This window comes from Caloenas nicobarica, chromosome 4 (assembly GCF_036013445.1).
Source record: "Caloenas nicobarica isolate bCalNic1 chromosome 4, bCalNic1.hap1, whole genome shotgun sequence".
In the NCBI taxonomy this organism is placed as follows: Eukaryota; Metazoa; Chordata; class Aves; order Columbiformes; family Columbidae; genus Caloenas; species Caloenas nicobarica.
Window position 1 is genome coordinate 4,916,204 of NC_088248.1, and position 111,971 is coordinate 5,028,174.

At 44.6% G+C, this 111,971-nt stretch overlaps 6 protein-coding genes across 9 annotated transcripts; 1 reads left to right on the plus strand and 5 right to left on the minus strand.

Annotated features, from left to right (window-relative positions):
- Nucleotides 1-1,445: 1,445 nt before the first annotated feature.
- LOC135987898 (alcohol dehydrogenase 1-like) lies at nucleotides 1,446-6,528 on the minus strand. The gene is made up of 9 exons (XM_065633199.1): nucleotides 6,128-6,528; nucleotides 5,293-5,394; nucleotides 4,958-5,099; nucleotides 4,563-4,650; nucleotides 3,651-3,870; nucleotides 3,274-3,534; nucleotides 2,827-2,962; nucleotides 2,140-2,278; nucleotides 1,446-1,668 (listed from the first exon to the last, which is right to left on the minus strand). The coding sequence occupies exons 1-9, from the start codon at nucleotides 6,143-6,145 to the stop codon at nucleotides 1,644-1,646; spliced, it is 1,131 nt and encodes a 376-aa protein (XP_065489271.1). The 5' UTR covers nucleotides 6,146-6,528; the 3' UTR covers nucleotides 1,446-1,643.
- Nucleotides 6,529-12,075: 5,547 nt separating this feature from the next.
- Nucleotides 12,076-17,115, minus strand: LOC135987896 (alcohol dehydrogenase 1). 3 transcript variants are annotated; one of them, XM_065633191.1, is made up of 9 exons: nucleotides 16,701-17,115; nucleotides 15,866-15,967; nucleotides 15,517-15,658; nucleotides 15,100-15,187; nucleotides 14,765-14,984; nucleotides 14,388-14,648; nucleotides 13,926-14,061; nucleotides 13,239-13,377; nucleotides 12,545-12,767 (listed from the first exon to the last, which is right to left on the minus strand). In XM_065633191.1, the coding sequence occupies exons 1-9, from the start codon at nucleotides 16,716-16,718 to the stop codon at nucleotides 12,743-12,745; spliced, it is 1,131 nt and encodes a 376-aa protein (XP_065489263.1). In that variant the 5' UTR covers nucleotides 16,719-17,115; the 3' UTR covers nucleotides 12,545-12,742. The 3 variants fall into 3 exon arrangements, with proteins under 3 accessions (XP_065489262.1, XP_065489264.1, XP_065489263.1); XM_065633190.1 differs by lacking the exon at nucleotides 13,239-13,377 and having other exon boundaries at nucleotides 12,076-12,767; XM_065633192.1 differs by lacking the exons at nucleotides 13,239-13,377; nucleotides 13,926-14,061 and having other exon boundaries at nucleotides 12,076-12,767.
- Nucleotides 17,116-19,314: 2,199 nt separating this feature from the next.
- Nucleotides 19,315-27,511, minus strand: LOC135987920 (alcohol dehydrogenase 1). Its single transcript, XM_065633263.1, has 8 exons — nucleotides 27,330-27,511; nucleotides 26,180-26,318; nucleotides 24,203-24,290; nucleotides 23,875-24,094; nucleotides 22,909-23,169; nucleotides 22,287-22,422; nucleotides 21,067-21,205; nucleotides 19,315-19,629 (listed from the first exon to the last, which is right to left on the minus strand). Exons 1-8 carry the CDS (start codon nucleotides 27,462-27,464, stop codon nucleotides 19,596-19,598), a joined length of 1,152 nt encoding a protein of 383 aa, XP_065489335.1. The 5' UTR covers nucleotides 27,465-27,511; the 3' UTR covers nucleotides 19,315-19,595.
- An 18,885-nt stretch (nucleotides 27,512-46,396) lies between these two features.
- Nucleotides 46,397-61,430, minus strand: TRMT10A (tRNA methyltransferase 10A). Of its 2 annotated transcripts, none has more exons than XM_065634554.1 (8): nucleotides 61,382-61,430; nucleotides 59,391-59,692; nucleotides 58,272-58,434; nucleotides 56,299-56,370; nucleotides 55,760-55,834; nucleotides 54,622-54,771; nucleotides 53,366-53,471; nucleotides 46,397-49,590 (listed from the first exon to the last, which is right to left on the minus strand). In XM_065634554.1, the coding sequence occupies exons 2-8, from the start codon at nucleotides 59,609-59,611 to the stop codon at nucleotides 49,412-49,414; spliced, it is 966 nt and encodes a 321-aa protein (XP_065490626.1). In that variant the 5' UTR covers nucleotides 59,612-59,692; nucleotides 61,382-61,430; the 3' UTR covers nucleotides 46,397-49,411. The 2 variants fall into 2 exon arrangements, with proteins under 2 accessions (XP_065490626.1, XP_065490625.1); XM_065634553.1 differs by lacking the exon at nucleotides 61,382-61,430 and adding an exon at nucleotides 61,173-61,360.
- A 4,054-nt stretch (nucleotides 61,431-65,484) lies between these two features.
- Nucleotides 65,485-91,702, plus strand: MTTP (microsomal triglyceride transfer protein). Its single transcript, XM_065634062.1, has 18 exons — nucleotides 65,485-65,545; nucleotides 69,902-70,089; nucleotides 70,671-70,814; nucleotides 72,752-72,859; nucleotides 73,609-73,725; nucleotides 74,854-74,993; nucleotides 75,866-76,016; nucleotides 79,385-79,542; nucleotides 80,425-80,593; nucleotides 81,008-81,115; nucleotides 82,088-82,300; nucleotides 83,304-83,515; nucleotides 84,151-84,248; nucleotides 84,350-84,471; nucleotides 85,206-85,433; nucleotides 90,026-90,150; nucleotides 90,477-90,647; nucleotides 91,534-91,702. Exons 1-18 carry the CDS (start codon nucleotides 65,485-65,487, stop codon nucleotides 91,700-91,702), a joined length of 2,682 nt encoding a protein of 893 aa, XP_065490134.1.
- A 5,813-nt stretch (nucleotides 91,703-97,515) lies between these two features.
- Nucleotides 97,516-110,542, minus strand: C4H4orf54 (chromosome 4 C4orf54 homolog). The gene is made up of 2 exons (XM_065633087.1): nucleotides 105,933-110,542; nucleotides 97,516-101,186 (listed from the first exon to the last, which is right to left on the minus strand). Exon 1 carries the CDS (start codon nucleotides 110,517-110,519, stop codon nucleotides 105,942-105,944), a length of 4,578 nt encoding a protein of 1,525 aa, XP_065489159.1. The 5' UTR covers nucleotides 110,520-110,542; the 3' UTR covers nucleotides 97,516-101,186; nucleotides 105,933-105,941.
- Nucleotides 110,543-111,971: the final 1,429 nt, after the last annotated feature.

A 111,971-nucleotide genomic window follows, 5' to 3' on the forward strand; every position in this document is an offset into this window, starting at 1 on the left:
ATTATACATACACGTGTTTAAGGATCTTTTCTGTTAAAGTCTAATCTCTTGGTAAACATATTTTCGAATCAATAACGTAGCTGGGCCGCTCAAGGTCTCTTTTTGCTGACACAAGCAAGTCATCAGTAGCACACGGTCCCATTTCCTTCACAGGCTCTTCTACCCAGTTCCCATGCACGCGAGAGCCCGTGAGCTCTGATTAGTACTTGCAAAAGATAAGTCAATGTTGCCCATGTTTGCTGAGATAGAACGAGCCTCTGCTCCTGTTTCCACATTACCACTGCAGAAAGCAATAAGATGCTTGATGTTTGTTTTCGTACAAACTGTTGCCAGTTGCCTGTTTCTTCCCATTTACTCTGTATTCACACTTAAAGGTTACCAAATTTTCCCTTTCTTTAATGGGAACAACTAACCCTTCTTGATGCGCGTTCATATTTCTTCATATTGTTTCCCAAGCATCAGATGGCCCTGTGTAAATTGGCGAAAGATCTAAAATTATACTGAAAAAATGACTAAGACATCCCCAAGAGAGAGATACAAAGTGAAAGAAAAAACAACTCACAACACATCAGTTTTCTATAGAATGCTTGGAAGTGTTAATTTGGTAAGATGTCCAGTGTCGAGACATTCTCCAGTACCGAAGTCTACGATTTACTTCAATGCCATTTACTGAAAATTCAGGCACATGGTGACCATAAATTTTAATCTCTGCATTAATTTCCTAGTCTATCAGGTAATGGAATGCTCAGATCATTCAGGATGGATGCATAGTTCTGACCTAGAGGTTTTCTGTGCTGAGTTTCGGTTGGGTAGTAAGTGAAGAATTTGTCAGGAATCAGGGAGGTTTCGAAGGACACATGTTTGCTTCGTGTGTAACCAGTTTTGCAAGGGTGGGGGTCCTGGGCTCTCCTAGTTCTCACAGCGCTGTTTTTTACTGAGGAGTCTGGTAAGGTAATTTATAGGAGCCTTGATGAGAGGGACCTTGTTGGAGGACCAGGCTACGATGGGCACCCTGCATGTGACGTATCACCCATGGTTACGTGTACAGGGAGCTGCCTGGAGAGGTTTGTGTTGGTACTTGCTACTGCGTGTCCCGGCCCTGTTTTATGGGGCAAGTGGATGGTCAGCAGCAGCAGCAGCACTTGCTGTTGCCAGTCTGGACCCCCAGCTCCCAAAGCCCCTGGGCCCATCTCTGGCTTCACCGATGCAGACCGGCAACTGTACCGTGCCCCAGCAGGTGGCTGAGCTCTTGCCTGGGCAATGGTGGCCCCGTGGTGTGACAGTGGCTCCAGCTGCATGGAAGTGCTGCTGGGCAGCCTGTTTGCCAGGGGGGCAAAGGCAGTTCTCTACTGAAACAAGGGCTGCGACAGAGCAGCCCATGGCATGAGGAAGAGCTCCTCCTGCCCCGTGGGACTGTGTTGATGGAGTGCACTGCATGGGCCGAGTTTGACTGAAGCCCTTTATTGCTAAAAGCGTTTTCTCGGGAGAGGCGTCCTCCTGGGTCTTGGCTGGGCATGGGAGAGCTGGCAGCGGCACCAGTGTTGGCGAGTTCTTCGTTTGCACCCACGCAGTGAGGTGCTGGGTGAGAAGGGAGGTGGTCTGCTGTGCTGGTCCCTCTGCTCGGCCTCCCACGGTTGTGTCCTTCAAAAGAGCAGCACGGTGCGAATACTGAAAAATGGAAAAGAAGGGGGGAGTTACAAGTGCTGTGGCTGGGAGTGTTCAGGAGCAGGCAGCGGGGCAGGCAGGTGTGCCTGAGGACCAGCTGCCTTCTTTCTCATCCAGCGTCGTCCTAACTCTGCTGCATGTGCTGTGCAGCAACCGGGCAGCCTTCAAAACCTGTTGAATGGGACCCCTCGGGAGCTAAGGCACCTTGTCCCTCCCCAAAGTCCTGTGCTGCCGCTGTAAGATACATTCCTCCTTCCTTTGGCTTTTATGCTGTTGTTGCCAAGGATGCCCCTTAGTCCTCGTTCTCCTTTGCCTGTCCTGTGCTTACAAACAGTGGCCCCTGTTACTCAAAAGTCTCGGATGCTTTCTGAGAAGGCAGCATTGTGTGCTCTGCCAGCCAGAGGGGTTGGGCAGTTTGAATTTTGGGTGGAGGTGGTGTTTGCTCTACCTCACTTGTGTTGGTCAGGATCTCACCTTTTTCCTGCACGTAACAGCTCAAATCCCTCGTTCACTTTATCAATTGGCAGCGTGTGTGTGATCAGCAAGTCTGAGTTGAATTTCTTCTCCAGATAGCTGGAAACTAATTTGGGGATGCTATCTCTTGCCTTCGAACCTAGAAACAGGAGAAATGACCCGCAGTGCATAATCAGAGAAATGCTGGTTTGATAATGTAATGTTTGTAGCGTTTTCTGGTGCCAACAGTGTAGCAGCTCTCCTATGAGCAGAAGATTAGAGCTGACTGGGAGCTTGTCTCATCTGCCAGGCCGTGCCTACCTGTAAATTATAATTGAGTCTGCGCCCTTGTGATGCATGGTACCTATTTCTTGTAATGCATCCAATTTAAGAGGATGGAGCTAAACTGTGAAAAACTAGAAGATACTGGTGGATAAAATTTTTTTTACGATAAAGGTGGTGGGACACTGGAGCAGGTTGCCCAGAGAAGTTGTGGATGCACCATTATTGGAAGCGTTCAAGGTCAGGTTAGACAAGGCTTTGAGCGACCTGCTCTAGTGAAAGATGTCCCTGTGCACAGCAGAAGGGTTTGACTAGATGATCTGCAAAGGTCCATTCCAAACCAAACCATTCGGTGATACTACGAATTGGAAACTACCATGAAAGGAAAAGACTGAAATCTCTCAAATGTTTTCTTGAGTTCCCTACCTCCGAGCAGACTCCCCTTCCAGGTACGCCCCGTCAGCAGAAGCTTAGGATCAACAGAAACCACTGCATCAGAAGGCGCTACCCCAACCATCACGAAGACGCCAGTGTTCATATTGCAGGAGGCCAGGGCAGCAGTCTAATGGGACAGGCAAATTAATTAGAGAATGCACTGATGAGTTTGTCAGAAAAGCGTTCTTTCTGTGCTGCCATCTGCCCCTCTTGGTAATCTGAACACACTGACTCCCTGGCACAGCAGACGTGCAGAGCTCACTGCCTGGTTTAAGACTCGTACATCATTTTCTCCCAAAGCCCACAGACAGCCTTTCTGAGCAAAGATGTGTCTCGCAGTGCAGGCAGGGCAGGGAACTGCCTGCAGGGCTGAATTGTGCCCTGACGGGAGCCCGTGAATGACATGGGAGAGAGGACACGTGCTGAAATGCCACCTACCATGGTATCCACACGCCCGATGACCTCAAAGGAGTAGTCCACGCCGTGGCCGGTCATCTCAGTGACCACCTCCTGGATGGGCTTCTTGAAGTCCTGAGGATTGATGCAGTCGGTGGCTCCCAGCTCCTTGGCCTTGGCAAACTTGTCCTTGTTGACATCAATGGCAATGATGCGGGAAGCTCCAGCCGCCTTGCAGCCCATGACAACAGAGAGGCCAACTCCTCCAAGGCCAAAGACGGCGCAGGTGGAGCCTGGTTTCACCTGCACAACAGGGGCCCTGTGAGTCTCCAGCGTGAACAGAAGGTTTCTGTCATACAGGGCTGGGGAGGGTGCGAGGGCAGCCGTGGGGCTGGTGCCCGACATGCCTGAATACCAACCTTGGCAGTGTTGATGGCAGCCCCGTAGCCAGTGGAAAACCCACAGCCGAGCAAGCAGACCTTGTCCAGGGGTGCAGCAGAGTCTATCTTGGTAACGGCACACTCGGGGGTCACGGTGTATTCTGCAAAGGTGCTGATCCACAGGAAGTGGTGGATCTGTTTCCCTTTGCAAGTGAACCGGCTGGTCTTGTCAGGCATCAGGTTCTGTGGTTCTACGTAGCTGTTGGGAGGCACATGCATTTCACAGAATCACAGAATGTCAGGGATTGGAAGGGACCTCAATAGATCATCCAGTCTAATCCCCCCGCCAGAGCAGGAATACCCAGATGAAGTTACATTGGAATGTGTCCAGGCGGGTTTTGAATGTCTCTGGAGAAGGAGACTCCACAACCCCTGGGCCGCCTGTTCCAGTGCTGTTAGCCTCACTGTGAAGAAGTTTCCTCTCATATTTAAGTGGAACCCCTGTGTTCCGTTTTGTACCCATCGCCCCTTGTCTTATCGTTGGTTGTCACCGAGAAGAGCCTGGCTCCATCCTCGTGACACTCACCCTTTACATATTTATAAATATTAATGAGGTCACCCCTCAGTCTCCTCCAAGCTAAAGAGCCCCAGCTCCCTCAGCCTTTTCTCATAAGGGAGATGCTCCACTCCCTTCAGCATCTTCGTGGCTCTGCGCTGGACTCTCTCCAGCAGTTCCCTGTCCTTTTTATATTTCATTAAATCTTTCCCCGCCCAACTCTCCAGCCTGTCCAGGTCTCACTGGATGGCAGCACAGCCTTCTGGTGTGTCAGCCACTCCTCCCGTTTGGTGTCAGCATTTGTTTTCCATCAAGTAAATCATGCGTGGAGGTGTCAGACTGGTTGAGAGACAGCTGACCCCATTTGAGTAGAGGGGAAGGAGAAGCAGACTCACTGGGACTTCAGGCAGTAGTTGGCTTCGGGGTTCAGGCAGAAGATGCACTCCCCACACTTAGGAACGCAGAGGGGGATGACTCTGTCTCCTGCAAGAAAGCAGATCCCTGTTAGGTGCTTCTTGCTCAGCAGGCCCTGAGGTGCTGCCTGTTGGAGCCTCTGCGGAGCTTTCCCATGGCAGCATCCTACCAGGAACCCTCTGCTCTCTCTGTCCTGAGGAAGCGCTCGTGTGCACAGGGAGTAGAGCAGGAATGTGCGTGAGACAGCCCAGTGCAACCAGTGTGCACTCAGGTTTTGAGCCCAGTGATGCAAGAGCAGGGCGGCTGAATTTCTGAACTCTGGGCAACATCATCCGCTTTAAGAGCTGGCTCCTGAGGGAGTGTGTGTGCGTTTTACCTGGTTTCACAGAGGTCACTCCTTCTCCAACGCTTTCCACAATCCCAGCTCCTTCATGGCCTAGGATAACTGGGAAATCCACGTTAGGAAATGCACCATACACAGCATGGTCATCTGTGCGACAGATGCCAGTAGCTACAATCTGTTTGGAGAAGAAAGAGCAGTTGAGCTCTAGAAACAGTCTGGCATCTGTTTATCCCAGTTTGTGGAAGGATTTTTCACAGTGCTGCTCTGGACTATTAAGGCCTACGGGGGGACACAGATCCCTGACAGGTATAACCCACAATAAGAGCAATTCTGACAAGATAGAAAAAAAAAATGGAATGCATTTTTACCTTGATACGAACTTCACCTGCCTTTGGAGGTGCAACCTCCACCTCCTCAACAGAGAGGGGTTTTCCCACAGCCCAGGCAACAGCAGCTCTGCATCTGATGACCTGGAAGCCACAGAGAGGGTTATGCTGATGATTTTGTTAGGTGACATGGAGAAGATCCCGGAAGGGAAGAGACTCATGTATACTGCATAGATTTGACAGCAATGCATGTGCTGCTGTATCTTCAGGCCAGAAGAGCAGCACTTTTAGTACCAAGGGAAATGCCTGTTAAGAGCTTTGCTGTTGGTCTGGTAAGATACTGCACTGAAGGTACCTGAGACAGGTTATGGAATGGTCCCTGTCTGGCCGGCAGCCTGATGATTCTTTCTCTTGCCAAAGGGGTGATTTGTGTATGGCATCTCCCAAACCCCAGAGCCGGTTTGATATCAGAAAATTCAGCTTTCAGCTAGAAAGTGGTTTTGGGAAGGAAACAGTTGAATGCAGGAGTGGAGTGGCTGCAAGACTGCGCCTCTGAAGAGCTGCGTTTCCCTGCCAATGCGGGAACACACAGCGGGGCTGAGCAGGAGGGCGTTTTTCAGGGCGGAACGATTCAGCGTTTTCACTGCTGAGCTGCTGGGCAGAACAGGAGAGGAAGGCACTGCCTAAGGCAGGTACCGACATGTGCAGCTGTATGAAAGCAAAAGGTTGTGTGATTGGAGGAGTTTGGAGGGGTTAGTGGATTAATGTTAGAGGAAAGAGGGCGAGCAGTAGAGATGCACAGGCTGAGCCGTTTGCAGAGCATTTCCCCAAGAACAGCCCCGCTGAGGAAAGAAGGAGGGAGATGCATTGTCCTTACTTTTCCAGAAGTGGCCATGAGGTCTCTGTTAGCAGAGCTGTTGCTGTTTGTGCAGCAGGCTGGAGGGAAGCTGCCGTCTGTCTGGCCAAAGCCCTGTGTTGCGAAATGTCCCGGCCGTGGAACCGGAGCCCTCCTGGGCAGCCGCAGGGAGCGTGGGGAGTCCTGGTGTGGGACGGTCGCCAGAGAGCGGGGAGCGGTGGTTAATCTGTGTCCGATGCGGGACGCTGAGGAGCGCAGGGAGTGTTGAGCGGAGGAGCTGGTGGCAGCAGGGAGATGGCAATGGGTTGCAGCCGCTCTCCACGGGTGCGGGCACAAGTCCTCCAGGGAGGCTTTTATTGGTGGCTCTGCCTTTGGGCCGTGCCCTGCCCTCCCTGTTTGGCAGGCACAGAGAGCTCAGCCAGATTTCTCTCCTCTGGTTGCTTCCGGCGGACGTGGAGGGAGGAGATTCAGGGGTCCGCTCGGACTTCCTCAAGTCTCCTGTTGCCAGGGGTAGCATTTCACCTGGCAGTGGTTCAACTCACGCGATTGCGAAAGGACTGAAAATTAAAACAAGAAAAAAAGACACTGAAATCATGTTATGGTGGACAAGCCCTCATGCTGTTTTGAAGTGAAGCTTAACTGCCTGTGGTATTGCGGCTATTTTCACCTGGATATTTAGTGGAGAGTGTGTCCGGAAGGGTGTTGTGTTTCCAAGGACACATTAGTTTCACTCTTGTATAGCCACTTTTGTGAGGGGATTCGCTCCCCTGGGCTCCTCTGGTTCTCACAGACCTGTTTCTGCTGAGGCGTGAGGCAAGGTGATCTATAAGAGACTGGATGAGTGGGACCTTGTTGGAGGACCTCGGGTTTACGATCTGCTTCTGCACTTAGAAAGACGTCAGCCCCAGGTTTACGTTTTTCAGGGGGCTGCCTGGAGAGGTTTGTGTTGGCAGCAGCAGCAGCACTTGCTGTTGCCAGTCTGGACCCCCAGCACCCAAACCCCCTGAGCCCATCTCTGACTTCACCGACAGAGACCTGCAATGCTACTGTTCCCCAGCAGCTGGCTGAGCTCTTGCCCGGGCAACGGTGGCCCTGTGGTGTGACAGTGGCTCCAGCTGTGTGGAAGTGCTGCTGGGCAGCCCGTTCCCCAGCCCTGCTGCTCAAGCTCAAGCTCTGTGTGATGATGGCCACGTGCAGGAACTTGGTGGCCCTCAGCTGTATGCAAAGCCAAGTGAGGGTCGATAAACACTGAGATAGTTGAAGTTCTGAGAAAACAGTATTTGTACTTTGTCAGGTAAAGACTTTGTCTGTTGGGAGATTTTTGGACTTTTCATGGATTTTGTGGATTTTTCATAGCTCTTTATTCCCTAGCTCTATTTTTTGTTCTTCTTCTGCTCTGAAGACTGTTGTTAAATTCTCCACCCTTCATGCAACAGCAAATGCCTTGGCGAAAAATATATCTGGCATATGAAGGATACTCTACCGCTTCAGTTTTGAGTAGTGATCCAGTTCATACACAACCTGCCTTGAAACAGATCAGAACTCTTCAAACAGGCTGCACTTGAAAATAATTACTTTATGGTCCAGGAAAAATCTTTAGGTATGTCTGCAAAGGTAACCCCAGAGAAACAAATGAGTGAAGTTTGGGTCTTAATTGCTTTGTAAACTGATTTGATTATACGCACATGAGTTTAAGGATCTTTTCTTTTAAAGTCTAATCTCTTGGTAAACTTATGGTCGAAACAATAACGTAGCTGGGCCGCTCAAGGTCTCTTTTTGCTGACACAAGCAAGTCATCAGTAGCACACGGTCCCATTTCCTTCACAGGCTCTTCTACCCAGTTCCCATGCACGCGAGAGCCCGTGAGCTCTGATTAGTACTTGCAAAAGATAAGTCAATGTTGCCCATGTTTGCTGAGATAGAACGAGCCTCTGCTCCTGTTTCCACATTACCACTGCAGAAAGCAATAAGATGCTTGATGTTTGTTTTCGTACAAACTGTTGCCAGTTGCCTGTTTCTTCCCATTTACTCTGTATTCACACTTAAAGGTTACCAAATTTTCCCTTTCTTTAATGGGAACAACTAACCCTTCTTGGTGTGCATTCATATTTCTTCATATTTTTTCCCAAGCTTCAGATCACCTTGTGTAAATTGGCAAAATGTCTAAAACTATATTGAGAAAATGACTAAAACATCCCCAAGAGAGAGATACAAAGTGAAAGAAAAAACAACTCACAACACATCAGTTTTCTATAGAATGCTTGGAAGTGTTAATTTGGTAAGATGTCCAGTGTTGAGACATTCTCCAGTACCGAAGTCTACGATTTACTTCAATGCCATTTACTGAAAATTCAGGCACATGGTGACCATAAATTTTAATCTCTGCATTAATTTCCTAGTCTATCAGGTAATGGAATGCTCAGATCATTCAGGATGGATGCATAGTTCTGACCTAGAGGTTTTCTGTGCTGAGTTTCGCTTGGGTAGTAAGTGAAGAATTTGTCAGGAATCAGGGAGGTTTCGAAGGACACATGTTTGCTTCGTGTGTAACCAGTTTTGCAAGGGTGGGGGTCCTGGGCTCTCCTAGTTCTCACAGCGCTGTTTTTTACTGAGGAGTCCGGTAAGGTAATTTATAGGAGCCTTGATGAGAGGGACCTTGTTGGAGGACCAGGCTACGATGGGGGCACCCTGCATGTGACGTATCACCCACGGTTACGTGTACAGAGAGCTGCCTGGAGAGGTTTGTGTTGGTACTTGCTACTGCGTGTCCCGGCCCTGTTTTATGGGGCAAGTGGATGGTCAGCAGCAGCAGCAGCACTTGCTGTTGCCAGTCTGGACCCCCAGCTCCCAAAGCCCCTGGGCCCATCTCTGGCTTCACTGATGCAGACCGGCAACTGTACCGTGCCCCAGCAGGTGGCTGAGCTCTTGCCTGGGCAATGGTGGCCCCGTGGTGTGACAGTGGCTCCAGCTGCATGGAAGTGCTGCTGGGCAGCCTGTTTGCCAGGGGGGCAAAGGCAGTTCTCTACTGAAACAAGGGCTGCGACAGAGCAGCCCATGGCATGAGGAAGAGCTCCTCCTGCCCCGTGGGACTGTGGTGATGGAGCGCACTGCATGGGCCGAGTTTGACTGAAGCCCTTTATTGCTAAAAGCGTTTTCTCGAGAGAGGCATCCTCAGGTGGCACTGCTATAGTGACAGAGCTCGTCGCTGTTCAGAAGTGCTTACACAATTTCTGATGTAGCGACAGTTAAAAATAATTGTTGAAGTGCAGGTTACGATTGACTTCAGGCAGAGTTATTTTATAGCAGTCAAATTTTGTTTCATCTAGGTATAGATTTTTTCAAAAATGAAAAATTAATGTTTCTGTGAAATTAGCAAAACTTCGAAGTATTGAATGGTGGTGCAGATGGAAGAGGTGGTTTGCTTCTAACACATCGGCATGGTGGGATTTTTTTTCCCAACCCTGCACAAACCTATTACGTGTTTCTATTTACTACAGAGCTGCTAGGCTAATTCATTACTTTTTTTGAGACTTGTCACTGGAATAAAATTAAGGCTGTGCAGGTGCACATGCAGTATTAGGGAAACATATTGTTTATTGGGAAGAACTTTATTCTAGTATTTTCTTGGTAGGGAAGTGCTAGAACTCAAGACATTTAACGAGTCATTTTGGTGTTATCTCATTACCTGTGGCCTTATTGTTTTATCCTTAAAAAGTAGTTAAGAGAATTATGGGTAACTTTTATAGCAGGGTAAAGTGAGTTCCATGTGCAAAAGTTAGGGTAATTTGGCAGAGAATATGGAATTCGTTAATCCTGGATAACTTATTTGTGTGTTCATGATGTGCTGTGTAATTGCTGTTTGTGCTGAGGGCTTTTCAGAAGTTCAAAGGGCTACGGACTGGGATAAGAGTTGCTCAAAAGAGGCCAAAAGGCATTATAGTGATATGGGTCCAATGTTCAGCAGCAAAAGAAGGGTCCCTTCAGCAGGGTGACCTGCTCACAGTGGCAATTGTGTTCTCTGGGGAAGATTTTGCACAGTTGTAAATATTATGTGGGACTTGGTGCTGGTAATCTATTAAAAGTACCACAGCATTTGCAAGAAGGAAAGCACATCCACGTAACGTGTATAAATGTTACATGATATGAAGTTATCTTCTGCTCGGTATATGCTTCAAATAATATAGTGCTAGCTACTGTCCCTTATTGCCTTTCAATGCAAACCATTCCATTTTGTGTGAGCCGCACTTTCTTAAATGCATATGTGGCCAGTCACAAGTGGTGAGTCTTCTTTTGATTTTTAGGCTCCTTTACCCCACTTGTTCCTGTGGAAACAATGAAAGTTACGGCAAAATTTTTTCCCTTGTTTAGTGTTTATACCCTTAATTTATTTTTGGAAACTGAGCAGTAGAATTTATTAAAATAGAATGGTAGCTGAAACAGATAAACTAAATAATGGGAACTACTCCAAAGAGCAACGCATCCTTTCCATTGCTACTCTGGAAAGAAATACCACCCGTTAAAATATCGGATGTGCGTGGTCATGTGTAATTTGGCAACCAACTAGAATCACCAGATTTATCATATACTCAACCTTGAGCTGCTGCCGAGGAGAGCCTGTAAAAGGAACAGAAAGATGATAGACAAAGAGGTTAAAAATTGATATGATATGGTTAAATGCCAGTAAAGAAAATGAGTTGTTCCTAGTCGCACATGTGAACTTGACTCTGGCATGTCAGAAATGCCAGAAAGCCAGTTCATCCTTCTGCCAGTCCCACTCCTGGCCCTGCTGTGCAAGATTTCATGGTGTCTGTAACGAAAAAAGTTTCCACGTGCCTAATTTAGCCTTGAGGACCTTCAGGATCCAACCAGCTCTGCTCTTAGATCAGGAACCATTTAGAATGCTACAGTGAGCAGAGCTCAACTCTCTAGCTGTTGAACAAAATGGTAGATGTACTAATAGGAATATTCTTTAAAGATCAGAAAACATCTGCTGAGATGCAAAAAAAGAAATAGTCCTGATCAGAAAAAAAAATGCAGCATTCATGAGTCAGGAAGGCATCTGCTTAGGCCACCCATCTCTACAGGTGATTCACATGGCCTTCATGCCTGTTATCCTGTCAGTTCTCTCGTCAGATTGGGTGCAGCAAAGATGTGGTTCTTCTCCAGGATTAGTTGCTTACATGTGCTTTGCAATCTTCACTCCACGTTGGAAGTGGACTGAAGTTTAAGTACTTAGCTGAAAACAAAAATATTCTTTAAGCTGTTCAGACAGACCCGCTTTACACAGCTTTTGAGCCTTATTTTAGTTGGTTTTGGTTACTATTCAGTTTTCTGCATTGTACAAGGGTTGGAGAGCAATTCCAGAGGAGAAATGCTGTATGACTGATATCCCATGTGGTTGCTAGTCTTTGAAGTTTACAACAACAAATTTTACAGACACTGTGACAGCTAATGTAATCATTCAATTGCTTCCTAGATAATACATGTGGCTTATGTTTTCGTCTCACACATAAGGACATAAATGTGAACAGTGCTACAGGTCCTGGTATTCCATGCCTCTTAGGACGTGTCCACTCTCTGCTGTTGAGCTTATAGTCTACCAAATGGTTGTGAAAAGGTCTCTCAAATGCATAATATTATTTTTCCTTAAGCATCCATGTGTTGCTCTCCTCTGTCAAACCAACACAGATTTCAGAACTGCTGGCTGCCCTGCTCGCAGTCGTGAAGTGCTATGGGGAGCTGGCATCTCTGCAAAACATTTGAAATGTCTGTGAATTTTGGGGGGAGTTGATACTGAGATCCTGTTGCTGTGCAGCTTTGTATATACCTTAGGAAAGGATTTTTTTTTTCTTATCTGATTAATAGAGGGAAAATAAAATCCAACTTCTATGTCAGCAGACATGGATTTAATGATTAACTTCTTAATGACAGATACTGTGTATCTGCATTCAATGATATTTCATACCCCGACCTGCCGTATGTGTTCATGTGTCAGATAAGTTTTAATAACTGATCCGTTGGGTGAGATGTTTGTACAGTTGGACACAGGCCTCAAGGTCTTGGTCTTTGTCTCGGTAGTCAGAGCTGTGGCCCCTTTGTGGATCGTGTTTGTTTCCTGTCTGCATTCCTGTCAGAAATCGCTTTGTGGAATAGACTCTAAAATGCACTTATGAGGACGAAGTACAAATCTTATCTCATCCCCTGCCTACAGTACTTTAAAGCCTTCAATAATTTTTTATTAAAAGACAAAGGCAGATATTAATGCCTTATTAATGCCTCAGCATTAAATTTTTGTCTTCAGTGTAGCTGGGCACCAGTTTCGGAGACAATCTTTGCATTTCTACTATGAAGAACAAACTAGCTCATATCCTAGCAGCTATGGCTTTGCTCCTCCTGCCCCGTGGGACTGTGTTGATGGAGTGCACTGCATGGGCCGAGTTTGACTGAAGCCCTTTATTGCTAAAAGCGTTTTCTCGGGAGAGGCGTCCTCCTGGGTCTTGGCTGGGCATGGGAGAGCTGGCAGCGGCACCAGTGTTGGCGAGTTCTTCGTTTGCACCCACGCAGTGAGGTGCTGGGTGAGAAGGGAGGTGGTCTGCTGTGCTGGTCCCTCCGCTCGGCCTCCCACGGTTGTGTCCTTCAAAAGAGCAGCACGGTGCGAATACTGAAAAATGGAAAAGAAGGGGGGAGTTACAAGTGCTGTGGCTGGGAGTGTTCAGGAGCAGGCAGCGGGGCAGGCAGGTGTGCCTGAGGACCAGCTGCCCTCTTTCTCATCCAGCGTCGTCCTAACTCTGCTGCATGTGCTGTGCAGCAACCGGGCAGCCTTCAAAACCTGTTGAATGGGACCCCTCGGGAGCTAAGGCACCTTGTCCCTCCCCAAAGTCCTGTGCTGCCGCTGTAAGATACATTCCTCCTTCCTTTGGCTTTTATGCTGTTGTTGCCAAGGATGCCCCTTAGTCCTCGTTCTCCTTTGCCTGTCCTGTGCTTACAAACAGTGGCCCCTGTTACTCAAAAGTCTCGGATGCTTTCTGAGAAGGCAGCATTGTGTGCTCTGCCAGCCAGAGGGGTTGGGCAGTTTGAATTTTGGGTGGAGGTGGTGTTTGCTCTACCTCACTTGTGCTGGTCAGGATCTCACCTTTTTCCTGCACGTAACAGCTCAAATCCCTCGTTCACTTTATCAATTGGCAGCGTGTGTGTGATCAGCAAGTCTGAGTTGAATTTCTTCTCCAGATAGCTGGAAACTAATTTGGGGATGCTATCTCTTGCCTTCGAACCTAGAAACAGGAGAAATGACCCGCAGTGCATAATCAGAGAAATGCTGGTTTGATAATGTAATGTTTGTAGCGTTTTCTGGTGCCAACAGTGTAGCAGCTCTCCTATGAGCAGAAGATTAGAGCTGACTGGGAGCTTGTCTCGTCTGCCAGGCCGTGCCTACCTGTAAATTATAATTGAGTCTGCACCCTTGTGATGCATGGTACCTGTTTCTTGTAATGCATCCAATTTAAGAGGATGGAGCTAAACTGTGAAAGACTAGAAGATACTGGTGGATAAAAATTTTTTTACGATAAAGGTGGTGGGACACTGGAGCAGGTTGCCCAGAGAAGTTGTGGATGCGCCATTATTGGAAGTGTTCAAGGTCAGGTTAGACAAGGCTTTGAGCGACCTGCTCTAGTGAAAGATGTCCCTGTGCACAGCAGAAGGGTTTGACTAGATGATCTGCAAAGGTCCATTCCAAACCAAACCATTCGGTGATACTACGAATTGGAAACTACCATGAAAGGAAAAGACTGAAATCTCTCAAATGTTTTCTTGAGTTCCCTACCTCCGAGCAGACTCCCCTTCCAGGTACGCCCCGTCAGCAGAAGCTTAGGATCAACAGAAACCACTGCATCAGAAGGCGCTACCCCAACCATCACGAAGACGCCAGTGTTCATATTGCAGGAGGCCAGGGCAGCAGTCTAATGGGACAGGCAAATTAATTAGAGAATGCACTGATGAGTTTGTCAGAAAAGCGTTCTTTCTGTGCTGCCATCTGCCCCTCTTGGTAATCTGAACACACTGACTCCCTGGCACAGCAGACGTGCAGAGTTCACTGCCTGGTTTAAGACTCGTACATCATTTTCTCCCAAAGCCCACAGACGGCCTTTCTAAGCAAAGATGTGTTGAGCAAAGATGTGTCTCGCAGTGCAGGCAGGGCAGGGAACTGCCTGCAGGGCTGAATTGTGCCCTGACGGGAGCCCGTGAGTGACATGGGAGAGAGGACACGTGCTGAAATGCCACCTACCATGGTATCCACACGCCCGATGACCTCAAAGGAGTAGTCCACGCCGTGGCCGGTCATCTCAGTGACCACCTCCTGGATGGGCTTCTTGAAGTCCTGAGGATTGATGCAGTCGGTGGCTCCCAGCTCCTTGGCCTTGGCAAACTTGTCCTTGTTGATATCAATGGCAATGATGCGGGAAGCTCCAGCCGCCTTGCAGCCCATGACAACAGAGAGGCCAACTCCTCCAAGGCCAAAGACGGCGCAGGTGGAGCCTGGTTTCACCTGCACAACAGGGGCCCTGTGAGTCTCCAGCGTGAACAGGAGGTTTCTGTCATACAGGGCTGGGGAGGGTGCGAGGGCAGCCGTGGGGCTGGTGCCTGACATGCCTGAATACCAACCTTGGCAGTGTTGATGGCAGCCCCGTAGCCAGTGGAAAACCCACAGCCGAGCAAGCAGACCTTGTCCAGGGGTGCAGCAGAGTCTATCTTGGTAACGGCGCACTCGGGGGTCACGGTGTATTCTGCAAAGGTGCTGATCCACAGGAAGTGGTGGATCTGTTTCCCTTTGCAGGTGAACCGGCTGGTCTTGTCAGGCATCAGGTTCTGTGGTTCTACAAAGCTGTTGGGAGGCACATGCATTTGTTTTCCATCAAGTAAATCATGCGTGGAGGTGTCAGACTGGTTGAGAGACAGCTGACCCCATTTGAGTAGAGGGGAAGGAGAAGCAGACTCACTGGGACTTCAGGCAGTAGTTGGCTTCGGGGTTCAGGCAGAAGATGCATTCCCCACACTCAGGAACGCAGAGGGGGATGACTCTGTCTCCTGCAAGAAAGCAGATCCCTGTTAGGTGCTTCTTGCTCAGCAGGCCCTGAGGTGCTGCCTGTTGGAGCCTCTGCGGAGCTTTCCCATGGCAGCATCCTACCAGGAACCCTCTGCTCTCTCTGTCCTGAGGAAGCGCTCGTGTGCACAGGGAGTAGAGCAGGAATGTGCATGAGACAGCCCAGTGCAACCAGTGTGCACTCAGGTTTTGAGCCAGTCATGCAAGAGCAGGGTGGCTGAATTTCTGAACTCTGGGCAACATCATCCGCTTTAAGAGCTGGCTGCTGGTGGGTGTGGGGGTGTGTGTGTGTGTGGGGGTGTGTGTGTTTTACCTGGTTTCACAGAGGTCACTCCTTCTCCAATGCTTTCCACAATCCCAGCTCCTTCGTGGCCTGGGATAACTGGGAAATCCACATTAGGAATGCAGCCTTCGACAACGTGGTCATCTGAGCGACAGATGCTAGTGGCTACAATCTGTTTGGAGATGACAGAGCACTTGACCTCTAGAAACGGTCTCGTGTCTGTTCAACACAGTTTGTGGAAGGATTTTTCACAGTGCTGCTCTGGACTATTAAGGCCTATGAGCGGACACAGATCCCTGACAGGTATTTTCGAGGTATAACCCACAGGAAGACCAATTCTCACAAGCCAATGAAAACAAAAAATGGAATGCATTTTTACCTTGATACGAACTTCACCTGCCTTTGGAGGTGCAACCTCCACCTCCTCAACAGAGAGGGGTTTTCCCACAGCCCAGGCAACAGCAGCTCTGCATCTGATGACCTGGAAGCCACAGAGAGGGTTATGCTGATGATTTTGTTAGGTGACATGGAGAAGATCCCGGAAGGGAAGAGACTCATGTATACTGCATAGATTTGACAGCAATGCATGTGCTGCTGTATCTTCAGGCCAGAAGAGCAGCACTTTTAGTACCAAGGGAAATGCCTGTTAAGAGCTTTGCTGTTGGTCTGGTAAGATACTGCACTGAAGGTACCTGAGACAGGTTATGGAATGGTCCCTGTCTGGCCGGCAGCCTGATGATTCTTTCTCTTGCCAAAGGGGTGATTTGTGTATGGCATCTCCCAAACCCCAGAGCCGGTTTGATATCAGAAAATTCAGCTTTCAGCTAGAAAGTGGTTTTGGGAAGGAAACAGTTGAATGCAGGAGTGGAGTGGCTGCAAGACTGCGCCTCTGAAGAGCTGCGTTTCCCTGCCAATGCGGGAACACACAGCGGGGCTGAGCAGGAGGGTGTTTTTCAGGGCGGAACGATTCGGCGTTTTCACTGCTGAGCTGCTGGGCAGAACAGGAGAGGAAGGCACTGCCTAAGGCAGGTACCGACATGTGCAGCTGTATGAAAGCAAAAGGTTGTGTGATTGGAGGAGTTTGGAGGGGTTAGTGGATTAATGTTAGAGGAAAGAGGGCGAGCAGTAGAGATGCACAGGCTGAGCCGTTTGCAGAGCATTTCCCCAAGAACAGCCTCACTGAGGAAAGAAGGAGGGAGATGCGTTGTCCTTACTTTTCCAGAAGTGGCCATGAGGTCTCTGTTAGCAGAGCTGTTGCTGTTTGTGCAGCAGGCTGGAGGGAAGCTGCCGTCTGTCTGGCCAAAGCCCTGTGTTGCGAAATGTCCCGGCCGTGGAACCGGAGCCCTCCTGGGCAGCCGCAGGGAGCGTGGGGAGTCCTGGTGTGGGACGGTCGCCAGAGAGCGGGGAGCGGTGGTTAATCTGTGTCCGATGCGGGTCGCTGAGGAGCGCAGGGAGTGTTGAGCGGAGGAGCTGGTGGCAGCAGGGAGATGGCAATGGGTTGCAGCCGCTCTCCACGGGTGCGGGCACAAGTCCTCCAGGGAGGCTTTTATTGGTGGCTCTGCCTTTGGGCCGTGCCCTGCCCTCCCTGCTTGGCAGGCACAGAGAGCTCAGCCAGATTTCTCTCCTCTGGTTGCTTCCGGCGGACGTGGAGGGAGGAGATTCAGGGGTCCGCTCGGACTTCCTCAAGTCTCCTGTTGCCAGGGGTAGCATGTCACCTGGCAGTGGTTCAACTCACGCGATTGCGAAAGGACTGAAAATTAAAACAAGAAAAAAAGACACTGAAATCATGTTATGGTGGACAAGCCCTCATGCTGTTTTGAAGTGAAGCTTAACTGCCTGTGGTATTGCAGCTATTTGAATGTGAGAATGTGTCAGGAAGGGGCCGGTTTTCTAAGGACATTAGTTTCACTCATGTGTAACCCCTTTTGCCAGGGTGTGTGCTCCCCTGGGTTTTCCTGGTTCTCACAGAGCTGCTGCATGTGGCCCTGAAGCCACTTGGAGAACCTTGGGGTCAGAGGCATTGGGGAGATCTGTCAGAAACATGCTGTCCAGAGCTGCACAACCGTACACCCAAATTAATCTTCAGCTGAGTGTGGACGGGGATCTGCAGGGAGAAATACTCTAGGACAGTATGAACTACTTGTTATTCCCCAGTCAGAAGCCCCTTCATTCCTCCATGTGACAGCAGAACTAGACTGCTGCCTTATAAAGTGTCCCTAAGAAGAATGATTTTGTGAGTTTATTGGTTTGGACCCCAGCGACTACCCAAATAAAGATAGTAACAGCATGTGTTTACTATTCTTGACGGATTACAACAAAAGAAATGGCCTTGCATGATCCTGAAGAGGAGAGAAGTGAGCAGGTTTGTTCTTTTATTTCATAGCTTTTTTTTTTTTTCTTCTGCTCTGAAGACTGTCGTTAAATTCTCCACCCTTCATGCAACAGCGAATGCCTTGGCAAAAAAAAAAAATATCTGGCATATGAGGAATACTCTACCGCTCTGTACTCCTTTCTGTCTTCACAAGCGTGTTTTAAGCAGGCCTTCTTTGGCTTCTGTTTATGTCATGAGATAAACGTACCTTACCTGGTACAGTAAACTAGCTTGGTGTCCACTGAAAATACTTGGCTAGAATACTCTGAGAATGGAGGTATTATTATGCTCTTGTTTCTGCTGAATCCATGCTACTACAGGTGAGATCAATTAGGTGGAATTAAACCCCCTCAGTTTTGAGTAGTGATCCAGTTCACACACAACCTGCCTTGAAAGAGCTCAGAACTCTTCAAACGGGCTGCACTTGAAAAGAATTATTTTATGGTCCAGGAAAAATCTTCAGACGTGTCTGCAAAGGTAACCCCAGAGAAACAAATGAGTGAAGTTTGGGTCTTAATTGCTTTGTAAACTGATTTGATTATACGCACATGAGTTTAAGGATCTTTTCTGTTAAAGTCTAATCTCTTGGTAAACATATTTTCGAATCAATAACGTAGCTGGGCTGCTCAAGGTCCCTTTCTGCTGACACAAGCAAGTCATCAGTAGCACACGGTCCCATTTCCTTCACAGGCTCTTCTACCCAGTTCCCATGCACGCGAGAGCCCGTGAGCTCTGATTAGTACTTGCAAAAGATAAGTCAATGTTGCCCATGTTTGCTGAGATAGAACGAGCCTCTGCTCCTGTTTCCACATTACCAGTGCAGAAAGCAGTAAGATGCTTGATGTTTGATTTTGTGCAAACCGTTGCCAGTTGCCTGTTTCTTCCCATTTACTCTGTATTCACACTTAAAGGTTACCAAACCTTCCCTTTCTTTAATGGGAACAACTAACCCTTCTTGATGCACATTCATATTTCTTCATATTGTTTCCCAAGCATCAGATGGCCCTGTGTAAATTGGCGAAATGTCTAAAACTATACTGAGAAAATGACTAAGACATCCCCAAGAGAGAGATACAAAGTGAAAGAAAAAACAACTCACAACACATCAGTTTTCTATAAAATGCTTGGAAGTGTTAATTTGGTAAGATGTCCAGTGTCGAGACATTCTCCAGTCTGTGATTTACTTCAATGCCATTTACTGAAAATTCAGGCACATGGTGACCATAAATTTTAATCTCTGCATTAATTTCCTAGTCTATCAGGTAATGGAATGCTCAGATCATTCAGGATGGATGCATAGTTCTGACCTAGAGGTTTTCTGTGCTGAGTTGCATGCACTAATCTGTTGAGCTCTCATTGTAATGGATGCCCAAAGAAACGGTTTCCTTTGTTTTTCTTTTATTAAAAGATTGCATATTAAAAGTCATTTAAAAACAATCCAAACCTTTCATAACACTTGTGATAGCAGCAAGTCTTGTAATTCATAACTGGCTATTAAAAGAAAATTGCAGCATAACAGAGATCATTTAAAGCAAGAATCAGGAGAAAGAAGTAGGAGGGAAAAGATCATTTCATTTATAAACACTGTGCTTGAAGTTTGGGGTTTGAGTTTGATCCTTTTAGTGAAGGCTGGTGGTGGCGATAGACCTTTTGGAAATGTCTTGGTTTGTATTTCATATCAGTTGTATTGGAGGATAATTAAGTTTGTCCTGCTGCTGAGCCATCTGCTGCTTAACAATTAGGAATCCGATAACACCAGGACACTGCGAATACTGCAATATAAAATAATGAGTTAGTGTGTGTGGAAAAGCCCCTGTGCTAACATCAGCAAAATACTGCTGTTTTATGTGAAAATCTAGGCTGTAGCTGTCAATCAGGATACTCCCTCCTTGCCCCTCTCCAGCCCCAGCTTGCAGCAAAATGACGCAGATGCAGAGAACAAAATCCATGCAAGACTGCAAAGGCTTCACTCAAGATTCCCAGGGCTGCTGTCAATTAATCACCAAATATAGCCTGGGAAGTCCCTGGAGGAGTGCTTAGACACAGTTTTCCACTTACAAATGGCTCTAAGAGTAAGCTCAGAACAGTAAAGATTATTCTTGGCTGAAACACTGAAGTGTTTCACTTAGTAAAAATGATCAGCTGCAACAGGCCTTTGTGTTCAGGTTGACTGTCAGTATTTTAGCACAGCTGATGGCTGTCCTCACTGCTTTTCTATTTGCCACACTAAAATTTAAACCAAACATTTACAGCATGCCTGTAATAAGGACAGTCAAAAAATGAATGTGTGCTGCAAATTTAGAACCTGAGAACAAACCTCAGGGGCTAAACTCTTCTGTTATACGCTTTTTATATTTAGAGCAAGTAGCACCTAAAATAACTGCTAGCAAATGACAATGAAAAGAAAATATTGATGTAGTTCTCCAGACTGTCTAAGTTATAAACAGCTAAAACCTTCAAAAAGGGTAGTCCCCACATGTACTAAGATATACAAATATATTTCCCGCTTCTGACAAGGAGAATTTTCAATTATTCACATGGTGAATCTTGTCAAATGTCTCTGGCAAACAATATTTCTGATTTCAACACCCTATGAAAACAGTCTGAGCTGAACTCTCACAGTATTTGAGGAATGCATGAGAGCTAAATTCCGAGTTTGCAAATACTAGTTGTATATATACACCAAGTGCTTTAATTTTTGAAAAGCTCTGAAATTCAAGGTGAACTGCCCAGTGTCTTGAGGCCTAATTGCACTCGGCTTCTGTTCCCTAACTCACGAGAGGAATGGTGAGCCGGTCTTCCAGTAGCCATAGGGCATTTCTGCGTTCCTGATCCTCCTCTTAAAATGGTTGTTGGAATGCGATGTAGCTAATCCCTGGCACTCTACAGCTTGGCATTCCCAGGCTCCCTTGGCTGTGTGCTCTTTTCCAGTGGGTGGTGGGCAGAGCCTTCCTCATGTATGTGCTCTTTTCTCCCTCTGCCACCCAGAGTCTTTGCTCAAACTACAATCTGAAAGCTCCTCTGCAGGGACAGACAGGGCACGCTGCACTTCGAAAGCTAAAGCTTTACTGGCCTTTTTACTACAGTTGCAACTCATGGACACACACTGGGTTGCCTTCCCCATTCTCTGCTGTGAAATCACACTCCGTGTTACCAAACGGCTCTTTTAGGTTATTTAAATAGAACCTTTACAATTAAACAATGTTTACCTCTTCCCTGTCCTTAGCAGATCAAATCCTTCGTTGATTTTATTGAAAGGAAGCGTGTGCGTTATTAATGGATCCAGAACAAACTTTTTCTTCATGTAGTCAGCAACCAGTTTGGGGACTGCATCTTTACTCTTCCAGCCTAAAAAAACCCACAGACAATGGATGATGAAACACTAAATGCTTGTGAAAATAGATAAAACTCATGGCAGCTTAAATTTTTAAATAATCTTTGTACAGCAGTGTACCACGATGAATTGTCTTTACCTTTGTAACACAGAGTGGCAGCAGGAAACACGGGACAAAGTGCAGCTATTCTACATCGGACAAACCCAGTAAGTGCTTTTTGCTTACAAATGGTTCTAGATAAAGCTGCCTCAAATAGCAGGATGCCCTTCCACAAACCTGATTTGTTTCTGCTGTTTCATTCAGGTATTTATTGAATACATCAGAGGAACCGGTTGTGAGTGAAAAAACTTGTTGTCGGATATAAGTTTTCTGTGGCCTTGAGCTTTGTTTTGAGTAAGCTTGGGCTTGCTGAGTGTGGCACCCTGCTGGGAGGGCTCAGAAAAGAGACAGAACTGGGACTGATGGCAGCTGGCAAGGGGCTGAGCTGGGCTCTGACCTCTGTGGAAATGCAGTGGGACTGACCCCTGATGTCCTTTAGGGTCCTGACTCTCCATCTCTCCCGCTCTCTCTTTGTCTTCCCCTCTGTCTTTCTATCCCTCTCAATCTCCTTTTCGCTCTTGGTCTTTTCTCTCCCGTCCACTCAGCCTTCTAATATTTTCCTTGTTTTATCTTTTTCTCCCTTTGTCCTTTTATCTTTCTCCTTTGCTTTTTCTCTTCTCTATTTTTCTCTTTTCTTCTCCCTCCCTTCCCCTCCCTTTTCTCTTTTACCTTTTTCTCTTTCTCCCTCCCTTTTTTCCTCATTTTCCCTTCTTACTTTCTTTCTCCCCTTTTTCCCCCTCTATTGTTTTGGTCTTTTTATCTCTTCCTTTCTCTGCCTCTTCTTCTCTCCTCCTTCTTTGCCCCTCCCTCCCTCTCTGTTTTTCTTTCTCCTTCTCCTGCCATTAACTAACAATTCCCATAATTAATTCCCCTTGTGCTATTAATATTACTTCCAACAGGACAAGCTAAGCAATGAATTTAGATATATCCCATTTCATTCAAGATGATTTACAAGTTTCCCAAACCAGTTAAATCACCTCTTTCCAAGTCCTTACCTCCGAAGATGGACCCTGTCCAGGTACGGCCCATGAAGATGAGCCTGGGGTCGAAAGTGATCTTTTGCGCTGCGGGGGGCACTCCCACAATCACACTGACTCCATAGTTGTTTTGGCAACAAGCCAAGGCTGCAGTCTGCATTGGAAACAGAGGGACACCCCAGAGTCATGTAACATTTATCCCTGGGGCACCAAAGTTTGAATTCCTTCTCCTCCTCAGGGCTCAGCTTGCAACTCATTTTTTGTAACTGAAAGCACTTCAAACAATTTCCACTGTATCCGCTCACGCTGTCTCTGCTGTCACGGGTTAGCTATGTCCTAGCTTTGTTCTGCTGCCCCATTTTGTCTTCGTCATTAGAGATAAGCCACTGTTGAAAAGGAGACAGTAGGCTATGTGAAATTTAGCCACTCTGGTTAGGCTAGGAGAGTACGTTGCCTTTCCTAAGTTGTTGAGCATGCTTCTGTCACTGCATCTCAGTGGCAGACAGCTGGACTGAACAGGTTTGAAGCTAGCTTGACATTTTGCCAAGTGCTCAGCTGCTCACCCTTGGTGCTCAGTGGGTCAGCAAAGAGAGAGCTAACATGCTAACCCCTCATTTGGCCACATCTTTTGGTTGCATACCATGGTTTCGATAAGGCCGATGACCTCAAATGAGTAGTCCACGCCGTGGCCGGTCATTTCAATTAACACTTCATGAATAGGCTTCTTGAAATCTTTAGGGTTGATGCAGTCGGTGGCTCCCAGCTCCTTGGCCTTGGCAAACTTGTCCTTGTTGATATCAACGGCAATGATGCGGGAAGCTCCAGCCGCCTTGCAGCCCATGACAACAGAGAGGCCAACTCCTCCGAGGCCAAAGACGGCGCAGGTGGAGCCTGGTTCCACCTATGATAAACCACAGAAACATGGCAGACTGTTACAGTCTAGGTAAAGTACAATGCAGTTTCTTATTATCAACATGTTTTCACTTAAGCCACTTCTTGTAATTGAGAGATTACCTGCTGAGAAGGAATTTGCACATGCACACTGTACTAGTGCAGTAGCCAGCCATACTGTTATAATCCTACATGTGACTAAGATAAATGGTCCCTAAAATACATTGGTGAGACCAGGTTTTCATTCCATGTCTTAGCTTCAGGTTTAGAGACACCTTTTTTTTTAATGATGCTTTCTATTCCAGTGGTGTTAAGATCCATAGTGTCATTCCACTGGAGACAGTGCCAGATGAAAAAGTCTCATTCAGGTATTGCTACAAATTATGAGTGCTCCATTTATAGGTTTCCATGTATTCCTAGCCTTAAGTTACAATAAAACAAATCAGCTCTGTTGTAACATTTATTTTCTTGGGGTGATAAGGCTATGAGAGAAAACTTCCTAGATGGTAATAAGTATTTTTACTGGATTTTGAGTCGAAGACTTCTAAGTACCTTAGAGACAGAGAAACTGAAGTAGGCAAAGAACTGGTATCTTCTTTCCACCCTGAACTCAACAGTCTGTACCTCCCGGCTGCCATGCTGACCACCTGCTCACAGGCCACACAATCCTGAACAGACCCCATGAGACACCAGAAGCACCCACCGCAATACTCACCTTGGCAGTCTGCACAACAGCCCCATAACCAGTTGAAAATCCACAGCCAATTAGACAAACTTTTTCCAGAGGAGCAGCAGAATCGATTTTGGCTACAGCAGATTCATGCACTATTGTGTATTCACTGAAGGTACTTGTACCAAGAAAATGGTGGACTGGTTTTCCTTTACAGGTGAATCTAGTGGTGCCATCAGGCATTAATCCATTACCTGAACCAAGCCTGTTTGAAAGACAACCAGAAATAATGTCAAGTGAGGTTCGTTGAATGTGATCAGTTTTGTACGCATAAAAATCAAAGGAGGGTTGTAGGTAACCCAGGAAAACTTACTCATTCTTAATGCACAGATTACCCTTGGTGCTTAAGCAACAGTTGCACTTCCCACACTGTGGAATAAAGAGTGGAATAACCTTGTCTCCTAGAAATAAAACAGTAATGACAGAGGATTAAAAGAGGCAAACAAGAAGCATGCAGGTAAAACATGAAGCAAGTGCTTTTAATTCCTAGGCAAATATGCATTAGCAGTGCAGTGCTGGTTTTATTTCCTTCTGCCGCCCTTGGAAGATAAACCACCTCTCTCTGTTATAAAGGACATCAGGAGGGCAAAATTATTACAAATAATTTCAATACGCAAAATTTCAGGTGTCTTTCATAGAACTGGGTCTGAGCTACGTCATAAAACCATGTTAGCTACTGACGTTCCCAAAGTACTCCATCAGCAGTTCATTGCATCTTCTACCTAAGAGGAAAATAGTAATACACAAGTAAAGAAACTGGGATAAAAATTGACATCCACTAGGACAGCAGATTGGAGTGCCAAGGTAACCGGGCTGTAAACTCTGCGTACAAAGAATGGGAAATTAATTAATTTGCTGGCCCTCTTGAGTCTCTTTCCTATTTGCAGTCCTATTACTGTTGCACTGGAGTAAAGGTAGGTAAAATATTTGTCAGAAAAGTGGTGATACAAGCTAAGACAACATCTCTAAATCTCTAGCACAATTATCTGATTAACAAAGTAGCACATCGCTTCGCAGTGCAGTTTTTTTACTGCTATGCATTTTCCACAGCAATGATGTCTGGTGAATCCCTAATAATCTCCAAACAGGTAAGCCCTAATACAGATCAATTTGTGATTTGGCAGCTCTAAAATGTGGCTTATCCCTGACATGTTGAAAGTCAAAAGAAATCTTTGATTTCCACTAAAAACTGGAAAATGACTACAGAACATGAAACGACCCCATCACTCCAACCCTCTGTTAACTTAGAACTTTGACATGGGTTTAGTAATCACTCTGCTAAAGAAACTTTGCATTTCTTGGAACCTTTTTTAGAACTTGAAGGTGTAAATTAAGCAACATCTGAGAAATATGATTTTGTGTGTGTTGTGTGTTTCTGTGTGTGTGTGCGTGCGTGCATGTGTGTGTGGCTCACCAGGAAACATGTGGCAGCTAGGATTAGACAACAGAGTGATTTATGAACCCAGACATAGGAGAAAAAGCAGTTAGAGCCATCACCGAAATTCACTCTCTCTCTCTCTATATATATATTCCGCAGTTAAAGCAAAAATCTTTGATAAAAAATCTCTTCATATCATACACAGCAACCTGCTTTGGACACACTTCATAGTTCTTGCCAGTACAAAGACGCTTGGAAGTATGGAGGTGTTAAAAGTGAATTACTTAGGTTTTGTAACAAACTGCCTGCATAAAATTGAGTATTTCTATGCAGATTCTGTGCACTGCATATTTTATCTTAATAACTTAGTTGTTAGAACTTTTTCGGTCCCATAAAAGCGTATAGAAGTCCTGTCCCATCTTGCAGCAGTTGGAGGAAAATCAGCATCTTTCACTGACTGCGGCACGGTGGGCACCCCAGTCACACCCCGAAACTTTTAAAGTGAACTGATTGAACACACAGACCATGCTTTGCTCTGCCTTATTCTTGAGAGAGATTAGCTGTGTAAACTGTGTTTAAAGAATGTGTAGCTAATACCTGGTTTTCTACGACTAACACCAAAGAATATGTGTTCTTAATCCCATGGCAGCAAAAGCATTATGTAGGTGGAAAGCAAGCTGCAGATGTTTTTGCCAAAACCAAAAGAAATTGAACAGAAAATCTGAAAATAAATCAAGGTTGCGAATACAGAAAGATGTAAACAGCATGCAGTGTCCTTTAAGGTATCCTTGAAAAATCTCAAAGCTGGAATATTTTCCTCTGCAATACAAGTACTCACGCGTGCAATCATCTTTGACTTAAACAGGAGTCTGGAAACTCAGCACAAGGTTTGTGTTCAGTGCCATTTCATACCTGGTTTGATCGAAGTTACTCCCTCCCCAACACTCTCCACAACACCAGCTGCTTCATGCCCAAGAATTATTGGAAAGGGCCTGACCAGTGCACCGGTTACCACGTGGTCATCAGAGCGACAGACCCCTGTGGCCACGATCTGGTTTACAGGAAAGACAAGAACATTTCAGCATTTAACTATGTCACCTCGTATGCAAAAGTGAAATGATATCAGCTCTTTGGAGAAGTCACTTGCTTCCCTGCAAAATCACAGACGCACACAATAAATCTGCTGAGCTCTATAGGGAGTCTTATTGATTATCTGGTAGAACCAATATTCTAGCAGTACAAATATATATGAAGAACAGAATAAATTATTCCTAGTATTTATATATAAATACATAATAGGAAAAGGTGGTAATATTCAGAAATATTACAAAATTATGTAAATATGATTTAACAACCACATATTTGTAAACATAGAAATATTTAATATGTTTTACATTACTTATATTTAGATTAGATTACAATATATCATATAATAGGTGTTATATAAAATATGCATTATAAAACGATATATTATTATATATAACCACATTATAATTATTACATATTATTTATATATTTTAAATATATGTTACATATACTAAAATTTAGGCTACACATAGTATTTCACATCACATTTTGCCTATTTCTTTTGAAACATTCAGGCATGTCTTTACAAATGGAGTTGTCAACCCCATGAGCGGTTTCTCCTCATTTATGTAACTTGAATCTGATCTAACATGAAAACAGCCGCTGAATTCCACTGAGAAAGTTCCTGAAATGGAACCGTTGCTCAATACCCAGTTAAAAAAGGAACGTCCCAGCCCCCGTGAGCTATTTCCTAGCACACATTCAGACAAATTAAAAGAGAAGTTCTTGCTCCATGCTATAAGAGATTTGGATTTTTGCCTTGTAGGGAAACCCAACCCTGATTTTTAAAATTTTTTTTAATAAAGAACCTCACGATCGAATTTAGGACTTGAAGACTGTTCTATAGGAGCTCACTGAATAGTAACTACTCACCTATTAAATGTTTATTAACTTGATCCTAAAAGTCTACAGAAATAATTATGGTCAACAGCAAGATAGAATGCAAGACATAATAGTTTTCTTAGATTTTTACTACCTTTATACGAACTTCATGTGCTTTTGGTGGGGCAACTTCCACTTCTTCAATAGAAAATGGTGTATTGGCTTCCCACAGTACTGCTGCTTTGCATTTAATAACCTGCAAGCAGAGCAAAGGAAAAGGGAATGGCATTTGCAAAGCACCACACAGACAGATTCTTAGACTTCTGCACGTGAAACCCTTCCTCCTATCTGGGGGAGAGGGAAAATTACAGGGAAAACAAACAAACAAAAGCAACCAACCAACCATACAACCCAAACAAACAAGTAGAAAAACCCAAAGCACAGTCTAAGCCCATTTATTCCACCACCAAGCTCATGTCTGACTTTCTTCATGATGATCCTCATTGCTCCTCCTCTAACTTCCTTGGAAGATCATTTTTGCTTTGCTGGATGACTGGTGTGTATTTGTCTTTTCTTGGAGATGGCACACTGAATGATGCTGTATATCAGGTTGTGACGAAGTCTGCATTGCCTGGAACTGCCAGTGTCAGGAACTGACAGGATTGCTAAAAAGGGAATACAGAGCCTAATGCAGGAATATAATTTTCCACATCACCCTCAGTCACTGAGTCACTGCATTAAGTCCTACTGACTGCAAGCATTCAGGTGGCATTAATTTGAGAAAGAAATGGATGCAAATCAAGTCCACGATGCAAGAAGTTTAGCACATGCATAAGCAGCCTGTGTGACTGGGACCCTGGGACTGGGAGAACTTAACACCTGTGTGCCGCCAAGTTCTCAGGGGAAAAAATATAGCAGCTTTTTCGTATCAAAGCTTTTGAAGCAGAAGTAGAAATAATAACATCTAATTATCAACAAACTGTCAGCTGGTAACAAAGAAAACAATTACTAGGAAATACTAAACATGTGAAATGAGATAGTGCAGTTTCGGCAGCCAGACCTAAAGTAGGAATGAACACAACACTTTGAAAAAGACAAGACTCAAGAGAGGTTTGCACTAAATTTAACGTATCTTGTGTCAAATGCAAGTGCGATTAGCAAAAAAATCAAAACTGAGGCCAAAGATCTCATTAAGGGCCATAATTTGAAGGAAACTTAAAAAAAAAAAAGGCTTATGTATTTATACTGTATTCCACATAGCATAACAGTGATTTCACAACTGGCACGTGCAAAGCACACATAGTGTTTGTAAGAGCAAAGGTAGCTAAGAACTGTGGATTGCTGAGAACAAATAAATACCTCTTACAATTAGACACTGGTTAACTCCGTATTATTCTGATGGCTGAGTGCCTGTGAACTTTTACCAATGATAACAGGATCTCACAGACACACCACCAGCACGCTATCACCCAGTTCAACTATTCAGGTAAGCACTAATGAGTCACAGGGTTTTTCTGCTCGTGTGTTGTACCAGCCTTACAAGTTACTGCAGCAGGGGGGAGAGTAAGTGCAGCAACACCCTTCTACAGAGCATACGGCTTATGCTGCTTGGTCGCATAAACTGCTTGGCAGCTCACGTTATTACTCCAAGATAAATGCAGTGAAAACAAGGCAGTTTAGTTCCATCATAACACTTCGTTTACCATGCTCAGTCCTAGGCTGGCTGGAGGACTGAACTTTGCGAATTTACCTACAAGTGAACTACGATTAATTTTGCACTTGTCTCAGAGTTAAAGCACTATTTTTTCCCTCGTTTTGTCTGGTTTTAGAATAGTGCAGACAGCTGGCAATAACAGCAAACGATCCTGGTACTTTCATAAGGCACATTCCAGCAAGGTGTGTGCCTGCAGCCCATCTCTGGGTTCCCGTCCATCGGCCTCTTGCATGTCCCTGGGTGTATATCAGCATCTCTCAGGTTGTGCAAGAAGCAACAGCGGAACTAGTCTACAGTTCTTGTCACTTACTGCCTAGCAAAGATGTGAATACTCTTTTCAGTCCCAGCTCAATACTGCATTGCATGTCTACTGACTTTTGGTCTTCATTAACTTAAGCTCCAGACTTGTTATAGGCATATTCAAATTTAATGACTATCCTAACATCAGTGCAATTACACCCTGAAATTTAACACAGTATTAACACTACGTACTTTTTTTTTTTTTTTAGGAAAAAACCCCACAGATATGAATTATAAAGAAGCTAAAAATAGTTTAAAACATTGTGGGATCTCAGAATGGAAACTGATAGAGCTGATAAATACATTGAGCTGAACACTTACTACATTGGATCATATTTTAAACTCTCCAGTCAGAGATTAAAACCAGTTTGCTTGCCCTAAGGGAAGGTTATCCTTATTCTGGTGCTGTTACCCTATGCTGCCTCTGTGTTTAAAAGAATAAATAAATTATTGCCTTGAAGAATGTAACAACCATTTCCTAGGAGAGTACAGTGGCCTGCAAGTGAAGGCATCTCTTCTGTACCACCTTCCTCCTAAACTCTCATCTAGGCTGTACCACCAGGACTTACGGGCTCCTTGCAAAGAAACTGCATTTAAAAACGCACTACTCAGCTACAGCAAATAAACTCTTTAAATAGAAACTTTTGCTTACTTTGCCTGCTGTGCTCATGTTTCGAATCTTGCCACCACTGGTTTCTTGCACCAAGAGTTCAGTCAGCTGCAAAGCAGGTTGCTGCTACCACAAGTCCTGTCCAATACACTGGAAGCTGGTCTTGTGAAGTGCTCCTGCAAGTGCACTGTTCTGACCTTTTGACCAAGCCTCCCAGCTCAGAGTCCCACCCCTGGAGTCAGCCAAAGCGCTAGAATTGAGGTAAGCAACCCATCTGCTGAACCTCCCTCTTTACAGTACTTATGTCTTCTTGACTCCTTTGACACGCTCCTCGCCACTCTTTTTGCATCTCACCAGTGGTTGCCCTCAGCATCACGGGAAGAACGCGTAAGTGCTTTCTGGAAGCTGTTCCCTCTTTCCAGCTGCCTGGGAGGCTGCCCTCCAAACCCACTGCTCTCCCTGGCCCTGTAGGAGCAAGAAAAGGGGAGAGTGGCTCCTCAATTCACAGGGGCAGGGACACAGTGAGAACATGAAGGCTTTGCTGAACATCACTGGTGACACTCATGAGAGCTCAGCTGATCTATTAAAGCACGCTATTGTGCAAGCTGCTTAAGAAACCTACACCAGCTGCGGCTACACCTGCTCCTCAATCCTTAGTTTTACAGTCCAGCTACTCAGTGATCTGTTGGAATGGCTTTCAGTGAACAGTGACTAAGGACAACATGCTGATGGGAAAACAAAAATCAGTAAGTCAGCAAGAAGGGCTGCAAGAGGATGCATGTTTCTTACCATGTGCAACACCCTGCTCCATTTGCAAGTGATTGATTGCCTGACCCATCGGTTCCATCAACCCCCTCACTGCTCACGCGCCCACATACTTATCCTCTCCTGGCACTATGTCCTGGAGTGACGGCTTGGGTGGAAGACCCACTGTATGGCTTTGCTGTGGATTTCAAGCCTCATCTATTTTCAAGTTATGCCCAGCATTCTGAAATTAAGATTTTTCCTTCAGAAACAAGCAAAAAAGAGATAAAATTCTGCATATAACCTGACTAGTAATTACTAAGTGTAGCATTCTCTCAGTGTGACCTGTACGACTGTAATTAATTTAAGAAGGGGTACAGGACGAGGAAGCAGGGAGAAAACGCAGTAGATGAATGTAACCTCAGGCAGGTACTTCAGGGACAATGGGGCATTCCAGTGGCCTCAGGGACACAACTCCAGCCTACCAAGGACGTGAGCTGTGTTTGGCCAGGGCTAGAAGAACAGAGGTCAAGAGCCCCTACTAAACAAAGACCCACAGAGCAAAAGGAGAGTCTGGCCTGAGGCTTCCTATGGAAAAAGGCAAACAGAGTCCACAGATAGTGACCTGTCTCCCATCTGGGCAATGGCAGATCTCAGGCTGTTCAGCCATACAGTTTGCTCTGCTCTTTTGAAATTAAGCTCCTCTCCCCATCACCCCCAAGACTTTTTGTAGAATCATTTAGGTTGGAAAAGATGTTTAAGATCGAGTCCCACCGTTAACACTGCCAAGTCCACCACTAAACCATGTTCCTAGGTGCCATGCCTACATACCTTTTAACCACCTCCAGGGATGGTGACTCCCCCACTGCCCTGGGCAGCCTGTTCCAATGCCCGACAACCCTTTCCGGAAAGAATTTTTTCCTCATATCCAATGTAAACCTCCCCTGGCGCAACTTGAGGTCATTTCCTCTCATCCTATCACTTGTTACTTGGGAGAAGAGCCCAAGCCCCTCCGTGCTCCCACCTCCTTTCAGGCAGTTGCAGACAGCGACAAGCTCTCCCCTCAGCTCCTGTTCTCCAGGCTGAACAGCCCCAGCTCCCTCAGCCGCTCCTCATCACACTTGTGCTCCAGCCCCTCACCAGCTTCTTTGCAGGGGGCTGGTGTGACCCAAGCACACTGGCTCGTCTTTCCTCACATGGGGCCAGCCGGCTCCTGCGCCTGTAAGTCTTCCTGAAGAATGACCAGCCTTCCTGGGCTCCTTTACCCTTCAGAGCTGCCTCTGTCAACCAGCCTCCTGAACAGGTCAAAGTCTGCCCTCTGGAAACGTAAGGCAGCAGTTCTGCTGATCCCCCTCCTGACTTCTCCAAGAATCAAAAACTCTGTCATGTTGTGATAGCTGTGCCCAAGACAGCCTCCAAACATCACATCAGCCAGTGTAATACAAGTTATTAGAGTATAACGGCATGTTTTCGCCTTTTTTTTTGGTCAGAATTAATCTCTCTTGCTGCTTCTTGAGAGTACAGAGTAACAGGCACACAGAAATTTCACCTGCCAAGTCATCTCAAAGTTCATAGGGAAACTCATTTCATACGTGTATTGATTTATGATAATGCTGCAGATAAGCTGTGACTGCTCGCAGTATAGCACATACTATATGTGCTTACAAACCTTCTGAACTGCGTAGTCTTTGTGGCACATCTAAGGCAGAGGAGCCTCAGATAAACCCTGTATTGGCCAAGCTCACACGTGGACACTGTGACTCTAACCACGTGGATTTTATCTGATGGAAGTAACAAGTGATTTCTCCTGTGCGCTGCTAACAGTACTGAGCTGACAAGATATATTGTTTGATTATACAAAATTGGCCAGTTTAACTTGGGAAAGCGTAGGCAATAGCCCTATGGCAGAGGATGCCTTGTCAAGTTTAAAATTTGTGAGGTGTGGTGCTCTTAAAAGATCAGTAGTATGACACAAAATGTCAACACAAAAATAATGTATATTAAAAAACCCCTCTCAGTTCTCCTAATAAGGCCTTCAAAGTAGAAGTGATACTTAGACACTACCCTCTTCCCTTTTAGGGCAGTTCACCATGAAAAGAATCTTTCTTTATGCTTGTCTACATACTGTATTCCTTCTTACACAATTAAAACATGACACATCATTTTTTAATCAGGTTTTTATCTTGCTTTGTCCAACTGAACATGTGGCACTAATATTCTGTCTCTGGTGATTTATTAACCTCAGCAGATCCCAGTGAAATGTAGCAACAGAGGTAGAAGGGAAATAACACGTCAGAGTTTTTAATGGCTGGTGAGCTTGCACACAAAAGTTGAGAGCAGCGACCAAAGCCCTGTTCATGCAACTCCAGGTCATCTTTACTTGGGGACTGTACCTTGGGCAAAGGACATGTGAAACATTGACCATGCTCAGCAGATTTCTGACAGGAAGGTGGTTCTTCAGAAATAAACACCAATGCCTTCCAAGAATACACAGCCAGTCGGTTGCTCACAGAACAGTGCCTTATTCATTTTAGTAAACTGAAGAACAAAAGCCAAAGGTGGAAGTTGCCAATTAGCTAAACACTGGTTCTGAAAGTTTGTAGCTTTAGAGTAAGTATTAAAAGAATTTGAAGAGGAAAATAATATCTAAGGAGAGTACTGAATCAAGTATGAACCTCTCTTTTTTAAATAATGCCTTTCATCTTCCTTTTAGGTCTCTGAAAAAATCACAGCCAAGTGACAAAACACACAAGAAGAACAAAGTACATCTTACACTACTTGAAGTAAAAATGGAACAAAAAGGAATGAGTATGAATCCACAATTTTACAATTTACTGGCTTCAGGCGTGCCAGTAGTAGATGCTGCTGTTCCAGCTAAAAGAGCCACCTTCTTGGAGGAGAGACAATGAAGCTATACGTTTCAAAGGTGGGTCAAGGTTTAGTCAGCCTTAGATTTGGAAGTCATACTGAAGTCCATCTCTACCTTTCAGAGCAACTGATCACAAGAAGAATGTGTCCTTACCCAATGTTTATTTTAAAATTTCCCTGCAGAGTAAATGGCTACCCGCCAATAACATGAACCAATACCACTAACAGTGCAGCAAACCTATGATCTTCAGCATGGTTACCTAGTGAGCTCCATGCTGGATCCACAACATATCCCTAGCAATAAAAAGTTCTGTTTAAATCAAAGAAATGCTGAAACTCTTCAAGCTTCTCCAATCTTATTCTCAAGCACTAAGAATTTTAGAAACGCCACCTTCAAGATCTCTTTCTTAACTGGAAAAACAAGATTTGCACCTTGCACTCTGTCCTGTATGCAGAGAGTCATGGTCCCTGACGTCTCTTACACGTAGCAAAGATGCAGGTATTTTCTGTTAACTCTGGCTCTCTCGTGCTCTTCCCCTGTCCATAGACACAGAGGATTCATGAGGAAGTAGATCCACCATTTCATGCCAACCTTGTTGGCTTTATTTAAAAAGAAGTGATTAAAGTGCTTTCAGAAACAAAATATACATGTTAACACATGCCCCAGGGGTCCTGACGCCTTGTGGTGTTCTGTGACAACTCAGAATCAGCCCATGCTTCATGCTACCTCTGTGCCTTCACGACAACAGCCTCTTCTCTCCAAAAGGTAAGAGCCCATTTTGGGCAGCAGGATCAGAAGCTCGCAGCTGCATGGACCCTTTCTTAGAGCTTCTGCTGTCAGCTGCCTTCTCTTCTTGAAAAGGTTCAACAGCATCTTAGCCTGTAAGTTGTTGTAACGACAGAGTCACACCAGTCACACTCCTCTTTTTCCCCTCCATGCACAAAAAAACCTCCCCACATTTCTTCCATTTTTTGCCTTTCTCCAACTTCTTGTGGACAATGTCATATATTCCCACTTCTAGTGAGTACAAAAAGAGAGGCTGCCTCATTTTTCTGCAAAAGGCCTTAAAATCATGATGAGAAACTTACTGTATTGTTGACCTCAGAGTCAAAGCTTTTATCCTCCTCTCTGTTCCCAAGATGGCTTGCAAACCCAACAAAACCAACAAAAAATTAAATGAGTAGCAGTGACTTGCAGGTACAATGTCCTGAAATAGTTTGGCTTGGAGACCACAATCTAAGGAACTGTTATGGTGGGACCAAAAGTACTGATTCTGGTGCACGCTCACAGAAAAGTCATCTCTGATAGCTGGGCTTTCTGGACTATGAGCAGTGGTAAGGAATTAAGAGCCTGTGAAAATGAGACACCCAAAATATCCTCTGATTTAGCAACTGAGTCTATATAATAACTCTCATAAATTTGGAGGATTTCTAAGGAGACCTGAAAAGTGTTGCAGCCTCGGTGTAGCAGGAATCTTACTTTTGTGAGCGAAGCACCACTGGAGCCATCGCCAGCAATAACCAGTGGCCACATCGCAATGTAGATTTCTAGAGTTTCTTCCTGTTGCTAAATTCAAACAGCAATTGCATGGCTACCTTTAAGATCCTAACTGGTCCCTGCCTGAAAATGCATTTTTACACTTATTTAACCCCATGAACCCTACTTGATGATGACTGTTGAAACTATGTAGCACTGCACTTGTACTCTAGAAAAAATCATCCCTAAAATCTTGTCAAAAAGTGTGAATTTTCTTGAACACAAAACCCCAAGGTCAAGTATAGTCCTGTGCACAGCCTTTTTTTTTTCTCTTGTGTCCACATGCAAATATTCTCTACAGAAATCACAATATTCTTCTCACATTAAAGAGGAGTGCTAAAAACATAAAGGATGAACTGGAGGCACATGAGCTCTTCCCTCTGCTAAGGACAGGCAAAAGATGCGGCTGCCATGGTGATGTGCAGCTTGGCCGTATCAACAGGAGCGGTTCTAGAGCCTCCCCGCATCACCAGCCCTGCGCCCGCCGCAGCTGCTCGCCAGAGCAGACCAGCTGGGCCACCCCTCGCTCGGCTACAGACTCCAACCCCTGGAACGACGTGGGTCCCTGCGACAGGGAGAGCGTTACCTGCTGCAGCCAGCAAAAAGGTGCCGCCGACCTGGCGTCCTGCCCAGAAGGAGATCACCAACAGCTCCTCAGGTAGTGAGACCTTGCTGGCCATCACACCAACACTTACACGCTTTCCAGGTACTGACTGAGAACTGGGGAAAAAGCAATAAACACCACAAGTTACATTTTTTCTCGAGAACCCGTTAGCACAGTCAGATATAAGACTACTCTAGATAACTGCCATACACATCGTTCATAAGTCTTTAAGTATTTTGAATACCGCAATAATAACGTTTTTGGTGTGATTTTATCTACAATATAAAAATGACAGTGCTGGCTGGTAATACCTGTCAAATGTCCAATTGTTTGTGGTATTGCTGCATTTAACTTTACCGATTTAAATATTAACAATGTTGAAAGTTGCTATTTTGGTAAAGTAACACACCTAACATCCCCAAAACATAGAGTACCAGCAATGACTGTATATAATTCTTTGAGGTTGCTAAATAACTTAGTGAGATTCTACAAGTACGTTTCATAAAGCAGTTTAAATTAACAAAGAAAATCCACTAAAGTAAAGAAGTAAACAAGAGCACCCTCTCACATGAACTTCATTGTGAAAACCTGTTAGATATAGTTAGTCATTTATAGGTAAGCAACATAAAAACATAAGTAGGATTATATAGAAAATCAGAAGCCCCAGAAAAACAAGAAAATATTTTCTGTTCCTACAAGTTACTTTATAAACTATTTTTGAGTACGCATTTAATCTTAAGCATACAGAGAGAATATTTTATGGTATGTACTATACATTTAAAAAAATCATAGGGCTTTAGAAAAGCTAGTTATAAAAGTTGGCTGAGAAACACAAATGCAATCAGGATGTTACACAAAATAGCCATTTTCATTATTTCAATTATTTAATCAATCCACTACAACCAAAATCAGAAGATGTGTATTTTCACTTCTGATATCAGGAGATACAGGTATTTTAAATTTGGGAAAAAAAAAAAAAAAAAGATGAGGTTGCCATAAGCTACAAACCATTTCTATGACCTCTAGCTTCCACTCTGCCTCCTCGTGCACTTAAATGTGTTGACTTGTGGACAACAAACACTGACCTTGCCTTGGTTGGTTTGCCAGGGCGTAGGATGATCTTAATGCGAGGCCTTCAACTCTGGAATTTATACTTTTTGTTGTCAGATGGGCAAGCCTCATCATGTCTGTTGACTTTCTGTGCACATTGCAAAATCTGTCAGTTCACCTGAGTTTTTCCCCTGGTCAGGCATAGTTATGGAATAAAAATGTAACCTTGCAAAACATTAAGAGTTGCTTAAAAATATGTCATGTCCTGTCCTTTCCCAGCCCTCTTCTCTCCACATAGGCTATATAATATGCTTTGAATGCTTATTCCATTCTCAGCCCATCCAGGCTCTTACAGCCAGCAGCTCATACAGGTGAATTTCTTATATTTGATGTACTTAATTCTGGATTATCAAGAAACAGATTAGCTAAATCCTCAGTGTGAAATTTGCAAGGTGCCTTCAATAAGTGGGCATTCTTAGGATGTTCCCAATCTTAGATGTTATGGTACTGAGTATCCTAAGCAAGTGCCAGAGGCACAGAACACTGTGAACTTTAGCGACGGCTACTGTAAGAAAGGAAAAACAAAACTAAGCGGACAAAACAAATAAAAAACCACCAAACCAAACCAACAAAAAACCCGCTAAGTTTATGGTAATATCAGCTACCAGTCAATCTCTAAAACCAAAATCTGTAACAGATACCAAATATTAAGAGACGTGGGACTGCCTCTCTGCAGAGAGAAATTAAAAAATTAAAAAGGCCTGGATGTCTCCTTTGCCATCATCACTTGTTCCTGCACTTCTTGTCACAAGTCAGAAGGCAATTCACTCCCCCTGCTTCGATATACTCTGTTGCTACTAAAAGGTCTCAGATATGCACCACAATGAGGGGCTGAGCTCCAGAGCAGAAGAGGAAATAAAAACAGCTGGGAAGTGCCCACAAGCAGCATTAGTTGCCCAAGGTGACTACTTAGGAATGGAGCAGTAGGTAACTTGCTTCCACCCTCCTGTGCTTAGAGCTTCTCCAAATTGTATATGGAAGAGGTGAAAATGACAGGAAAAACAGTAACTGGAAGTTTCTGCTACCTTTCAGTCTATGCGAGTTCATGTTCTTTACTTCACCTCCAGCGTTTGGCCTCGGGCAATCAGCAGAAGAGCCAACCTGCTCTGCAGAAAGACACCCCACAAGAGAATAAGACAGGTTACACACAAATACCCATTTCAAGTCAGTGTATGAACCTCAGTTCAAGCACAACACGTGGGAGGACCAGCAGCACTGTCAGTCTGGCTGCTCAGCGGAAATGTACTACGACTCCAGGAACAACCCCCATCCTAAGATGGTCCGTCACATCAGAGGTAAGAACTGCTCTGGCAAGCACAAAGAGAAATGCGAGTGAACTAAAACTGTTTCACCAAGACAACTGTTTGGGATTTATTTTAAGCTAAAATAATTTCTTCCTCTTCTGTGCTCACAACTGTACTGTAAACGCTAGAGACAGGTTGTCACTATGTTTTTCTCTATTTCACTCTCACCAAAATAATTCTTGTAACTTTCCAGAGGCAACGTATTACACAATGCAGCGTTTAATAAGAGTAACCTGGTGGTCTAAAACCACCGTGCTGTGTGCTACATCTCGCTGTGATTACTCTGCCTACCCCTGAAAGGAATACAGCCAAAATCAGCGTGCCATCTGCATCAGAAGGAACAGTACTTCTAGGGATGGGCTTTTGTTTCAGAAGCTGGCCCTGAATGTTTGCACAAAGACATCTTTCTGGCAGCAGCTGAAAGAAAATTGTGGAAACACGGCCAGATTTACACTGCCCAAGGCACAGAAGGGTCATGCAGGGAAAAATATCTCTACCAAGTTCTTTGGGGACTGTTAGAATAAGTAGATATTGCATCAGGGTTGGGATTGGTAGTTGATGAATCTGTGATATAACTTCTGTCATAAGGGATGAAGGGTGATGCAGGACCAAATCAGTTCTGAATAAAACTGAATTTCTTGCCTCTTGGAAGGGATGCCTTTGAAGGAACAAAGCAAGACTCTTCCTTTCAGATTGACCACCCAGCATACAATGTACACAGTTCTGTGTGTCTATGTGTGCATATATATATATAATATCTCCTAAAGTAAAAATGTAGAACACATACAAAATAAAGTATGTATTTGTGTTTGTATCCTTCTCTTTGTGTAGAACCTGGTGAAAAAGACAAGCTGACCACAACCAGCCAAGACCAAAGTCTTACACAGCTTAGCCAGATTAATTTGGTAGATATCTTTGAACTCTCAGCAAAGTAATGTTTAGCTGTAATTACTTTCTTACGTCAGATTTTTCTTATGCCAAATGCTAAAAAGAATCAAGGTTCTGAAAAACCTCATCAGCTGTTTAAAGGCACTTTTCTTTGACATGTTAGATCCAGTTTGACTTACGTTAATGTTAAAAAATAGTGGTTGTTTATAAAATTTCTTTTACCCTGGCTAAGAAAGGAGGATTCTAATTTTTCATTAAATGCTGTGACTCTTATTGAAAACCACAAGTTTTTTAAGAGAGGCAGAAGAATGATACTTCTCTCCTGATTGGCATTGCTAAATGAGTGCGCTTCACTTTACCTGGCCGCTCTCCAGATTTTCTCTGGAACATCATCACTGTTCAGGTAGTGGTTGATCACACCATCCTCTGTAACAGACTGCTTACAGCCCTCTGCCATCTGTTCAAGTATGCCAAGTTTATTCACTATTTACACACCGTTCCATAAGCCCTCTATTATTACATACATATTTCAGGTTTTATACTTGTGTTTTCCATTCTCCCAGCACAGACTTGCCTTGGAGACGACCTGCAAAGTTTACTGCATGTGTTTATTGTAGTAAAGACTGCATCCTTTGTTTTTTGCACAGGAATAAACAATGCTCTGATCTGTTTCGTAAGAACCAGCTTTTCAAGAGCAGACCCGTCTGCTGGTGACACGGGCATCCCCAAGCAAGAAGCTGATCAAGAACGTGTGCTAACTGGGAACGCCACAAGCAACACATCTGCCAACCGCTGCCTCCCAAAGCTCGAGGGTTTCATGCGGAGGGAGTTACGCACTCCAGAGTCCCTGACACGTGAGTAGAGGCACCAAACTGCCCTATGATACAGCAGCAGAAGAGGAACCTGAGCTGCTGAAGGTGCAGCTGGGTCTCACCCAGGGCACTGTGTCATCCTGGGTAAAGGAAACATAGGGCAATGAATATATATTTAAAAGGCAAGTATTTCTTCCCTTTTATGTGTGTTAGTCACCACATCTTACAAGATTTCTCCTTATTAATTACCCTTGCATCTTTATAGCTTTTAGAGATTATATCCTCACTAGACATCTAATAATTTCACAATTATCAGCAATTATTATATCCGTAAACAATATTCCTCAGTAGTGGTTACAAAGCACTATAAGCATGCATCTGTGAAATACTCTTTCTAGGATTTTATTCAGCTTTCTTAGGCGTCTCGGCAAATAATTGCATTATTGTACTATGTGAGGTAATAAAAGCAAACAAAAAAAAGAAAGAAATACAATCCCTTAGAGATATCTAAAATACAGCTTATGCATTTTTGTAATTAAATATGCCTCCTGCCCTGACATAACATAAGGTATATCTTATGGCCTTTTTTTTTCAACTTGAGAAAACACTCTGCCTCTTGATTTCTAGAAGGACGTGCATGTGTTCCTGAAATGACTCAAAATACCCCTTCATTTGAAAAGGTAAGGGGAAAAAAAGACACAGCTCTTTAGTTTGGCACTCTCTCACTTCTCAACACTGTAACCTGAATCGACAGTTTCAGACTGCAAAGGACAGCACAGAACCAAAAAGAGAAATGTGAGGATCCCCTGTGTAGGACATGAGAGCTTGGAAGGGGGATGGTGTCAAGTAGGGTGATAATTAAACTATAACTGTATCGCTTGCAGCTCTGTAATGTCATTGTGATTTGTTAGCAAGAAAAACAGTCCAACCCCATGAAGACAGGAAAAAAAAATCACTTTGTTTCAAACTGCTGGGGGAAAAATGTCACAATATACAACAAACAAGCACAGAAGTCTCCCGCCTCATAACACAAAGTTTCTTTAGATTAGATACTGCCAACAGTTTTACTTTTGCTGACGCTCTTTTGTAGTAGCAGCACGCTGGGGTTTAGATCTAATTTTGCCACTCTGTTCATAAATTCCAGCAGAGGATTCTTTCTGCAATACCTCTCAAGCTGCAGGCTGTCTAACTACTTGTCTTCCCTATTGCAACTGTACAAGGCCTGAGGGCTAAATTAGTATTTCACTGCACACTCTTGAGAAACAGGGAACACAAGTATTGCCGCACTGGTACTGGACAGCAGAGGGCACTACGAAGAAGTTTTACAGTAAAGATGCTAAAAATGAGGACTCTCTTTTCTCCTAACTTTTCTATTTCAACTGAGTAGTGGAGGTCTGTCTACATGTCGCTCTCTGGTTCCTGAGCTGGGTATAGTAAAGACCATGCTTTATTTTTACTGTTCCTTTATACATGCAGAACACAGTTCTTTGTATTTACTGTAGTTTGGCTGCAAAGTAACTACATAGTAGACAGATACTGCCGTATAGCTACACTCAGTAAACTGCTGTTTCTTAAGAGCTGTTAGCTGCCTTTTGCGCTTTCTCTGTACTTACAAACAGAACCTTCTGCCGATCACATTTTGATTCCTGGGCTTTTAATAGATGGCACACATAGAAGTGAAGAGTCGTGGCTCAGCAGCACACCACAAACCCATGACGGAAAAGCAAACAGACCGTAGGGGCCCAGATTTAATCCCTTCCTCATCTGATTTCCACTAGTACCTACCCAGCATCACTTCCATTCTTATTCAATGTTACATATTACGCCATAGATATCTGTTATTATTATCGGTGACTGCATATTAGAAGCTGTAAAAATTAACCTATAGGTGGTCATTTTCAAGAGAGTTAGGTGTGTTTTCTGCTGCATACCCTTGCTGGGGACTAGTATAAGCACAGAATATATCACAGAATGGTTGAGGTTGGAAGATCATCCAGTCCAACCCACCTGCTAGAGCAGGTTCACCAGAGCAGGTCACACAGGATCAGGTCCAGGTGGGTTTTTGAATGTCTCCAGAGGAGACTCCACAGCCTCTCTGGGCAGCCTGGTCCAGGGCTCTGGCACCTCAAAGTAAAGAAGTTTCTCCCCATATTCAGATGGAACCTCCTGTGCTTCAGTCTGTGCCCACTGCCCCTCATCCTGTCGTTGGGCACCACTGAAATGACAGTCATATACTTCACATTGCCTCTAACTGCTGCTTGAATGGAGTCAAGCCATTCCTTTACACATTGTTTGCTACTTTGCAAAAGCTTTTGAAAAAACAATTCCAAGCCTCTGCACAACCTGCAAATAAGACAAGGAATCCACATCGCACCTCACATCCAGTCTTCGTGTCCATTCATCAACTTGTATTACAGTCCTCACATCCAGAACGTGAATTCTGACCAGAGCTACCTGGATCAGGAAAGAAAAGGAAGACATGAGTGCTACAGTATATGGCTTCCTACGATGCTACACGTTTTTATTTCTCTTGAGGATGGTGTGGGACTTCAGTGGTCAGATTTCTCTCCACTGCTGCCCCAGTTTGGAGTCTACTGACTTTTGTATTTAGCATTTCCTCTTGAGTTCCTTCCATCCAGCTGGGAGTTGCTACTGACAGTCACTGGGGGAGCAATGCAGCTGGCACACAGGCTGAAACTTGTTCTCCAAAAAACAGCCTGCAAATATTATATGTCACACATGAGGGGCTTTATGTGTAGTAACCGCTGCTTAAGATTTCCTTCCTGCACCTCTCAAGTGCTGTGTACACAGCACTCACTCAACATCACCTTTTGCAGACTGGTGTCCTTAGCTCAGGCTGCGGCAAAATGGATGGGACGTCTTCGGCTAGGCAATTTGCACAGTTGTAAAACTGCGCACTCATGCAGCCAGAACTAAACTAAAACAAATGTGTAAACTGTCACCAATAAGCTTCTCTTCCTTCATGGTAACTATCATATACATCTTCCAGGTGCTGGGAAAACTCAGCAAAATTTTGCAGACAGATTCGCTTACCAAGATCCAAAAATGGTTCGCAGCTGCAAGTGAAAAAGGTAACAAACATCTGCATCTGTTTGTGAAAAGCACACACACTCGTACGTTTGCGTAAAACCCTGAAATTCTCATAGACCTGAACTGAGTGGGGTTGCTGAGGTCAAAGGAACAGGATGCAGTGAAATGTGCTTGGCCCAGCTGTGGCCGTGCCGATCCGTGAGGTGACAGCACACAGAAATTAGTCACTCAGACCTCAGCGCACTCAGGCTGGGTGGAAAAACATGCTCTCCCAGTAGAGCTCTGGGCTGCTGGGGGAAGGCAGAAAGCAAACAAAATGTGTCTCTCTTATGTCCTTAAGCCCTTTGAGATAAGGGAGCTCCTGAATTCACCCCTGAACATCCAGATAAGCAAGTGGGAACTTCAATAAAATTTCTGCTACTTTCACATTTCAGAGAAAGAAGACGTGTTCAGTCTGATTTATTCAGAACCAACTGACGAAGGCATGCTGAATTCTAAGGAAGGTACAGCAGAGACCATGAGGAGCCCGAGTCTGCAAAAGCCTTTATCTCCTCTTCAGAGAAGTCCAGAAGGGATAAGGAGTCAGTCCAGGTAAAATCTGCAGTGAGGTTGCTAGGATTAGGGATAAGCTAAACCTCATAACCAGAAAGTTTTGTTTTCTCCTCCTGTGAAAAATGCAACTTTGTAATTGAAGTCTATCATGTACGGCCTTAATAAAAAATGCTCCTAACTACAAACAACTCCACACTCTTTGATACAAATGTAGTTATTACAGGAACATCACAAAGTTTTAGGAGCACTTTGAGAAAAAGGGGTGCTGTCCTGTATATTGCAGTGCACGGTTTATACTAGTTGTACAGATAGACATTCTTTCTTTTTCACTCAGGTCTTCGGCGAGAGAATCAGTGGCAAGTCAAAACACAAAAACTGTGAGTAATGGACATTGTAAATGTTAAGACACTATAGTAGTCACCAAACAGCACAGGGACTGCAAATGTTCAGAAGCTCTAACTTTTGTCTTTGCAGCAGGACCAAAATTAGAATCATAGAATTCAGTGACAATATGACAAACTACATCTAAACTCCAAATTTATAATAAGTTCTCTAAAAGCTAGATACTCAAGACGCTCTATTCTTGCAGCCACTCAGTTGGTTTCTCTTGATATGACATTGATGTAAATCTTCTCCTTACTGATGCAACTCAGAAATACAGCAAGGTGAGGGACGTGTACAACTGCATCTGCCTCTTGCTAGAAAGAACATACATAGCAGCAAGAGGTACTGATTTCATCTCTTCACGAAAATCTGCCCCTGTAAGTTATACACAAGCTGAAACTCCGTCTGCCAATGAACTCTGGGATTTGTTCTCATCTAATGTATGTCCCTCACTCTTTGCAGGCTAAATCAGGCTTTCTCAGATTTTTTCAGCTACCACTTTTGCATCCTTTACCCAGTCGGGGCAAGCCACCAATACTGGTACTCCCAAGAAACACCACTGTCACCTCTTTGTGTCCCTTCTGAAGCGCACAGAGGAAACAAAAGTCAGTCCCAGAGTACTTTATCATTTTAACAAAGCCAGTCATGCCAGCTCTAATGCTACCAACATTTACTATTGTTTGTAACTCTACAGGAGATGTGGGTGAAGAGTAATCTTACATATGAACAAGAAGGAAAAAGAAGAAGCCTCCAAAGCAACAATCTCTGCTTTTCAAAGTGGTGTCCAGGGAGGCTCCCTTGCTAGAGTCAATGTGCTTCCATACTCTCAGCTGCAAAACCAGTCTAACATAACCCTAAGCCTAGCCTGATAACATACAGCTTTCTTTTTCAAAATGTTTTCCAGCAAAGGAGAAACAGTGTCTTTTGCTCTCAACGCTGAGAAACAGAGGTCTAGCACTAGCAGCCCCACAGCTCCCAGGGAAGAACTGCAACTGAGAAAGTGATATGGAAGCAAGAGACCGGCCTTCCTTCACAGTCTGTCGAAGTCTCACCTGTGCCACAGCCACCCCCAGACAACACAAACCCCCTTTCCACTGGAGCCCCCTGTTCAGAGCCACTGAATCATCTCCCAGTCCCCTTCACGTAGAGAAATATGTAATCTTAGCACTGACAATATAAAGATATCTGTTCAGACTCTCCATTAAAATAATTTAATTCTTGTTATATTTAGTCCTCAAGTGATTCAGCCAAACCATGCTGTGTAGGTACATGAGAAGTGAGCTAAATGAAAAAAAAAGGACAGAGGCAACACTTTTTGGCATCAGATTCATCTCTTTGTGTGACTCAGCCAGGCCTGCACAAAGAGCTCCTGTGTGCAGACTTGACTCTGTGGTCACAGATATACTGGGGTAAAAAGAGGGGAACACACACACACACACACGCTGTCTGCAGAGAGGCACGTCAAGCCCTAGGCCCTGGGAGAAAAAAAGACCTTGGATTTTCAAAATCTGGCTTGCAAAGTGACTGCAGGTGTCTGCCCTGCAGCGAGCTACAATTTGGTTCCATAGCTCTCGTTATTAGCAGAGAAGCACCACAAATTGTGGTATCCAACGCTGGGGGTAGACGGGACATGGACGGCACACCACCAAACGAACATTAAAACCACCACGCAAACCTCAAGCCATTGAAAGAGGCCAACAATGACAGAGACGTGTCCGGCCCTTTTTCAGGCCTTGTGAGTGAACTGTGAAAGCAGAATGATTAAGGTTTATCTGTTTTAAACACACCTCTGTCAATTTATTCTCACAAAACCAAAGAAAGGTGATAAACCAAACCTATTTCCTTTTATTTTCCAGAGCAAGACTATTCAGTGCAGACCAGGCTCATTCAAAACATCTGGTTGTTTGAGGGGGAAGGAGAAAAATCCTGTTAGCACAGTGTTAAGGAAAGAGGAGTTTAGCTCAGAGCAGAGCTCAGTGTACTCTTTCCAAAAGCCCTGTCTTCAAATCATGCCTATTACAATAACAACCACCAGCTCCATTCCCATTTCCCGCTGCAGAAGAGGAGTGTCCCAAGACCTGGAGGGCAATCCCAGCTCTGCCATTGCCCAGTCAAGTTTTCATCCTAAGCTTAAGTTGTGCATGTCCTCTGACTCCTTACTTCATCCTGCCTGCCTGCATCTGTGATGTGGATTCTCTAGCAGGAGAAGCTGACGCAGATTTTACAGCCACATCAGGGTGCAGCAGAGATGGAAAAACTCATAAGACGACTATGGTGAGGCAGCCTGAAATGTCCTGTAATGAAATTAGATGCCACATCTTCTGAACTATCACTTGTCCCTACCCCCAACAGCTGGGAGTCTGCAGTCTTTAGGCTCGGTCTGCCATTATTGAGAAGGTTTGGATAGTACACCAATTTAAACAGGCACGCATCCATGTCGAGTATTTCTAAATGCTTTGTGAAGTGCCCAGGTTGCAAACCAATAATCTTCTGCAAGTATTTACTTCTATCGCTCTTCAGAGAGGTTACCCTGTCACTGCAGATATGCCCATTTAATAAATATGTAAAATCTTTGTGAACACACAAATGAGTTATATGCTTTATCATTATAACTAAATACGGGTATGTTTTCAGAGCTTTCAGAAAAAAACCAGGGGCTTGAGCTCAGGTAGCTGTACTGCATTTAAAACAATTTCAGCAAGCAGTTAAGAAAAAGAATAAAAAGCACTAGAATAACATTGAGTATTATCAACTCTACTATGTAACTTATTCACAGTAGGTAAGTAAAGAAACATTGTTTCTATCTGACCATGGAAGGAAGGTAGGAGAAACACATTAACAGCATCTTCCAGAGACAAAAAAATCAGGTCACACACCTGGACTTCACAATTTAATCCCCAACCCCTGCTGCACCAGTTATATATTAAACAACAGCAAAAAATATCTAACACGTTCCCTGCACCACAACAGATTAAAAATAATGAAAAACTAAATGCCAGATGCGGGATGCCTAGAGGTCCCTCACTACAATTAAATGAACATAAAAGCCACACTTCCATAATTTCTCACAAGTCCCATGATACAGATTCCTGGTCACTTGACCGTTTTCAAACAGCTGTCTGCTGCTGCAGAGGTAGGAGATACTACTTGGGAAGTCCATGCCCTGCTTCACAGGGGCAACCAGGAACACTCAGCAGTGGCAGGGGGAAAAAAAAAGACACAGCAGGTGAAATTCAGAGTATGTATTTCAGGATCAGGGTGAAATTTCTCCATTTTCTCACTCCATTTTCTCACTGCAAAAAGATGCTGCAAAGACAGGAGGTCTGCCTTCTGGGTCTGCCATGAGCTGTGGCATCATAGCAGGGACTGGAGGTGTCACAAATTGCACAAGCCCTCTTGCCTTTACCAGCTGCTCTCTCAGACTCTCACAAATGAGTTTCAGTTTCTCGCACTTGACCTGATGCTGGGGTGATTTTCATGTTCTCCAACCAATTCAGCTGTTTTCATCAATAACTTCACAGTGAACTCATTGCAAGAATGGCCCTTCAGGGTGTCTTGCACCATCACTTCTCCCCGAGGACTTCCACACAGCTGCCTGAAAGCAAATCACCACTGCGCTCTAGTATGATTGTGTCTAGTGCTGGCGATTCCACCAATGAACAGCCAAGCATCTCAAGCTTTTAGAAAAGAGTTAGGAGTCTCATCGGTACAAGTCCACTTCTGCCAAGAAGAGGCTTTTCTAGATGGCTGCAGAACTGCAGGATATTGAAAGGCTGAGGACTGCAGCAGTAGTCAGAGGGCTGTGCCCATCAAAACCCCAGTCTACGCTTGCTTACTGCTCCACCTCAGCAGTTACCACATCCTGAGGACAGCATCCTGTGGAGACAGCTCGTGGCAACAGGCATGCTTCAGCCTCGTATGACCTGATCAGGTTAGCACAAACACAGAAAACATAGCAGCAATGCTGACTACTGGTTAAGGCAGCAGTGAGGACAAGCTGATTGAGACCAGCTGATTGGGAGAAGCAACGCATATGAACAGGCGTTCATATGGGGTGCGTGTTTATCTAATTTAACTGGAAAAGCTGTAAGACAGGCTCAGGCTGTGTTTTAAGCCACAAAACAATCCCATAAGATGCTTTTGGCTCCTTTCAGAACATCTCCAAAGCCCCCCGTTTGTCTGTGCAAGCTGCTCTTGCAATCTCAATCCTGAGTAAATGAGGCACATGTACAAAATAGTCTTAAGAAAACCTTAAAGAGACTGAAGAGTCTTAGTTCAGGTTTAATAGGTGCTATGTGCGTTAACATGCAGAACCTCAGCTGTAAAGATGTAACTCCTTGTAATTTCACTGCTTTAAACATTTATATTGGAGAATTAGTGTAATACATGGTGGGTATACTTATGCTGCACTTTTTGTTACAGAAATAAAAATGGCAATACTTTAGGCTGATCTAGTTTCTCGAACAAAAGCAATCACGTTCTTGTAAAGCCTAACAAAAAACCCCACATTACTTGAGCAACAAACCACAATCCATACTTTTACCAGAAGAAACTTTTCTATGGTTACTTGAAAAGTATAGTGAGAAGTGCAGTGAGTGTATAAAGTCATAACCAGTTGGTTGCCAACCCTTTACAGACCTTAGGAACCTGCAGGGATCCCACTTCTAGTTTCCATTTGAAAGCAGTAACAACAGAGGGAGGAATAAAAATGGATAAAAGCCAAATCATACTGGATCAGCCCTCTGATTCCAGTTCAGCAAAGATCAAGTTATGATGACATGTTCTCATGCTCTTTAGCCAACCTATGTGAAAGCTGCACTTGCTCCAAAACTGCTTGCAAAAGCACTTAAGTCAGTTAGAAATAAGTTGAATCACAGTATCCAGCCAAGACTGAGACTATGACATTTTTTTTTAAAGGAAAAATATTTGACAGACAATACAATACATGGAGAATCATATGATAAAACAGGTATACAGAAACTGAGCAAGTGACTTGTAAGAGAGTTCCTGTCTCCTGGTATTGTTCTGAGGCTGTATGATAAATTTTGCTAAGAGGATCAAGAAGTAATCAAAATTGATTGTGTTACCTCAACTCAACGGGCACCACATGCCAGCCAAGGCACAGGATTTGCACTTGTGCAGACATCCATCCCACTCAAGCCGAAGTAAGCGTTGGCTTAACTCCACATTCGTATTTCATCTACCGACCCCAGCTAACTAAACATGGTACAGAAATCAGTGTGGCTCAGCTGATAAAGGCAGTTCAGTTGCTTGTGACTGTCTGCTGAGATGCTCAGAAAAAATAGATTTTTTTTGAGTGTCATGGACACTTTGCAACAGGCACTAGCAGTAGCAGGTTTTGAGGTCACAGGAACGCTTGTCATTAACTGCTTTTAAGAAACCTTAGAGAAGAAATGGAGAATGCATACATGAAAATAGTAACTACCAATGCTTTTGGGTAATACACCCAACTTGGTATGTATTAAAAAAAAGAAAAATAGCTTCCTTGGGAAACAACATAAATTCTGCATTTGCCATTAATTTATTTTTTTTAAAAAGCTATTAATATGGAAGTTTCAGGGTAAAAACCTGCATTTATCTTTACCCTTTGTGTCCACAAACAGCTCTGGGCCAACTATGGAACTATTGAGCACTGAGACAATTCAGTATCACAAGGACAGAAGATGGTCTCTGAAGTGTAACTACTGCACATCCCAGTTTTATCCCATGAACTGTGTGTCTCTTCTTTCCCATCTTCTCATTCTGAAGCCTCGCTGCTGTCCGAGTCATTGTCTTGATCTTCTTTTCCAGACAGAGCATGTTTGGACGGATCATTGGCTTCTCCCAAAGGAACAGCCCCTTTCCGCTGTGGCAAGACACTGAAAAAGGCCTCCTTCCAGTCTCTCTTCTCCAGGTACGCAAGGATGATCTCAAACACTGCAACATCAAGAAAGACCATCAGCTCTCTTGCAGGGAGATAAGTGAACTGCTGATAGGAACACACCCCCAAATCCATCTTTACAGAGGTTTACATGCATTCAGTTGTGGCATCTTCAGAGTAAAGCCGATAAAGTACAGGCAGAAGCAGACGAGGCAGTTCTGCTACTGCTGCAGTCTAAAGCCAAGCGCACTTTGAGTGTGCAGTTGTAAGGCAAACCCTCTGTTCTCTCAGTTACTGCAGCAGTGCTTTTCTGCAGTGGCCAGTTTGAATCAACTTCTTTCAGAGACAGAGAGGAATGTCTCCCCAGTACTTCAGGTCTCACCAGTGCTTTCTGTACAGGCACTAATGCTTTCTCACGTTGGATGGGAATACTGCTGTGGCTGCCTTTTAACAATGACTTCATCGCCTTCCCTAACATACGACAGCCCAAAGTCTTCCTAAAACCTATCATAATTAGCTTTATTTTTCACTTCCATCTGAGATTATGGTAAAAATCCTTATTATTCTCCAATTCTGTGATGCTCTCTTCCTTTTTCTATTATACTAACCATACACTCACCTTCCTACTCCTCCTATTTCAGCTCCTAAAACTTTCCCTAATTGACAATAGCTCCAAATTGCATTACATACAAAATTAATTGGCAAATTCTTATTTAGAAAAATCCCAGGCTATCCGAAACACCTCTCAACACAGATTGTGGCTCAGCAGCAGCAGGGAAGGCAGGAGGAGACCCTTAGACTGGTAAGCCAGACTTGGGTGACAAATCTAGGACAGAAGGGCGGCTTTTCAAGCTTGGGGCTACAGGAATAGTGCTAACACCACCGAAGAATGCTAACTTCAAAGAATGCACCCAGCACATGTGTTCTTGATGCCAAGAGACAGCATATGAGAAAGGATCAAAGGAGCTGTGGAGGGAAAAAAAAACACAACCTCACAGAGGGCTAGGCAGGCGCTCAGAAAGGGAGAAGCAGCATGGATCTCAGAGTCAAGTTACAGAAGTGTCACATTTACTAGAGGTTTCCTGGATCCAGGTTTACTGAACAGCCAGCTGCTCTCTGTGACACTGCTACTGAAGAGCTGGCCATTTCACCACGCAGGTTATTCACCTGAAACGTACTGTGAAGGTATGAGCTCTCAAAGGACTATATCAATAGCACTGTACGTTACTGCAGAAAGCATCTGCAGCAAAAATGCTGGCTTAAGAGACAAGAAGAGTATAAGGAGCACATTTCTTCTCCCTTGCTTTGGAACTTCCTTTATCTGCACAGTAGAATCAGAACTGATGGAGAGTGGCTTCCACAGGAGAAGAAAGGTGTCTATGATGGGCTGCAATAGCAACAGAAATATTAGGCAAGGACAGAAAAAGGCAGTGGGAACACTTGGTAGACATCATTGCAGACTGGACTGGAGCAATATGGTCCTGTAGCATACATTACAAACCATTAGCCATGGAATACAAACCTGAACAACAGGAAACACACTCTCAGCTACCACTGCCATTGTGTTTTGCATACAGTGTTTTACATGGATCTCAAATCTTCCAAGTTTTAAAATTTCAGATAGAGTTTAAAAAAAAGCATCACCTTATAGCTTTTCAGTTTTCTAGCATCAAATACTTCACACATATGTGTGTTCATCACACCATTTTAATATAGCAATGCAGCCACTGAACTACCTGTGGAAATATATAGAGACTCAATCCCAAGAGAGAAAGATTATAAATTATTAAGCAAAAAGAAACAAGCAAATTCCACTGTTAAAAATGCAGTCAGTCAGCCACCACCAGAGGGCCCATTTAATCAAAGCGCTTCAAAGACTGACAAGGCAGTTCAGAAACAGTTTCTTCTTCTACAGGACTGTCCAAATTCACACCTATCAAAAGTAGTTCCACAGGGACCAGGCACATCCCAGAGGCTCATTTGTGGAGCCCCATACTGTGTTCTCCTAGCTTCAACTTCTGCATTGAGGGTGGGAACCCAGAGCAAAACAGAAAGGGTGAGCAATTACACAAAGCGGTGAGGTGGATGTACTCAGCAATATACAAAAACCTCAGTGCAAATCTCCTTCTCACCTACATGAAATTTGTAATATGAGATTTGAGAGGCATCTTGATTCTGTCCACCTTACTCATGCCGAGTAGCACCTCCCATGAAAGCTGTCTTTTTGGGTTTGGTTGTAAGCTATTAGGGTTACAATATACACCAGAGCCTTAATTACAACTATTAAATGTACCTCTGCTTGTGGTGGTGGTGGAGTTGGTTTTATTTTCCTGCCCCAAAACCTTAAGCAAAATACTGATATAGTATAATTTTACACTGAGTGTGGTAAAGCACTGAACAGGTTGCCCAGAGAGGTGGTGGATGCCCCATTCCCAGAGACATCCCGGGCCAGGCTGGACGGGGCTCTGAGCAACCTGAGCTGGTGCAGATGTCCCTGCTCACTGCAGGGGGTTGGACTGGATGAGCTTTGAAAGTCCCTTCAACCCAAACTATTGTATTATTCTACAATAATCTTTACCTTAAAAAGGGTCAATCTATTAAGAGCCTTTCAAATGCAGTTTGAAAATGTTTTAGAAGGGCAAGGGAAGACAAGCTCACACAAAATGAAATCTTGCCAAACTGCAGTGAAATCAGGTGCGTAGAAGTCTGGCACAAGAAACATATGCAAGACCATAAAGCAGATAAACGAAAGCCTCAATGTGATCCAATTTATACCCAGTGCTCAAACATGTAGAAGACAGCCTGCAGAAATGTTGACACTAGAGGTCAGTATAAGACTATTGCAGAAAAAAATCCAGCAGAAAGCTACAGCTATCATAACTTGTGATGAATAACACAAAGTTCTATTCTTGCCTTTATAAAGCAACATTTAAAGTTCAAGTTTTAGAAGTGTGTAAAATCTTACATATACATGGGGTTTGACAAGTTTTAATAGCAATGATATACTATATTCTCCACATTTAAATAATCTGTATTATCATGCAAAAACATACCTCATCAATCACATTTTTAGAAAATAAAGTTAGCATCGAGCAATGAGTTGCATAATAAAATAAACTTTAAACAAAGCAAGGTAAGACAAAATAAAAGAAACTGAAGTGGAGCAAAAGAAAGACTTGGACACCATGTCAAAAATTTCCATAAAGGTCTGAGTAGGCTCCATTTTTCAAGTATTTTTGTTTAATGACGCTAAAATACAATCTAATAACAAAACAAAACGTTTAAAAAGAGTGGGATTCAAGACTTGGTTAAGTAATTGTATACTTCAATCAGAACCAGGAAACCAAGTAAAACTACAGTTATGAAAGCTCAACACATGGAGTACTGCTGATACCAAATGAGGTGAGTCTACAGGTACCTAACTAGTTACTGCTAAACAAAGCTGTCCAAAGAGGTGAAAACATCACACATGTTTATCCTCCCCTGGGATAAAATACATGGGATAGTTCCCAATATTTTACTCACTTATACATGAAACCTGAAAACAAGACTAGGATGGTAAGAATTCCAAAAATACTCATGAGACAAGACGATAGAATAGGAGGTGCAATTCTCAGTGGCTAGGACACCATCCTTTACCTTCAACTATATCTAAGATATTTAAAAGTCAGAGCAATTACTGTATCCCAAAGGCAACTAGATTCAAGAAACAGCAACATAATAAAACAATAATTAGGTATCTGCACTACAGTGCACACTTTAAGGGTTCAGATTCTGAATATCACAGGTATATTCTATAACAATGTCATTATTGTGTGATTTAGAACTTACCGTGATTGACGGCTAACACTTTCCGACTGTTCATCTTGACGAAGTTTCCAAGCGGGAGCTGTGCATGACCAATTCCCTGCTCTACAGCTTTTTTATAAGTAATTCCCTGTAGGAAAGACACCAGAACAACCGGACTAAGAATCACCATTTCAGATCAGCCCATACACATTACTATAAGTATCACTTTCTGGCAAGAGTCTTGCCAGTGCTGCCATGATGTTGCTTTAGAAGATATTTACAAAAAGAAATTTACCCCAGTTGGACAGTACCTGCTTCAAGGGCTACCTTTGGAAAAATTACTACTTTGGATATACCTCAGATTGTGATGTATGGTCAAAAAGATTGTAAATAAAACTTGTTCGTGCAGCTGCAGCTCTAGAATGTGTCAGCCAGAGCCTGTTTTTAAAGGTGTATTTATGCTTAAGTACAAAGTTACTCAGATTGTTTACTTTTTTTAAACCTGGCAAGTCCTGTGCCCAAGATGGGGAAAAAGCAAAACAAAACCACACAAAACCCCCCACCTTTAAAAATGTGTAAACAATTTATACCATGACTACATAAAGGATCTGCTTTAACTCCCTCCTAGCCTTTAACTGTGGACTAACTGTTGAAGTACCATTTGGTAAGGCTTAAGATCCATCCCTTTTTTTAGCATCACATTGAAATTTAAATGTCACCAGAAATTACACAGGAGGGCCTTTGAAGAAAAGCAGTAACAGTGCTTTAATTTCCCAGCTGCATTCTCTGTGACATTCCAGGTCCACACAGCACGATCCCATGTACAGGTATGGAACCAGATCCTCAGGCATGTGTGTTACTTAGCCCTAAGTTCTCCTGCCAAGCAAACTTATTAAAAAAGGACACCCAAGATTCAAGTGCTGTTCTTTATCTATATTTGGGCACGTGCACATACAAGCACATGCACACACACACAAGTGCATGAACAGAAACCAAACCCTTCTGTCTGCAAATACAGCCCTCAGTAAGCTGAGCAGTGTTATGAATTCCATTCCTATATTTAAAATCAAAAGATAAAATCCTAAAAAGTTCAGCATGTCTGCACTTGGGAACACATGCCACTGCTACCACAAGTTGGTTTTTTTCCCCATTTCTTCAAAAATTTTTTGAAGTAAGCTTTTTGAATAAGTTTTCTTGTTATTTGTTAGTTTACACATGAACAGCATTAATGTCAAATATGGTGCCCAAAAAAAAAAAAAAGGAAAAAAGATCCGTAAAGAAACACATCCACAGTTTACCTTGTGGTGATTGTGATCCACCAGTCCTCCGATCACATAGGCTTTCTTCTCATCAAGCTCACTGAGAACATCCGGGGAATCTGAGGTAAGATATACTAGGTCTTCTTTCTTTATTAGCTCACTATAGTGCTCTGTTCTAATTTGGATATCCTCAAAAAAAGGTAGCCAACACAAGTTACATTCAACTGATGAATTCCTGGACAAGCTTTACAGACCCAAGATGGAACTAGTGAATGTAAATCCAATAGTATGCAGTCATTCCACATCCCTCATTCGTGTTTAAGTACATAAGCACATTGCAGATCGACTTCTGCATAAATAATCCACAGTCTCTAGAGCACTCACTCATAAAAAACATCAAGAAATTTTCTGAAACCCCAAAACAACTTGACAAATCCTTAAAATCCTGTGATTTTATTCAATTGTTAACATATTTCTGCTAGGGGTCCAAATAATTTTCAAGTCCACCTTTCTAAAAAAAGTGAAACCAGAAGTAAACACTTAGTTAACATTACTTGCTTGATACGAGAGGTTTATGCTACGCTTTTGCAAAGCAGCTATCGCCCAAGACATACTGAAAGTAGAACAGTTCATTTACACAAAGTGCTCTTCATTTGAAGCTGTTGGAATACTGGTTTAGCAGGGAGTCACAAGGAAAACCAACATGAGTTCGAGCACAAGACAAGCTATTTCTCTAAAGAACACTTCGGTGTTGAGAGGCAACATAATGGAAATGAAGGTGCACGCAAGAGAATCACCTCATGAATTCAAAGTCTTACTCTTCTCCAAGAGAAAAAAGAGCATTGTCAAGACAGAGAACTGTCAGAACTGCCTAAATCAAGTAGTCTTGCTCAGTCTATCAGAGAATGGAATCTACTCAATAAAACCAGGTGAAAAATGGGCATGTGTGGGTTTTTTCAAGCAAAAATCAAACCTAGATGCAAGACAAGCAGTTTTGGCTTATTTAAGTTAAATTAATTAAAAGCACAAAGAGCCAAGCTGTTACTAAAATGCTATTGCTCTGATGTCTTAGGAAAACCCACATGGGAAAAGCACAGGTCCTTTGCAGCTAATGACCTTGTTAGCAACTATTAACATGATTTCTTTTTTCTTTTTATAGAAATAGTAAATTATTCACCTTCCAGTTCACCCATCCTTTGTCATTTTCATTCATGTTTCTTTTCAACTGTCCTCCATGGCTGGTCAAGTAGAACTTCAAAAAGAACAAACAACGAGTACGAAATACTGAAATGTTAATATTTCAATCTGTTTCTTCTCTGTACAAGACTTAACTGTTAACTGAAACTGTTAATTATTTTTATTTGAAAATGGTACTAAGACCATATTTATACAGTTAGCGACACATTTAAAAGACAAATACGCACTTACGCATGGGGTTTTTTTAATGTCACAGATAAAACTGAGAATCAACAGTATTTTACTGACACACCAGTATCTGGCACTCTTCATCTGCATGCACATACATTTTCATAAATATGGGGATTTTTATAACATGGGTTGAAAAAAATCAATTACAATAACAGTAATTTTCTTATTAAAAAGAGGCAGCTTAAATATTTTTTTTCTACTACAGTTCTCACCACTTGGGTCACAGCTGCCTTTCTCACATGCTTTGTACATGGCAATGCAGTCAGTGCTCAGTTCGTTTAAACATACCTGCACAGGATGAAATGCTTTGCGGTTTTCTGCATAACATCTCTGAATTTGCTTGTGGAGCTTCTTAACATCCTGTATACAACACAATTTGTTTTTACATAGTCCTTCAGACAGACCACCACAAAATGCTTTACCATGAGCCAGTCAGAAGCTAAAGAGAGAAAAAGGAAGCTTTTAACTGGCAAAAGTGACTACAGAGAGAGTGTGGACATCAGACCCCGAGAGGAAAGACAGCCATTTCGAAGGCATTATGCTGACAAGGAAACACACGCATCTTCCACAAGAGTGTGCTTAGACACCTCTATGCATGTGGTTGATTTGCATCATTCTAGGAAACAAACCAACCAATCAAACAAAAATCACTGGGATTCAATTATACGTAATAACATACTCAGAATTAATCTGAGAAATCAAGCAGATTTATCACTTTGACATACTCAGGGAAAATGCTAAGAAGATACAACATATATTTAAGAAAATTAAATATGCACAATTAACCTGAAGACCCCCAGAACAATGCAGCTAATTTAGTGGCTGGCTCTGGCATTTTGACCTGACAATTTGGATGACAGTTAACTAGTACTATTTAAACTGCAGCAGACTTAATTTTTAGCCAATTATGGTTTTCGTAAGGTAATTTACATAGCTTTATTCTTGGTGACCCAAATGCAGTGTTTTGTACATATAACTGATTCCCATTTTAAAATGAAACATCATTATATTGCTCCAAATCATGTAGTGCTTTGAGAACGTTTTGATATCTCCAAAGGATTGAACCTAAACTAGGCTTTTTAACTACAATGTTGCAATGCAAGCTTTTACAGACACTAGAGAAACACCATCGCTAAAGGTCACAACCATCTTCACTTAGAACACTTCATCCTTCCTAAACACCTCCAGAAGTGCCAGATTTTACATCAGGCCTAACAAGGGCTCTGCCGGACCATGGAAAGAAACATGTTTTACAAATGCAGCAGCTCAGCAGGAAACACCCAGTCAGCATCTCTGAAACTATCAAGGGGGTCTCTTGTGGGGCACTGCTGAAGGGCTCCTCAGAGAACTAAGTTCCAAAATGCCAACTGGAGCTTCTCCAAAATTTTACAGTGAGCAGCACCAGTCTGCATTAGTGCTATACATGCTCTGCATTACACTCAAGAAGTAGCCAGACCATTACACTCAAGAACTGGCCAGACAGGCTTTGCAAAAGCTCAAATTGAAGCAGTCTGGCAAGGCAGTGAAGTCCCTGGCAGGAGCAGAAGGGCTCGCAGCAACAGAGAAGGAAGAGGTCTGCCTCAGCAACCAAAGGCTGCACTCTTACAGATTAACATACCTTCTTCATAGAGTTAAAGCTGTTTTGATCTCCAAACACCACACAAAGCATCTTGACCAGTGGTTGGGTATCATGCTGACCTTTCTCACATTTACCTATCCTGCGATCATCTCACCTGTTCTTTCATCCATTCTAAAATCTTAAAGAGACAGGATAGTGTCCTCCTGTCCCAAGTGCCTCTCATGTGACTGAGAGAAAAAGCTCAGTATCCTCATAATGATCAAAATTATCATTTCCACAGATACTTACTAACGCCATTCGGACCCCCAAGCACACTTTGAAAGAGAAAGTATCTGGATGTGGCATTCGGAGCCCCCTCTAGCAAAAGCATTTTGAGGCAGAAGTGCATCTAACCCCACAGTGAAAGCATAGCACAAACTTTCTATATTCCTGGTTTTGGAATCAAACAACTTACAGCATCTCCATGAAGGCGAACAAAATCTTTGGCAAACTTATATAAGGGGACATTCTAAATCCTAAAAAATTCAGCAAGTGACGTAAGCAGGTCTGGGAGTCATCACGGTCTGAAACACACTAATTGTCCTCTGCGAGTTTCTCTCTGTTTTTTGCGCTCTGACATTGCATCAACACCATCCCTGGAGAACCTTTCCACATTTGTATGTGATGGGTAAGTTTCTTTTACCTTTAGCACCATGAGGTCATCAAAGCTGCAGTCCACAAGGAGGCGAAGTGTACTAGGAACAACTTCCCTTCGCATACGCTTTCTGTCATTCCCTTCGTTGCTGGAGTCCAATCTTGACTGACGTTCTAGTTTTCTCTTCTGGCGTTTTTCTTTTCGTTTCTGCCTAAATAAACAAAAACCCAAACAAATCTTCAAAAAGCATTGCCAAATCTGCTGAGGTACATGTTATGCACATAAATGCATGCTTCTATGATCAAGGTGGCTGTCCCATGACTGTGGTAGTTTAAACTTATCCTATTGCTTGCACCTGTGCTAGGCTCATCCCAGCATGAAACACATACCCCATCTTTGTGAAGTTCTGTATATACCTACAAAAGACAGACATCTGACACAAATTCAATTAACTGGGAGTCACAGTGGATTTAATGGATTTAAGGGTGCTCCCAGTCAGGTCTCATAAGAGAAGCAATCAAAAAGATTGCCAAAATTGCAGTATCCATATGTGAAAGGCAATTTACCTCCTGTTTCACTGCAGTCTTTCAAAAGGCTTCTGAAGCAATTGTTTCTTCTTCCTGTTCCCCTGATGGAATACTTCACGTTCAACAGGACTAGGATAAACCATGACCAGCCAATTTGCAGATCTGCTTTCTCTCAACAACACAGTCATACAGAAGCTCACCATCTTCCAAAACTATTTTAACAGATTATAAGTCACCATAACTTATAGCACAGCGTTTAATGTGTCAAAATATCTTTTTTTATTCACTGCCTTTGTAAGATTCACCAAGTTTGACAGCACCAGGGAAAGAGGGCGCAGCCCACTCAGAAAGGAACAAGGCCACATATTATTTCTCCCTTCTGACAAGCCATAGACATGCAAGTATGAAACCCTCCTGATATCCTCTTCAAGTTGAGGAAGATTTCTAGTATGAAGAGACGATGCTTACCTTTATAGCTCCTTCATATGTAGATGGAGTAGCCTGTGACTACTGCTTTAAATCTGGCACAGAAGAAAACTCATTCAACTGCCTTGATTTGCTAAAGCGATCTATGTGCAATTCTGCTGACAAATCTTTATTATTAGCACTAAATACTACACATGATCCTAGGAAACCATACCTGCGTAGATCTTTCTGTTCTTCCCACTGTTTCTGCTTCAATAGCTTCTTCCTTTGCCTCTTAGACATGGGCTCCAGGCATTCTTCCTTGTCTGAGCCCGCCTCCCGTCCTCCTACTGGGTCGTCACTTGACTTCACCTTCTCTTCCGCATCAGGAATTTCAAGGGACATGGTATTTTCCGCTGGTACATCTGGACTTTCTGTTGGTGTTTCTGAGGACATTAGCTTTGGGCTGGGTTTACTGACTTGTTTCTTAACACGTGATAAATACTTAATCAAAAGCAAGCTTTTCTCTCACCAATTCTGTAAGAAACAAAACAGCGTAAGCGTTATTAACAAGAAGTTCAATTAGAACAAATATCGCTCTACATCTACCATAAACCTGAATAAAGAAAAAATAATAAATACGAGATGGCCTTTTTTTGTTTAAAGCTAGATGAGTGCCTCTGCAAACAGTAATATATAAAATACTAGTAAGATTAGGACCTGTATTCGGATCATGTCTAAAACTCTGCTGGCTACATCTGCAGCTATTCAATAGTTTCCAATTCAAAACTTGTTGAAAACACAACTGCACAGAAGTAGGAAATCATACTGGATTAAACTTAAAAGAAAAAAAATTAGCAGTACTATTACGTGCACACAAACTATTCTCAAATACACAAATAGAAAAAATTTAAAAGGTATCTTGCAATATAGCTATGGCGGTATGTTAGAGAAATATAATTTTAAAGCAACTAAAGCCATCATACGGGGAAAAAAAAGTGTGAGTAAGCTGTACACCTGCAAATGAATGTTTATTTCTTCTGAGAATCAAAGACACTGGCCAAACACTGACGCTGGCCACTGTCAGCGGACAGAACACAGCAAGTCAGGGGATGGATAGATTGAACTGTTACTCAGCAAAACGTTCTGCATTCAAATCACTTACAATTATACCCTTTCCTTTTCAATGACAAGTAGTATTTTTTTCACAGCAGTAGCTCTGCTGCGCTCAACAGCCACAGTTTTCCAGCGATAACGACTTCACTGGAGAATCATAGAATGTCCTGAGTTGGGAGGGACTCACAAGGATCATCGATCCAGCTGCTGTCCCTGCATGTGACAACCCCACAGGTCACACCGTGTGTCTGAGGACGTTGTCCAGTCTCTTCTTGAACACTGTCAGGTTGGGGCCGGGACACCTCCCTGGGGAGCCTGTTCCAGTGTCCAGCACCCTCTGGATGAAGAACCTTTTCCTAATGTTCAACTGACCCTCCCCTGGCACATCTCCCTGCCATTCCCTCGGGTTCTGTCGTTGGTCACTGCAGAGAAGAGCTCGGTGCCTGCCCCTCCTGCTCCCCTTGTGATGAAGCTGTAACCACCATGAGCTCTCCCCTCAGTCTCCTCTTCTCCAGGCTGAACAAACCAAGTCACTTCAGCGGCTCCTCAACCCTCCAAACCCTCCACTTCTTCTGGACACTGCATCTACACAGCCAACATGCAGAAAAAAACCAATCCTCTGGCTTCCTCAGTAACAGATGAGCCAGAAAACATACAAAACACAGGAAAACCAGCCGCGCTTTAGCTGGCGCAGCCCCATCTCCCTGTCTGGGGCATCGGGACGCAAGGCCCAGGGACTCGGCCCCCGGCCCCGCACAGCCCGGCTGCTGTACGGGGATCTGTGCATGGATATAGACACGTATCCACACACACATACAGCTACACATACACGCGTATCTATGTATACACACGTTATATAGAGAGAAACACACGCGCTATTTTTGCTCCCGCGCCAAAGTACCTCATAACTCAACGGGAGCGGGGGGGGGAAAGGCCGTGACCCCCGCGCAGGCGGCACCGACAGGCCGGGGTGACCGGCGGTGTGGGCAGGCGGCCATCTCCCGCTCCCTCCCTCCCTCTGAGGAAACCCGAGCGCCGCCCGCCCCTTCCCGCACACCGGGAGGGTGTAACGTAACGTAACGTAACGTAACGTAACGTAACGTAACGTACCGCGAGCGCGGCGCGCGCCGGGCAGGGGGCGGGAGGAGGAGCGAACCGCGCGCGCGTGCGCAGCGCCGCGGCTTCACATCCCGGCGGGCAGCGGGCGGCGGTCACGTGGCGCCAACGGACGGCGCCGCGAGGTGCGGGTGTCGCGGGACAGGCCCGGGCGGGCAGGGCGGCCTGCGGAGCGCGGGCTGCGCGGGTGTGGCCTGGACCAGCTTCCAGTCAAATAAAAAAAATTAAAAATAACTTTAAAAAGCTACGACAGTAACAAATGCACGTGAATCACAGAGTCATTTCGGTTGGAAGAGACCCTCAGGATCATCCAGCCATAACCCAGTCGAGCTCCAGCACTAAACCATGTCCCTGAGAACCTCGTCTAAACGCCTTTTAAACCCCTCCGGGGATGGTGACTCCACCACTGCCCTGGGCAGCCTGTTCCAATGCCCGACAGCCCTTTACATGAAGAATTTTTTCCTCATATCCAATCTAAACCTCCCCTGACGCAACTTGGGGCCGTCTCCTCTTGTCCCATCACTTGTCACTCGGGAGAAGAGCCCAAGCCCCTCCGTGCTCCCAGCTCCTTTCAGGCAGTTGCAGACAGCGACAAGCTCTCCCCTCAGCTCCTGTTCTCCAGGCTGAACAGCCCCAGCTCCCTCAGCCGCTCCTCATCACACTTGTGCTCCAGCCCCTCACCAGCTCCGCTCCCTCCTCTGCCCTCTCTCCAGCACCTCAATGTCCTTCTCGTGATGAGGGGCCCAAAACCGAACACTGAAGATCAGCCACGGTTTGGGTGGGTTTCTCATTTGTGCGTCGTTGATTACAACAAATGCTGAGAAGCGGCTGCTGCTGCCATCGCTGCTGTGGCGGCAGGGCGGGTGAGGAGGAAAAAGTAAGAAAATCTTATTTTTATCTGATGGTTTTGATGACACTACTGAGTTCACACAGGGGCCAGCAAAGTATTTTTAAGTGGTGACATTGCTCGGAGCAGATTTCTAGCTCCAAAGGTCCCCCAGCAATGCCGTGTTCCCTCAGCCCCCTAAAAAGGGGTACGCGCCTTCACGCTTCATCTTTTTAAAGGCCACCGCCAATTAGCTTTTTGAACGCTAGTGTCAATACTCAACAAAGGGCGACGTTCTTTTGCCTTCAGATGACTTCATGAAAGAATGTTGCCCTGGTACAAGAGTCAGTTCTGGAGACCGGGATTATATTATATGAGAGAAGTATATTTTGGGCAGCCTAAATATGTAGATATCTGTTCGCCCCTGGTTAATGAGGGGCACAAAGTTAGCAAACATAGAAGTGCTTGCTACCATAATACCCTTTTCATCTGCATCAATGTTTATCTCAAGTTTCATTAGTTCCAGATATACACACTCTTTCAGTTCTAGTGCTGGTTTCAGGTTTACTACGGCTATGTTAAAGTCACAAAACTGTGGTGTCACTATAGTAAGACACTGACCTTTAACTGCTGTTGGTATTTAGTATTTGCTGTAATATTTTATTTCATTCGTGGTTCCTATGCCCTGCATTACCTTTCAAATAGCTAGATTTGCATTTGCTTTTGCTAGCATCTATTTAAAACCTCACACATTACTATTAATATCTAGCCTTACATGCCAGCATCACGCAAGTCCAAATCCACCACTGTCCCTAGGAAGAATCCTTTATTTTCCTTTAGGCATTAAAAGACTGCAGATCAGTTACTGATAGAAGCCCCTTTGTTTGCTTGCTTTTTTAAAAAAGTAAAAAGGCATCTAACAAATTTGCATAATATTCAGATGTGCTTTTTCTTAGAATGAAGAAACTGCTTATGCATTTTGAGTTTTAAATCCGTTTTTCTTATACTCCACGTTCCGAAGCAGCGGTGTTGCTCAGTATTGTCCTCAAACACCGACACAGGGTAATGCAATGTTTTCTGAAGTCTGCCAAGTGGTGACAAAGCAAAATTAAGCCCTGAGGAGTCACAAATGTTCAGAAAGAGCCACCTAACTGAATTTCGCTATTTTGATAGAGCCATAGCATGACTTTTCAAGGTGGTCGTTCAAATGATGAGTTCCCCTCAGCAACAGAACAAACTTGACACCCCATGGCTTGAAGCTGCATATTAAAGCATTTTGTACAAGCAGGTCAAGGGGCAGAGTATGGAAAGAGGAAACAAGATACTCCGTGGAGCTCAGGTGTGGACACAGACGTCACTTTCTGTGGGCGAGTGACAGGCACAGCTCACGTTTAGCCAGTGGCTTGGCTGGGCATCTCCCTCCCCCGTGGCAGAAACAGGGGTGTCTTATTCACCCAAACGGTGGGAGCTGGGGCCCACCGGCACCAGCTGGAGGGCAAAGATGGACTTGGGTGCTTTGGTGCACACAGCTGAAAGTTTGAGTTGAAAATTGAGATCTTTGTTGACCTCAGAAGATGTGAGGAAATCTCATTAGTTTTATTAGGTCATATAAAGATATGAGCCTTATAGTTTGGACTCTGGAGAATGTGCAGCAACAGTAATACTTTGACCCCGGTACATACGCCAGCATGGCATGAGGTGTATGTTAGGGGCTGATCCTGCAACCTCTGCGTGTAATGGACTTTGATGGGCACATTTCTTTCATTGGTGTAATTTGACTTCAAGGAAGCCACTGCTGATTTTCCCCGGCCATAACTGAGGTGAGGCTCAGGCCTCCTGTTTTTAAGACATTGGAAGAATATACCAAGTATCCGTTATGGGTATGTATATAGGTGTACATATGTATATACATGTGGGAATGTATATACGTCTTTTCTCTACGTAATGGTTACGTCCCTAGTTCTGTAATTGGCACTACTACAGTGCTGTCGAAAGAGATACACTGATTTACCTTGACGGGGAGCCTGGCCTCTGACATTCTAGTGTCTAAGAGAGTCCTTTTTAAAAAAACCTTTATTTCAAGGAAGAAATACATTTCCTATGTCCTAAGAGTATACGAAGAAGACAATTTCTTTTTTTCCAGATGTCAGACCAACGGTTGGGGTGTTTGTAGCTCACAGTCTTGTTAAAGCAGCCTCTGGAAGTGGGGCGAAAGAGAGCAGTGATGGGTCACAGATGTGCCTTCTCTACAAGCAGGACCAAGTTCTCCCTCCTCGCAGAGCCTGGGAGGCTTCGTATGCCAGGGGAGATGATGCCCACTCGCAGGCTGTGACACCCGGGGTCTGCCAAAGAATGTGTATGGGGACGTGACCTGCTGCCCCACCGTCACCTGAGGGACAAGGACATCCTTTAGAGACCCCTGTGGCCACGAGGCTTAGTGCAAGATGGCCTGGGATTTACTCTTAGATTAAATGGGGAAGCACTTGGGTTAGTCAGCCATGGGCTTCTCAGGGAAGGTGGTGAAGTGAGCATTGAGAAAAAAGGAACATAGGGGTGAAAAGGTGGGCTTGGTTTGCCCTGCTCCCAGACCCAGCCAAGCAGGTATTCTTCACCAAGGTAGGACAGAATGGCTGGTTTATCTCATCTTTTCAGTCTCAACCTCTGCCACTGCAATGATGTAACATGGGGGCTGAGGCTGCTACAAGAGAGTTTATTTGCTATGATAAAATATAGCAGGAACTGACATTGTACATGAGTCTCTGTAACAAAGTAGCATCACTTTTTGGGATGGCACTGATAAATCCCATGTACTTCTGCTTCCAGGAAGATCCTTAAAAAGCATCTGCCTCTGGGGTTGATCACAGAGTTGAAACAAGACAGTGGAGACAGTGGTCAGGATCTGGCCCCTGGCAGCGACAGACCCAATTGCTCTTTCATTCGGGCAGAGGAGGAGTGGCAGGATCTCCTGATCCTGCCAGGACTGGAGGTGGGCTCCCTGGCTCAGAAACATGGCTCTGTGGGCTCAGTATTCAAAAATGAAAGCCGAGGTGATCGATAAAATGGGGTAGAAACCGCCAGTTACCTTAGTTCCTTAATTATTAACTGGAAGTCCTTTGATGAACTTAGTACCTGAGTGTGGAATTTGGAATCTGACCTTTACTACATCTAGATAAACAGTGTGGCCGGCCCGGCGGCTCTCTCTGCAGGCGCCCCTCACTCCTTGGAAGCTCCCACACTTCATGCTGCAGGCAGGAGCTCAGGGGAGTCCAGCATGATTCTTCTTACCGTGCTGTTCCTTTGCATCATCTCCACCTATTCAGCCTCTGTTAAAGGTAGGTCCGTACTGGGCTTGGTTCAGCTTTTGGCTCAGCAAAAGCATAACCAGTGTTTGTACACAGATCTCTTTAGCATCAAAAATTATCGTCTTTACTTGTCCGTCCTTGAGTAACGTAAAATACCTTTAGTAATTACAAAGATGTAAGTGCTTTCAGCATTCATGTTGGCAGGGGGGATGGGGGAGACAATGTTTTCAGGTGCACAGGGCCGGCGGTGTGAGCCAGGAGACCTGGGATCTTGACCTTGCTTAGTCAGGACATGCTGTGGGGGCACCGACTTCAAAGGGGCTGTTCACATGCTCAAAAGTTAAACACACCGAAGTGCTCTGGTGGAGCAGAGCCAGAAGTGCTCAGGGCTCTCCAGGTTTCAGCTTCTGAGCAGTTGACTCAGCTACCACTGGAGTCAGTAACAAGCATCCCATTAATTTCGTGGGGAGCTCGCTCTGCAGCAAGGCATGAAAACCTGGATGTCTGCACAAGCCCTGGGAGCAGGGCTTTACTCAGGTGTCCTGGCAAAGGTCAAGGGTATAAAATCTGGAGACTGCCCGCTTCAGCAGTGCCAGCGTATGAAGCAAGGAAAGGTGTCTTTAGTAGAGGCCCTTCATGTACAACCTGATATCAAATTTAGAGGAGCAGCAACCTTAAAGCACGGGCATACACCTAGTTTTTAGTTTTATGAGGATGTCCTCATCATGATGAAGGCCGGGGGGGGCACGCCATCCTAGGTGAAACTTAAAAAGGCTGTAGAAGTGCTCTCATGGTCGCTGCAGGGCATCTGTGTAAGCACAGAGCAGGAACCTTTTTCTCCCTACCTCCATACCCCCTTATGACAGGAGTTATAAAGCAGAGAAGTTTGCAGGCAGTTCCTCTGCCCATGAGTGTATTTCACGAGACTGCCAAGTAATGTTTATGGCTAGATATCGAGGTGCCACATTTCTGATGTCTGCCCTTCTCAGCTTCTCCTTAATATCAATTAAGCAAAGCTCCTTCTTGATGTGAAGTTGCTTATCACTTTACATCCCCAGGGTACTGAGCAAGCATTTTCTCATTAATTAGTCCTCCCTTCAGCTCTGCCAGGTCTTCTCTCTCTCTTGTGCAGAGAGATTGAGAGCTAAATTACTAGCCCAAACGCCACTTAGTGCCTCAGTGACAGAGCTGGAACTAGGATGAGTGTTTTCCCTTTCCACCAGGCCATGCTGCCTTTGGGAAATACTGAAGGAATATTCTTTTCTTTTAAGACTGCCAGATCAGCACACATGAAACTTCCCTACTGCAGTTGCGCTTGAAAAATGTTCTCAAAGAAGCGGATGGGTTTTGCTTTTTAAAGCTATCCAGTATCAGAAACAGTGGCAAATATAATTTATGAAGGTAGAGCCAGCAAGTAGTTAGAGACGCACATGCTGTGCATGCCATATGTATTAATAAAAGGCACAGGACTTGACAGCTGTCTCTACTCATGCAGTGTAACCTTCTGTATTATACAGTATCATGATTTAATTATAGACTTGGCATGTTACCCTTAATGACAGACACTTAACATTACTAGTCAAACTATGTGTTATACACTCCACCTTGAAAGCAGGCACTTCTGACCCCAAGAGAGCATGGCCGATTGCAGACTTTGTGTCCATCTTTCCTCCCTTCTCCGTCAGTGGGACATTTGCCATCAGCTGAAATGGCAATGGCTAAATGGGCAGCAAGGATCCCAGAATGAAAAGGAAAGAGTTTCTAAAGGCAGGTTTGTTTGGTTTGTTTTGTAAGAAAAGTTTCTACAAGAAAGGTGCAGGAATAATCCTTCTTAAATAGTACTGGTGTTTTCTTCAGGAGAGGTGGCAAGAAAATTTAATTATGCTGTTTTGAATACTGGTTCTGGGCAGTGTCACTGTGTCTCTCTCCCTTGGCCACCAATATCCCCCTTGCCTCTCAAACTGACCGCGCTCTCCAGTTGCCTCTCTTGGCTTCCCCATTTCCCCTGGGGAAGTGCTGGCTCCTTGGGACTGCCTTCAGTACCGCCTCATCCCTGCTGCTTCTCTCGTTGTGATCCACTGACACCAGTTTTGCAAGTAAAGGCGTCTTCTGCCCTGGCTCCCGCAGTGTTTTCCACGTATGAAATGGTGAAAGCTTTCAGAACTTAAAGTTCTTCTAGCTCCCAGAAATGCTTTGCAATTATTAATCTCTTCCATTACACTTGCAAGTAGCTGCTGTGTCATTTGCTCCTCTGTTTACTTCAGGAAGGAACAGCTCTTTTGTTTGTGGGGACAAGCAAGTGCTAAAAGGGAGGAAGAGGGAAGGAATTATTGTAAAAGGAAAAAAAAAAGGTCTATGGGTTGAGCTGTGGGAAAAGGATAGGTGAAAGGCGCTTTTAAATGAAAAGAGAGAGGGAGCAAAACCACAAACATCCACCTTAACTAATTAGACACGTCTCTCAGCACCCAGATCATTTTTCTTGGACATGCTTTCCCCTCACCTTTTATCTTTAGATGGAAGTGTGTCACCCTCTGTGTTTAGAAAGCACCTAGTGGGCGGCATTTGTAAAATCTCCATCAATACTAAATCCTGAGCACTGCCGCTTCTGCTGCAAATGAAGGACATTTTGAACCAGGAAGCAACCAGCTCCGAGGTACTGCAAGGAACTGGGGTGTCCCTGAAGGGCTCAGGCACGGAGCACCCTCTGCTCTCAAGGGCGATGTAGCTTCAAAACTGACAAGAGTAAGGGGAATTGGGGACTCTCTGAGCACTGCAGAATATACTTGTTCAGCTGTGTTCAAACTACACCGTGCATCTACCCAACTGGGATTTAAAATCTGAGAGTGAAGCAAGAGAAGATCTTGGGTTTCCTTTTTACCAATGCAGTGATTTGAAATTTATTTAGCAGAGTCAAATAAAACATTGAGGGCCATGACATAAATCAAGATAGCCTGCTGATTCTCTGCAAGGGACTTTGGACACACTGATTACATTACAGCATGCTTAAGAACTTGTCTGACATGTTTTGATAGACTTTTTTCTTATTTTTTTTCTCCCTGTACTTGTCATAAGACCGAGATGCATCTCCCGCAGGAGAGAACTTTGCTTTTCTTAGATTAACTCGGCTGTGAAGTTTTTGTTTCTGCTCTGCACACCCTGAACTCCATGAAGAAATTCCCATTGCATTCAGTGGTGCAGCATTCAGGTGCGAGAGGCCAGTGCCGTGCTGCTCACAGACAGCACCTAAGGTCACTGCGTGTGTATTTACTTGGCAAATGTAACAGAACTTTGAGTACAGGCAGCTTCTCCTCCCTTCCCTTCCCTCTACAAACCGACTTAATCAGTTTTTCTTGTGTGCAAGAGACCTTTGTAGCCACTCGCACCAGAGGTGGGAAGCCCTTGAAAGCAGTGAAAAGGGATGTTACGTGTACCCTTCATGACAAAATATTTAAAGGGTATTCAAGAAGAAATTGATTTTCCTTAGCCAGGGATTTGAGAGGCACGGTATTAACTCCTGTGCCTGAGGCTGAGTTGTGACACTGGTGCTGCACATTCCCCAGATGGCTGTGTGTGAGAGAAGCGGAGGAGAAGAAAGGAGTGTGGCGGAAAGTAGTTTTATAAAGGAAAAATAAAAGCTGTTTTTATACTACAGGTTGCATTTACACTAACAAGAGTGCAACTGAATCTCTAGGGAAGGAACAGTTTCTCCGAATTGTTGTTAGTGCAGATGGAAATGGCACCATAAATGGACTATGCAAGTTGCATTTTTGCTAGAATTTGGCTTTTTACATCCCTTAAAATACATCAATTAACAGCAGGGGCACAGCTATGGCAACAATTATTTAGTTTCAATAACAAGCACTTAATTATTTAATCTAAAAAATATTTTCCCAATGTCTTCTTTACATTCATGTCATCCCTGGGCAGGGCGCTCGATGGAAAGATTTCCAATAAACATGCAAGAGGTGCAGAGAACAATTTCTGTTGGCTTCAACGTATTACAGCAGTGCATTTCAAATTGCTAAGCACAAAAATTGCATGATTAATTACAGTATTTTGAGTTCCAAATAATTTTGGATTAATTTCTAATGCTAACATACCCAAGTAAAGAATTTGACTTTCTTTATTTAAGTGTAGAGCTAGAACACAGGATTTTGTGGACGTTCTTATTGTAAATATATGAGATTAGTGTCAACTTAAACAAAAGAACCCCAGCTGATGTAGTGGGACAACCTCTGTAATGAAGGGTGGCAGGAACAGACCTATAGATCTTCTGTCGGCAATTACATTTTTAATTTTTCTAAAGGTGTTTTTTAGAGAAAATGACATATTATGTCAGTTAGTCAATTCTAAACCACTAAGTTTGGTTTTTTGCTTTCCAAACAGGGCACACTACTGGACCAAGCTTAAATAATGACAAGCTATATAAATTTGCCTACTCCGCTGAAGTGTATGTTGATCGGGTGAAAGCATCACTACAGAAAAGTGCAGGCTACCGGATTTCTTCTGGTGTGGATGTCAACCTCTTATGGAGAAATCCTGACAATGATGATGACCAGCTGATCAAAGTTACGGTAATTAATGCCATCAGATAACTTTAAACATGCCAAATCTTTTCTGTATTTATCTAACCGCTAATAGAATCTTGATGAACTTGTTTTCAAAAGATGATCTAAATCTTTTATTCTTCTCTAGTCTCAGCAACTAAAACCAGCTTCTTTGATAAGCTGATCCCTGTAGAATAAGACTTCACAAGAATATATCTAACGTCATAAGCCAGAACTTCAGAATATCTCCTATATTTTGTAATAGCTTCATACAGCTTCTATAGCTTTAAACAACTGGTGTGCAGGCACCTACTTGAGGGGCATCAGGTTGTCTGAAGTCCTTGGTTCTAGCTGCAAATCATGTAATTTTTAAATACAAACCAGATTTTCTATTTAGCTTTATGATGAGTTTTTCTGTCACTTATTTCCCCAGCAGTGAGTGCTGGTTTCTTTTGAAAACATAGACATAGTAATTATGGAAGACTGATGATCGGAACTAGAAATGAAGAAATAAAAAAGATGTATTCAGTGATTTAATCTATCCAATTTGCTCCAGGCCAATGCCAGATTGCTCTCTACATGCATTTTCTTTGTTTTTACTTTGCTAGATAAGAGATGTTCAAGTTGAAAATGTGAATGAACGTCCAGCTGCTAAAAACATCTTCAAAGGAAAAAGCACAGAGAAGATCATCGGGAAAGAATATCTGGAAGCTTTACAGAGACCCATGGTTCTTGAGTTAGTTCGTGGAAAAGTAAGACCCTGTCTTTCAAAATTCAATCCCTGAGGAAACCTCAGACAAATCTTTTCTTACAGGCTTGGAGAATTTATCAATTCACTATCCTGTCAGTATTCTTTATATGCCATCATGTCTTATCTTTCTATACAAGATATGAGAGTTTAGAGCAGACTGTAATTTACCTGTGTAAGGGATCCTTCCAGCCCAAGACTCCTGTGTATTGACAACACCATCCAGTATCGAAGTAAACAGCAGATTGGCCACAAACATATGGGTACAGATGCAAATATACGCACAATTGCTGTGTAAGATTTGTGCTGTTGACTTCAGTGACGCCAGGATTTTATCCAAGGTCTGAAAGCAGAAAAGGAGATACAGTCTGTCATGAGGGGGGTTATACTGAGTCTGTGAGGAACAGTGTTAATCACTTTAAACCCTTAGCAAATACTTTAGCATGACTGCTTTTCACCCCTCTCTGATGTGCTTATTTACTTCAGTATCACCTACGGTTTCAGTGCTCCCAAGTTAATGAGCTTAATGCTGAAACAGCGTTTCATATTGTTGCCCTACTGGGAACTGTCTCCAAAACTCAGAAGAGAAGGGACAGTGAGCAGGAGCGTCTGTGTGTGCCTGGGTTTTATAGCTTGCCCTGTGAGACCAACGAAGCACAGTCCCACCACAGGAGCCCCAATGTCCAGCTGTCGCTCTGAGTCCCAGTTTTGCTCAAAGGGGATTCCAGTAAATCCATCTCCCCCTCTTTTTCCCTGCAGAGCTGCTCACTCGTCCCCTTGCGCTCAGCCTACAGCTCTGGCCAGGGAGCAGCAAGGCTGGAGCTGTGGTTGCTTCTGCCTCCTTCTCCACGCTTCTTCACCCTCTTGTTGCTTGTTGCACTGGGTCCCCAGCCCCAGCAATGCTCAGCAGGTGGGATGTGGGCAGAGGGGCAGCGAGGAAGGTTGAAGGTCACACTCCCTCTTCTCTCCTGCGGAGCAGAGTGAGGGCTGTGACACCCTATCCCGGCAGGATCTTTCTCTCCGGCTGTAAATAGGCACTGAGCACATACCCTGGCCGCCAGCTCAGCCTGCTGAATCGCAGCTGCTCCCTGGCCTGGCTCAGTCGCTTTCAGACTCAGCCTTGTCATCAGTTTTACACAACATAAAAAGAAACAGGACAGCACTGGCTCCCAACTGTACACATCCCTATTGAGGACAGAGGTATCAGAAGAACACGGTCAAAATACATCTGCTCCTACTGCATTAAGCAGTTCACGTGCTAAGACTGAGATGTAGTACTGAAAACTTGGGCTTTTTCTCAGGTAATAGGGTCTGCACTCTCCATTTCTGATTTCTCTGTGATGTGATACTTTCATCCCTGGTACAGTGATTTCACTTTCCAGGGTCGCCCCGAGATAACACACTGATTGTACTTACAGTTCCTGAAAAAAAGTGCACTTTTAAAGCACCTCGAATGCAAAGTGGAGGTGCAAAGTCTTGTTACCAGAGGAGAGGCTCAAGCACAACAGCTGACCCCGTGCAAAGGTTGTGATGTGTTTGACATGTCATTTAAGTCGTTCTAACTGTGATTTATCTATGATTCATTCTGTGTTTTTGTAATCTGTGATTAAAGTGCAACAGATATAATGTGCATGTGGGGAGGGATTATCTGAGGATTATGCAGAAAAATTAGTCCCTTGTGAATTTATGTAAAGTTTCCCATTTCGAACTAACAGGCAGGAAAGATGCTCACCCTGCTGAAACCGTATTTAGGTACAGCTAAAGCCTGAAACACGTTTGCAGTGTTATTGGCAGGCCCTGCAAACCCTGCAGTTTGCTTAAATAGGTCCAAATTCAGTTTCCCAATCAAGAAAAAACAAAGGGAGTTTTTCTAGGGAGTAACCTCACGATTCCTTTCTCACTTAACCAGATTTGTTATATAGTTGACTTTCATTCCTACAGGTCAAAAACTTCTACTCCTATCAAAATGAGCCTGTTTTTACTCAGAACATCAAGAGAGGGCTGGCCAGCCTTTTCCAGCTACAGCTGCACTCCGGTGCTGCCCAAGAGGTACGGTGCTGCAAGAAAATCGTCATCAGAGAAACAGGCAGGGCCTGGGCTGCTCGGAAAGGCAGAGCCGTGGCTCCTGATGGCTGCAGAAGGAATGAAGGGTGACAGAAATCAGCCCTTTGATCGCATTTGAGGTTGGGGATGGAAAGACAGCCTTCTGAATATTGACACAAGTCAGGTTGCTGCAATTAACGTAAAGAATTGGCAAAATATATTTGATTTAAAATTCTCTTACCAATTTACCAGGATTCGGCCATATACTAACTTAAACCAGGTTCACTATCAAAGGGATTATACCGATGTTTAAAGTCAGTTGATTCCTAAACTCAATTCAATAGATTAGGCCATTTTAAATCAAACCCAGTATCTACAGAAAGGTAGCAATGGTTTAGCCACATCCATTTAACTTGCGTTGTATTGTTAAATTTTTACAACTGTCCACATGGGCAAAGCTGGAAATTAACTCAAATTCATAAGTATGGTGCCTGCTGCTGTGTGTTTCCTGACTTTTTTTGTTTAAACAAACATTGTTACTTTCCTTTATAGTTATCTAATGAAAAGTACCGCTGTCTATCCCAAGCAGGTAGTTAGAAACACCGATACCTTCAAAACTGGTAAATAAGCCCAAACGGTGCAGCATCTCATGTAAAAGATTCCAACAGTGAGGAAAATGGTGCATCTTTGGAAGGTGTTCCAGGGTCCTAAAGATAAATTCAAGCAATTGTCCTAATTTAACCCTTTTTTTCAAGGTGGACATATCTGGTAAATGCAATACTACTTACCATGTGCGGCAAGATCAAGTGACTAAAATAAAAGCCTTGGACTCCTGTGAAATAGAAAAACAAGGATTTACCAGCCACAACCAGGTATGATTTCTGTAACAAAATAAAATCTGTTCTGCCTATTTAAAAATATATCCTTAATAGCTATTACTAATTTTCTCCAAAGTCCTTTCTTGCATTTCAGAAAGCAAATTTTGCATGTACATTTTGTAGTATTACTAGCAGAAATTTCATATGGAGTACCCATGCAGAGAACACAGAATGGATTCTCCTCTTGTGCAAACCACCTTGGCTCAGCTGACATTAAGTGCAGCACACCAATTCTCATTATTTTTGAGTCTCATCCATAATATATTTTAATTTCTATGCAGATTTACAGCACTTTTATCCTGGCTGTACTGAATTTTTAATCAATGCAAGGCTCCTTTTTTTTTGGAGGAAAACACTATATACAATAACAGTCATAGTGACAATTGTCACCTTCTTCCAGCTCCTAGGTCACAGCATTTAGTGTACACAATAAATGCTGGGCGAGATGCTGACTCCTGAATGGAGCCCTGTCAGGCTTGCCTGGAAGGTCAAAGCCCTTTGTGGTCCCTCATTACTACTAAATGCTCTTCTAAGTGGTTACTACTGCATGCAGACTGGACACATGCTGAAGGCGCTGGGATCGTCCAAGTCAGCAACGGACCTTTCTCAGCTCAGAGGATTGCAAAGCACGTGCTCTGTTAATAAACCAGTTTAACACTATGAGTGAGTTCCTGATTTTCACACTTGCCACAAAGACTTTATCTTGTTTACAAACAGATCAAGCAAGGTGGCTGGCTTTACTTCCCAGGTGGGAACACCACAATCTTATTTACAAGACATTTCCCTGGAAAAGCTTCTCATCTTATTTGAAGTGTACTTTTGGCTAAATGTAGTACTGGGTATTTTCTCAGTTACAGCCTGCTCATAACTTCATCTCATCCTTCCACCATGTATTGAATTTGAAACACATGGTGCAGAAGTGAGTGACTTCTTGTTGCAGAAGGAATTCCTGGGAACTTGGAAGATCCTGGTTTGTAGGCTTAGCTTGAGGTGTTGCCAACCCACATGCACTTTCCTCATCTGGCTCTGTTTCACTATGAGTTTTGCCCCAATGTGAGCTCTTTTCCTATTCTGTTGTTATTGATCAGTCCTTTTTCTGCTTTATTTTTAAATTATTTTCAGATTTTAGATGCTAGTACGAAAGCCACATCTGCCACAATTTATGTGCTGGAAGACAGTTTCATTAAATCCATTAAGGCAGAAGAAAATTATGTTTTGCTTCTGAATTTCCGACGAAAAACAGGTTCCAAAATAGTTTCAAAGTAAGTTGGGTAATTTGACTGTCATTGATAGTAGCAGGACTAGTGGTTCAAGTCAGGCCAAATATGTATGTCTTATACCATCAAGATCTAAGGCTCTAAACTCTCCAGGTAAGGATTTAGGTCTCTTTTGTATCCATATGGTACCTAGTCCAGCTTTGATTAAGGTCTCTACCATACTGCGAATAATAAATAATGACATTCATAAGAAATTAAATAGAAACAGCTGGAATTGGTCAAAATATTTTAAGCAACACATTACTTCTGCAGTGTTCCATTTCTGTGTCTTTTCACTTCTTAATACTTCAAATGGATCTCCATTTCTCTCTATTTCTAGTACATGAAAGTTCAGAAGTATAGAATACAAAATCTGCTGCATAGAAAGGAAACGACCATGAAACCTAGATCTGTGTTAGTCTCCAGGCTCTAAAACACTGAAAGTTTGGAGATACTCATACAAGATAAATTCGGCATACAAGATACTCATACAAGATAAATTCGGGCACCTCCTTAGTATTATGATACTTAAAAACTGTATATTCAAATCTCTCTTTCCAGGTCTTTATAAGAACAAATTTATGAAACCTTTCAGAATGTATATGGTTAGTGAAGGCTGTTTACCAGGTACTATAAAGCTTTAGAAAGTCTATTATTTAGGTATTTTATACCACGTACCTCTTAGCAGTAATTCTGCTGGTATTAGATACTTCTGTTACCCTAAAAAAGACATAGACTTGCCATGTTCTGAACATTTTAAAATAAGACTTCGATAAGTCTGTGTTCTCTGGTTTTGGAGGGTTTTTTTGTTTCCTCTTGCTGTGATTTCTGCCCTAATGGTGAGGTGCTGACCACGTCTTCCCTGTATGGTTACACAGGCAGAGGCTGGAACTCAAGTCAGTACAAGCTGGCCCGGGACTGATCGCTGAGAAGCAAGCCGCCAACGTTGTCAAGAACTTGGACTCCAGCTACGTTGCCGTGTCACTGGTAGCAGAGCCAGTCAAATCCAAATGCAAGAAGTGTCCTTCAGTAAGTAAGCATGGGCTCCTTGGACATCGGGCCGGTTAGCTGAGCAGAACAAGTGTGGAAGATGATTCTGTCTGAGCAGCCCACCAGGAGAGGGGAGCATGGTAGCGATGCAAAGGTGCTCCACCACACAAGGGTGTTTTAAAATCTGCCTCTGGAAGTACCAGCATTTTTGCTGCCTTTCAAAGTTTGAGTGTTTCTCAAGAACACTAGAAAATACAACACCCTTTTGTTATATCTCACCTTTGCCAACCTTGAGTTGGCAGGAGCTTATTTCTTCTGGGTGATGGAGTGGGAAATGCCTTTTAAGATGGCTGGCCAGTGTTTATGAACAATTCTGTCATGGAGGAGCTGAACTGCTCCTAGAAATTAAAGGTAGTTAGCCATTCCTTAGGCAGGCTAAACATTTGTTAGTAATATATCTAGCCTCTTCTCACTGCCTGAGCCTGAAAGCAGTATTTTATTTAAAATACTTTATAGGTATTTTATAAGTATAAAGTGGGACTTCAGTCTTCTTGCCAAGTCCAATATTGTTCTCATTTTTGCCCTGGAAAAAAAACAAAACCAAAACCAACAACAAAACCTTTTTTTTATATATTTAAGACATCTAAAGACTACTAAGAGCTTGGTACTGTAAATGCATCATCTTTTGTTTTACTGATGCTATTCATCATAAACTAATACAAATTGCTAAAGTGATTGATAGCAAACAGTTTTAATGCTATTACCATTGTGGAATGAATTTAGCAGAGAATGGGAACATTAATTTAAAGATCATTATTCTCTGTCAGTTTTTGATAAGCAGGATAGGCTTCTGTTCAGCACACATGATTTTAATCCTCCAGAGATACTCCTTATGAGCAGAAATACCTTACTATATTAGAACTTGTGCTAGTTATTTGGAAGCAGCATTGCACTGTAATAATTTATCTTGTCTAATGCTTATTGAGCTGCAGAGAAGAGGAAAAAAAAATGTCAGGGGAAATGAGATAGAAATGTTGCTGCATGCGTGCTGGAGCGGTTCTGAGCAGAGAACATCAAGGGATCTTAAACAGAGCAGGGACAGGTGCTTTTTCCCTGACTCTGCCCATTGCGGTTTGTGCTGACCAATTTGTCACTTGGAACCGAGTTTGTCTTAATAGTTATAATTTCCAGACCAAGCTAATAAACATAGGGTACGATTCCAGAGCACCGCCTGGGGACTGAGCTATGTCATTATAAACCTGATGGCACGATGAGAATGAAGTCCTGCTTTCTCACTGTATTTTACAGTAACTGCTATGAAAAGATGGGGTCTATAAACAGAACACTGTATCCAAAGCAGCAACATAACATTTGGTGCTTATATATCATGGTATACATTAACGCCATGCTGACATGGTATGCCCTGCAGTTTTACATTTTCAAAACCCTTTAAAAATCATAACAGGTCTTATCTCTATCTTTACGAATTTGCTAAAATAACCATTACTATCTCCACCTCACAGAAGGCAGCTCCTGTGAGCTTATGGCCAACATTTACATTTAAATTTAGACCTAGGTTTCTGCGTGTAGATACCATAAAGCATACTCTTTTCAGAGGAGCTCATGGTTCTTACATTTTTTTATGCTCATGGTTCCCACAGGAACAGATTCTTGCCCCTTCTGAAACTGAGGTGGGTTTGTTCTGCCTTGTGCAGCCAACCTTTGTAGGTTGGTAGACCAGCTGTCAGGCACTGACACTCAAAACCAGCTCCTGCTTGGTTTAGGACCTCTTGGTTTAGCTTGAATTTTCCTAGAGTGCCCACAAGACCTCAGGTCTGATCTCTCTGTCAGAGAGACAGATTTGTTTCTGAGCTCGGCCGAGTTGCCATATGGAAATGCATGTGTCTGTGCCTGAATCCTTGGGGTATTCAGTCCAAACTGCCTGACATCCACATCAGGAGAACGAGGCCCCTCACAAAAGGCAGCTGTGAATGCTGTTTTCCAAAGTCGTGATCACTGCAGGAGATGGCAGCTGCTCCTTGCAGCAGTGGAATGGCTGGAGCACCCCCCCAAAAAAAAGACTTGATCTCCACTCTCTTTTGCTTGAGATGGCTCCAGCTCATATCTCCCACCTTGCTCGTCTCTAGGGTCTGGGCCAAGCCCACACAGCTGGGCTCCACACAGGGCAAAATACAGGATTAATGAGGTTAGAGATTTTTGCCAGGCTATGGCGCAACTTCAATAGGGGGAATAGAAGGTGCCCCATATGTTTATCCAATTTCAGCTTATAATAGCCACACTGACCTTGGTGCTAAGCACTAATCACCAGTTGAGGCTAACAGACCCATCTGTGCCTCGGAACACCAGCTCCTCCCAGCTGGTCATTAATCCTCAGGAAATATCCTATGTCTCAATCATTGTTGCCTAATTATTGTTTGTTACAGTTGATGGAAGTTGCCCTCTGTACTGCTGAATGATACTTCTATTTGCCAGCAGGTTCAAGTGTTATTGCCTAACACAAAACCCATGAAGAGGGGAAGTATTTTAGTAAAGGTCACATGGGTGCTAGTGTTATTTCCCACTCAGGAAAACTGCAGTAAGCACTGCTGCAAAGAACAGCTGAGTTTTCACCAAGGAATGTTCTTGATAATTTGAGATAATAGAGGCAAAGGCAAGTGAGAGACGAAAGGTCAAAATACCTGCAGCAGTTTCTTATGGGAGTGTAGCTGGAAGGACAGATAAATGTGCTTTGGTACCATGTTGGCTTAGGTCAAAAATGTGGTGTGCTGAATAAATACAGCAACAACATAGGAAGAAGCTGACACCTGTTCTAATACCATCTTACCTGTCATTTTGTACAATAATCACAAATCCCTCCCCATCTTATGCAGGTTTATGAATAAGAAATGGGAATTGCTTATGGGACATTTACACCTGTTCCACACTAACCGCTTAAAAATTACCATCTTTGAAGAAAACAGGATTAAACTGTGAATTGGAGATTTCATCTCCCAGTGGGAGTGCATCTCCCACTTTAAAAAAACTGACTTAGGAGAAAATCAGAACAGAAGGTGAACACTATATTCACCAGAAAAGTACAGTAAATTTGCTAGAGAAGTGAATTCACCTTATTCCAGTTACAGTATAAATAATCATGTTTTGTTAAAAAATAGATTGCATTTAAGATAATGTACATTAGTAGGAAGAGAGATAGCTATAGAAAAGTTTCAAAGATATTTGTGCTGGGTTATCATAAAGTAAATAATACTTAGCTAAAGGATCATCAATCTATTGGATTTCAGCTAATTTAAGCAATAGCTGCCCCACATACCTGTATTTAGTAAGTCTGATTTTGAGAAGTGAAGCCACGATCTGAGAAGTTTGGCATAATGTGCATTATTTTGCAGCTTTCTGAACACTGGAAGAGCATCAGAGAACATATGTACCCTGAAAAACTTTCCAAAGCTGAAGCAGCAAGAAGCTTTTTGTCCTTTATTCAGAACATCAGAAAAGCTACGAAAGAGGAGATACTGCAGATTATCAAAAGTGAAAATAAAGAACTTCTGTAAGTCATCATGAACAAGCATTCAAAAGGTTTAACTTACTTAAAACTGCAGAAGGGCAAATTGCATGGAAACAGATTAAGTTCTTCTGATGATGTCCTAGCAATGCAAAACCAGTATTTAGTGTTGTCTACAGGAAAAGGATTTTTCTTTTTTTTTGGTAAAGCTGTGTTTCTTTTTGTAGTGTAATATATTTGCAGCACATTGTTCAGCCACCAAGATATCTGCAATGCAAGGCAAACATGCTTTGTAGCTTACCCAAAGGTTCTTATCCCCATTGCTTGTTTTGAAACACTCTATAACTTGTTCTTGACTTGCCCATTTATTTCCTTCAAACGGAAACACAGCAAAGCAGGGCATGGTTCATCCCTGGATATTGTCCTAATATTATAGTTTGGATATGAACAGCATGCACGCCTAGGCTTGGGAGTTGGAAAGCATTTCAGAGGCAGGACCTTTCAGATAAATTATAGCAGTTGTTAACAATAGAGATAAAACTGAGAGTAACTCAGGTAGTGTAGAAGCCTGTTCTCTAGTTGCCATTGTGTATGTAGAAATAAACCACTTTTTTCCATTTACAACCTTGTCCTGTAAACTATAAGACACTCTGGATAGTTCTGCTTTTTAATACGTTTTTGTCCTATATTTACATAAATTCAAATATTACTGTCCATGGATATGAATAATTTCTGCAGTTCATCTACCATTTTGAAGTAGAAGAATTCAGGGACACGGTTTTTTCCAACAAGAGTAATAAATTCTGTCTCTTACCTGCAATGAACAGATCTTTCAGCACATTAGCTACTTTCTTTCTATATGCAGCAAAGTCTTTCCAGTATTTTCTAGCTCATTACAACGATATGTTAATTTCCACTTCTTTGTAGTCCGCAGATAGTGGATGCTGTAACCTCCGCTCAGACCCCGGCATCGCTCGAGGCCATACTGGATTTTCTTGACTTTAAGGATGCAAGCACTTCTATCCTGCAGGAGCGATTCCTGTATGCCTGTGGATTTGCTTCTCACCCCAGTGAAATGCTCCTGAAATCTTTAACTGTAAGTCAAAGGACAAAATAAATACAATGCAGTTAATACTCTTGAGCCTCATCCCTGTCAAGGGGGGAGAGATATCTACTACTGAGAAAACAAACAGCATTCTGAGTGTTAGCAAAACCATTTGAGGATGAAAAGCCTTATCAAAGTCCTGTAACCATTAAAAAAAATACATAGCTTCAAAATGAATCTGCTGTTTGAAACGCCAAATGTAACTCAAGGGAAAAACAGCGATCAGTTTTGATATTTAATGACAGAGCAGTGCTCTGCTGAGCCTGAGCCCAGGCCGCTGGGGTCACCACTGCCTTTGCATTGCACTCATGGTCACAACAAATGAGGGAGGGTATTCAGCCCATTACAGACTGTGGCTCGTCATATTTAGACAGAGAGACTAACAGCGTTGCTTTTGCATAACAGGATAAGTTCAAGGGTGATATTGCGAATGAAGAAATCAGAGAAACTCTTGTCATTGTCATGGGAGCGCTCATCAGAAAGCTGTGTGACAGAGAAGGCTGCAAGCTTCCAGTGAGTATCTGCTGTGCACTGCTGGCCAAATTCTGGGTCACAACACATGGGAGTGACTCTGCTGATGTTACTGGGAGAGTGCGAGAGACACAGGCAGCATATTCCCCCGTTTTAAAGTAAGCCCATAAACTCCTATGTTTGATAGGGAGAGGATTTTTTTAAATAATAATAATGACATCTACTTTGTCAGCTTTAGGCTTTAATCTTCCCATTCTATGGATTTCTCCTGATTTTCCCTCATTTGACAGAACTTTTTCTCACTGCCCAATCTGCCAGCAGAAGCGGGACTTGTGCTCACTTGTCCAAAAGCTTTGCATGTCCTCAGAGAAACACTGGAAGACTCAGGATCTATTTAATATCTGCAATCACCTTAGGTTATTTCAGCTCTGTGAAGAAAATTCATTGACCTCAGTACTCAGTTCTGCCCCAAATGTGCACAGAATGACCCAGGAGGAAGGCTATCACCTTCATCATGGACTGACTGGTGATAGAGGATGAGGATGATCAGACAAGGCACTGCTGCTTGCCAGATCTGTGCTGTTCAGGCTTGCAGCACACTGCTGAAAAGACACAGAGCACCTGCAGGGCCCTTAGGAATCCCTTTTTCCTTCCCCTGTTGATTACCAGACATTCATAACATTATGTTATGAAGCACTGAAGAACACTTCCCTTGTCATTTTTTGTGGGGTCATGTTGGCTCCACAAGTAAGACCTCTGGAGTCCTTGAATCAGGGCAGGAGAAGTTATCAAATGATAGATCTATGGACTAAGTGCCACTGTGGCTATAGCCACTTTGGTTATGCTTGAAGGAAGCCAGTGACATACAGTTTACAAATGACAGTTTTTGCTAACCCTGTGCAACAATTCTTTGAAACAAAACCATGCTGCAACGCAGCTCTGCCCCTCCTGCTTCTGCAAGGGCAAAAGGTGGGTTTATGATCACCATTTAAACATGTTCTTGATTTTCTTTAGGCTGTTATGGAAGCCAAAAGACTGATTCTAAGTAGACTGGAGAAGGCAAAGAAAGATGACAACGTGAGGATGTACCTGCTGGCACTGAAGAACGCCCTCCTTCCCGAAGCAATTCCAGTGCTTCTGAAATATGCTGAGTCAGAAGAAGGGCCCATCAGCACTGTTGCTGTCACTGCCTTACAGAGATACGATCCTTCTTTTCTCACCAAAGAGGTAAGAAAATACACTACCCAAGAAAAAAAGTACAGAGACTGTATTAAACATAAAGTATACATTAACAGAGTTGATTTGTCAGTCCCAATCTTTTTAAAGATGCTGCATGTATGTTTTTTTTTTTCCTTTGGGAAGTTGTTATGCACACTTCAGTTCCAGCCAGAAAACTCTATACATTCCTGCTTGCCAAATCCCAGCTCCCAGTTTGCCAGCGCTAGCTGGCCTTTGGCTTCAAAGGCTCACGCCACCATCAAAGGTGACAGGCAGCCTGCAGAGAAAACAGGGCTTCCTTCGCAAAAGCATTGCCTTCTCTCTGATGTACAGGAGACATTAGGAACACTTGGGCACCCGCGTAACTCCTGTTCTTTTGTGTGCTTTCACACAGCCGGGGAGAACACATGAAGTAAGAGAAGGGTAAAACAGCTGCACCTCACCTTGCAGCCTCCAAGAGTAAGAGCAGACATAACAAACCAGTGGAACACGAGGTCCTGCCATGAACATGCTGGAGGCTGTTCTGTCGCTGGGGCCACACGGTCTCCATGGGCTTATCCGTAACAAAGATGTGTCACAACCTTCTCAGGGACATGACGCCGCCACAGGCACTATCTAGAAAATCAAAATCGCAAGGTGGTTTTTTTTTTTAATATGTATCTTCCCTTAGCAGTGAAGAAAATCTCACTCTTGATCTTATCACTGCCACAGTATTTTGATCATAGTGGTCCCGCTTATTTACAGCCCCGCTGTGAAAATCAGTGTGGAAGGCTGTATTTGGACTGTGGCTGAGAGAACATAACAGATGCCCCACTTGCTCATGTGGTCACTGAGATATACATGTCTTGTACATTCCAAAAGGACCATGAAAAACAGAGTGCTGAAAATATATCCTTATGTATGAGCTTTAGCTATGGAGCTAGCTTAAGCTGATAGTATAAACAAGATTCCAGTCTGTACTTTGCCCAGTCATCTGTGTGAGCACTGACTGAATAATCTGTTTCCTGACCAGGTGAAGGAAACAATGAACAGGATATACCACCAGAATCGTAAAGTCCACGAGAAGACAGTGCGAACTGCTGCAGCTGCTGTCATCCTGAACAGTAACCCGTCCTACATGGAAGTGAAAAACATCCTTCTCTCCATAGGTGAACTGCCTCTGGAAATGACCAAGTACATGGTCTCCATGATCCAAGATATACTTCAGTTTGAAATGCCTTCAAGGTACATTAAGTTCAGTATAAATAAATACAGCTCGTCCTTACTCCTTTTCAGAAATCCAAAGGATACACAGGTTCTCATGAAATACTACTGTAAAGTTTAAGGAGAGTATAAAAGGATGCCTGACTTTTGTGTCACTTTTAAGTACTGGTATCTCAGAATAAACCTCTGCATTTCAATGACATTCATTTAATAGTTAGTCACGTTTTCAGAGATACAAATAAGAATTAGGCATCTAACGTGTATTACTGCACTAAATATCATGTGTTGGTGTTAATTCTCTCAGTGGGGCCCTTGCTTTTATGTTTTGAGAACCAGTGAACCAGAAAAATTTTAAACATCACAGGACTAGAATAAAAATAATAAAAATATCTCTTCTCAACATCATTAATTTTCAAGCAAGACCTTTGCTTGCCTTTCTACCTATGATTCCAGGCAGTAGCTGAAACTGGAAAAAAGACTCTGGGTTAGGGCGGATTTGAAGTGGGATAATGTGAGGGTTTTGAAGACCCTCTTTTCTACTGGGAAATTCACCCTCTCTCAAATTCAGCATTTCTATGGAACAGTAATACATTTAGTACTTTAATGTTTTTGTGTCTCTGTGTTTTTGTTTGTTTGTTTGTTTTGAAATACCACAGCAAAATAGTTCGGCAAGTTCTGAAGGACATGCGTGCTCCTAACTATGAACGCTTCTCCAAAACAGGCTCTTCCTCTGCCTACTCTGGCTATATTACACGTATGTAACCATGAAACTGCCTTCTAACCCTGTTTGTGTTCCCAAACATTTGATTCATCCACTAGTTTAGTCACAGGTACCTTCTTTCTTTTTTAATTAAGGTGGTCCTGATGTATCATCCACATACAGCCTTGACATCCTCTATTCAGGCTCTGGCATTTTAAGAAGAAGTAACTTGAACATCCATATTTTTGATAGAAATTCTGAACTTCATGCCATCCAGGTAACTGCCACATGGTACATAAAAATTAAGCCAGTATGTGCTCCTCTTCTTACAGCTTCTAAATCAATTCAGCTAGTGCTTAAGACCATAAGGTTTGCTGCACTGGGCAGAGAACAAGCCAATAATGGGAAAAAGAAATCCACAACAGCCAACGAGGCACATGTTTGCCCTAACCAAAAACACTGGTGTTTTTTTCCATATCATCTATCAAGTTTCATCTCTGGCTAAAGCCTATCCTGTTTATCTGATGTAAGCAGTAAAAGCTTTGCAAGTTTGTAAAATAAAGTCCTGTGTTTCAGGTATAACACAGTATGGAAATAAAAGGAGTATATCGAATGTACGCAAATACCTTCAATATTATAACCCTCTTAAGCTTCTGCAGGACAAAAATTGCACAGTGGAACATCTTTGGGTTTTCTTCCCAAAAGTCAGTGGAAAATAGTCACATGATTAAAGGAAAATTTGTTTGAAGAACAAGTAGGCTCAGGATTGTGAGCTGCGTATGGGCAAATTCTGCCTGCATCTAAAAGGAAGAAAAATGTTGTGAGATTATTTTAGTTTCCATTTTTCTAGCTGGTCTACCTAGTTCCCTTAAGTCTTAACCTCATACTTTTTCATCTACAACTACATAAATTAGAGTTAGTTTCTTAGACATTAAGAAAATGTGTAGGGTTGTTAACAGCCTGGATCAGGCAGAGTTTTTTAATTGATTCTGTATCACTGTTGCTTCTCAGGTGGTGATTGAAGCTCAAGGTCTGGAGTCCATAATAGCTGCGACTCCTGATGAAGGCGAGGAAAACCTGGACTCCTTTGCTGGCATGTCAGCCATTCTGTTCGATGTCCAGCTCAGGCCAGTTACATTTTTCGAAGGTTACAGTGATTTAATGTCTAAAATGTTCTCAGCAACTGGAGATCTCATGAACGTGGTGAAAGGACTTATCCTCCTGACAGATCACTCACAGGTACTAATAGCACACTGTTTGCTTCTTTTTCTATCTCTTAACCACAGATGCTCCCTCCCCCATACCATTATTGTAGAATATCTTATTTTCTTTCTTTTCAATGCTGATAAACCTGATCAATGTTACGTAGGCTTCTCTTACTATGGGAGCAATAGAATGTCACAGGTATTAAACGACAGAATGAAATTAGATGAAAAGTAATCTAGAACAAAGATGAGAACAGATATTATTCTAGAAAACAAGGTAACACTGAATAAAGGCAAATCCAACTGAGTTTCCTATAGAAAACTCATATCGCTATCAACTATGGCCTCCCTTCCCACAGTTTCTTGTAATGCAGTATTGTCCCATGCGACGACCTAAGTTTTCTTCTTCACAAGTTGTCCAGAGACCTTACATCCAATTAGGCAATAACTGTCAGGTAGTGAATGAATGAATCACGGAGTACTCAAGCTTTCCCAGATAACTAACCTCCAAGGAGCTACGCTAAGAGCTCCAAATTTCAAATGTTTGTTGCTAGGCAAAACTGGAAATTAAAATGAGGATTACGCAGTTTTTATGCAACTGTCACCCCAAATGGCCTGTTGATTTTATGCTTAAATATAGACTCATATACAAATATAAACAGCTACATAATGTATTATTGGAGGAGTAAAAATCTAGATGTCTCTCTGAAAGTGCAGGGCCACCTTTTTCTTTGATGTTTTTGTTCTTCCCAAGCAAGGATCTCCTCAGAACTTGTGGATTTAACAGCAGCAGTCAGGTCATGAAACATCTGCAGGCTCAAACTTTACTTTTTACTTTTCCCTTTTAATTCTTGGCAAAAGAAAATGCCAATAGCAGATGATGAGAAAATCCACGCTGATCAAAATTACACAGAAAGACTCCCTGCACATGACAGCTGTCCCCATCCTGAACCCAACTCAGCCCCTTTATAATGGTATACAAGCCTAGAGGGCTTCCCATGTAGTGTGCAAATTGGCGAACTAAAGCCCATTCCAACAATACTTTACAGTTCACACGCAGATTATGGGCAAAAACTTTACCACGACCTATTTAACAAACAGACTGCAGAGGTGAGAAAGATAATCGTGCCCAGTCCTGGGCATACGAGCATGGTGTTTACAGAACTAAATATTCCCAAATGCTGTGCATGTACCAAGCTCCATACATACCCTGGCCGAATCAGCTGGCTGGGCACCTCGGGAGCCCTGCCAGCCAGCAGAATCTCCACTCCTCATCTTTGGAGAACCTCACTAAAGTCTGGGGCACATCAGGGCTGGGATCGCGTGCTGTTTATCACAATATCAGAGTGTAATATTTTCAGTCAGTCACCGACTCTCTGGAAGCCATGGCGGCAGTGCGATGAGACGGGATCTCCCCCTGCTTTCTCTCTTGGGTTGCCAGTAGCACAGTTGCTGCCTAAGCTCCTTGGGCCTCAAGCAGTGGACACAACTTGAAGTGTGTATTCACAACCAAAAAGGCACTTGTTCTTACCTCTACACCCCAGAAAGGCAAAAAATTGTTTAAAGCGCTGTTGAGCACAGCTTCAGGCAGAGCTGCCTTTTAAACACATCACATCTTTCTAGGAATGGTTTTACTGCCACGTTCCAGGTCAACAGCAACATCAACACGGCTTGGGCACTTCCACATAACCCGGTTAAGCTTCATTAGAAATGCTTTCACTTGTCAAGTTCTTGAATTGTGATTAAAACTGTACCAGAAAACACTGTTAGAATGGAAGTGTGAATGGCATAACACTGGAACTGAGGAAAAACAGTGCAAGAGAGCCATAATTAATCTAGCTTCTCAATAGTTGAGTACGACCTCCACTTTCCCTGGCCAGCATGCACAGGCCTTTCTCAGAACATAATCCCCTTTACAAATTCATAGCGTAGACAACCAAGCCAAACATGGATTTATCTTCTGTCAAAGAAGAAAAGCAGGCATGGGAAACAGTGCCCATTCTGTGATACCAACACTCAGCGTGGCACAGCTGGCTGCAGTGTGATTGCAGAACCGGCGAAAACCGAACGGGAGATACAGACAGCGCAGCTGAGATCCAACACCAAAAGGATGGCTTGGAAGCCAAGACTGGAGCTTAAAAATGGGGGCAAATGAATTGTCAGCAAAGAACTTATGAAATATTTGAGTTGTAATTTTTGCATTGGTACAGCCTGATTTTGAGAAAAGTGATTTTTAAATACTAGAAAAGTTCCACTCCCCTATTGCTGTTTGTAGGGATCGTTTTGAACAGAGAGATCACAGCTGAGTTATACTCAAAGTGCTGTCAAATCTACCAAAAATCTCCCCTCCTTGAAAACAGCTTCCTTGAATTAACAACTGCAGTAATCACAATAGGCACATTTTCGAGAAGTGATTTCCAAGCTAATAATATTGCTTCTAAAGCTTACAATCCCGCCCACCATGTGTAACTCTTTTCTTGCATAACTCCACAAACTGAAATCGGAGTGTATTTTACAGCCATTGCCAGGTCTCAAAGTTGTGTTTGAGGGCTAAGAATAACTGTCCAGAAGTTACGATTCCCTCTACAAAATAAACAGCTCTCATAAAACTGTTTTGGAGACTCCTAAATCACCTGCATTAAAGTTCAGTAGTGTTAATATTTCTCCTAGGCGACACACCTGCCAGAAGCACAGAGAAATCAAATACTGTATTAATAGTTCAGAGAAAGCATTTGAAAGCCAAAGCCCAGTGGAAGACGGCCAGTTCCCAAAGAAGTTCCTGGTTCAGCTGTCTCTGTGTTGCATTACAGTAGCACTGTCAATGCAGTACGTAAAGAAACCTTTTTTACTTGAAACATAGCATGTTTCAGCATTTTAAACAGTGACAAACTACCAATTCTGAACTTTCATATCACATTTGCCACTGCAGGTGACATACAAAGCTTAAAATAGGAAGGGAAAGCAAAATACTGCCCCTGAGGAGCCTGGGCCCCTGTGATTTACACTTCCCATCAGCCTGCACTGGATTTGCATGCAAGGCGAAAGACAGGACTGAGCGCTAAATGAGGAAATAGATGAGCTAGTAAAACACAAGACAAGTGCTCCTTAGCTTCTCTGCTGGTTTATGTGACCAACCCGACTTAGTCCTAGGTAGCCTTTAAATCCTTGAACTGTGCAGCCGTTGGAAACCAAGCCTACTCTAATATTATTAGGTGCAATTTGACAATGCATCTAAAAATATCTGCTCCTCTGGTTGCATGTACATGTCTCTGCCAGAACGTATACTGTTACCTCCTCGCTTGTTAACAGCTACCCACCAATTCAGACCCAATTAAAAGCAAAGTAAAAGAAAGTCAGTCAAGCTTTATCTCCACACCTAAACAGACCAACAAGGAAAGTATTCCTTGCCCCATTGCAGTCAGTAGAAAAACTCCTCTTGATTTCAGAAAGACCACAATTCCAAGACATGATTTTTACTTGGCTGAAAATAAGAAATCAGAGCACAATTTAACCACGCTTGCTGGAGGTGTGCTGGATTTATAAGCCACAGCCAGCCCACTGCATTCTTACATTAAATCTCAAGCCCTCTTCAGCAGCAACTGACTACCAAGTTGGTTCTTCCAAAGAGATTGTTTCAGAGATCGTTTCTTTACCCTAAAAGATGAAGTAACCCTACACAGCCATCATAATTATCCAGGTCTTCAATTACGGCAGGATAACATTAATGCTTTGAATAAAAAGCTCCCCAAATGTTGCTCCTTGCCGTAGGGATGAGGAAACCAGACTGTCTCTGCTCGCTTCTTTCTTAAATCTTGGGACAGCATTAGCTGGAACCACTGTGCTTTTAAGGCACCTAAACACCAAAAAGGGGGAGGAAATTGGGTATTCACGTGTCCTACAAACACCTGCAGCATTACAGGTGCCGAGAATACCACAGTCACAGAAACTCGGGAGGAGGGAGAAAACCCCCTGAGAAAGAGGAGGGAGCATCCCATACACAAAGGACATGATAAAAATAAACTTTTCCCAAACTAATGGTTCTTTTAAAAGAATGAAGTAATCCACTAGTTCTTAGGGAAGCAGGACAACTATATAAAGTGAGTTAGATTGCCGAGCTGAGTGAACCTTAAAATCTTGGCCGTGTGTCAAAACTTAAAAGTAATGAGCTGCCATGACCCTGAGCTACATTATCACTTCCGAAACAGACTCCACACGATGCGTTTCCAGTCCAGCCTCAGAGGTTTCAAGAAGCTATGAGCACGCTTGATGGTTGATGTAAAATGCATTAAATGCAAATTCACAGTGGCAATTAAGGTGTATTAGCTTATGGGTTTGGCCACCCAGCCACTGGAGACGTAATTCCTGCCGTACGGTGGGTTCGGAGCCGCTGCACAGCTGCTTGCGGCACTTTGCATCCTACGGCCCGCACGGGCTGAAGAAGTCACACCGTGCTGCACATTGCTGGGGCTCCAGTGAGGAGTTTCATCTGACTTTCAGAAAAGCCCGCTATTCCTTTTCGTTTCTGCAAAATGACACGTGGCGTGATGGTAGCGCAAGGCGGGGTAAGGAAACCCCCGTGGCGTGCGGTCAGTAATGGGGGTTACGTGTGCTTTCTGATGGCTCCAGGAGATCCAGCTGCAGTCCGGGCCGAGGGCCAGCACGGAGTTCCTGGGTGGCCTGGCCATCGACATCTCGGGAGGGATGGAGTTCAGCCTGTGGTACAGGGAATCCAAAACCACCATCAAGAACCGGTGAGATACTCCCAGCGTGTGCTATAGCTGTAGAGAGCTCAGGCTCCTGAGCCCCAGAAGTCCCAAAGAGAAGAATTTAAATATTAAAGACCTTGCAGATAAGTTAAAATTAAATAACAATTAACGTACATTGGAGAACATTTGTACTTCTCTTTTCCTTTCCACCTGGGTAATACCAGATCCCACTGATCTCATCTGAATTTATATACCTTTACCTGAAGAACAGGCTCCTTTGAGGGCAGCTTTTATGTACAGATAGTATGTCTGTGATTTAGTTTCCTCTTAATGTGCTTTGAATTAATTGTAATGCTTGCATTTATTTGCAGGGTAGCTATGTTTACAGCTGGCAACACTGAGGTGGATTCCTTCTTTGTGAAAACTGGTATGGAAACCACTTTGGAAGTAGAAACGACATTAGACTTCATCTCCACGGTGCAGTTTTCACAGTACCCATTTCTAGTCTGTATGCAGATGGACAGAGCTGAGTCTCCATTCAGGTAAGATATAAGAACATACAATTTATGAGGTGTCCTTCCAGCCAGCTGCTGAATCTGGAACTTTTGGTGTTCACAGCCATAAGAGATTAACAACAGAGGCCAAATTTCAGCCTAACACTGTCAGGTGCAGCATAGGCTGTTCAACACACCGAGCTCTCTGCTAACCCATTCTTCTCTGTCCCTCAACCCTGAGGGTCAGAAAGAACCTTTCTGAAGATCACAACTTGCTCCAAATGTGCACTTTAGTCCAATTTTCTAATTTGGTTTTGCAAGTAAACTAACTGAAGTGGCAAGATGCTGGTCCCCTTGTGTATGGTCAGTTCTGATGGTGACCTGAGTCTTTGCCAGCTGTAGTTCTCTCTTACCCTCTCGCGAGAGGAAGTTCGTAGCCATAAACCAGCTGAAGTTGAAAGTTTTCTTCATCATCTGCTATTTACTAGCGTCAACAAAAGTACCTGGTGTGTTAAGTTCTTTCCTGAAAGCTAAACAACTGTGCAAATAAGGTTAAAAAGATGCTTTCTGGTAGCCAAAGAGCTGTAATTGCATTGCCATGTGAGAAGCCAGATTTACTAGCCCCTACTAATCCCTACTTGCTAAGACCTAAGGGTGACAACATTTGCAGAGCCTGTGCCAGATTTCCATTCAGGCTTTTCTGCTCCAAAAGATGGTAAGCCTGAGGGGAATTAAAGAACTCCAGGATCTCCATGAAATCCTAGGAAAACAGTATCTGTTATTCTGCAGATACTAAACCATCTTCTGATTATACCTACACATTGTGGAAGTGTAACCTCATCTGCATGTAAAGTGTTTATCTCTAGTCCCACACACAGGGTACAGATTTTGCATAAATTTGCTAATGCCAGACCACCACATCATGTCTTCACAGGCGCTATGTGACTAAGTACGAAAGTCTGTCGTCTGGCAGACGTTACACTGCAAGGAGAGGGAAAGCAGAACTGTTGGCAGGTAACGAATACCCTCTCCATCAAGAAAACTCCAACATGTGCAAGAAGGTTTTCGGCACAAAGTCTGATTCATCCAGCAACTGGTTTTGAAAGAAGCAGCTGAGCTTTTGCTTTCCTGAATCCGAGGCTCCCTCAATGACTCGAGGCTTGTACGTACCATCCTAACAGGGAGCTTGATCTTGCACTACTGCGGTTGATGGGAAATTTGCCATTGATTTCAACAGGCCAGGATCAAACTCTCAGTGCGTGCACAGTGTTTACATATTAACCTATATTTAAGACTTTTGTAAAAAAAAAAAAGCTAAGGCAAATAAAGACCAATTTGGTAGGATTCCACACGCTCCCTTAAGGGTGGTACCAGTTCTTTATTTTTGCTTTTTTTGTGCCAAAAGCAAAAATAATCCCTCATTTTTCTTTCTTGGGGAGTACAGAAGTCCATGTTTTTGACATGCAGTAAGAACAATTATGATGTATAAAGAACAATTATTTATGAATATATTTTGAAGTATTTGGGTATTTTAGGCCTACAACCAATCCTCATTCAAATATTCAAGTACGGTTAACATCTAAACAGGACCATGAATTCCTGCTTACTCAGTATTGCCTGTTTACAAAAAAGCAGGTTTTATTTTACATGATTTTAAAGGATTTTCCCCTTTTTAAGCAGTCAGAGTGTGACTATTTTTATTATTTATCTTTTGGGTTTTTTTATTAGCTGCTATAGTTAAATGCAATTCATTAAAAATGTGGGGTAACATTTCCAGAAGTACTTACAGTTGCCTTAATTCTGTTCCCATTGAAATCAATGGTATAATTTCTGTAGTTATCACCAAGAGTAGTGTCAAGCCAACACTGGCTGCTCTTCAAGGTTGCCTCCTGAAAATCTGTGTCCTTGTGTGTCATCAAGGCAGGTGTATTTCTAAAAATGAGCACCCACTAGGGCAATTCTGAACTATGATAAAGGAAAAGGTCCTGAAATAAATCCACTTCGAAGGCACAGTATAGCAAAGCTTGTGCAGAGCCCGAACATTTTCTTCTAGGTAAGTTAGGCACATACTTCAAGGCAAAAAAGTAATCACTACTCATACAAGTCCTCCAATTAAAATGACTTATACCCTTCTGCTTGTTCAAGCAGTATCTTCGTAGTAACTGTGTAAAGAAAAATATACATTTTACATTTACAACAGCATTGCAGATTAAGAAAGAATATACCTCATCCCAGCTCAGCTGATCTCTGATATGATCTGATTTAATTTTTATAGGACAAGGTGGGCGAGTGCTGGTCACAAAGTAGTAAAATAAAAAGCCAGGAATAATGGGCGGGTTTTTGTTTTGTTTTGTTTTTAAAAAACACCAGGCAGGAAAAACTCATAGATTGTCAAGGAAAAAAAATGTATTACAAGAATAAAAAAAATTTCCAAATTATTTTGTGTTATAAAAAACCAAGAGTGCAGAAATCTGCAAAAATCAAACTATCAATGGGATGAAACACTCTTCTTGTTGTTTTACCTGAAAATGCTGACACACTTCTAGTCAAAGCATAAATAAACAGGTGAAAATACAGTGGGAAAAAACTGTTTTGTTTTCAGTCTTGGTTTTTGTCCGTTACCTTCTGGGTTGGGAAAAACCTCTTGTTGGGGAAGGAATGGTATTGACAGGGGCAAGAGGAACCATTTAATTCACCAACACATAGGAACCAATGATATGAACTGGACACTCACTTGTCCTGGGCTCCTCCTCTAGTCTGCAAACCAAGGTATCTCCAGAGGGTGGTGAAGACCCCAAGCAGGATGCACCACATGCTGGAGGTGCCTGCCCAAGTCTTCTGCCCAGTGAGGAGGTAAGACCGAGGCACCCCTCTTCAGTGTCGACACTTAGCAGAAATGAGTTAAAGCCATAACAAACAAAAATAAGGTCAGAGTGAAGTATTCATATACCTAGAAAAATAGAGTCTCCTCCTGTAGTGATCTGACACTCTTGAGATAGAAGGTGGACAAAGAGTGGCACAAAGAACCATCTGCTATTGCTGTTTCACTTGTTGATGGAGGTATCAACAGATGACGACATCAACTCCACATCCTAATAGCATCAACAGTCTGCCATGCTCGCCTATGACTTCACAACCCAAAATCAGAATGAAAAGGTCCTAGACAATGTACTTTGTATCCTTATGATCTGTGTCTGATACCAGCAGTCCTACTGCAAGGGTTACCCTTCTCAAATTTATCAAATCTAAGAACCTTCAGGATGTGCACCTGTAAAACAGGGCTCTTTGGTACATAAAAATAATGTAACATCAGTGCTCACTTCTTAAAAAGTATAACATAAAATAATTTCTGATTATGAAAGATAATCTGGCTATTGCCAAGTATCTGGCCCACGACACCAGTTGTGCTTCTCTTTCACATGAAACACACAGGTCTGTTTAATGTAAATACGTCAAGTCTCACAGAGATACTGCTCTGTGTAATTTGCCTTTTTATTTACTCATCAAGCTCTGGCACAGCTTGTTAAGGAAAATCACGTACCCATCTGCACTACTGAAAACCAGTCTTTCAGACCGGGACAACCAGCCTGTAGGGGTAATTTTGGGGCTTCCCCAGCTTTGACAACATCCCTGGGAACTAAATCAAGTAGAGCCCCTGTGTTGCTCCTTCAGAAGCGATATATGTCCCCAACAGCTGGACATAATGGGGATTCCGGGAGGGGTTAAGTCCAACAGCTGGGCAATGGAAGGCCACGGCTTCCTTGCGTGGGCTCCATAGCTACGGAAACAACAAAACCAACAATCTTCTAAAAATAAGGTGAAATGAATACATTACTTAAGCCTGCATTTGAAGTGAAAACACACATGGGGTTACAACCAAAGCAAATACTATGAGCGTTTATCAAATCAGTGCGGATTAACCAGGGGGGCTGGAACGAGATGATCTTTAAGGTCCCTTCCAACCCAAACCATTCTGTGATTTCATGATCTATGAAATACGCAACATCCATCTTTTAAAAATGGCTATTATGCAGACTTTTAAATAATCAGCAATGGTAGCAATTGAACAATATTTCATACGTGAAGTTTAAAGAAGCAAACAAATGCTCAGTCATTTCTAATTGGAAGCCATGGAAAGACCAGTACAATGATAATTCAGCTAAGTCCAAAAAGCAGCCCACTTGCAAAAGAGATTTTGAAACTTTTGCCTTAAACTTTGAAGGCATGCTAATTTTAAAAAGTATTTTTAATATACTCTTCAAAAAATATTCAAATTACAGGATTCAGTTTCTCACCCCACTCCTAGGCATATTTTGGTGCAGAAAGCACAGGGGAATATGAAGATCAATGGTGTGGAAGGCAGACCTTCTCATCAGGTTATGAATTAGGCCATCCATGCAGTCCAGGTTAGCAGATATGGGGACTAAAGATCATTATTTTTGTAACACTTGACCATAAATAACTGCTGGTAAATGCATTCTTCCCCACCAATAATAGATACAAACTGGAGCTGCATGGGTGTAAATCAGCGTGATCTCAGAACAGCCTGCAATCATGCTGACAGCACCTCCCTTCCCTTTGTTGGTGGGATCATAATTTTAGTTCTTTTAATAAAATTAACTGATACTTGATAAAAAGTTCTAGGGTTAACACGCACGCAACAACTTGTAAAATACTTAGCCCAGATTTCCAGTGAACGCATTACTTATAAAGTCAGCTCTGACTTATTGAGAGTATCTGAGAGGGAATATCTGGCCACACAGCATAGAAGGAACTGCAGTGCTTGAGTACGGCTACATTTTAGGAGCCACGAGCCCATGTAACACATGCTGCAATTGTACCTTAGAACACAGGAGGATTTGTTAAAAATAGCGAAATCAACAGAAGTCCTGGTTGAGCAAGGCTTTTAGGCACATTTTCAACTCAAACTGTGTGACTTGTCCAGCAGACGTCAATGGAAAGCGAGGCAGTGGCAGAGCTGGGCTGGCACCGTTCTGCAGCATCAGGTTCTGATTTGGTAACTAGATGATAGGGACCTCAAAAATAAAACAGCTGGATAGACTAAGGACACAGTTGTGGTTTGGCAAGCAGATTACTTGTTCTCAATAGCAACAATGCAAGACGACAGTAATTCTAAAATAGGTGCCTCTTTAAAAAAAATAAAAAGAGAAAGAAGAAAGAGAAAAAGAGGAGGAGAAGGAGAAGGAGAAGAAAGAAAAAGGAAAAGGAGAAGGAGAAGGAAAAGGAGAAGGAAAAGGAGAAGGAGAAGGAAAAGGAGAAGGAAAAGGAGAAGGAGAAGGAAAAGGAGAAGGAGAAGGAAAAAGCAAAAAAAAAGAAAAAAGTGCTCTTTTATCCTGCATAGCTTGCTTAGATCTGGCATCTACTTCTCATTTGCTTTGTTCCCACGCCTTCTGACAAAAAATGCTGCATTTCTTCCTTTTGGTCTCATCATTTCTACCAATGATGTTTTAAAGACCATTGAGAAACTCGTAAGATTTTCTCCACCAGTCCTTGAAAATCCCAGACATATTTCACCTGACTTCTGAGTTTAATTTAAGGTATCATAAGAAACGCTCTCCTTTTCATTTCAGTGGATTCACGTTGCACGAGGCTCATTGCTGTTGGACAAACACTGGCTGCAAGAGTGGGACCCTTAGGGAAAGGTTACAGTTCAGTCTCAGCATCTTTACGTTTGGCTTGACTTTTGTAGAGGTTTCAGCTTGAAAGGTCCATCTATCATGAGAAACCAGCAGTGCTAAGCCTGTATGGCTGTGCTCTCCCCAGTTCATTCCCCTCTTTTCCCAGTTCTTCCCTTCAATATCTATTCTCATTCCTCTTTCAAGGCTTTGGGGTGTGCCAATTAATCTGTATCTCGGTATAGAAATCACTAACTATACGTTGTCACTCGTGACATCTGTCCTAAATGCAATGCTAGAGGACAAATTTCAAAGAATCCAGAAAGAGAGAGAGAAGGAGACTGTCACAAACACCAAACCACTGTTTTGCCATTAAACTTGCACTTCCAGCAAGGCAGGAAGACCGTGTAGCCAAGTCTTGCAATTATACGGTAAATTCACAGTAGAAGTCTTTAGACCGTATTACTTGCAGATAAATAATAAGGTGGGAATCTCTTTTCCTTTAAGTATCTAGGGCATGTGATTAAAATGAAGACCATTATAATGTGCCCCTTGCATACTGAAAACTGAGAAGTAAAAGTTATTTTAAAGTGCAAAACTAATCTTTTAGTTTTTAAATCCATTTTGTGAGGTTTTGGTGTTTCGTTTGTGCTTTTTTAAGCATTAAGACCTGACTTAACATCAGAGAGGTACTCAATCTCTATTAGGGTAGAAGGAACACAGGAAAGCAGCAAAAGGTTTTTCTCAGCAATAATTCCAGAAATACTGCTAACCACTAATAGAGTAATCCTACTTTTGGCTGTATCAAAATATTAGACAATGAAAATAACATAGAGAATGAGCAGAAAAAAAGTTATTCACTCCATCGATTGCTCTCTCTGAACACATTACAAGAGATAAAGATGCAGTTCTTTAGATACCCAAACCCATATACAGTCAAAGTCAGTCCACTGAAACTGAGGAGTTCTTTTTTCATTTGAGTTATATCTGGGGGAAAAAAAAATAATGAAAGAGAGTCAAACAAAGCAATGCTCCCAACTTCCCTTTGTCCTAAGAGGGCAGAATAAACAGTGAGATCAGGTCAGAAAGAGACTTAGGACACTGGGACAAACTTGGGGAGACTGCGGAGTTTTGGATCTGATCTCTGGTGAAATATTTTCTACTGTTAGCTTTACACATTGAACCAAGTAACGCCTCCGTTATCACTTGTTCTGCACAACAGTGAAGGTAAGTTCGTAAACATACGACCAAGCAGCGAACTGCAGGCTTAACTTGCAGTGTGTCTTTTACTGAAAAATACATTTTTTTTATTTATCATAACATTCAAAACAAAACAAAACAAAAAACTCAACATAATACAAACGCTAACTTATTCGGCTACAAACTTTGGTACTCAGCGGTATCAGACAGCCCGTTCTCGCGTGGCCGTGACGTGCTGAAGCGTTCCCGCCGTGCAACACGCTGCTCGTGCAACTCCAGAGCGGCTCCGCTGCCCTCCAGTCTCACGGCATCCTGCAGCGGGGTCACCTCGGGCCTCGGCTGCGCACTTGCCACAGCGTCGTCTACATTGAGAGCAGCTCAAAGAGTTCATTTTTCTCCAGTTACATGTCTTTTTTATTTTTTTCCCCCCCCCCCACAGGCATCAACACAATGCATTCACGGCATTTTCCCTTTTGCCTCATAGCCCACCGCTCTCTCGTCAGACACACCACCCACATCCTCTGAACAATCGTTATTCTTACTTCACATGTGCAGTTTTAAATATCTTTACACTGACAACCCATCCCCTTAAAAAAAGGGAGAAAAAAGAAAAGAGAAAAAAATAACCAGAAAAAGGGGAAAAAAACACAAGCCTTTTCAAAGTAGTGTATGTGTTCTCAGGTAGCCACAAGTTAATTGTAATTTATAAGCATAAGGAATGACACTTTGGCCATCAACACTAGAGAGTAAAGGCAGCTTTGAATGCAGACAAGAACAAATAAAAAACCAAACCACCACACAACCCATAAATACATTTTAAATCATTCATCAAGTGAATCAACCAAGGATTAAATTTAACTAAGTGAAAGCGACCCCGCTGCAAAAGCCCAGGCGACATTTGTGCATCACTCCAGTCCCACTCACACTTTTAAGTGAATCCTGACCTAAAATGCATGGGCTGGCTGTTGCAGACCCCGAAACCTGATGGCAGGGCTGGGAGGGAACTCGAGTGGTGCGTAGGCTTGTGCCCTATGGCTGCACCGTGAAACATATAATACTAGCAGCTTGTGCACCCTGACACAGAGGGCTTGACTCTAATCCAAGATACACGGTTACACATCACCCCATCAGCTGGAGAAATTCACCACTGGGTATACATGGAGGAGCACCATATTACTGGGGTTTTTTTCTGGCGACCTTTCATGGCACTATCTGCTGGGTCCAGCTAGACTCGAGCCCAGAGCTCCGGTTTTATATATATATATATAAAGTGAAGAACTCGGGACTTGGGTCTGCAAGGCAGTCAGCGCTCTGGGCCAAGTTCAGCAAAACCTTGCGTTGACGGGTGAAAAGAAAGAAAAAAAGAGGAAAAGGAAAAAAGAAAAAAAAAGAAAAAAGAAAAAAGGAAGAAGGAAGAAGGAAGAAGGAAGAAGAAAGAAGGAAGAAGAAAGAAGAAGAAAGAAGAAAGAAGAAAGAAGAAAGAAGAAAGAAGAAAAGAAAGAAGAAAGAAGAAAGAAGAAAGAAAAAAGAAAGAAAAACAAACAAACAAACAGAAACTGCACTTCCTCTGGTATTTGAAGTTAGAGATGCACACGAAGGCTTTGCTGGACTGGGTCCGTGAAGTGAAGCTCTGTGAAACCGACCCCTTGATGCAAACACGGGGGCTCGGGAGTAATAGACAAAACCAAGCAAACACTGTTTGACATCAGAATTGACACATTCCACTGAAGAAATCTCCCCTGAGAAAATAAATAGCTGTTGGTATTGCCTCATTTCATTGCTTTCATCTCCACAGGCAGTTAAAAAAAACACCCTGCAACTTTTTCCTCCAACAAATAAATGTTGAAATATTGGGCACTTGCTTTCTACACATTTTTTTTCCTTTCAAGTACACCGGGTGAAACTGTAAACCCTGAGTTTGTGTGTGCAAACCTATATCTTGTAAACTGCAACGTGAAACTGCGCTCTGAGCACCGATACAGGAAAAGATAGGACAGGAACATTTTTAAACGTGGATGCTAGTATTATACTGTACGTACCGTACACGCGTACGTCGCAGGGGATGAGCTACTTTGGTACCTGCACTGTCCTGCAGTCCGAAATAGTGTTTTGTTTAACACTGATACTCTAGGCGTAATGTCTACAGACTTATCAGTCATGAAAATGGTGAAGAAGCATTAATTTTCTTTAAGAGGTATTCAGCCTGAATCCTGGTAAGAAGGTAAAGCTTGTAACTGTAGACTGTAGAACGGAAGAGCACGGGATTAACTTGACACATTACATGCTCTAGCTGGGCGAGCCAAGCTCTTTTAAAAGGGTTGGAATAGTATTTTTTCATTGCTTTTCCACAACGATGAAGATAAATGAGAAGACATATGTTAAATCCCTCACTATCTGTACACCTGCAGCGCATTTCATCCTGAGGGCAATTTCAATTTGTGCCTGTAAACACATAAATTGCATTGAGATACAATCTCACACGTATGGTTAAGGACAGTTGCAGCTGAGGTTTCTTTATCTTGAGAGTTACTAATGGAAATGAAAACCTGGGGCTTTCTGTACAAATGGAAAACCCTGAAACTTCCTTAGCAGCAGCAAACCCTGAGGACAGACAGGAAAATTCTGCCTGTGAGCAAATGGTTAAGTACAGACTTTGGGGTTTTGCATTTACCTCAAGAAAGTTTTATGCTAAATAATTTAGGCTTGATCTTACATTGATTGGCTTCCCAAAGTGCCTTACTGAACTGAAGTTTGGGGCAGGGAATACACTATTGTGGTTTAGTTCTACTGTCATGATAACAATTTTATGTTGCTGAGACAAACTGGTTGCTGGCAAGAAAAGAATCAGTTTAAGTAGAGTTGGACATACACATCACTGCATTTTGAATAATCTTATATTTTCTTGTTCAAAAGAGAAATATTTTCTTAGAAAATGCAGATAGTGTGGATGTTGCCCTCAGATAAACCTGCCAAACAACAGACTAAAGAAATTACTGCATATAATTGGGGCCGTAACATTGAAAAACTCTCATATGGGAATCACTAAGATTATGTTTTGAGCAATGTTGCAATTTAAGGAAGAACAGTCTGCCATCTCAAAGAAAAATAAATGCTGTCCTCTCCTTCAGAACCAGGATCTTAAAATATTACGTTCAATTTCTGGCCTTTCAGCGTTTAAACACTGTCATAGTTAAGGCAACTTGTGATGTTCAACACAGTACAGAGAAGCAAACGAAAAATGAAAGCAATCAAATGCGCTTCCTGACATTTACGCAATCTGTTTTGAACCACGCCAGAAATTAAACACTAGAGAGAATCCTGACACTACAGATCTCTCCATTTGCAATTCCAAGTGCAAAAGCGGAGAGCACAAAATAGACAGCTGATTGCAAAATTGGCACCAAAACCAATGGGGAAGACCCTCCCTCCACCGCAATGTTATAGACAGCTGGGGTGGCGCTGCGGCCGCAGCCACCAGCACAGAGGCAATGCCCAAAGCCCGCAGGTTGGCTTCAACACAAAAACAACTTGGCAGAAAATAATGCGGTAATTCAGCGTCGCTCGCACAATTAGATGTATGCGTACTCCAAAACGCGGGGGGTATGTAGGAGAAAACGAGAAACCTACACGCTTGTTTTGTATGATGAAGCGAAAAAAAGATGAAAAAACCGTAGAAGCGGTTTTTAGGATGAATGTTTAGAGTTACCAAGTGTATTTCAGATTAAAGGAGTTCAGTTCTTCTTCCGTGTCCCTGTAAAAACAAACAGAAAAGCATCATTAATAAAAAGTAGATTCTTAGAGAGCAATCTTTATTAGTCCAGGGAAATGTGTAGTATCTCCTTCATTATGACACTATTCTTGCTATTAATTTCCTAAGCCACTGCCAAGAACGAGAGAATAGCACCGGACTTTTAAAACCAAGTCAGTGGTCGGGCAGCCTTGTTTTTTGAACAGAATCGATCCTTGCTGCTTAAAGTGTGAAATGTGCGGTGCCTTACAACCCCGTGGTTCCCCCCAGAGCGGTCCTGGGGAACCCCGCGCACACAGGTAGAAAGAAGGCAAAGCGATCCATCTGGGATTTAAGCGGTCCGTCCAGGATTTAAGCAATCCATCCGGGATTTAAGCAACCCATCCAGAAGTGAAAGACCTGAGCACTTCACTTGCCAACACAACATTAGGCGAGGCATATGTAAGGAAAAGTGAAACAACCCGTAACCACGTGCTCCAGGATTTGTGGAGTTAAATACTGGCCCAGCAAAGCATCCTCAGCAACAAGAGTAATTAAGCTCACACTTAACTTTTGCTGGTATAAGGTTAAGCACTATAAATGTTTCCTAAGTAGCTATGGATTTGAACACAACCTCACACCTATTTCCATTCATAGACTGATTTACCAGATCAAATACTGCAGCTTTTTTAGTTCTTGGAATATTCCTAAAATCGGATGCGTGCTTTACTAAATTCTCACTGAAGGAAACAGCATAAGTAAATCCTACATTCTGCATATTTCACCGTAAGCTGACTTTTTGACTTAGTAATATAGAATACACTTTTTTTTGCTGAATAGGGCTCAACTAAAACAGAGTTATATAATATCAGTTTTTGAGCCTTTAAAAAAATCATTCCTATGTGTCGTCCACACAAAACTAATTTTTAAAGGCAGGCATAGATTGTCATTGATGACAGGTAGGAAGAAACACAACTAGTAAGTATATTTGCATACTTTGGGGACAGAAATGCTCATATTTGACTTAGCCTACTTAAAAATAAATGGCCCACATATTCCTGTAACTATAAGGTGGCTTCAGTTTAGGCACACATTTGAACAGAGCAAGGAAAAATATCCCTCTAGGACTGGCTGTGCGACATATTACAGTTACTTTCTACTTTGCTACATGTTATTTTCTAATTTCTTTACCTAACACGAGGCAGAAATTCCCCAGAGTATAATGTGGAAATAGACACAAAAGTTAAAAACCCCAGCATTTTCAGTCATTCCGCTCACTACAGGTTGGCGCTTCCTAGGTTTGCATGCAGGCAGATTGACAAGTTTACTAAAACTGAAAATTAGCATCATTTTTTTTTTCCATACGAAGGAAGAAGTACAGCAGGCAAGAACTATGTTGCTAAAAGCTCACCAACTACTGCGAGTGAAGAAGAGGAGGGAGAAAAGCGACCTTGTGGTATCGCTCAGAAACAGACGCACATTCTCTAATATTTGCTGCATATCAAAAATGAAAGAATTGCTCAGAAATCACACCTTGGATTTTGCCACAACCCAAATTTGATACGGTCCATTTTATCTCATTGATTATGCAGAAGAGAGCACCAGCCACAAAAAGAAGTGCTGGAAGAGGAGAAGGGAGAGACTATGTGCAGTATGTAAGGAAGTACAGGAGTGGAAAGAAAGAGCATTCATTCAGCTTATTTTGGCCAGTAAGAAAATGGGACCTGAAAAAGACAGTATGTTATTCAAAACTCGTGCTCACGTGATGAAGTCTTGCCATTTAAAAATCTGTTTTAGGATCCGCATAGCATTGCTGCAATCAAAAAAACCCTGATCTGAAAGCAATTGGAATGGAAAATGACCAGCAGTTCACCTTCTGATGTGTGTGAATTATATTCCAGTTCTACTTTGCGGATAAAAAGCTACCCCAAGTTTCGTTAGGAAGAGAAAGACATAAGAGGTACAGGAAAAGAAGAGAAAACACACAAAAAAAGCAGATAATAGAAGAAGAGAAAAAAATTATCCACAGGGACATGAAAGTTATGTAGAAAATGCTAAGTAGGTACAAGGACAGAACAGGATAAGAGGAAGTTTTGGGCCCCTCATCACGAGAAGGACATTGAGGTGCTGGAGAGAGGGCAGAGGAGGGAGCGGAGCTGGTGAGGGGCTGGAGCACAAGTGTGATGAGGAGCGGCTGAGGGAGCTGGGGCTGTTCAGCCTGGAGAACAGGAGCTGAGGGGAGAGCTTGTCGCTGTCTGCAACTGCCTGAAAGGAGCTGGGAGCACGGAGGGGCTTGGGCTCTTCTCCCGAGTGACAAGTGATGGGACAAGAGGAAACGGCCCCAAGTTGCGCTAGGGGAGGTTTAGATTGGATATGAGGAAAAAATTCTTCATGTAAAGGGTTGTCGGGCATTGGAACAGGCTGCCCAGGGCAGTGGTGGCGTCACCATCCCTGGAGGGGTTTAAAAGGCGTTTAGACGAGGTTCTCAGGGACATGGTTTAGTGCTGGAGCTCGGCTGGGTTATGGCTGGACTCGATGACCCTGAGGGTCTCTTCCAACCAAAATGACTATGATTCTAAGAAGGCTACAGATGTGATTCACTTCTGGCATATACCTTATTTTCCACTGCGAACTAGACAAATAACCCAAGTCTGATAAGAAGCTAAATGCATCCTGCAGCACACAGTTAAAATTATTTATTTTACTGACTTTCAGAACAGGTTGAGAAAATAAACCCCTGCACCACATCCATCATATACTGCAGGACACCTACCTCAGCAGGTCTGAGGTGGCAGGGAGGGGGCACCTGTGTCCATATTAGACAACGTGCATCTTGGCATCAAGAATGGTAAAAGACTAAAGTCTTCAAACTGCTGAATGACCTTCTGTAACGAGCATAAAAGTTTCTGCATTGCCAATATTTTGGGGCAGCTTTCACACCTGCGAGCAACAGTAGAGCTCTGACATAATGCAAAAAAAAAGCAGAGCATGGATGCAGTTATTAATGTCACCAATAAGAAAGAGCGCCATAGCAGGATAAACCCCTGGGAAATGAGGGGCAAACCACGCCAGGAAATACGATGGGTTTCACTTTTAAAGAGTGAAGTAAGATTGAGAAGCTAGGTCTTTTTGTTTAAATAGTTGCTGTAAGATAGAAAGATCCTTTTTAAAAAGGGTAAGTGCCTAACTGAAGTCTCGCAAACAACTGATTCCTTGTACTAGCAGTCTGAATCTGGCCTTGAGAGCAAATGGAAAAACCAAACAGCTTTTGCCATTTTATCTAGATACTGTTCAGTTTAGTCTCCTGTTTTGAAGACTTTACTGACAAAATCAACTCGAGTAGCATAGCAGAGCTCAACTTAATCGATACTTTGCCTGTCCTGAGTGACCCCATAAGGGTCAATGAAAACAATTTCGTTTATATCCAGGATGAAAGAATGGCACTTTCAAAAGAAAATATTTACAAACAGAGAAGAAGTAAATCATTTCAGTAAGGTTTCAACGAATAAATAATCTACTGTGACTAGTAGATGATGCAAATTAGAACAACTACAGAAGCAAAAAAAGAGAACCCAAACACTGGAAGAAAGTATTTACCTTCAAGCACGCAATGGAACCAAACTCAGCACAAACTGGTGACAAACCCAGACCTCCAACTGTCACTGCTGTTTCTCTTCACTTCTTGATATACACCAAGAACAAACTCCATGAATCTTTGGTAAGCCACAAAAGATCTCAGTAGCTCTGCGCAATACTGCGCTTGATAAAGATGAGCCATTTGTTTGAATGCAAGAGGCAAAAGGAGCCACAACACCGATCCTGAAGGTGCTAAGAAAGGAATTTTTAAACGAAATATCATTGTTCCTTGGTTATTTTTCGCAAGCCATTCTGCACCCTGGTTTTGATCTGCGCCATGCACCCAGCACCATGCCCTCCTCCTTGCTCCAGACCGAGCACTCAATGCCCTCACACACGCATCCCCAAATTTGGAGGCCAGCCCCAGGCTACAGCCCTAGGTAACCAGACACTGGCCAGACTGCAGCAGGCCAAGCTCGGAGTAGCCGTGCAAAATCGTGATTTGCAGCGGTGCCCGCAGGCTCCACTGGAACCCTCCTGCGGCACAGGCAGCTGCGGGCGCCCCTGCTCGCAGCCCCACGGCATCAGGGGAACACGCTGGGGTCTACCTGATAGCAGCCTGCTCCCTCTTCCCACTAACGAGAAGGACCTGAAATAAGGGTTTGCCTCCATCAGACCCCTCTCCTGCTCTTCCCAAGGACGAGGAGAAACAGGGGCTCAGAGCAAAAAGATGGGTGCTTACCTCCCCCTGGGGGGAAGAGATGAGAGGTGAGGAAGAGGGGATGCGCTGCCAAGGTGGAGAAACTGTCTCATGGCTTGCAAGGTGGGTCCGGTGGAGGTGCCTGGCTGCACTCCCTTCACCAGGAATGAGGGGACCCCACTGAGACAGGGCTGTGCAAATACAGGCTGCATGACAAGGAACTAAGATGTGCTTCTACTGAAACTGGCTCCTAGCCAAAAAAATGGGTTATTTACCTGCTCCAAGGCATACCAAACTGCACCAACGGGTCTGCGTAACGTTTGCATTTCTTACACCTATATTTTAAGTCCCGGTGAGGGCCCGCCTGTGGCTCCCAGGCCCATTACCTACCCCCCTCAAGGAGAAGCTGTGGCATAGCTCTAAATTGGCAGGTAACCTGGCTGGCCCTTAACCATCACTGGCAACGGCATGCCTAACAGCCTGCACTCACTCACCCACGCTCTTCACCGGTGCTCTACCACAAAGCGCATGGTGGTGCCGTCGAAGGAGGGCGGCGCGACGATCCGTGGGCCGGTGGCTGGTGCCGTGATGCTGATGACCGGCTTCGCCTCGGCTGCCCCACGTCCTGGTGGCGGTGGGCCCTTGCCGGTGGCCACGTAGTAGGGGCTCTCGGTGAAGGCTGCCTCTGCTGCCGCGGGGCTGCTGGGCTCAGCTGGGGCACTGGCATCGCTCCCCGGGTGGGACAGTGGCCGTGGCAGGGCACCGGCGGGCAGCATGGCAGCAGCGGGCAGGAGGCTGGGGTAGAGCATGTACGCGGTGCCATAGGCCCCAGCGTTGAGGGCCAGGGGCGAGAGAGGCAGCGGGACGGGGGCAATGGCTTGCTGCTGGGGCACTGGCACCTCCACGTACTGCCCGGTCTCGGGGTCGAAGAGGCGCCGCTTGAGGGGCTGCTGCACCGGTGTGTCCACCAGGTAGTACTGCCCGGTGCTCACGTCCAGCAGCACCTTGCGCTGCGTCTGCGGGAAGGGCTCGGCCGCTGCGGCCGCGGCGGACACGGAGGGCGAGAAGCAGAAGAGCGGCGGCGGCGCGGTGCCGGGCAGGGCGGCGAACGACAGCGGCGGGCGGTACAGAGCGGCGGGCGGGCCCTCGGCGGGCGGCGGGGCGGCGGCGGGGGGCTCCTCGGCGGGTGGCTGTCCGGGCGCGGGTCCGGGGCTGCCGGGGCGCTTGGAAGTACCGAAGGGCTGCAGGCTGCACAGCGCCGCCGCCGCCGCCGCCGCCGACACCTGGCTGGGGCGGACGCCGCCGGCCGCCCCCGACAGCGGCCCGGGGGAGGGGGGAGAACCGGGCTCGGCGGCCGCCTTCAGGGGCAGGGCCAGGTAGTTCCCGCAGTCCGGGCCGCGCTCCGCATCGCTGCCACCCGCAGGCAGCCGGGAGGAGCGCGGCGCCGCCTGGCCCCGCAGGCCGCCCTCGGAGGGGGCTTTGGCCGGCGCGGAGGCTCCAGCTCCGGCTCCTCCGGCTCCTCGGAGAGTGAGGAGGGCGCGGGGGGCAGCGGCGGGCTCGGTGCGGGGGGCCGGCGGGCCGCGCTGCCGCTGCCGGGCTAGGCTCTCGAAGGCGGCCGCCTTGGCCGAGACCTTATCGGCGGCGTTGTTCGAGGGGCGGCGGGGCAGCCTCTCGCTGCTTGGCCCCTTGCCCGACGGCTCCTCCGCCTTATCCGCAGGCGGCGGCGGGGGGGGAGCGGCGGCGGGGGCGGGCAGGGTCGGCCGGGGCCCGACGCCCCGCTCCTGGCTGGCGATGAGGGAGAGGACGTGGCTGTCGGTGATGGGCAGCGGGTCGCTCTTGCGCTTCCACTCGCGCTTGTTGAAGCTGTACAGCTCCTCCATGCTCCGCACCGCCGCCGTCAGCTTCTCCAGCGCGTTTTGCACCGGCGCCGCCTTGCCCTCCTCCCGCGGGTCCTCCTCGGGCCCCCGGCCCCTCTCGGCGGGCGGCGGCGGGGGCTGGTGCCGCCAGGGCGCGGCGGATTTGGAGACGATCTTCAGCACGGCGGGCTGGCGCGGGTCACTCTTGTTGGGGGCGATGGTGGCCACTGGCAGCCTCCCCGAGGTGCGGTGCACCAGGACGGTGCCCTCCGGGGGGCAGGCCGGTGCCCTGCCCGCCGCCTTGGCCCCCGTCTCGGTGGGCTTGGCGCTGGCTTGGCCGACCGCCTGGCAGGTGATGACCACGGGGGAGAGGGACCTGGGAACGCCGGCGATGACGAGCTGTTGCCGGGGCTTCTGCTCGGGGCCGCCCTGGTCGGAGGCGACACTGCCCTTGTCGCTGCTGTTATCCCCCGAGTCGCAGCTGTAGGAGCTTTTGATGAGCTTCCGCACGTCCCGCACCTGGTGGAGCGGCCCCTGGGCTCTGTGCTTGCCCTCCCTCACGTCGCGTACCAGGAACTGCGGCACCTTGTCGGGGCCGTCGCCGGCCTTGAGCGGCTTGGGCTGCTGGCCCCTGCTCTCCTCGGGCGGCCGGCCCGCGATCTGCGGTGTCAGCAGCTGGGCGATGCTGAAGGCGGCGTCCCGGGGCTGCTGCAGGCTGCCCAAGCTGATCTTGATCTCGGGGGCTTTGGGCTTGGCGGCGGGGGGCGAGGACGAGGGGGCGGCGGCGGAGCACTTTGTCGCCTGCTTGCCGGGCTCCTTTTCCCGGGGAGTGTGCTGGATGGCGGGGACGAACAGGCGGGACATCTTGGTGGACTTGCCGGCGGAGATCTCACCCAGGTTGGCCCGCCAGTCGTGCCTGGGGGAGAGCTTCAGCTTGCCGATGGGCGCCCTCTCCTCCTTCCTCTCCGCCTCCCGCTCCTTCCAGGACCTGAAGGCGCTGTTCTGGCTGCGGAGGAAGGTGGCCTTGATGGCCTCTGAGGCGCTGCGCTTCACCTCGCACATCTCCTCCGACAGCGCTTGGTCCAAGCTGCGGCTCCCTTCGCGGGGCGTCGACGCCTTGGAGGCCGGCGACCGGCCACCCTCGCCCGCCTCCTCCGCCGTGGCCGCGGTGCTGTCCGAGCCGCCTTCCGAGTGCCGGGAGCTCTGCCGCTGCACGCCGCCGCCCTCCCGCAGCCGCTCCCGGCCGCCACCGCCGGCGGGCTCCGGCTCCCGGCCGGCGCTCGGCCCCGTGAAGGAGGTGTCGGTGATCTCGCCCCGCTCCATCTTGAACTCGTGCTCCAGCTGCATCTTCTTGGAGATGACATTTTTGAGGAGGCTGGAGGCGAACTTGGACATCTTGCTGGACCTCCCTCCGGCGCCTTCCGCCGCCGGCGGCTCCTTGCCGCCCGCCTCGGGGGGCTGCCCGGCCTCGGGGGCATCGCCGAGGTCCAGCAGCGTCACCACCCGGGAGCCCGCCCGCAGCCGCCGCGGCGCCTCGATGTGGGCGATCTCCCCGTCGAGCTTGCTGACCACGAACTCGAGGGCTTTGCTCTGCGACCGGCCGGAGCGCAGCAGGCTGGGTTCTGCTCTCGGCCCCAGGCTGCCGCACTTGAGGTCCAGGTAGGTGGACCAGCGGTTGATGCCCAGGGCATTGTCGGGCAGGGAGGCGGAGGAGGCGCGGGAGCCGGGGTGCAGTGTGTCGAAATAGGGGTACGCCAGGCTGCGGAAAGCCCTGGCCGTCAGGTTTCGCACTTCTTTGTCGGCATCGTCCAGCTCGCTGACGGCGCTGGAGGCGCCGCTCGAGTGCTCCCCCGCCCTGGCGGCCCCGCACCGGGTCTGCAGCCGCGCGGGGACCGCGATGAATTTTTTCGCGTGGTCGCGGACCGCGTCCGGTTTTAAACTCTCATTGCGTTCGGGAGCCGCGGGTGCACGGAGGCTCATGTCGCCTTCATGCTTGGCAGGGTAAATAGTGTTTTGCTTTCCGCGCACGTTGCTAGACTCATTTATAGCCCGGGAAGAGGCTTTGATTGATAGGAGAAGCTGGGCGGCCGGGCTCCCGCCGGGGCGGCCGGGCTGCTTGGACCGGCTTTCTCCCGAGCTGGCGCGCTTGTCCCCGCCGGGGGTGTCGTGTTCGGAGGTAACGCTGACGATCTCGGTGCTGCTGGTGTTGTCGATGCTGTCCGTCTGGTTGTTCGGATCGCTGGTGGTCGTGCTGAGGTAGCAGCTATTCTCCTCCTCCTCCTCCGTCGGCGTGTCCCCCGGGGTCTCGTCGCTCCCGAAAGAGGCGTAGTCCACGAAGGAATAGATCACGTTGTTGTCCTCGAAGTCCCAGCGGGCGGCCAGCCCCGCGTCAAAGTCCATGTCGTGGTCCACCTCGCTCAGCTGGATCTCCTGCGTGCTGATATAGTGCGCCTCGTCGCGGCCGCCGCCGGGGGGGATGCCCGTGGGGGCGCCGGGGGGAGCCGCCTTGCGCCTCGCGTCCTCGTCCTCCTCGCTTTCGTAGCCGAAGGAGGACGAGGAGGTTTTGCCCTCTGTCGACACTGGGTCGCCCATTGCGGGAAAGGCGCCCGCCTTGCTCACCGGCGAAGGGCAGGAGGAGGAGGAGGACTCTGGGCAGCCCCCCGCCTCCGGCGGCTCGCCGCTCCCCGCTGCCCCCCGGGAGCTGGGGCCGGGGCCAGAGCCAGCGCCGCATCCCGCCGCCGCGCCTGGGGAGGGCGGGCGATCCCGCCCGCCGTCCGAGGATGCTGATCCCGCGGTCCCGCCCGGCGGCCCGCCGCTCTCTGAGCCGCCAACATCCCCGGTCCCGCCGGCTCCGCTCTCCGGTGCGGGACCGGCCGTTTGCTCCGCGCCGCTAGCCAGGGCCAGCTCGGAGGGCTGGCAGCTCTCCTCCGGCCCCTGCGGCGAGCCACGGATCTCCACGTACGCCGCTTCCTCCTCCTCGATGGCCGCCTCCGGGCTCGGGCCCCGTTCCGCCGCCGCGCCCTCGGGCCCGGTTCGGGGGCCGGCGGGCGGCTGAGCGGGCGCGTCCATGCCGGGGCCGTCGGGGCGCGGCAGTGGCCCGAGGGGGCGGGCGGGCACGTGCCGGCCGGGCCGGGCAGCGCTGCGGGGACGGGGGGGCGGCGGGCCGCCCACCCCCTGCCCTGCCCTCCCCTCCCCTTCCCTCCTCCGCCCGGCCCGGGCGGGCATCACCGCCGGGGGGCGGAGGGGTCGGGCCGTGCTGGGCTCGGCTCCTCCCGCCCCGCAGCCAGCCCCGGCACTGCGGAGGCCCGCTCGGTCGCCAGGAAGGGGGTGGCCAGTCGCCCAGCAGAGGGTCCCTGGTCGCTCCGGCTTTTTCCGAGAAGGGCGTCACTTGGCCGGCCACAGGCGCGGACTATACATAGAGACGGCGTCACTTAAGCCGGTTGAACAAAATCCTGTTTCAAACGTCTGTGTTTGCCGGAATAAAGGCGCCCGGCCGCCCCTGGAAAGGGGAGAGCCGTCCCTGCCCGCAAAAACGCCGCTGCTGCCCTGCTCCCCGCCGGCGGCACCGTCTGGAAGAGGCAGCTCCCAAGGCTGAGCACGCAGGCTTGCCTACACCAAATGCACCCTTGTCTTACACGCAGCAGTGGCTAAGCAGCTTGTTTCTTCCTTAAACCACCCCCCGTCAGCCCCGTGTCCCCTCTCGCAGGAGGTGCAGTGCAGGGGGGCACCCCGTGCCTTTGCTACAGCCCAGAAAGCACCAGCCAGCAGACCCAAGCTGCCTTTTTCCAGGAAATACCGTTTTAGACATAACCAGCACCTAAGACCTATTAATAGGCATTTCTATGGCACACCTGACCTTTGGTGGCCAAGGGCTTTACTGAGCGATCTCCAAGACGACGCACCAAACACTGCCTCAGAGCCACGGAAGGAAAAGTTGAGCTGTTAGGCACCAAGGAGGAGAAACAGAAGCAAGCAATGTTGAGGAGCAGCTCTCAGGTATACAATGCAGGTAACAGCCTAAATTTGCAGCTGCTGAGCCTGTCCTACATCCAGCGTGCTTTTAATGAGAAACTAGGCACCAGCTCTCAGGAGTACTACGCCTACCCAGCCTTAATTATTCCTTAGCTCAAGTTCAATGTAGATTCTACTCCCCCTGCACACGCAGCAACTGTGCAGTCCTCCCCGGGGCTGTGATAAATGGCATCAGCATTCCCTAAGCACAGCTTCACCAGGTTTTGTGTCACGCACACACATTTTAGACTTGCCCCTCTTTCCCAAGCATCCGTAACAAAAACAGGCCATTACTAGAAAAAGACAACATTTTTAGCGCCTTATGAAAGAGAGATCTTGGTTTTAATCGGCAACGGGACAAGATTAGATCCTCAAATACAGTCCTTTCCAAATGCTTGGGATGCAGAGAGATATTAGATTTTAAACCCTAATCATTCATTTTACTTGGATAATCTTGCGAGCCCCAGCAGCAGTAGCATCCCTGCCTTCTGCGCTGCCTCTCTTCTACCAGACGCCTCCTCTCAAACAAGATCTCCACCCCACATTTTCACTGCCCTCACCCTCTGATCCACCAAACCGAGGTCTCAGGTGTCAAGTCTCTCATTACGTACTCTCCTCTCTAGTATTTGGTTTTCCTGCATTAATAACACAATAAATCAGGTCTTT

Bases quoted from the DNA above. Each gene is read 5' to 3' on its own strand.
- LOC135987898 (XM_065633199.1), bottom strand. The intron at 2,279-2,826 runs GTAGGGAACTCA...TCCTGTTTCTAG, and splicing joins GAAGGGGAGTCTGCTCGGAG to GTTCGAAGGCAAGAGATAGC. The intron at 1,669-2,139 runs GTGAGATCCTGA...TCCATTTTTCAG, and splicing joins CTGTTACGTGCAGGAAAAAG to TATTCGCACCGTGCTGCTCT.
- LOC135987896 (XM_065633190.1), bottom strand. The intron at 15,659-15,865 runs GTAAAAATGCAT...ATCTCCAAACAG, and splicing joins CAGGTGAAGTTCGTATCAAG to ATTGTAGCCACTAGCATCTG. The intron at 14,985-15,099 runs GTGAGTCTGCTT...GCCTCCCAACAG, and splicing joins AACTACTGCCTGAAGTCCCA to CTTTGTAGAACCACAGAACC.
- LOC135987920 (XM_065633263.1), bottom strand. From the start codon at position 27,464: ATGCCATTCCCTTTTCCTTTGCTCTGCTTGCAGGTTATTAAATGCAAA. The intron at 24,095-24,202 runs GTAAGTTTTCCT...TCTTTCAAACAG, and splicing joins AATCTGTGCATTAAGAATGA to GCTTGGTTCAGGTAATGGAT. The intron at 23,170-23,874 runs GTGAGTATTGCG...GGTTTATCATAG, and splicing joins CTGTTGTGCAGACTGCCAAG to GTGGAACCAGGCTCCACCTG.
- TRMT10A (XM_065634554.1), bottom strand. From the start codon at position 59,611: ATGTCCTCAGAAACACCAACAGAAAGTCCAGATGTACCAGCGGAAAAT. The intron at 54,772-55,759 runs GTGAATAATTTA...CCTTTTTTTGAG, and splicing joins AAGGATGGGTGAACTGGAAG to GATATCCAAATTAGAACAGA. The intron at 49,591-53,365 runs GTAAGTTCTAAA...TTGATGTTGCAG, and splicing joins AGTGTTAGCCGTCAATCACG to TGTTTGAGATCATCCTTGCG.
- MTTP (XM_065634062.1), top strand. From the start codon at position 65,485: ATGATTCTTCTTACCGTGCTGTTCCTTTGCATCATCTCCACCTATTCA. The intron at 76,017-79,384 runs GTAAGTAAGCAT...ATTATTTTGCAG, and splicing joins AATGCAAGAAGTGTCCTTCA to CTTTCTGAACACTGGAAGAG. The intron at 84,472-85,205 runs GTAACTGCCACA...GTTGCTTCTCAG, and splicing joins CTGAACTTCATGCCATCCAG to GTGGTGATTGAAGCTCAAGG.
- C4H4orf54 (XM_065633087.1), bottom strand. From the start codon at position 110,519: ATGCCCGCCCGGGCCGGGCGGAGGAGGGAAGGGGAGGGGAGGGCAGGG.